At 39.9% G+C, this 112,578-nt stretch overlaps 1 protein-coding gene across 1 annotated transcript; it reads left to right on the top strand.

The window, feature by feature from the left end:
* The first annotated feature begins 15,868 nt into the window (after positions 1-15,868).
* FAM193A (family with sequence similarity 193 member A) lies at positions 15,869-93,768 on the top strand. Its single transcript, XM_066185275.1, has 22 exons — positions 15,869-15,949; positions 48,011-48,076; positions 50,709-50,954; positions 53,229-53,395; positions 53,659-53,826; positions 55,838-56,072; positions 59,264-59,388; positions 63,668-63,812; positions 68,527-68,604; positions 70,172-70,284; positions 70,438-70,680; positions 72,621-72,774; positions 72,881-73,060; positions 75,971-76,222; positions 78,251-78,449; positions 79,678-79,950; positions 80,289-80,571; positions 82,437-82,623; positions 84,155-84,385; positions 86,271-87,114; positions 90,021-90,102; positions 92,891-93,768. The coding sequence occupies exons 3-22, from the start codon at positions 50,865-50,867 to the stop codon at positions 92,982-92,984; spliced, it is 4,143 nt and encodes a 1,380-aa protein (XP_066041372.1). The 5' UTR covers positions 15,869-15,949; positions 48,011-48,076; positions 50,709-50,864; the 3' UTR covers positions 92,985-93,768.
* The last annotated feature ends 18,810 nt before the right edge of the window (positions 93,769-112,578 follow it).

The raw sequence follows: 112,578 nt of genomic DNA, 5'->3' as shown, positions 1-112,578 counted from the left end.
TGTAGAATCATAGAATGTCCTGAGTTGGAAGGGACCCACAAGGATGACCAAGTCCAGTTCCTGGCCCTGCACAAGACAGCCCCACGAGTCACCCCACGGGCCTGAGAGCATTGCCTGTGTTCCAGGCCTGGGACTGGCTGTGGCAGCAGTGGCCTGTGGCAGCCATCCTGGCCTTAAGGAGAGTCCTGTGTAGAAGAGCATCTTGTCACACTTAACTTTGATAAAGACTCTCTGTTCTCTTGGGAAAGGTTCATACCAGAGGAATGACTGCAGCCATAAACACCATGTGTGAATGTTTTTCCTTTGCCTCTCAGAACACTGGGAGGCAGAATGTTTGAGTGAATGGGCAATGAGGGCAGAAATGTCTGCACCAATGAGTGCTTGGTGCTGCGGCTGTTTTGTCTTTCCTTCTGCTAAACTTTCCCATAATAGAAACATGTAAATACTGGATTGTGTGCAATAAAGATGGATCCTGCTGGAAGAAGCGGTGGTCTCCATTTGTTTTTTCCCCAGCTGCTGCACTGACTTTATCAACTATCCTTTCAAATGTCTGGCATTGATTTCTCAGTGGCAGACAGCAGCCTGGATGAGACATTGGTCTGGCCTTGCTGGACATCAACACTATCCTGCAAACAGACTTTAACACTTTGAAGAAATGCCCATTGTACCCAATGTGTATGGTATAACCTTATGGTTTCCACACGGAGCTACTAGAAGCAAAACTAGAAAGGAAACAAGCATCTTCTGGAGCCAGCTTCCTGTTTTCTTAGCACACTGACTGAAATGTATCTATTAAACTACTGCTTGCAAAACCACAGGGTATTGTGAAATTTTGGATTGAAGGAGATCAGTAGAAAGACTCCAAGGAATGTAAATCAGGGCTAAAATAAGGTAAATTTTGGATTGTGGCAAAACTCTGATAAGAAATTCCACTTTTAAAGTCTAAAAAGTGTTCCCCAAGATTTCAAGAGGTCCCAGGGCAGTGAGGGATGAAGTGCTGTACCCACAGCCAACCCTTCCTCTAAGCAGACCTCAGGAAGGAACGTCTACATTTTGATTTATGAAGTCAGTCTTCCCCAGGCAACTCAAGACTTAATACTAGGCATAAAGAACATTTGTAACCATTATCTTACAGGACAAAACTAAACCAGGATCAAATGATTGATTTTGTTGTTTACAACGTAGATACAATGCTCATTCCTAGGTGCAAGAACTTGAGCTGCATTAGAAAACACACATCTCCTAAAATAAATGTCCTTATTTTTCTTTTTCCTTTTTTTTCTTACCAGTCTTTAAAAATTGGTTACTAATAGATCTTTTCTTTCTGTCGTTTTCCTACCTCCTTTCAAACAATGGCCCATCCAAGGGCATCTCTCAGCTACAGCTGCTGTTACCTGCAAGAGAATACATAACAGGCTTCACCTCCAGGCATCACCTTGGAAACGGCAGAGCAGCTTTGTGCAGTGTCCAGAGGAGAGTGGGATGCTTTGCAGGGAAATGAAAAAGGCATTGCCCTTCTCCAAAGAGCTCTCAATCTGTCGTCTATGGCAGGAACAGTACCCAGGTGGAGGCAGATTGATGTGGGCTGGTGCTGGCCATTGTCAGCCTTGACTCCACAGCCCTGGGCACAGCGGGGTCAGTGCAGTTGTGTGCACAGCTCGTGGGACCCAGGCCTGGGACACTGTTTCCAAGACCTGTGTTAATGTCAGTGGTGGAGGTCTGGCCAGCACATCTCTCAGTGTCTCTTTTGTTATCGCAAGGAGGAGTCTTTGCACTGCGTCAAAATGTTCTGCATTGTGGAGGGAGCCTCTGGCCACTGCAGCAACATTACTCTGATTACAAGGAGTTGCATCGTGCTCAAATAAATCACATCCTCCCCTGGCTGATGTCACTGTGGAAAGGGATGGCCTCACTGCCTGCAAATCTGTGGCTGTTACTAGACAAAATGCATGCATACATGGAAAGGGTGGATTCATAAAAGGCAAAGCAGAAAACCAGTTGCATTCCTCATAGAAAAATAAAATGGGTGAGTGACACAGACACTTAAAGAGCTGTAGAATTAAGTCAGGCTGTTGTTCCTATATTCTTTTAATCACATTTTATCCTGACGGCCCACTATTGTCACACACCCTCATCCTGTGCACGTGGAATAACTCTGCTGTTAGGTCAGCTGCAAAGTCTCTTGTGAGGTTTTGGCCACCCCAGAGATCCCTTCCAACACGTTGCCACAAATCAAGCAAAGTAAAGGCCTGGGAGGGCACCTGTGGCATAGGTCAGCATTTGTCCTGCTACAAACCAAGGGGATCCTGCTTGTTTTATCTCATTACTAAGGAATTTGGCAAGTGCTACCCTGGGCAAAATCATAGAGTGCTGGGGGAGATGTTGCAGCCTGCAGTGACATGAAAGATACATATGCTCCTGACTGCACTGTGTTTATCATGAACTGAGCTGCTCTTTGGAATTTTTACACTGCAAAACACAGTACTTGGGGATTCTTGTGAGACTGAAGCTGTAAAGAAGGCAGAAGGTCAGCAAAGAGTGTGTGACTGAGGGTCAGAAGGAGCAAGCACTAATTGTCTTCAGCTTGTCAGCTACCTGTGGTATTTGTACACACCTTTATTTCTCAAGGTGATACAGGGATGCTGTTAAGAATAATGAGCTCTTCAGCTTGCAGGCAGAAGGATGCTTTTTACTAAAGGTGAGACATACTGAGAATGCTCCTGGCACTGAAAAGGTATTTACCTTTATGCTTGGTCTTGATGAGACAGAAAAGTCACCTGGGTCAAAGGTGGAGAGGATGCACCTGGAGTGGAAATCAAGCTCTTCCCTGTTCGTTGCTTTCACTGTCCACCTTGGGATCTCACATCATGCAGTCTTCAACACTCAGCACTGCCAGCTGCCCAGAAAGGGAAGCAATGCTTCCTCGTGCCAGTGGTTGCACAAAACCCAGTGCACAATTTTCACCATGGATGGAGGCAAACATCTGGGCACAATTTCGTGGAGATGAAACCAGGAGAATCTGTCACTAGCTGATGTACCACGGCTGTGTGTGGGGGGGTGGTCCCTCTGGATCTCTGTCAGGAGGAAATGTGTGGCCACATCAGAGCATTTGGCTGCCAGGCAGGACGGCTACAAACCATAAAGCAGATGGGTTAATTTACTACCTTAACTCTTGAAGGCTGCCTCAGGCTGAGAAAATCAAATCTTCACGGAGAGTGAAGCAAATGAAAAAAAATCAACATCTGTCTTTGGTGCTGACTGAGAGTCTGGGAAAAGCTCACCTGCATCTCAAGACGATGGAGGTGTCAACGGCCTCAGGCTTTGGGAAGTGATTGCTTGTCACAGTGGCAATGAAGTGAAAACCATTAATTAGCACTGTAATTGGGGAAAATACAACTCTACTACACAAACAAGGGGGGAACAACCTTTTTATTTACAAATGTTTAGGTTTTTCAGCTGAAGGCCTGAGCTTGAAGATGTGCAGCCATGCAAAGCCTCCCCAGTGCTGGGGAAAGCAAAGCCAGGACTTCCTTCCCTTACAATGACCATAACTGGGGGGAAAAAGAAAAAATGGGTGTTTAGTATTGCCTAGACTTGCTAGGAGAACAGGAGAACAGGAGGTGACAGTAATTTGTATGTACCCTAAGCAATAATTTTTAATAAAATACCTTTTTTTCTTTTTTCTTTTTTTTTTTAAGAAAGAGATTCCATTACTTGTGCTGAATAAACATGGATGAGCTCAAGTTCTGCAGTATGGCATTTTTAGATTGCCACTACACTTAACTGTAATGTACAGACCTGCAAAGGTGCTTTGCTCATGAGCTGATCTTGCACATGGGCATGATACAGTGAAAGAAAGGGTGACTCAAAACCTCGACATTTTTCCTAGTCCCTTCTAACTTTCATTCTTCTGTTTAAACTGTATTTTCTGTGCCATCTTCTGCTGGTTTCTGCTAGCACACCCTCATCCCTTCCCCTCTTGGCTGCCAAGGAAGCTTGCTGGAGGCTTTTCAGGAGATCCTCACCACAGCTGAAGTCCCAGCAACATCTCCATAAATCCATGTCCTCCTGTCTTGCCTGCAGTCATTACCTCTCCTCCTGTGACACTTGTGGGATACTCACCGGCTCTCCCTGCCCAAGTCCTAGCCCTTCTTGACTTGCAGCTCTGTGAGGTCAAGTTTCCTGGCCTTTTTTTGAGGTGTGCCTTCCACAGCTGCTATGTTTCCTTCATTTACTCCTCATCACCTCCAAGTCCTGGCCCAGTGACAGCTGGGGCCCTGGCAGCTGCTTGCTCCCACTGCTGCCGGGCAGAAACAGCTTCTTTCCATATTTCTTCTGACATAGGATAGCTTTGATCTCACCACCTTGTCCCTCTCCTTCTCTTAGATCAGGTTTTTCATATGAGACAGAAAGCAAATCCAAACCTGGTCTACAACCAGCAGCTATTTGACACCACATCCTATGTGTCACAGGTGGACTCTGTCCTAAGGGATGCCCTTCTCTCTTTCACTTTCCCTCGTGTCTGTTCTTAGCAGTAATTACAGCTGGGGTTAGAAAATATCTTCATTGTACCAGACTTTCAAGGGTAACAGGAGGAAAACTCTGTAAAAACTCACCCATGCTAACTAGGACAAGTAGATGAGACTTCTTGCAGTTTAACAGTACCAGGGGAAGAATTTTCCGATTTTATGCAGAACTTAAAAAATAGTCAGTGATTTTTTCCTATGCCATTGTAATTCCAGTGACTTTTTATATGATGTCAGTGTTGTGTTTTTTAAGAGAAAATGAGGGTTTAGTTCAACTATGGCAGATTTTTTACAGATCAATCTACTTTATAGATTGGATTTATATGGTCCTTGCAGTAAGGTATCATGCCAGATAGGCTCAGAAAGAAGATTTGTACCATGAGATTTACTTCCATTTAATACTTGGGAAACTGAACCCAAGGAGGTTAAATAGAGAGTCAGAATCATGGAGGGCATTGGCCAGAAAGGAAATTTTACCCATCCCTGTACGTCCTAAACCAGAGCAAGAGCAGCATCTGTGGGTAACCCAGGGTAGACCAATCTCTAATGGGTATCCTCAGTAGAAAGTCTCCATCCAAGAAACACATTTCTGGCAGCCCTTCCCCTACCAGTTTTCTAAGCTTTCAAGCTGCCAAAAATGAATTGCTCTCTTTGACAAAGCTTTAGAATTAATTCAGGCTGAATCTGCTGCCCCTTCTGGATTTGAGTTATTATCCATTATTTTCATCTACAATGCATTTGGCTACCACATAATCTTAAATTAAAACATTTTCCCACTTTTTTCTTCATTTGCACTTTGAAGAAAATAAAATTGCTTGAAATGTAGGGAGGTAACCCTTCTTGGAGAAGTGCAGGATCTTCAAGTAAATCTTTAGCAGAGAGTGTTTCTCACAGCAGCAAGTTATTTTACTGAAGCATATGATGTAGTGGTTTTATATATCATTTATTTGCAGACATGTAATGAAATATCTCTTTTTGTTCAGTTTGTTTCCAATTTAGTTAACCAAGAAATAAAAGAATTAGGAAGATACACCCATGTCTTATCTGGCACAACAGCAATGCCATATTTTTAATTTGGAATGAGATGACTAGAAGTGCTTCATTAGCCAAAGACAGGGAGCTGTTATATGGCCTGTGGAAGATGAAATGTGACAGGAAAAAATGTAAATAAAGTTATCATAACCAAACCCAACTATAGCCTGCATCCCTTGTCTTCAGTGGGCAGGAATTATAACAGTAACATAGACATTTTAAAAGGGGGAAGAGAAAATGTATAATTTCTCAGTCAGTATTGACTCAATTAGCCAGGATGGGATGAATTTATGCTTGAAAAATGATTTCTGACTATTTAAAGTTCCAGGGCTGTTCTCGCTGTTGTTCTGTATAATTTGGGCAACATCCTGGAGGGATTTAGAGAAAGTGGGAAAAGGACTTGTGGGGAAGGGGAGGGGAGGGGAGGGGAGGGGAGGGGAGGGGGAGGGGGAGGGGGAGGGGGAGGGGGAGGGGGAGGGGGAGGGGGAGGGGGAGGGGGAGGGGGAGGGGGAGGGGAGGGGAGGGGAGGGAAGGGAAGGGAAGGGAAGGGAAGGGAAGGGAAGGGAAGGGAAGGGAAGGGAAGGGAAGGGAAGGGAAGGGAAGGGAAGGGAAGGGAAGGGAAGGGAAGGGAAGGGAAGGGAAGGGAAGGGAAGGGAAGGTGCTGCTTTTGTGCCTCCGCTGTCTGTTGATGAGGGCTGTAACTGGCAGGACTGTGTGAGGTGCAATGTTTGCAATGCCCAATCTTTCCTTGTTTCACCCTTTTCACAAATATGGCACATGGTTGGTGGTACGAGGCACTATCTGAAAGTGGATGTTTTAAAAGTCCTGGTTTCTCTCTGAGATTAAAAATACTGGTATGCTCAAATATGTGTGCTAAATGTTCCTTTTTCTTTCATGTACAAGTCAGTTCACATGCAATTTCTACTACTTCAAAATAAATAAATAAATAGATCAATAGATAATCTAGCAAAAGCCCTGAAACCCAGCAACTGTAGCCTTCTGCTAATGGTTTGTGCCCTGAAACAGTGTACATTAAAAATCCCATTTTTGCTGAAGCTTTTGATAGTGCACTTGACAACTCTGATACTGAAGTGGCACAGAAAATGCCTCTGCCAGCCTTGCTAATGCACAAACTGCTTCCTTGCACTTACAGAAATGCCTCTTGCAAGCACATACTGTGCAAACATGTCAGTGTTTATTAAATCTGGGGCTGAGATGTGGAACGGCCTCAGTCTCCTCTGATACCAAGGCAGATGATGTTCCACTCCCTGCAGGAACAGCTCTTAGCTGGTAAATAATGCTATATTCTCATTCTTCCTCAAGTAAATTCCCTTTCTCTAGTAATCTCACACTCTTGGAGTGACGCCAGCCTTATCCAAATGTGACTTGCCCTTTGGGGAATTTCCTTGAATAATTTCTCTTGTAGGGATGATAGAAGCTGAGAATTACGGCACCCTGTATTCATATAAATACCATGAAATGGTTGTTTACAGAGAACTGCTTATCAATCCAGCAAAAAGCCCCACTGCGCAAATGATGTGAATTGGTTAAAATAACAGGTAACTCTTAAAGGACCTGCAACTGAAACCCAGACATATTTATACTTGCTGCTATGAGATTTCTGGTGCTTGGCATCTTTTTGGAACACATCATTATATTAGCTGTTCATTTTCTGAGAATTAAAAGACCGGGTTTGGACTTTAGGAGACAAGATGAAAATAATTCAACAATGTAGGGGCAAGCCCAGCCAGTTGCAATAATCTCATCAAATATTTAAGTAAAGTACAGATGCTTATCATGGTAAGGAATTTGGTCTGGACTGGAATTTCACAGCTGGTTTTGGTATCTTTGATCTTGGACCAAAATCAGCCCCTCCAGGCCTGGAGACATCTCCACGAGGCCACCTCTAAATCTCAGTCTCCATGGAAATAGGCTGCTCTATGAAGGGTGGAAATGAAGTTTCCCATGGGGTTGGAGTCTGCATCTTCATAGTCCTCTACCCTCCCCAGCTCTCTCTCTGCCTGGCCAGGCAAGAGGCAGCATCTTTTATGCTGTGCTGACATGGGCTGATTGGCCAGTGAGTTTTCACCTCCCTTTACAGAGACAGGAAGTGTTTTTCCCTTGGTGGGACTACCCTGGGATGTGAAAGCTAATATCTGCCTAAGAGTCATAGAATAGCATTCCTGTGGGATTGCTGCCTCTGTCGAACAGGAATGAAAGTGATTGGTGGATTTAAAAATTCTTAATCAGGTCACTGAGACAAGGTGGTAGCATTGGTTTGGTTTCCTTGGCACTTTACAGCTACAAATAGCTTGTAGAAATTACTTTCCTAGCTTATTTTGGTTTTTAGTGCTTAAACTTGTATGTTCTTTTGCAGCCAAAAACCCCACTCCAAACACGGGATCTGCCCACTGCACGGCATTGTGAGAACCAGGTTAACCTTGTGTCAGAGGTAAAAGCAGCAAAGCTTAGTTTTGGTGCTGTGTCCTCCACTGTGTCATGCAGCTGAAGCGTCATGGTTTGGTGGTCAGAGCATCACAGCTTAGGGTACAAATTTGACAGGCTCATGGGGGTTTGACTCATTCCTGTAAAGGAGATAGAGGCTTTAGATGGATTTCTTTTGTCTCACACTCTGCTCAGAAAGAGGGACTGCAAAATTGCAGAAGACCTGGGGAAGAGAGGCAAAGGTCAAGAACAGGAAACACAGGATTATTGGCTTCATCTGAGTTCCTGCTACTCTGTTTGAGGAGGGCACCATAAAAACCAGTGCCATAATAAACAGTGCCATGTGACCACATGTCTTCTGTTACTTGGTATTTTTAAGGCTGGGGCCAGGCATCTTCTGGAAAACACTGTCATCCAGAAACTGATTGGGGGCATCCCAATAATAAGTGAAATTTTAAGGATTATGTTGAAGGTGGTCTGCTAAACTTGGTTTGTCCAGGCTTAAAAACTACACCTACATCATCCTAAGGCCCAGTTCTCCACCTTGTTTTGTCAGGATGGACAAAAGATGCTGACTGAGGCTGTTAATTCCCCAGGGTCTTGCTGGTGTGGAGATATTCCCACCTAGAACTTTCTGTCTCCTGACACCCAAGAAAGATGATGCGAACCCATAAACCCCCTCACTGTTACTCTGGGTTCAACTACTTTACAAATGTCAACCAAAATTCATGAACTTGATTGCTCAGAGATGAACAGAGGCAAACAGGAAATTTTTCTCCTTCTTCTCTGTTGTGTTTCTTTGACATAGGGTGGAAACCTGGTAATCCATGAGCTCTGTCTCTTCGTGTTGTGAAGAGATCTGCTACTAAAATGACAATTCAGTGACAGAGAAAAACAAAATATTGAAGAAACAGCTGACAGAAGAGCAATGGGATACTCTTCCTTCCCACCCCCCTCCCCCCCATGATCATAAATTTAAAAGTCAAAGCAGAAATATCAACAGTAAGAAAGATTCATAAATTGCATTGTTAATTTTGATAACGTTAAAAACCTCCAGATGAAAAGAGTGTAAAAGCAGAAAATGTTTCTGTTGGTACAATTTACAAAGAAATTGGACATGTGCTTGTAGGTGCTAATGTCTGTCAGGAGGCAGGTTCTGATCTTTCAGCTCTCATACTCTGGATTAAAACTGATGCATGCATGGATTTAGCATCTTTTAAAAGGTGAAAGGGTCAAAAGAGCCCAAAACTTTGTTATAAAGCAGTAGCTGGAAACAGGAGGGAGACTCCTAGAATAATTTGAACCTGACATGTAGAACCAACCAAAAATGCTGGGAGACCTCTCAGTGAATGGCTGCCGGTGCTTCATTTTAAGAGTTAATGGCAACAACGATGAGAGGAAAAGGCAGGGAAACTGAACATCCCTGGTGATTGTGGCCTTCAGAGGGAGCGTGGAGAGCCTGGGCTCCTGAAAGCAGAGGGCTGGCTGGGCAGGCAGGACTGGAAACTGTTAGCAGGGAAACTGCTGCTGTATTTTCTTCCTTCACAGGGACTCTGTGAATGGAGAAAATCACACTATGAAAATATCCTCTTCACTCCCCCAGCACACCATCAAAGCTCTGAATGTGTAGGTTAACACCTATTCTGAAAGGTGGAAATTGGATTTTCTTCCCAAGTGCTAGCTGAGAGACAAAACATCCTTCCCTGTACGCTTTATTTGAAGGGTTTGAAAGCATCTGAGGGCAGACTTGTCCGAGCTGCTCTGCCTCATTTTGAACTGCTGCTGGAATTGTTGTTAGGAGGACATTCTCCAGCTGTGTAACAGTAACCTGCAGACACAGACTTTCCCTCATACAGGGTTAACCTAGTGCTCTAGTTAGGAAAAACTGGAACCAGGACAGTCTTACCTGCTGTCTTAGTACTGACGTGCAACGGGACAGCAATGTTGCTTTTTTGATGCAGGAAAGGCAAGGTATTCCATTACATGAAACGCCAGCTGGCAGAGAAGCAATATTACATGACATAACCTGCATTTCAGTGGCCAGAATTAGGTAATTCTTTCATAACACAGGTTATGTTTCAGAAGGCATTCTTCAGAATAGGCTGAAAGAGTCTGCTGTAAATGGGGAAAAATTGAGAATCAAAGGAATGTTTGGAAAAAGGTTGCTGAATTAAGATCAGTTCAGTAGAACCCTATGTTCTAGCATTCCCATTGTAAGAAACTGACCTTTGTTCAGTTTTTTATTGTTATTTGGAAGGAAAAAAATTCTTTTCTTGCTTTTGCGCTTCTGCATTTTTTGCTAATAAGTTCAGCACAGCACAGGAGCCTTTCAGCACAGGCACTGAGGACAAGAAGCCAGGAATCACACATCTTCCCAGTTACAGCAAGCACTAAGTCAAGGTTCTCCTGGGATACTGATCTCATGGTGGATGCCCTGGACTAAGACTGACTTTCTGCAAGACTTGTGTGCTTATGGCTTTAAAAAACACATAGTTTAAGGATCAGTGAAGGTTGTCGAGGAAAAAACCCAAGAACCATAAAGTCAAAGGGATCATAAAGCTCCTGAAATGAAGTTTAATTACCCATCATGTGAGATTCCTTTTATTTTGCTCTAAACCTCTTCAGCATTAGATAAAATCTTTTCATCTGAGACATCTGGCTGTGAAACAAATTCCAAAGGAGACTGGGTGAAACTAATTTTGGCCATCTAAAGGAAAATCTGCAGTCTTTTGCTTTACAGAAAGCCTTGCTAGAAGGATGATACTGCTTTCATTATTCTTCAGTTTAGTCCCACCAAGCAACCAGAAACTCTCTCAACCGAAGCCAATAAATCGACAACCTCACCCTGAGAACATTTCCTTTCATTGAGAAGGAGGGCGTGCCTAGACTCCATGGCCTTCCAGGAACTTGTTGTCAATATCCATTTTACGTGTAAGGAGCTCAGATACTCTGGAATTGGGTGTGAAAACTGGAGGTAAGGTGATTAAAAGGCAGTCAGTGTACATATATGCTGTGAAGTTGCACACTTCTGTGTAAATACATCCTTCCCTATACCTATACACCTGCATGTTCCTGTAGAGGAAAAATGAACTTTTATTAAAACAGCAACTTTTTGGACAGAAAAATTAGTTCGAGTTGCTGAAGTCATCTAGAGTGGACCCAACTGACACAAAATCCTACTGTCTCTCAGGGGCTTGGGCAGGGGACATTACTGGAAAATTCTGGAGCCTAGTAGGGCTCTCTGATTACTATCTGCTAAAGGTTGTTTGAGCTGGCAGTAATGAAATAACAAAGAGAAGTCTGAGGGCAATCAAAAGAGACTTCTGGGCCCTGGGACAATTAGCAGAGGGATCGAGACCACAGGTACTGATTTCCTTGATCCTTCCAGTTACAAGGAATAATACTCTTAGGCAGATCCATCCGGTCAATATGTGGCTCCAAGGTTGGTCTACTTGGAAAAATTCTGAGTTTGTTGACCATGAGATGATCTACTCAACACCTGGACTACTGACCACTGATGCAATGCACCTGTCTCAGAGGAGTAAGAGTTGTAGCACAGGAGCTAGTGGGGCTCCTTGACAGAGCATCAAACTAGCTTGGACGGGCGAAAGGGATAAAACCAGGCTCACCAGTGAGGAGCCAAAAACTTGAGGAAATAAGCACTAATGGGACCCCTTAATCTGCTTTACAAGGTATTGGCTACAATGTACCACACCTGAAATGTTTCTACACTAATGCACAAGGCACAAGGAACAAACCCAAGGAGCTTGAAACTTTGGCCCAGTCCCAGAGATTTGACATCGCTGGCATAAATACAACCTGGTGGGATGAGTCCTGTTACTGGAGTGGCCTTTTGGATGTCTTTAGGTTCTTCAGGAGGGATAGGCAGGGTAGAAGAGGCAGAGGGGTGGCACCGTATGGAATAGAAGGGTTAGAATATATGGAGCTCACAGTTGGTGATGGCACAGTTGAGAGCCTCTGGATTACAATCCAGTGGCAAACAAACAATGTGGATGTCATCGTGGGAGTCAGCTATAGACCTACAGCCAGGATGATAATGCTGACAAGTAAGTCTTTTAGGAACTAAGGGACACTCCCAGGTCAACTGCCCTTGTCCCTGTTGGGGATTTCAACTTACAAGAAATTAACTGGAATCATCACAGCTGGTATAACTCAGGTCAGAAGATTCCTAAAAAACCTGGATGTGCTTTAAACTCCCCATGGTCCTGCCTTGCGTGTGAGTTGCTCCTTTGAGTTCTGTCTATTACCAATGTTATCAAGTAGCACCTGCAAAACTGGGAACTAAATGCATAATTAAGAACCCCTTGAAACTAAAGAAACCATAAATTTTAACCTCCCTGGCACAGAGACTATTATTTCAGAAACAGTAATGACTAATAGGTCTCTTAACTTTTACTTGAGGTTATAACAGCAGTTCAGTGTATAGACTCCTTACATCATTCCGTGTGCAATAGGAGACCAGTACAAATATTCCAGAGAGGTGGTAAAACCATATTGAGTTTTTCCAGCCACCCTGACATCGTGAAGGCAGAACTCGAAGGTAACTGTGACCTGAGCTCTCTATTCAGCCTTTTATTAACTTAATGGCTCACAGGGAAAATTACAATGCTGTTGAAACTGGATTGGTTCAAAGGAAGAGCATGGGAAAGCCCTGCAGTGATCTGCACTGTTTATGCAGTGAGTTTTTATATATGTCATTCCTGGAAAATGTGAAAAATTTTCAGAGTATAAATAATTTTTCCCCCAAAAGGGTTTTGAAATGCCATGCCATGCTTTAGATTAACAATGAGGTAAATTAAAGTTAGTTTGTTCAAATGATTGAGTTTATTTTCTTAGGGATGAGGTGGAATGTTATAAGTAATTTAATTCAAGTAAGGACAAGAAACATAGTCATAGGTCTCCACAGCAGTCAAATTAATTTCCTCTGCCTTTTGTTCCGGTCCATACAAACATTCAAATCCACCATCAAAGTAGCAAGTTCATTTCTAAAACAACCTACTGGCTCAGCAGCTAATTGTAAATTAAAAACAGGGCGTGGTAGCTACGTGTTCAGTGCAAACCCCTAAGAGTACCTAATTTACCCGCAGGTTTAAAAAAAGACCCTGACCTGCACAGTGAATTTATAAAAACTTATTGTCCTGCACTGTGAATTTTAATATTGAAAGCTGGATTTAAAAAAATAAAAAAATCATGAGGATATCAGGGTGTCCCTAATTTTCTGAAGTATAAAATGAAAACATTTGTTTCTGCAATAAGATTATCAGAATTAAATACTGTGATGTCAGACTAAGTAGCATTACTTTAGCTCCCGTATGATTGAGTGATTTTACTATAATAGTTTCTCATAATAATGCTTTTTATCTGTAATACATAGGGGATAGAGAGACTGACAGAGCTGTAATCTTTCTTTCAGAAGCACGGTGTTACATGAAGAGGGTTCAAGTGAAAATATAATTTGGTAAGGAAGATAAAGACGGCCCTATATAAGACTGTGTCACCATTTCAACTGAAAGATGTTAGCTCTGAAAATAATGCCACATATTACAAAGATAAGTCAACTTCAAATTTGTACTTCAGGGTCTGGAGTTTATTTGTTTATGGCAAAAGGATGTCTCCGCTTACGTGTACACGGCTACTCTTGCCACTGCTATTTGCTGTTTATGCCGGGCTGTGTGTGCTGAGCATTGAATGCATTTATGAAGATCAGGGCCCTGCCACAACAAACCCTTTCCATTTACTAGACCACAGAATGAACAAATGTGTTCGCCTGGTTTCACAGCTGTGTGTAAAAGCAAAGCACCTCTATGTGTACCAAAGCAAACTAAGCCTGGAACAGCTTCAGTGTGGATGGCAGCTTCTGCTGGCACTGCCAACCACCCATCAGGACATGCTGAAATCACTGCCTTCCTCCACTGCTCTCCCAAAACTCCTAAGGCTGTCTTTCCCAAGATCTTTTAAGAGTGTGTGGTCATTGGTGAATGAAAAGCAATGCCGGTGCTTCTGAACTATCTTCTGACCCACCATCACAACTACTCAATGCCTTCACGATTTTAATGCTGCAAAAGAGATTTTAGACTGCCCTAAGCAATGACCAAGCATGCTCACACCTACGATTTTTGCGTAACGCCAGCCAGAGTTGAAGCATTTAGTTGTATCCAGAGAGGGGCGATGGAGCTGGTGGAGGGTCAGGAGCACAGATTTGATGAGGAGCAGATGAGGAAGCTAGGGATGTTCAGCCTGGAGAAAAGGAGGCTCAGGGGTGACCTTATTGATCCCTGCTGCAGGGAAGGAGGTTGTAGCCAGGTGGGGGTTGACCTCTTCTCCTAGGAAAATGACAGGATAAGAGGATACGGTCCTAAACTGTGCCAGGGGAGGTTTAGGTTGGACATTAGGACAAGTTTCTTCACAGAAAGGGTGAATAGACATTGGAATGGACTGCCCAGGGAGGTGGTGGAGTCACATCGCTGGAGGTGTTTAAGGAAAGATTGGATGTGGCACTCAGTGCCGTGGTCTAATTCACATCGTGGTGTTTGGTCATAGGTTGGACTCAGTCGCAGAGGTCTCTTCCAACCTAATGGATTCCATGATCCCATGAAGTTATCACCAGTTTTAATGCGCTCACATCTATGATTTTTGCATCATGCCATCCAGACACATCAAAGCACAGAAATGCTACAGCATTTCTCCTTTCCTGGGCCTGTGGGTGACTGTGCACTGCAAGGAACAACATGGAATCATGGAACCTTTCAGGTTGTTAAAGACCTCTGAGACCAGTGAGTCCAACCATCAACCCAGCACTGCCAACCCCGCCACTAGACCGTGTGGCAAGACACTAAACCATCATGAAGCACCACATCTACACGTTTACTGAACACTCCCAGGGATGGTGACTGAAGCAGTGGCCTCGTGGCGCTTCAGGGTACAGCAGTGGCCTCAGCCCCAGTGTGCGCGGTGTAACCTCCATTTTCACGCTGCCTTGCGTGGGATTTGGGGACGGTGGTGCCTGTGTGGTTCTGAGGGATGGTTGCACAGGGACGGTATAACAAAACAGCCCGACACTCAAGGGCTGTTTTATGTAGGAACGGCGGGCGGGCTGCCGCCCCTTCCGCGGGGCTTTGCCTAAAACATCCCCTCACGCCTTATCCCCGAGCGCTGCGGCCCCTTTAAGGCGTCACGTGGCTCTTGGGCGGGGCTGTAGTCTCTTGACCGGGGTGGCAACGCTGGCCGGCGCGGCTAACGGCAGACGGGAGGACTACAACTCCCAGCAGCCACCGCGGGAACGGATGAGCTCATCCGCCGCGCCCAGGCGGGCGTCGCGATGCACGCTGGGAACTGTAGTCTAATATCAATAGCAGTGGTAAGTTACGGCGAGGCGCGGAACTACGCCTCCCAGCGTGCCGCGCGCGGCGGGTTCCCGTCAGCGCCGAGGGGGAGCCCCCCAACGTAAAGGGGGATCACTTTCCCCTTGTGTCCGCCATATTGGACGGTAACTCTGCCCAGCGGCGCCGGGGCCGAGCGAGTCCCCGTGGTCGTGACAGCCCCGCTTCGCCCGCGCTGCCCGGGGAGCCCCGGCCCCGCCTGGCCCGGCCCGGCCTCGCCACCCCCGGGCGCTTGGCGCGACCCCGCGCCCTTTCCCCCCACCTCCTCCTCCTCCCCGGCGCTCCCTCCTCCCGTGCCCGGGTGTCAGCACCATGAGTCCGGCCGACGCCAAGCGCGGAGCGAAGCGCCGGAAGAACAAGCGGGGCGGCGGCCTCGGCAGCACCGGCGGGCCGGGACCCAGCGGCGGCACCGGCGGGCTGGGCAAGGCCGGGGGTGCGGCGGCAGCGGCCCCCGCCCCGCCGGGCGCGGTGGGCGCCCTGCTGACAGCTCCGGGCGGCGGCAGCGGAGCCCCGGGCGGCGCCGGGGCCGCGGCGGGACACGGCGAGGTGAGCGGGGCCGGGGCGGGCGCGGTGACATCGCACGCCCGCGCTGGCAGCCGGGGGGCTGTGCCGCCGCATCCCCCCGGGCCGCTCGGGCCCCGGCGGGGGTCTCTGGGCCGGGCCCGGGGGCTGCGGGCAGGGGGCGGCGGCGCCGGGCAGCGTCCTCGGCTCCCCACCCTTTGTGGGGGAAGGGCCGCGCCGCCTGCGCGGGGCCGCGGCCGTCCCGCGGTTTGTCCTGAAATCAGCGTCCCCGGCCGCGGGGTCTCACCTTAATGGAGGAGCCGCAAGAAATAGGGGCGGGCAGGCCTTGAGAAAGCAAAAAGACACCTCCATTACGCCCTTTTTTGCAGTAGCCAACTTGGTTATTAAGCATAGGAGGTTCATTGTAGCTTGGACTGTGGTTAGCACTCTGGTGCCTTGGAATAATTCAGATCTGTTACATTGTTTCATATTATGGTGAAATTTATCGGGACCAAGCAGATCGTGTAGTTTAATTGATTTTTTTTTTTTCCCAAGAAAAAAATGCCCGAGGATTAAGCTCTTAAAAAGGTGTCCTATTGGTTCAACTAGCAAAAGAGCAAATAAGTTCATATTCCTTTCTCTTATGGAGGTTACCTCAACTTTTTTGTTATCAATACATAGCTTGTGTTTAGGTGTCGTATTTACGCAGCATTTCCTGCTGACAGCCTATTCAGACTTCCATGTGCATGTCGTACCACCTGCTCTCTTTCCTCTTGCTCTCATAAACTTGTTGAGCACGTGAAGGGAAAATTGAAGAATTGACTTTTGTGATATAGCATGTCTGAAATGCCATGATATAACAAATAGTTTATTTTGTTCTCCATGTAGTTTTGTGCCCATCTATTCTGCTGGGTCAACAATCAGTCTGGTGATTGTAGGTTGACTTTTTTCTCCTCTCTTTAGAACTTGGGTTCATACACTTTGATACTTGGCTACCATGCTTTAGATTAACTGTTTCTGTATGTCTGTCCTCTTCTGATACTTAACTTCACGCATAATTTCCTTTAGGGACAGTAGCTTATATGCAACTTAGATATCCAGAAGCGTGATGTGCCTAATGACAAAGAGGTGTGCAGGTTTTTATTTACAACTTTGCAAGTCATCATTCAATGCTGCTCTAACTAAACCTGTAGCAAGAAGATGCATCTTTTTATTTTTTGCTTTGTTTTACATCTTAGTTCACAAGCCTTTACAGGCACAGGTTCCTAGACATTGTTAAACATCATCATGCCAAGGGAAATAAAACCAGCAGCAAAGTGATGCTCAGAATGGGACATTGATGTGGCTCCACTCCCCCCAATATTTTGACGTTTGTGGTTATTCGTAGTATAGAACTTTGATTCTCATCAGACTGTATGGGATCTTTCTGAAATTTATCTCAAAAGCCAAAAAATCATTGCTAGTCTACCTACTTCGTGTTCCATATTTCTTTCAGACTAGGTAGTTCCTAATAAAATTTCTCAGTCTCTCTGAAAGTAAGTTATGTCTTAAAAATTAAATACTGTGTTTCAGCACTAGATTTTTGGGAGAATACATCTTTGTATTACACTTGCTTACATGTTATTCATACTTTTGTAATTGAGCACAACATGTGACTTAATGCATTTGTAACTTTGCCTTAATTGATCTGGTTTTGCCTCTACTCTTAGATGTATATGTGATTTGTCAAATGTTTCCATTTCCATTCCTAGTGTGATACGAGTGGTTCTGAAGACTGAGATGGACAAGTGGGGAGTTAAGTCAGTTAAACAAACAGATCAGTTAGTTGAACTAGAATAAACCTGCAGCAGAGACCTTGATCAATCAAGCAGTAAGCATATTGGAATGAGGTTTTGGGGATAGATAAATCCCTGTCCTTAGTTTTTTGGAAGGTAAATGCTTATACTGCATAATGCTGCTGTAAAGTTGATGTTGCTTCCTCCACAGTGGTTTTAGTGACCTCTTTCTTGACACTTTCAATGGCTTTCCAATGGTTGTGACATAAAAATTGCCAGTACTTAAAAATTCACTGATTATCTTGTTGCAAAGGTGAAATCTTAAAGCGTCCTTGCATGACTCTTGCTGATGTGAAAATCGGATCGCCTCAATGGTATGTAAAAATTTGATAGTTTAGGGTACATGGTCAAAACAGGACTTGGTTTTTTTGAGTGAAAGACCAGCAGATGCTTTTTCTGGATGAAATTGAGAAAGAAAACTGTATTTTACGTTACAGATCACTTCTAATTTAGGTTTGTTTTGGCTGGATGGGGAGCAAGCAACACACTAGTAGCTGTAAAGTAGTAACCAGACTTGCTTTACTTTCATCTTACCCAGAATAATGTGAAGTTCCCTTTGGTGGGTAAGTGAAATCGTCAGCCAGTTCTCTGCTGAACAAACTTAAATGTTTAATCTTTGAAAAGATGTAAAATATAACCACCAGCTCCCCACGAATTTAGTGTTTGCTGCACAGCGTAGTGTGTTGTTCTTGTTCTCATGCTCTCATTGCTTTCCTGTAGTTTCCAGCTTTTGTCACTTACCTGGTTTTAGGGCAGCCATTCTGAATGGGATGGGCACATCCTTCTCCTAGTGTTCTGCTAGGTATTCCTTCCAAAACTTGTTTAAAAGACAGAATGAAACAGGATGTTAAAGGAATGATCCTGTGTGTGGTCCACATAGGACCTTGTGGGCCAATAATGGTTCAGAATAACGGATACTTTGAACCTGCTTTATAAAACAGGTTGACTGTAGGTGAAAAATGAATGTATTTATGCTTCAGACTAAAAGCTCATGTGCCAGTATTGAAATTCTAGCTAACCCGGTTAGAATTAACAAATAAATTTGAATTGAGGTTTTTATACATCTTATCTGGAGGGTTTTTTAAGACTGTAGGCTAAATTCTGCATTAGAGCACATGCTAATTCTTCTTCTGGGATGCAAGTGGGCAACTGTTAACAGAATCTTCCTGGAAGGTATGTTATTCCATGCACATGCTCTCTGGCATCTGAATTGGTCCTCTGAAGCACTGTCAGATGTTTTGGAGCGTTAGTGAAATTAAGGGTGCTTTGGTTGTGTATCAGTGCACAGGAGTCTCAGTTTTGAAAACCTGTGTCAGCTTTAACTGGAAACCAAGTCACTTAGTTGTCCAGCACTGCTGCAGGACTTCTCTAGGATTTTTTCTTTCTAATATGCATATTTATAGAAATAGATCTTGCTTTCTGTTTTGTTTTGGTTTTGTTTTAATTCAGTAATGCATTGCATCAGGCGTTCTTAATTTTATCCTGTAGATTTTTGACGGACAGTTGGGTTATTGATGTTGTGAGAGGCATTTGATTAACTCTAGCAACCACTGCATAATTCATACATATGCTATAGCAAAATTGGCTATTTGTTAGTATGTTCAGGTATTTTGGAGTGGAGAGTGGTGTGTCAGTAGCTGGTCAACTACAGAAATACTTTTTGTTACAGGCCTGACCAATCTTGTGTTAATAAAGAGAATAATTTAGTAGCCATTTTACAGTTCTCTCACTTGCATCTTTCAAAGTATTGTATGTCAAGTGTAGTAATGTATTGAATCTTCTTAGATTTGAGAGCTGTTTTAGAATTTCATAAAATACTTCAGCAGACTGTTTTTTTATTATGGGGTACTGCTTTTAAAATAGATATTCTATACATAGCAGAATGTACATTGCCAATTTCTTCAGCAGCTTTGTAGCTCGTTGTATTTTAGTGATATCTGTATTTAATTTGTAATTTCAGATCTTCCCTGTTCACTCTTCTCCTTCCATGCTTCAGACATTCAAAAGGAAGGAAACATTCAAAAGAGGAGCTTTTGTCAGGAGCTCAGAAGTTCAGCAAATAGCTAGCTTTTGTGCTTTTATGTAGGGCCTCCTCTTCTCCAAAAGCCAACTTATTTTGGCCAGTTTTTGTCAAGGCTCAGGTAAACTAGATAAACTCCAGTTATTAAAACAGTATTATAACCTCTGCTCCTCAGGCTGAGGCAGCAGGTAGTTATAAACACCCTTAACAGTGACTTGAAGAAAAGCAAGCCTTTGTGACAGCCAGGTAGTAAATTTGTTCCTCTGATTAAAGGTAGTTTAAGCATTTTTTTTTATTAATAGACATGCAGTGCCTGCCCTGAAGAGCTTATGCTCTGCTTTTTATAATGAAAGGAGACAGAATGGGATAAAACTATTAGGATTTGCTTTAGATGGTATGGTTGAGTTAACTTGCTAATTTAGAAGCAGAATCTAAACAGAACATTTCAAACTTTAAAACAAGCTTAGTCGTTGCATAACGTTCACATTATTAGCTCTCTCATAGCTTCTTCCCATGCTCAGTTCAGGCATTTTTCAGCTAATAGCCCTGAGACTAGAGGCACAGTACCAGTGCTTGGGTCAGATCTCATAATGCTGCTCCTGGGAAGTGTGTGCCTGTGTGTACTCGTGACCTTGAGGTACATCCAATCCCTGAGCATTCAGTTTCTCCCCCACCTCCTGCACCTGCAAAATCATGGTCAACTGATAATAAGAATAATCAGTTGTGAATTGTTAAATGAAACATACGAAAAGTGTGTCAGAAAAAATGGCTTCTGGTTCAGCGATGTCTGATCCGTATAAACTCAGGATCCTCCTTTGACTTTGTTCAGAGACATTCAATTCCGGGTGTGATGGCACAGGATTTTTTTCCCCTTGCTGTATTGGTTGCAAAATGTGAGATTGAGAGAGAGAAATTTTTTACCCTAATAAACAGAGTGACTCCCTTCCCCTCTTCCCTTTTGTTTCCTGACTGTGGAAGCAAAACCTTGTTGCTTTAATTTGGAACTAGTTTAGTTTGAAAAGTTAGTTCTGAAATAGGTGTATATTGATGAGAATATTCAGGGTTCTTGTCCAGTTCTTCTCCTGCAAGTTTTTTGACCGCAAACAGTACCTGAAGCTTTAGTTAAGTATTTAATATTACATTATTTTCTTGGTTATGGCATTTATCCTGATATAGTGGTATCCCATCTTGGATCCTTTCTCCTTTACAGTGAGAGATCCAGTCAGCCTCTCTACTGGCCTGGTATGGAAAGCTGAGTGGCTGTGGAAATTCAGTTTGCTGGTGCTTGGTGCCTACAAGACTGATGCTCAGACCCTGATCTGTGTGTTTAGCAAGGATGGTCCTCAAAAAGTACTGATTTACTGAGGACATATTGTGGAGAAGTGATTGGGAGAAATAACTGGAAATAAACTTGGTTTGCTTAGGAGGTACAGGACTTCATGGATGTGCTAGGCAGTGTTCTGGGTTTGTATGGATCTAAGTAATCAAAGAAGGTTTAATATTTATTGGGGCTCCTTCACTGATGGGAAGGGAGGTCATATATCCCCTTTTATTAAGGTAGTGGAAACAGTCCCTGCATTTAGCTTTCTTGTGGTATTTTTTATTTTAATTTTAATGGTGACCAAGATAGCTGTGGACTGGTCTGTTTTGAGAAAGAATATCCCATATGTGGATTTTTCCTAGGATAATTGAACGTAATTAAACATTTGTGTTAAATGTCCTAGAAGAATCCTGCAGTTCAGTTCCTTCTTTTCTGTAAATGCAGAGTTCAACAGGGAAATGACATTTATGATGTTACTCTTAATGGTATTACAGGAACTGCCCAAATTGAGGCTTTTCTGAAAATGCACTAGAATAAATATGCTTTTTCTTTTTTTTTCTGGACACAACAATTACTTAATCTTGTGTTGTAAGAATTCAAGGCAGCGTATGACATTACTGACCTTCACCTCCTTGCCTGTGAGGAAGCACACCAGAAATACTATTAAAGATATGTCTGAGCAACGTAGGATTTACCTGAGGTAAATGTTTTTTTCCTAAACAAACATTTTTCTTGTTGTTTACTTTTTAAACTAGAGAATGTACAGCTGCTTTAGTGATGCAGAAGTTAGTCCAGGCACTGTTTTGCAAAGTGGATTTTAGGGGGAAAATTAATGGGACTGCTTGTGAGCCCCTTCCAGGCTGTTGACCTGAAGTTGTTCATGTTGGGCTGCTGATAGCGCTGATGAAAAACTTCCTTGGGCTGGGAATTTTAACCATGTTCTTAAATAATCAATTCTTCTTCTTTTGCAAAAGCCACAAAGGTAGTTCTCTCCATGTCAAAGTTCCTCGTAATGATAGAACCCACTCAGGCATCTGAAAGGAAGGCATTCCTGTCCTGCATCACGCTGTAGAGCAGCTGTTCTCTCTCCACTCCTTATTAAAGGAAGCCTGGAGAGATTTTGGTGCAAGCTGAGTGCCTGAAGTCAGATAAGGTGAAAAACCTATGTAGAAGGCCATGCTTAGCCTCTACCTGCCTACTCGGTTACGGTTTCTTCCTCTTAAAAAAACAAAAAAAGTTGGAGCTCAAATAGGTTATGATACGTGCCCCTTTGGGTCATATCTTAAAGAGTAACTTCGCTCATTTATAAGGAGGAAACAAAACATTGACTTCATTGTACATTTTACAGAAGAAAATCTGTGTGCTTCCATGAGATATTCCTGTGCATAGTCTCTTCTCAGGCCTAGAGGAACAAATCACAGTAGGCTGTAGATGCCTCTGTATTGTTACTTACTGTGGGATGTCACAACGTCTTTATGCACAATAGATTTTTACATTAGTCCTCCTTTCCCACACTAATCTGTTGAACTGGCTTGTAGTACCTTTGACAGGTGGTTACTTGTGAAGGATGTTCAAAAACATGAGACCACAATCATCCAGGTAATTAATTAAGTTTTTACAAGGTCACAGAAGTAAACATTTTGAAGTCCAGAGCTGTGGACTGCCTAGATCTTGAGCAAACTTGTCACTTATGGCATCTGGGCTTCAGGGCTTCTCTTAGGGTCTCATCTCCTACTCCTCTTGGAAAGGGGCTGTGGGAGGTAAATTGCTTGTGGTCCAGAAGGGGCCACTATAGGCACTGAGGACTGATTTCTGAGTGGGTTTGTGGATGGCAGTTGCTCTTAGGAAAAAGCTGCTGGCTTTTTTTTTTTTTTTTCCTTTAACTGCTTTGGCAGCAGTTCAGTGGTCTCTGTTGAGCTCCAGACAGATGGAGGATGTGATCAGCTGTTGGGGCAGTGTTTGCTGCGCTAAATAGCTGTTTCTTGTCTTCTCCAGGGAAAGGTAGCAGGCTGGATAGAAGTGTCTGTCTGGAAGCAGAGGGGACTTGACTCTTCTAGATGTAAATTTTCAGATACCCATCTTTATTCTTCTGTGTATTAATTATGCCTGCAGTATCAAAAGTGATTGTTTGGTCATGGCTTGCATTGCAATGTCAGCTTTGCTCACTTTCATTCCCAAGTCAGTTGTTGCTCTTTTTGGAAATAGTAGCTTCTCTACTTAAAGCAAGACCAAACTGGGTAGAGAACTGGGCAGCATTTGATTTATGTCACAAATCTGTACATGTGCTGTAGACATGAGCTTTCTAAAGAAGGGGCATTAACATATGCATGCATCACTAGAATATAAAAGTCTAATGATTGATATTTATTTATTAAATAATAGATGATTGATAAGTTAGCTGTAGTAATTAAATCCAGTAGTTGTCATTTAAAAATGTGAAGGGCTCCATGGACTCATAATTATTCGTAATTTTCTGAATTAGGAATAGAAACACTGGCAACTGAAGTCCTCTCAAAGGGTTTTACTACCTAGACTTCTGTCGGCAGCTGTGATTAGTTGTGTTTTTGTGTAGTTATCTTTTTACTTCCCCCTCAAGGTTTCATCTCTAGGAGATCTGCAGGCATAGCAGAAGCAACCTCTGAAATTACTCCTCAGAAAGGGTACTGGAAAGTAAGGAGTAGAGTAGTAGGCATGTTTCTGTACAGCATCAGAAGCTGAAGCATATTTTACAGTGCTGGGCATCTCAGTTGTAACAGTCATAAACCTATTGAGAAGGGGGCAAATGCATATGGCCTGTTGTGTTTGGACCATCTCTCTCCTGAGCCAGCTTTTATCAAAAATTGAGCTAATATATGGTCTGGGTTTAGGGTAGTAATCTGCCTCTCAGGTGGGCTTGGCACAGCTGTGTACTGGCATGGCTGGCTGCTGCTGGAGCTAGTGCAGGATAATTCAGTGTTAGTGTTGAGCTCTGCCCACCAGCAGTCATTTAGGAGCTCTAAACATGGATATTTGCCAGCTAGACTGACATTTGAACAAGACCCTGAAGCAACACCTTTTTATGTAGAAAAGCACTGCTTTCTTGGGGATTGGTCTTTTTTGGTCTGATTTTATTCTCCTCATATGTCAGAAGGAGCAGGTGGCAGCTACAGGTTTGGTCAGTTAACAGAAGTCCGTGGGTAGTGAATGAGGATGGGGTCTTTGGAAGGATAGAATAAGACTAAAATGGTTTTTTTTCCTCTTGGATGAAGTAGGTGATGAGTTAATGTGAATGAGGGGAGAAAGCTGTAAAAGAGCAAGCATTATTGATGGTGCATGAAATATGCTTGGCCTTTTGAAATGGGCAGCTGAGTTCAAGAAAGAGACTGTTGAATGCGCTAGCTAAGCATGGCATGATGTAGATTTGTGTTTTGAATTTGGCTGAGAAGTTTTGGTCATGTGCCTCAGGTTTTGAATGTCTGTCATGATACCAGGATTGTAAAGCGAGGGAAGGAAAAGAAGGTTGCCAACTGAATAATTTTCCTGAAAGAAATCTGTTAATTAATGCAAGCCATGACTCTAAAGTCTGTGTATTAGGGGGTATCTCATTATAAGTAGTGTTGAAATATGTTGGAAACCACATTAAGTGTAGTGTACATGCAGCATTGTAAAGTGCTGTAAGGCTCTACCTTGACTCCTGTTCTGCTTTCAGCTTTGTGCTGTCAAACTGCATCAGTGATGGCTCCTTAGAAGCAAAAGATGTGTCTTTAGGCAGGGGTGCCAGACTTGAATACACTCCGCCACCCACTTTTCTCTTTGAGGCTCTTTTCAAAGGGAGAGAACTAGTACAAACAGCTGTATGTTGATGTGGTTGAAGTCAGTGCAGTAACTGTGGGCACTGCAAACTTTATGATTTCTTCTGTATTTTGGGGCTGAAATAATTAAGGTTTTAAATGAGGTTGTGGGCTGTTGTTGCTGTTTTTTTAGTTTTTTTTTTTTTAAGCCGGAGCTTGTTTTCTGGTTTTTGATGGTGGGATGTTTTTGGGTTTGTTTCTTTCTTTCCCTGTGCGCAGAAATAGAAACTTTAGTTCTCAGAGCAGAAGTCTTCCAAGGCTAGGAAGGTGATGATGCCATTGAATTGTACACAGAATTGCTGAAGTTGGCTGGGACTGCTGGTGGGGTCATCTGGTCCAACCTGCCTGCTCGAGGAGGGTCTTCCTAGAGCACATTGCACCAGATGGTTTCCAGGCAGTTCTCGAATATCTCCAGTGAGGAAGAATCCACAGCATCTCTGGGCAGCCTGTTCCAGGGCTCAGTCACCTGCATAGTGAGGAAGTTCTTTCCCATGTTCAGGTGGACCTTCCTGTGCATCAGTTTCCACCTCCTGCCTCTAGTCCTATTGCCTGGCAGCACTGAATAGAGGCTGGCTCCACGTTCTTGATGCCCTCCTTTCAGATGCTTATAGGCATTGATAAGATGTACTCTCTGTCTTCTCTTCTTGAGGCTGAACAAGTAGTTTCAGGTAGTTTTAGTATTAGGTGGTTTTTTTCCCCACTGAGATTGGTAGTTTAATTTAAAATTGCCTTGAGTAAAATATGTTGTCATAGGCAGACTTTTGTTAGTTTATAAATATTAAAGGAAGTTAAGGAACCTCTTTCGAGTTCTATAACCTTATTAAAGTCAAGGGTTGACTATATCAAATGTGTTGTAGAGGATATTTCACTGAGGTAGATATGATGCTCTGAATTTGGATAACACTAATGGTGATGCAAGCCCAGAGACACTTCCGTGGACAGATGCATGAGTGAGAATGTGTGTGTGCATGTACTGAGGCTTTTTGAAACATGGTGCTTTTGAATGTGGGTTAAAGAGGTTGCTGTGTTAGTGTAGGAATGAAGTAAATACTTTGTATGTGTGCATGGATATTATTTTTGAGTAGAAGAACACACACATATGTGGGCTACCAATGGACCAAGAAGTGCCTGAGTAAGTATTTAAAGGTTCTTTGCCACACTGTGTCTCATTGTGAAACCAGTCACTGGGAGCAGAAGAGTTCGCCTTAAAAAGCAGTTCGGAGCCACAGTAGGGTTCTGCCAGCCTTTAGTGTTTAATTGGTGTGGAGTTAATGACCAAAAGATTTCTTAATTGCCATAATGCTTCCAGGCTGCTTATCTTCAATAAGCTGCTGCCACAACAGATGGCAAGCTAGTGGTTTAGCTGAGGTTCACTAGAAGTTTTTCACAATTTTGTTTTAATGGCCTTAACTTATCTATGTGGCTGTAGCTAATGTGTAGTTGAAACCCAAATCTTCACTGGAATAGGCTTCAGATCAATTAAGGTTTTAGTTTGTCACCCAGCAAGAGATAGAACTCTCCTTTACTGTCAAAGAAACTTTGCAGTTTTATCTGTGTGATCATCTTTATTTTATCTTCACATTTTTTCCTGGCTACTCCCAAGATTTGTCTCCACTATACTGTCATTCTCCACTTCTTTTCAGGGAGTCTGCAGGGAATTTTACTGGTGTCTGCTGTGATTTGAGACAGGTTTCAGCAGCAGCCTGAAGCTGACTAGGTTGGGTTTTTTTAAAGCATCATAAAGAGTCTGAATCACAAGAATAAAAGTGGACAAAGTTAAAGTTCCATAATTTTTAGATTTTATAAAAAGCTTTCAAAAAAGATTTTTATGTTTTCAAAGAAAAAAAATACTTACTTTTAAAATAATTTTAAAATAATTACTTTTCTATCTGGAAAACAGACTGCCATGCTTATAATGCTTATACAGTACCCAGTAGTTACAGATTTGAAACCTTATGTAGGAGGATATGGAACTTTGTACTGAGAAACATTGCACAGTAACTAAGTTAAATATTAATAATTATTTAATGTTTTCGGAAGTGCTGTCATAGGTGACCTAGCTGACTGCGTTTCAGAATTATGTGGAAATTATCAGTCACACATTGAATATTACTTAGAGTGCTTGTTGTATGTGTTTTGTAAACTTGATGGCTACATCTCAGAAAATGAAGAGGAACATTCTTCTGTCAATACTTAAAGTAATTCTGAGCCTATGTTTTCATTTTTATTCAGGTGAAAAATCTATTGGTGGGGTAAGGTTTAGGGGATTGTTCTGATCCCTAGAAATTTGTTAAAACATTGCTAGAAATAGCCTGTGGTAATTTATTCTTTAAGTAGAATGTTCAAACAGGAGTCTGAATGTGTGCTTGCCTTTTTGGTTTTAAACCAAGGTCACAGAAATGAGGATTTGTCTGAATGTGAAGCCAGTTTTGAAACAAACTCTGAAGTCAGCGGGTTGCACTTGATAGTGTTATCTTTTGGGTGAGATTGGCTCATCCTCTCAGTCAGTAAGATGTTACTGATGATTTGACAGCTAAGCTGCAAAAGTCCATGGTAGTCTGTCTCCTTTGCTAAAGCCTAGGGGTTCCTGACTGGTTAGACCTCCCTTGCACCAAAAGCACTAAAAAAAAAAAAAATCAAAGGAATTTACTCCCAACCCTGTTTTTATTTGTGATAATCCTGAGAAAGTCAACATCCTTGTCATGAGCTTTTTCCATGAAGTCTTGACTTGGTTAAATAGCATATAAATAGTGTACAATGTTACAAAATGGAGGATACAGAAGCACATTATTAATTAAGTTGAAAAGACCTGTGAGATCATGGAGTCCAGCCTTGACTGATCATTACTGTGTCAACGAAACCACAGCACTGAGTGCCCTGTCCAGTCATTTCTTGAACACCTTCAGGGATGGTGACTCTGTCACTTCCATGGGCAGTCCATTCCACTATTTAACAACTGTTTTCACAAAGAAATTCCTTCTAATGTCCAACCAAAACCTCCCCTGGCACAGCTTGAGGGCATTTCCTCTTGTCTTGTTGCTGGTTCCCTGTGGGAAGAGACTGAGCCCCAGCTGGCTACTGCCTCCTGTCAGGGAGTTGTTGAAAGCAGTAACATCACCCTGAGCCTCCTTTTCTTCGGGCTAAACACCCCCAGCACCCTCAGCCACTCTTCATGGGACTTATCCTCTCCAGCTCCATGTCCCTCCGCTGGACCTCAGTGACTTCCTTGTAGTGAGCAGCTGAGAGCTGAACGCCAGGACTCAAGGTGAGGCTTCCTCAGGAGTGCCAGGGGTGACAGTCACTGCCCTGCTCCTGCTGGCCACACTACTGCTGACACAGGCCAGGTGCCATTGGCCTTCTTGGCCCCCTGGACACGCCTGGCTCATGTTCAGCCATTCTCAACCAGCACCCCCAGGTCCTTTTCCACCGGGCCCTTTCCAGCCGCTCTGTCCCAGCCTGCAGCACTGCAGGGGCTGTGACCCAGGGGCAGGACCCCGGCACTTGGCCTTGTTGAACCTCAGACCCCTGGACCCCTGATCCAGCCTGTCCAGATCCCTCTGCAGAGTCTCCAACCTTCCAGCAGATCAACACTCCCACTCCAACCATCAGTATGTGTAGTATTGCCCTAATATTAAAAAATAATTTTGAAACAATTGTATTTTTACATTTTGATTTTTTTCCCAAGTTAGGGATGAATTTGTCTGATGGAGAAAAAAAAGTCTATGGTTTCTTTGTTACTCATGTATTTCCTTCTTTTTTATAACAGGAAGTTAGTCTTCACTGTTTTGTTTTGCTTGCACTGTCCTGTCTCTGACACTTCTGCCACAAATATATTCTTTGTATAGTGTGCTTGAGTAGTTTAACTTTCCAAAGTTACAGGCAAAGATTTTTTTAGTGTTAGTATTAACTCATGATCAGCAAAAAATAGTTGATGCAATGGACTGCCTTTATTGATGCTTTTCAGACTTTATTTATGACTAGAAAGTGTCCTTGTCTTAATTTTTTCACCAGAATGGATATTGTGTAGAGTGGTGTTTGTGACATGAGAGAGTTTGCATGCTATAGCAGTCATCTATTTATGAGTGTTACTGCATGATCAGGAAGGTGTTAGGTCTGATGATTATTTCTTTTGTAGGTGTCTCTGCTTAGTGGGCTTTACTGGAGTTTAGTGAAGCACAAATCCTTGTCATTAAAGCATGAGAGGATCACTGGAAGTTGTCTTTCTGGCACCTGTTGTGTCTACCCTTCCAATATGCTGTTGGGATTCTTTTCCTCTTAAGCAGAACTTGACTGACACTATTGAACAGGAAGGATGTCAGTAGCTGCTCCTTATGGAAAACCAGTCCTTGTAATCAGACCTCCTGAGCTAGTTGGCCTGGCTAGTTGGAAATTATACTGGATAGGCTTACAACTCCACTATATTGTCATAAATAGGGGTGGGAGAGGCAGAAAGGATGTCTGTGATCCGCTGCTACTGTGTAGATTTATCCTTCTAAATAGTCTCTCTTTTTTCCATTTTCCTAATCACACTTTTTCTTGTGCATTTGTACCGTGTGCGTGGAGCTGGTGAGCAGGCACTGAGCAGTCTGATCACCACGGTGTATCAGGAGCTGGGTAGCTTCCAGGGGAGTTGGGCTTTTTGGCTCTGGTTTTCTTTTCCTTCTGTGAATAATATCAGGTAGACTCCACTAATTCTTGAGCTTTTAATCTTCTTTTAAAATATTAAAGCACATTAGTATTTGTAATTGTATACCTTGATACATATTAAAAGGTGGAAGATTTGTCTGAAGAATACAACTGATTTTCTTTAAGATCATTTTATGTTGTGGTTTTTTGTTGATTTGGTTTTTTGTCATTGTTGCTTTGGGGTTTTTAATTGCACTCTAGGAAGTAGACAAAAATCCAAGCAGCTGTCTTTGTAAACCTGCTCCTTAAATCAAAGTTGATTGTAATATTCCAGCATCTCTTATTAGTGCTCTAAAGTCTTAACTTCAAGGTTTTTTCCATGCTTATTCTTACCTCATTTGTCTGTCTTCTGGCCAGTGTTTGTTTAACCTGCTCTTAAAATGATCTATTTGATGGCGACTCCACAACCTCACCAAGCAGCCTGTTTTCACTCTTAACTGCTTTGCTGATAATTTTCTGTTGCATATAACTCTCCCTTGCTGCAATTCAGACATTTTGTTGCTTATTCTGTTTGCTGTGGATAGAGAGAACTGACTCTTCCTCTCTCCTCAGTATTCTGATCTGTAAGGTTGTTGTCCCCAGTTCTCTCAGCCTTTCCTGGCAGGTGATATTGTCTGTGTCTGGTGGTAGTTCTGTTGTGGTTTTTCTGCAGCTGTTCCTGTCTGGCTTGAAGGCCTGAGTTCAGAATGAATTGCAGTTGTCCCTCTGAGACCTACTGGAGCAGTATTAGGTGAAAGGATTATGTCCTGTACATAAGCTATGCATCCCAAGGTAGCATTAGTTCTTTCCATCAGTCTGACCTTGTTGACTCCTCTTTTGCATATAGTCACTTAAATCTGTTTAGAAGTTCATGGTAATTGTCAAGATCTTGCTATTTAATTTGGTCATGAGAAAGTTTCAGTTCTTAAGGCTGTCAAGGACATTAATCAAGTAAATCATGACACTTATTCTTCCTCCCCTGAGTAAATCTTTCATTGAAGAGAATTTTAGTGGTTTGACATAACCAAGGTGTCTCTTCCTCCTCTCCATATCATCTAAGATTAAAAAGACTGTTTGGGTATATTTGACTTTTTTATTGAAGACAACCCATTCCTCAGTTATTTTTACCTTCACTGCCCTTTTTTTCTCCCTTTGTTTTTGAGATTTTAAAAAAAATTTTTTTAGGTGGAGGGCTGGGTTTTCTTTGAGGAGTGAGGTTTGTTTTAAAGAAATGGTTTAAATAGTTCACCTTTTTCTAAGCTTCTGATTATCTAAGACATCCTCCATGAGTTTTCAAAGATAGGATTATTGATTTTGAGATGGCTCAGAGGATTTCCTGGGGAAGTTTCTTGAATGTTATCAGATCTAGACTAATTGGAAAAATTGTAAGTGTGGCTCTTTCCAATAGTCAGCTGATTCTGGGTGGATATTTTTACTCATTTACTTGTGCTTATTGTGCTGGTCACCTACTCGTGGTTGATCTTTTTGGTGAGGACTTGTTCTTCATCAGTCTGTTTTCTCTTTTCATTCAGTACTGGAGAAGTTCTAGTAGTAGTAGTATACTGATAGAATAATTTCTTAGTAGCCTCAAGCTATTTTGTGAGAATTCTTTCATTTTGTGCCTTTTGCCTTTCATATTAGTCCCTCTTATTTTCTTGCCATTGTTACTTGTTACATGCTTGTTACTCCCTTCATGTGTGCTTTTTCTGAGTCATTATTCTCTTGCCATGTTTTCTATTCTCCTGCTGTGCTTGTTTTTCTTGAATTTATTTGTTTCTATTGTGTCATTTGAGAATTAACTCTTCCTTGCCATAGACTTGTCATCTGTGTGCTCTTATTTAGTGATGTGAAATCTGGCTCTTGCTGTTCTTCCTTCCTTTCCCTCCTCAGTAACCATTGAATTGATGGTTCACTTCCAGTGAAACTGTCTTACTGTTTACTGTCAACTGCTTTTTTCTTGCTACATCTAAAGGAAGTGTCTCCAGTTGCTTTCTGTGTTTTACAATGTATGTTCCTTGAGCCATTCCCAGTAGGTACCTAGGTTTTTATTATCTTCTTATAACAAAAGGTCTTACAGGTTTTTTTTCCCTTTCAGAAAGGATAGCATCTGTCTGTTGGCTTTTTTGGATGGTCTGTGGTAAGCTTGCAGCTTGATAGCACTCGTGCTTTCCTCTTTTCATTATTTGCAAACTTGCAGGATACCTCTCTCTGCATTTGTGATGCTTGTATCCTTTGGGTATAGGGCATAATGCTCCTGGGCACTTGGATTTGTTTGGTTTGGGGTTTTGTTCGCATGTTTAGTTTTTGGTTGTGTTTTTTGGTGAACTGACTGGATCCTTTTGCTGTTAGTGTTCCAGTGGGAAAGGGACTCTTACGGAGTAAATCATAGAGTGTTAATCCCATTCAGAGAATTCTAACTCCTTTTCTTATGCTTTATACATTAGTATGCATTTGTCTAAGACAGATGGATTGGTTACTTGGATTTTATGAATTTTTGTGAATAATTACTTGTACTTATTTCTAGGCTCTTGCCCTGGTATTTGTCTTTGAACTCTTGAGGTTTTGCTCACAATCCTAGTGGAAAATAGTCTTCCCTCAAGCTGACAATGAGGAAAGGCTTTTTTTGTATGTTAATTCTCTGTAATCTTCTATGTTCTCACTTACAGGTGTGCAGAACCTAATCACATGGTCAGAGAAGCCAAAGCTGTCCTTTGATAGCATTTTCAAATTCATGGGGTTGTCTACAAGGAGAGGTTGTTCCTGACAGTGTTGGGGTGTGGGGAGCTGATTAGGAGCTTCATCTTTGTTCTCAATTGTTGTTAGTAGTATCCATGAAGAGTAGTTGGTGTGGTGAATGACCACTGAACAGCTTTTATTTTCCTGGGTCTGAAAGAGGCAAAGAACATCTGGAGCAGGATGTACCCAAGTAGGGCCAGTCCACATCTTGTTCTTTATGGTGTTTTTTCTGATACAGCTGTTTACTTGGCTTTGTCTTTTGCAGTCTCCTCTTGTGTTGCCTTAAAGACTTTGAAGTCACAGATGTCTTTGCTCAGCTGCCTCCTGCTTCTCCTTAATGCCTCAACCCCCCAAAACAAACCCCACAATCCAAATCTCAAAACCTCTTTCTAAGAATCTGTAATTTGAAACTGTGGCCGCTGTATGTTTTCCTTATAATCTTCCTCGGTATAGGAAATACAGGCAAATGTTCCTACAAATCCAGTCCAAGACATAAATTTGTCTCCCTGTCTCATTACAACCGTTTCATCCTTGGGTCAGGGAACATTCCAGATGAGAGTTTTGGAGATGCCACTTTGGTTTTTTGTTCCTTGTATGTGTGTTGGAATCATTGTTACCTTCCTGCCATTTACACCCCTGAATTTTGGTGAGGAGGAGCAGAACAGACTCCTTGGATGCTCTGATCTCTGATTCTTGAGTTGCAGCAGTAAATTTGGGTCAAAGTACTTCAAGCTTTACACAGTTCCTCATTTGAGTCGGTAAATGTCTGCTCCCTCCCATGGTGGTGCTTGAAGCAACCATGTGTTGTGTTTCAGTGGTGTTTTTCACGTGGCCATAAGAAACTAGGAAGTGATGTGATATGTGTGTGTATGGTGAGCATTGGGAGCTCGCCAGTTTGAGGATAATGAAGTGCAAGGACTGAGGTAATCTTCTGTGGATATTAGCTTAACTTGGGGTTTTATTAACTTTCTAATGATTTGTTAGAAACCCAGCCTTTGAATGCAGTTCTGATGTTAAAGCTTTCTTGCTGCATCTTCTGTAATTTTGCTGATTGCTCTTAACTATTAAAACCAGGACTCTGCTTCTAACTGGTGCTAATTTTTGCAGAATTGAAATGGCTTAGAAATAGAGAATTATTTCTCTGGATTGTACTGTCAGTGTCATATCCTAGTACAGCATATGTAATTTGCCTGACATTTCTTTTTTTCTGTTGAGGGAAAAACATAGCTAGTTTTAGAAATTGCATTTGGTGGATCATTCTGAAAATGGCCTCTCCTATGTCCAGAATGTGTCTTTACTTAATGCTTTATGAGATTTTTCTGTCAGGAGGATGTATGTTTAACCCTTTAACAGTTAACAAGTGAGGTCATTTTCTTGTAACATAACTCCTGGAGTAGGGCATCTGCAGTTGTAGCATCAAAGTTACATAGTCAGGTAGTTAATTCCTAGATGTTGTCTTGCACATCTTAAGCTTGCCTTTGGATGAGTGCTTTCTACTGTTCATAAGGAAACTGCTGGCACATCTTGGGGTTGGGTTGGTTTTGTGTAATCCTATTAATTTTATGTATTTCTGTTCAGGATTGAAGTGAAACAATAGATTAAAGCTCTAACAACTCTGACTAGGAAAAAAAATTATATGCATGGTTGCTACCTGTCAGGGCTAGTTGAGAGAATTTTGGGGTGTTTTAACTATCTGCTTGGAACACTTTGCTCGTTGTTCTTGGGAAAATGAATGCTTGAATCGTGTTCATTATTAGCTTTTGATACCTTTTTTTAGCACATGGCTGCAAAATCACTGGGAAAATGTTGAATATATTCCTCGAACAGAAAAGGCAGAATCCTGGTAGGAGGTGAATTGGCTGTGTTCTGCTGTGTCATATTTAGCTACAAAGAAGGGAAGTATTGCATGTGGGAAGGGGTATGTTCTTCTAAAGAATTTGTAATGTGTGTAATTAAAACAAAATTTCCTTCCCTCCCTCTTTCCACTGGAAAGCCTGGGTTCTTGGTAGCTGCACATGGGAGTATTTGGAGTATTACAGATGCCGGTATGTTTTCACTCAGGTCAAAGCTTGGGTGCACTTAAGTTAGTTGTTATTTTGTATGCTTACTGCCATTTCACTCCTTAGCTAGGGGGTAGCATTTAATGCTGTGCTGAAATTCATTAAAGACAATTAATTCCTGCACCAGTGAAAGACCTGATTTCCTTCTCCTGTGCTTTCATTTTGGTTTCATGTTTTCAAGTTTGCTTCACCTTGCAAATTGTCCATAGCTTTACACAAAATACAAGGGTTTTTTGCTTATTATTTTAAATACAGTTTTAAAAGATACGTTAGAGCTTTATATAAACTCTTGTAGACAAATTTTTCCTTCCTTTCCCCTGCTGCTGAAAAAACCACCCAGAAGACAAAGACAGCGCTTATATTACAGTTAAGTTGCAGATGTATTTGGGTGGCTGCAAAGCTTCTTCATGTGAATGGTGATAAAAATGTGAAGAGATTGGGGCAACTGTTTTGATTCTATGTGTAGAAAAATGTAAAATGCCTTTCTCTAGTTGATTCAGCTTCATTTGAAATAGATCTTCACTGTCCAGATCTTCTGTTCTGCTTCACATCCTTCGTGCTGTGAGTGATGGTCTTGTCCTTCAGTTTGAGTGTATTCCAGGACTCTTGACTCTGCTTCCCTGTCCTTGGTTTAATTGTTGTTTTCTGCCCATCCCCAGTTCTCTTGCAGAGAACTGAATTGCTTCACTAAGCTAAAGGAGACAGGCTCTTGCTGATGACCCAGTTTGGCTGTCACCGTGTCTGTTCCAGTTTGGCGTTTCTTGAGGATGGTTGACCAAATGAGGTCTCCTCCAGAGGGCTGTGAAGCAGCACTAATACTTCCTTCCTCTTGAAAACAGTGTGATGCATCTTGGAATCGAGTTTCCTTTTCACAGTTGTAGTGATGAGCATCAGCCCTTGGTATTACAAAATCCTTGTTCACTTCCCAGTCCTGATAGAGAATTCATCTGAGAAAGGGTCTTTGGTTGCAAATACAGAACGAGATGCTTTTCAGTGTCAATGCACCTTTAAAATGTGCAGTTTTTTGATTTGGAGATGGGAATTGAAAAATTCTGACAGTTGGAAATGTGAACTATGAATAATGGGCTGAATATAAAGAGAAGAAATTGTGGCATCATCAATACAAATATTCAAATATGCACGTGCACAATTGTACTTCTTAAAAAATAATCAATTTCTGGTAATGTATTCTTAATTTACATGCAGTACCTTGGATCAGTGCAGCACAAAATGCAAAGAAGATAAGGGTATTTATTCTACTGGCTTTAATCTGAATAAATGGTCTTATTTAGCCAAGTCAGTTGCACAAGTATAGGCATACTGTATTGTCTTGGTTTCACACAATTTAAAAGCTGATAACCTCATGCTTATTGTAGTTGGTTGAGTTTTGTTCCATTTAGGAACATTTTTCTTTGAGAAGAAAGAAGACTAAAGAAGATGAACACAAGCTTACATTATGGTTTGTAGCTTTCTGACTGGTATTCAAATCTTACTTCAAAATGTGATGCTTTGATTCTTACTATCATCACCATTTCTTTGCTGAAGTGTAATTTTTTATTACATTAGGCAGGCTGTAGTATTTCTATGCTAAGTTCTGTTTTAATTTACTCCCTTAAGCTTAAATGTAGATTTTTAAAAATCACTTTTAATGACCAAAATAATTTTATTTTACTGTGAAAGTGGTTTTTTATCCATGGTGCTATTAGGAAATGGCTCATCAGCTGCAGCTGCCATTTGTACAAATAGTGATTCCGTTTGCAAAGTAGAGCTTGACAGTTGGATGAAAGTGTGAGTTTAGGTTTCTCTTCCCCCTCCTGCTCCCCAGGGACAAAGTCTTTCACTTCTTGCAATACAATATGTATTTCTGTATGGTACATGTTATATATTTTTCTAATATGTGTGTATAAATGTAAGCGTGGTAGAAATTGTGATTCTAATACTGGATTTTTCTAAGATGAGACAGATGGTTTTAGGTTCAAAGGAAGATAAAATGACAAGTTGGGATTTGCAAGCATAGGCACTTTTCATGGCATCAGGGATCTGTTGCTTTCTCCTGTAGTGATCCTTCTCTGCTGGAAGGCAATTAACCATTAACCACCGGAGACTGCAGTAGGATTCACTCTGGCATTGTTAACCCTTGCCTGGACATGTACAACTTCCTTGAAAAGGGACCTGGGCAGGGCCATGGAGACAGCTGGGCAGTTTTATCTTCAGGGTGAGGCAGCACTGCACCTACTGTTCACTGCTTTTGAAAAAGTAAGGGAGACTTCAGCTTGTTAGATTTCAAATGCAATAGAGTATTTTTATTCCAGATGACATGGAGCTTTTTGTCATGGAAAACCTTCAGTAGTGGGTTTTCTGGTGGGTTGTAGGGAATTGTGGTAATGCTGTTGTTCTTTTTCTGTTGTGTTGGAAGAAAATGTGAAATTATACTGATAAAGCTTCTAGGGGATATAGCGATTTAGAGAGACATAATCAGAACTCTGAGCCTAACAAAACCCAGTATTTGTTCCTATGCTGCAAACAATATTCATGGAAGCGTTGCTGAATTTCATGTGACTCAGGCAGGCTGACCTTTAGGATGGCTGTGCTTATGGCCTCTGTCTGGGAGCACAATATTCTGTGAATTAAAAAAAAAGAAAAAAAAAAATCTATCCTGGTCCTTTAATCTCTTCACAATGGTGTCAAGTAGGAGATTATTTGGTATCCAGCAGGGATTTCTTCCAGAATTACCAGTTCTTGTGAGTACTTTGTAGGAAGGATGATAAAATTGTCCCTGACTTCCAAGGCCCTGTTGTCTAACCCTTTCCAATTTCTTGGAACAGAAGGAGAAAATGGCTCATCAGATGGAAGCATCTGAATACATAACAGGAGAAAAGTGATGATGAGGGGCACTACTTGATGTTTGATTCTGAGCCTGGATGAATTCTCTTAGAAATGATTTGCTACTTGCAGTTTTTAAACAGGGGTTATGCCAGATCATAAACACCCAACAGTAATTAGTTCAGGAAGGTCTTTGGCCTTTGTCAAGACAAATTTCATGAGATCATGTGCCAGGCAGTGCTTAGATATATTTCTTAATTCCAGCTTACCTAGGTTTGGTTTTGGAATTCAACTCAAGAGTATCTGTGGAACACAGCAGGGACTTCTGGTAGGATCTGTACACCAGTCTACAAAGCAACTGTTTATTTCTTAATGTTTTCTTCCTTAGAGTAATATTTGGTAATGATCAGTTGTAACATGAGACTTTTTAAAATTAAAAAAAACAGGGGAGGTGAATTCTATGGCAGTGGTTGGGGCAGGGATGAATGTACCCGTCTGTAAGTTTCAGGGAATAAATAGTTAAAGTTGGCATCTTTCAAAGTAAGGGCCAAGGAAGTAATTTGATTTTGGTCAATAAAGCGGAATAGATAAGAAAAACTTACTTGAGTACAACCTTGTTTTAACTTCCATTTAAAAAGTTATGTGAATGGAGATTGTTCTGTCTTATAACAGGATACAGATCAGATCAGAGTTTCATCTTTTTAATTTTGGATTGTGAATTCTTGCCAATTCCTGTAGAAATCATGGCCTTTTTTTTTGTGTGTGCTAACATCTTCATGTTGTGGCACTATAACCTGGTGAACTCCTTGTTTCCTAAGAGGTGCTCATTTCCTGAAGGATGTAGTTTAGGTTGATTCAGCTAAAAGAAAACTGAGTGTGCTATTGAAGAATGTGTGGGAGGAATGGCACAGAATATAGATGTTGCTTCCATAAAACTCATTGCAGAGTAACAGTATCTGTGTTCTTTTCAAAGTACTACTTCAAAGTTGTCTTTTTGAGGTACTACTGAGGAAAAAAAATTTTCCATGGGGAGTTGCATGCACCTTTCTTTGCAGTGTAGATGATGTCATTTAACATGGCTGAGTTCTGAGTATAGATTTTTGTCAGTCCAGGTTTGATAGGTATGTGGATTTTAAATAGCTGTTTAGACTTCAGTCTGTTCTGGTTACTGTGCTAGAGTAGAATTGTTTTATTTTGCCACTGAGGATCCAAGGGAAAAATGAATGCAGCCGGTAAATAATCAGTTCTGTGTAAATCTACTAGAGGTGGTAATTTTGCTTAATTTTCAGAGGACTTAAGTCTTACAGAACTGAAGTAGAGAGAAAACTGATTTTCTTTCAATTCTCCATTGTCCAGTGCTGTCTGATTTCCTTCCTGCCTGCTCTATTTTTAAAGGTTTTGTGTATGTTGGGACAAATGAAACAGACTTAATTACGTGTACTTTTTGCACAGACTTTTAGAAGTCATCCATGTATTTGATCTGCTAGAAGCTGACAGTGCATGATGAACACTTTTACAAACTGTGGAGAAAAAGATGCCTTTAACTTTCTCAGACTACTAATATGCCTCATTTGGAAAAACAGCTCTGTGTACAGGTGATTTATTATCCTTCCTTCCCCACGCCTGTGATAAGCCTGTAAATGCTTACATCTTACCAAAATTCTTTGCAAAAAGTCTTGTTGGCCAAGTATCTTAGAGTTGAGTTTTAGCAGGAGGTAGTAGGCACTTGTCATCTTGGATGTCTTGTCATTTAGGGTATCTCCCCAAATGGGTGAGATGGGGACAGCCTCCCCACCCACCCTGACCTCACTCTTAACTCATAACTGTTGCTAAACCAGAAAGTATTGTTCCTTTCAAACAAGTCCTGTACATGCCTGCTACTTATACTTCTGTAATTTCTCTTATAATTTGAAATAATTTCTGTTTCTGTTGAAAACTCCATTGACATTTTGACTTAGTATCAAAGGTCTTAAAGGATTTCACTGTTGGAGAAGAAGCAGTTCAGATTTGAGATCTTGGGGGTGTGAGGAGAGGAATAATTTTGGGGATTTGAGCCTTTCATGGTACACTTCTTCATAACCTACATGCAAGGTAATGGAGCTTTCTAGATTGAGCCTCCCCACCCTCAGCTTGTCAGCTTGCTTGACATCAGCAATTTACTTTAGGACTAATTTTTACTAAACTATGAAAATAGTGTTATGTTTACTTAAAGCCAAGTGATAAGTTTTAATAATATGACGTGTTGAAGAAGGGAAGCCTTCAAAGAATCTTGCAGGTTAGTCAGATTCTATAATGGTGTGGTTTTACTTAATAAGGAAAACACTGGAAGTCAGTGTTATTAAATAAAAAAAGATTAAAATTGCAGTAGAAGGGTCTGTAAAATTATTGAAATTTCATAATGTTGATTTTATTTGTGTTTTTCCTCATTATTCATATAAAACCGTTGGTTATGTTGGCTAAAGAGGATTTAACCTGGGATCTTACAAAGTTTATTTTGGCAGTAGCACGATTCAAAAGAGAGAGAAACAGTTTTGCTCATAAGCGCTTTCTCTGAAGATGCTTGGATAGGGAGTACCTAATTTTAGTTCAATATGGTGACCATCTCTGGCCAAATATATCTTTATCTTAATGTATTGTCCCTAATATGAAGTAATATCATACTTCACCTGTTGGGGGGCTAAACTGAGTGACTTCTACAATAGCCTTGTTAGCTCCTTGCAGGTATTTGGGTTTGCAGTTGAGTGTGTAGCACTGGCTCTCTGCTTTGCATGTTTCTGTCTCTTGCTTGTCTTTACAAACAAAGTGAGTGTGGATTCTCAAGTTATATGAACAATCTTTTCTTAGACCCAGCATTGTCTCTCTTCCTCCTTCCATCCTCATAGGTCATTTCCTGTGTTTAGCCCTTGACTGTGTAATTCCCTCTGGCTAGGCATGATGGAGGGAGCCTGGTACAGAGGGCTGGTGTGCTCTACAGTCACAGGATTTCCAACCTGCCCCATCCAAATGCATGCACACAGTATGGTAGATGGATCACTAACATGCTGGTTTTCAGAGCTAGTTGATGTACCTCCTGTGTTCTGCAGCAATTCTGCTTCTTAATGATTTGTTAAGTACTATAGCTATTGAACATAGATGTGCTGTGCACTGGATACCAGTGTAAGTAAGGGTTGAGTCAGCATGCTGGCTGTATTCATGTGCAGAGCTTTTGCCCTCTGGAGCTCTGACAAGCTTCTCATGAATGCTTTACTCTTGACTGTTGTTCAGCTTCTGGCAACTTCTGTTTCTCCTGCTTCTAAATTATTTCATATCTAAAAGCCGGTTTATCTATATTTGAGAGTAATATCAAAATGTTTAAAAATCTAAGTATCAGGAGAGTCACGAAAACCTTGTAACTCTCCTTGGAATGCTTGTTCTTTCTCAGCTTTCACTTTTTTGTATCCTTGATAACTGACATAAAGATTTAAATGTTCTCTGAAATTGTGTGTAGTCCAGTAGTTTTTCAAAGGAATACCAAGGGCTGACTTGTGATATCACTGACTTGTTCGTGTGTATTTTTTTCTTCTTTGAAACATTTCCAATCTCAAGAATATGGACTACACTAGAATAACGCAGGTTTGGCTGGGAAAGGATAATATAGGTGTTTCTGTATATTAATGCCAGGGAGAGTATGCCTGGTAAAGTGAATTGATAGTCTGCAGAGTTACTCAATTGACCGGATCAGGCATTGGCTGCCTTAATAGGGGTATTTGAACCTAAATTATTACTACCTTGTCTTTGCTTGTGCTGGTTTTTATTTGGTACTTTGGCACCCTTAGTTAAATTAGGGATGTTTTTGCATAGGAAGCCTTCACAGCTTCCTCTGTTGATGACTTGCAGATAATCAGTAACCACTTTATCTGTCAGTGTCTCTCCTATAATCCTGAGACTCCCTGGCAAGCAAGTCTGTGTTAGGATGTACAACTACATTCTGTTCAGTGTCACTAGAGATGCATGATTATGGCATGAAAAATTTAGATATTTGTCCCTTTCTTAAGCAAAACACTCCTTCTAGATCAGGGAGGAATACTATTTAGTTTCATCCTGTAACTTCATAGTTAATAAAACTAACTGTAGTCTTTATTCATTCCTCCCCTACTAAGACATGTTTCACTACTGCTTCGTGCTAAACTATAGCTACGTTTGGAATAGGAACCTCCAAACTTTTCCCTTTTGCCCATCAAACATTTACCTATTTTCAAGCTACTGAGTCAAAAGTCTTTGAAATTAAATTTTGTGTAACTGATGGCAGAAGACTTTTTTTCTCCTCAAAACCAATAATAATAGACTCTGATATCTGCTTGAATGTTGCTATGCTAATGAACCTGGAAATATGTTGCACATTACTGATTATTTTCCTGCATGCTGTTGGGCATGCTAATTTTGCATTCTCCTTGCTCCAGTGCTAGGAAGAAAACTCTTACCTTGAATCTTTTAAAAAATACCATTTTAGTATGCTTTTCCTAGAGGTCATGCTCTCCTACTACGAAAGCTCTTGTACTTTTGGGGGTTAATTAAAAATGAAAAGTAAGAACTCTGCAGACTTCTGTCTTCCCTGCTATTAGAAAAGTTTCCTGTTCACCTCCCCTTGGGTGTCAGGCTTTCATGACCATGGACAGGGACCGTCAGTGACCTTGGGCCAGCCCAGCTGGAGCGCAGTGGGCCCAGGCATGCTGCGATAGAGGGCACTTCTGCATTTCTTGGCCGTGTTCTTATTGACCATAAGTATTTGGATGTGGTCACCCAAGAGCATTCCTGAGTGTAGTAATCATTCATCTGATTCCAAGGCCTCCCTGGACTGTTTCTTTCAGTATTAGACCACTCTGAACAGCAAGTACTTTGATGAAAAAATTACAGAATACACTGGGTTTTTTCTAGAGTATGTTTTGCTTTATTTGGCATATGCTTTGGTTTGCTTCAGTTTTGCAGTAGTTGATATCTTGCAGGGCTTATGGCATTTTGGTACAGGAGTTTGTTCTTGCTTTCAGGTGGTGTGTCTAGAATGTGGCCAAAACAACCCTTTCTGTGAGAAACCAGGCAGTACTTTGCTTAGTCTCTTGGTAGTGTACTTTCTGTGCCTTCAGAAATGCTCATGGGTTTCTTAAAGCAGATGAAAAATAATCAGTGTGTTGAAATAAATCTCATAGCCAAGAGTGATGACAGTGCCAAGGAGAACTGTTTCAGTTTGCTGTTCCTCTAAAACACTGGATTGTACCAGATGTTAACTGGGTATAACGTGGACTGAAATGAGGTTTAAGGAAGGGATAAGTGTTGATAGTTCACTTGCTGTGTTTTACATCATAATATCTCTTCAGTGCTGCAATGTATGTTTTGGCTGCAGTCTCTGCAGAGGCTGCAGTCACTCCTGCCTGTGTTCAGGAGCAGTGTTTAAAGCAAACCCCAAAGCCTTGCTGTGCTGGAGGTCTGGCCAGCGTGTTGTCCTGTCTGACAGTGCTTGCTGCTAGAGAATGAAGAGAACTACAGTGCACGTGTAGAATAATCCTCCTCCTGTGTGCCTTCACAGGTCTTGCCAGTCCCAGGGTGCCCTGCATCAGATTTTGTTTGTTATCTACTGTTGAATATCTCTCTTATACATTTATTATCGCTCTTCCCCTCATCCACCAGGCATTTGACTTTTACAATGGCTTATCGTTAGATCAGTTTCGGTTAGTGGGGAAGGATCCTAAATTTTCACTCACTGAAATCGGATCATTTGCTGTCTATTGAACTAAAGGCATAAAGAAATCATTCTTCATATCTGTGAGTCACTTAGGGTTTTGTAAGCGTCACTCAGCTGCCAGCAGCAGTTCTGTCACCGATTTAGCTGTGTCTGGGAGAGGAGAGAAGCAGCTCAGGCTGCGACTGGAGTGTGCCCAAGTCAGAGCATCACCGGGGCTGCAGGGAGGGAGGTCTTGAGCAGAGAGTGGGACTGGAGAGTGTGGCTGCCGGAGGGTGATGGGTGATGGCAGTGGGAGGTGAGGCAGAGCTGCTCAGGGCAGGGCTGTGGTGGGAGTGCTGCTCCAAGTGCCTGAGGCAAGGCTCAGCGCAGGAAAACCGTGGCAAATGGGTTTTGGCTTTAAAATGCAGGCAGGAGAACAAGTGGCAATGGACAAGACATCTGGATGGGTTTTGGGAGGGCTGAAGTTTCTTTAGCCTTGCTCAGATACTGACAGATGTTTCAACAACTTAATTTTTCACCTCCCTATATAAAAATAAGGGAATTGATTCAAGTGGTATGGAATACAGTTATTATATTAGGACCTTGTAGAATTAAGTGTAGCTGTAATTGTCTTTTGGTAACATTGTTTTTTTTTCTGATCTGTCTTTCCTAATGCACCTGAGAAAACCAGTGCAATTTATCCTTGCTGTTTTTCTCTGGGGGAAATTTGATTCAATCTTGCTTGCTTTTTTTTTTTTTTTTCCCCTAAGCATCACATTTCTTTTGAATGGTTTAGGGTTCAGTGATGGTGAATTGAATCTAAATTTTCTTCCTGTGCTTTTCTTTTCCTGAGCTCTCCTGAGATCTTGCATCACTCTCACTTTCATGATGTTTGTGTGGCTTCACAAGGCTTCAGTTGTGAGACAGATGGGGGTGTGTTGTCTAGTAATGTGTCGCTCAGCTTCCTGAAGGTCTGCTTTCAATAGTGACAGGCTATTAGAGCAAATTATGGCAGTCTCTGAGTGCTTATTTTCTAATTGCTCAACTGGTTCTTCAAGGTCATTCCAGTGTATTCAGGCAGTATTGTTTAAACTGTGATTCCCTCTTTCTTCATGCTTTCTGGTATGAATTATGCTGTGCCAAGATGTTGCATGCTTTATTCTCCAGGAAAATCAATGTTTCGGAGAAGGTGGGTTAGTGTGACACTAAGTTCCAAGAAACACAAGATTTATTTTCCTATAAATTTTCCATTGCAAATAAAATTCATAGTAAGAGCAGAAATACTTCACACGCACACAGTTTTCATTATGGTGAAGAGTGCTTGTGGAGATTCAGATGTTCCTCATCATCCATGTCAGCCTTCCTTATGGCATTTGCCTTCACAAAATAGCTTTTTAAAAGACTAAACATTAAGATCATTAAAAAGGATAGTCAGGAATGAAAAAACAAAGGCTTTTTTAATTAAATAAAAAATGTTACGGTAATCCAGAAGTGACAGCTGTCTAGCTTGTCACTTCCACTTGAATTCTCTGCACAGAGTTTTATCTGTCAACATATGGCAGAGTAACTAGATCTTGGAAGGTCCTTCTGCCATTCTCCGTTCTCTTTTGGTTACATGAAGAATTTAGTGCTATTAGCTAACTTTGTCATCTCAGGCACTTTCTTGTTGCAGACTTTGGGTAACTGCAATTTTTCTTTCGAAAGCTTAATAAATAAATAGTAAAAAAAAATTGCTCCTCTAGTACTGGTGAAGCAAAGCAAGCATTAGCATACTGAAATTATTAGTGCAACTCTGAAGTCCTTGAGCTTCCTTGGGACTCTTGGCTGAATGCCATCCACTCTTGGTGGTTTTCTAATTTTTCACTTGTCAGTTTTCTCTGTACTGTTTTGGGGTTTTTTTTCTACCAGTGCTTTGCTTTGAAACAGATCCTTTAATGCATATTCCAAAAAGGCCTTTCACTGGGAGAATAATTTCAAGATCCTGCCTAATGAACATAAACATGCAAAAAATAATTCTGGTTGTTTTGTCCTGACTTTGTTATTTACGCCTTTTTTTTTTCATGCTTCTGTTTGTTTCTTTACTGTACCCTTACTGATCCTGGCAGGCTCCTTTCATTTCATGTGCCTCAAGAAAGGTTTTAGTTGTAGTTTTTATACTTTTTTTTTTCTTCCCTGAATTATTTGTGAGACTGACTCGTTTCTTTTTCTAACTTGCTATTGTTTGAACCTCATTTGGACAACTTTTACAAGATTCTTCTAATATTTTCTCTAATATGTTATTTAGCCATCTCCTTCCTTGCCTATCAATTATTCATCCCCTCTTAAGTCATTCTTTTCTTGTGATTTTTATGTTTCCTCTAGGCCTCACATACAATACCTTATATCTCATTGCCTACAGACAGTTTTTGATGATTCTCTTTGCTTCCTCCTATTTGTCTAATTCTTCTCTTTAAATTCCTTGGTGTTTGTTCCTCCTGCAGAGATTTAGGTCATTATTAAATTCTGGGGGAGGGTTACGCTGATATTTTTAAGCAAATTCTGCACAGTGCTTAGGGTCAAGATATGTCTTTTCTGAGTACTCATTCCATGAAGCAGTCATTCCTGATATTCAGTATTTTGTCTTGGCTTCTTGTGTCATTTAGTGGATTAAAAAACCTCCCATTGTTTTTGTCTTTACTTTTGTAACATTTCTGAGTACCTTTAGCTTGGTCACTCAATGCCTGCATGTTTCAATGTGATGGCTCATGTATTACTCATTATCACTGTCTTGATAGTAAAGAAGGTAAATTTACTCCCTTAATGAATAAGTAATGTCTTTGGATAAATTTCTCTTCTTCTCCAAAAAAGTGTTTTTAGCTGCAGATAACTATTTCATTCTAAACTTTCATACTGGTTTCTTTATTTTTGAATGTATATGCATGCCAGTTACCAGTGGACCTCCAGACTAGAAGATATCTTTTATGAAGAAGACTTCTTTTAATCAAACAACCCATATTTTTTCAACTTTTTGGCAAGTGCCTAAATAAAAACAGGGAACTTGTTCCACGTCAGCATTTTTTCCCCGTAATTTTAGACCTGAGATGCTTGACTTGCATCTGAGGGTTTTTTTCTTAAATATCTACTCTGGGAAGATAGCAGAGGATATGGAAGTGAAGTTGGGTGATTTCTTATTTGTATTTTCTCTAGCAGTGATTTGACGATGCCCCACTTTGCCTTTGGAAAAAATCAGCTGAAGGCAGTGGCTTTGCAGTAATCTCCCTGTCTCTAAACTGATGTCTTGGTTGAGGAAGACAGGTGTCTGCCCGGGAAAGCCGGAGCCTCCCCTGGAATGGAGAATGTAAACCCCCTCCCTCCGAATTATTATAATTTTGAAATTAAGGGGCTTTCAGGCAAAGATATGGGAATAGGAATAACAGTTCTTTACTAGGAATATTAAAAATAAAAATGTAGTAGTACAAAAACAAAAGTAAACAAAAAGAAACAGTGACAGAGTCAGAATACAGCGTGACGCCCTGTTGGCCAGGGTGTTGGTGGTAGTCCAATTAAGTCCTCCTGGAGGGGCAGATGTGGCTCTGTTGAAGCAGAGGTGATCCTGTGGAAGGATGAGTTTCCTTCTGAAGGTCCAGTGGTGGTGAGATGGGTCTGGTCTTCCTCTGGGAATCCAGTGCAAATAGGCTATCCTGGTGTTCTGACACTCAGGTTTTATCCAGGTAGGAATGCTGGGCTCCTCCCACTGGGTGGAGCATCTCTCAATGGGATGATGTAATTGTATCAGTCATCAGTGAGCCTTGATGGCCTGTTAACAGCAGATATCCCCTGGAGGGAGGATGGGTCATGGAAGAGATAAAGAACACTGCCCCGCCTGGCTTTAACAGCTGGCCCAATAGAGAAGACACCCACCCCCTCTCCCCCAGGAGTCATGAGGAATTGGTCATAGAAGAGAAAAAACACTTCCCCAACCGGTTTCAACAGATAGTTACAGAATATATGCTTTTGGTTACGTCTTCCATTGCAACCCAAGACAACTGAGCAGTTGGGAATGCTGTGAGATGTATACAACTGAAGGATGCTCCTTGCACTGAGGACAGCTCCAGTTAGGGTTTATGGTTTGGGTACAGGGCAGAAATGTTTTCTGAATCCTGTCAGTACAGTGCCAAAGATCTGGGGGTTCTTGGTCAGACAGACTGCTTTTATTGTGGTCTTTAGAGTAGTCTTAGAAACACTAATATCCAACAGCAGTAGTTGGGAAACTGGAGGGCAAAGAAGAGTTTAGCAGAAACATGTGAAAGGTGGAGCAGAGGCATGAGATAATTGATATTTGAAATTCAAAAGCTCAACCAGTGCTCAAGATGAAGGAGAGACTAGTTGACTGGCTTTATTTCTCTTTTCCCATTTTTTAAAAATGAAATGCCTTTTCTTCAAGTTGGTATGATCTAGAGCTCTTCATTGTCACTGACTTGAATTCATACATTGTCTTGACTTTACTCTTGATTTAGTGTCCTCAAATAATGCTGTGGGAGAACACTTGGGCCTTGTAAAAGGCACTTCATTGCTGTCTGGTGTAGTCCCTAGCATTTGTGTAGAAGAGCTCTCAGAGGCTTCTGTGTGAGTTATAACCTAGGGCAGGAGGGAAGCTGCTGCAGTGGAGTAGCTGAATGCCACTGGGAGGCTTGCTGTGGAATACTCCTCTGGTTAACACTGCATATTTTTCTAAGCAGTATGGTATTCAACTTTCAAAAGGCAAGAATCTTCATTAATTGTTTTGATAACATTTTTTTGATTTTGATTGTTTTAAATACAGGTTTAAAAGCTTAATGCAAACAATCAAATATTGAAGGAAAAATGTATTTCTGTGTATGACTTTTTTTTCCCGTATCAGTTCTTTCAGCTTAGAGTTGAAACAGCAATAGTGCAAAAGTTTAAAATCCAAACTTTTGCATCTGTTGAACTTTTTTACAAAATAAAAAGGAGATTTCCATCTCTGCAGTTGAACAATGATTCAAATTTCAAAAGCTGTTGTATCAATCTTCAGATTTTGAGGAAGATTTAGTTTAATTTTTATAAAGCTCTTTTAGCAATAAACTTAACTATTGTAACCAATCTGTTGTTACTTTTTTCCAGGTTTCGCTAAATGGTACACAGTTTACAGACAGTTCTGTTGGATCAGAATTCACAGGTGTTTCTCAGGTATGTGCAAGTCAAATTTTATGAGTATAAATAAAAGGATTTTTTACTAATGGGAGAAGATACTAAACATTTAAAGGTAAATCAAACTCTTCAAAAAGAATGCTGTGTAAGATTGGGACATTGCTAATTGAAGTCAGTTTCTGACGATTTCCTATTCAAGCTGTAAAAAGCAGTGAGAGCTTTTTTTTCAAGTAAAATTTTATTGTTATAGTACGCTTGAAATTGGACATGGATGTTAAAAAAATCTATGCAGCTTTATGGTAATAAAGTTATTATTGGAAGTAAATCTAAATACATAGCAGAGATGCAGTTATTTCTGTTGCAACTTGTCCTACTTCCAGCTTTCATTTATGAATGTTATATCTGAACATGTTTCAGAGAGAAAGTGAGACAGGGTGTTTTCTTGCAGAGATGCATCCCACATTTTTTGAAGCTTGACTAGTGGAAAAATATGCTTTTCACAAAATATGCACTTTGCTCTGGTGGCACTGAAGAGACATACAAATGTGACCTAATTGCAAGCACTCCTAATCCAGCAAGAGTTTACTGCTCCTGTTGATATGGTCACATGAATAGTCACTGCGTTCATTATGCTTTAAATAAATAAGAAACTTCGATTTATAGCTTCATTTTACTAGGATGGAGTCGTAACAGGTATTTGTGATGCTTATAGTCTAGATTTTGTCAAAGTTCCAACTTTCATTCTTGATTTGCATTGTGCTGTAGGAACCAAGACCTTTAATTTGAGTTTCACATCTGTTGTAAATATGGGCCCAGTGGGGAGGTTGTTGGGGTTTCAGTGAGTCTGGCTAGAACAAGGATTTTTGTTCCTCCTGTGTTTGCTCTGGCTTTTTAAAGATTATGGTGCAGCTTTGAGCAAGTTACACACACTCAACTTCTACAGTCCCTGCAGAGTGGCTGAGGTGTGTTTGCCTTTACCTTTGCAAAAGAGTGTCAGGTTGTCTTAGCTTCTGAACTTAAACATTTTTGTCCTCGTCTTTTCCTACTTGTTGGAAGATGTCTTGCAAATGGTGTTCATAAGGATTTGCCTGCAAAATGGCTATGAAGATGTCATCATTCTAGCAGGGACTTAATCTGGCTTCAAAAAAAATTATGAAGGAGACTTTTAGGGCTGAGGGATAAGCAGCCATGGCCTCCTGCTTGCAGGGGTTTTTAGGCATGAATGAGATCTTCAGTTGAGTGCAGGTCAGCCAAGAGGAATGTCTAACTTGGGAAATCTGTTGGTGCTTGTAGAGACTATGAAGGAGTTGGTCAGTCCTGGCCTTTCAGCTATGGGAGTCTTCCTGCATGAGAAGGTTTTCTAAAAGCCTGCACTAGACTCCTGGAGAGATTGTGTTCTTTTTCCTACTTCAGTGCTTAGGTGCAAACTGTAGAAGTGTCAGCAGTGAGTAAAGGTTAGCTGTTCTTACTAAAACTGTTAAATTTCTCATGAACTTTTGGAAGATAGGAGGATATTTGTGGACATGAAATCAGTGTGTCTTGTGAGTTTTTATGTCTAGAATTCTTGGTTTTCCTTTCCGTATTGCTGAGTCTATCAATTTTACAAATGTGAGGAGCACAAAAATCAGTTTGTAATGCTTTGCTGTTCTTCAGATGTCAGCAATAGAGAATTGATTTGTTGTTGCTGTGAAGACAAGAGTGAATTATGGTTTAGCTTGAACTGGTCCTTTGCCCGAAAGAACTGTTCACCTGTGCTTGTGCAGTTCAGATTACAAGATCTTTAAAGCTATATTTTTTGTTAGTATTGAGATTGAAGTAGCATCGAGAGCAATGCTTGAATTACTTAAAGTTTGCTTTTTCTTTGAGAAAGAATTAAACTATTTTGATGCTTACACAGAAGATGTTGCTAATTAAGGCACAGTTTGTAATAAAATTGGGCAAATCTGTGATTCTGCCATTACATGATGTTTTGTTCCAGTCATCTTCTCTTATGTCTCATAAAGTTGAGCTCTCTTTGTCTTGTGCTGCCTGAATTGTTTTGGTTATCAGCCTCGGTGAAGAATCAGCATTGCACGGCTGAACCGTAGTTTCATGCACAGTAGCGTCTTGGAAAAAAATTTAGGTTTTGAAGTACCTCTGTCCTCGTTAGTTGCTAAGTCTACTTGATTCAATAGCTCATAGTGGATTTTGGGACCCTACTGATTTGTTTTGTTGAAACTGATTTAAACTTTTATTTTATAATAAACTTAGCTGAAAGTGACTTTGTTTCAGGTAGTATTATAGAAGGAAGTGTCACAGAGCTTCAAAGAGGAGGTATTTTTCTTTTTTATCTGTAAATGGTGACAGCAAAAGTAAATATCCCTTTTTAATTTTACTTACTAGATTATTACATCTAGGCCAAAATAATTTAGAGGGAAAGACTGTAGACCATGCTCCTTGAAAACATTTCTTTTTAACTGGGAGTGTATTAATGGTCAGAACTGTTTGCCTCATGGATATTGAGACTGCTGTGTTTGATTTTGGGACCCTCCAAGTATTCACATTTTCTAATGACTAGTAAAATATGTGTGTTGTTTTTGGGGGGTTTCATTGTTTGTTTCAAATATCAGAATATCTTTTCTGATATGTGTTCTGTAAATAACCAGTTATCTATCAAAACATTTGTTTGTAGACACCATTTACCTTTGGCTTGGGCCAAAGGGCACCATATACAACTGGCGAGCATTGTCTTCTTTGTAGAAGTGAACGAAAAGATACTTCGCTTTCAGAGAGCGGGATAAAAAATTCTAGCAAAACAGCACTTTCCACATCTCCAAAAGCAAACAGTATGCTGCATCTTCCACTGTGGGTGTGTCCAGACTGTCGAAGAACAGTCGAAAAGGAGGAGAGGCACGCTACAATAGAGCAGTCTCTCGTGGTAAGTTCAAGTAGCTCAGTAGACTCAGAAGATGCTTAATCATGGGCTGCATGTCACTGTGCTTTGGAACCACTGGAACTGTAAATACTTAAAAAGCATTTTAAGCAATTTTCAGTTGTTTTTATTTAAACTGAACAGGGAAGTTGTTCCAAAAATGAGGAGTTTTGGTTTTGAGTTGTGGAATTTTAAGTAGAGCTAGGTTTGGATCTGGTTTTTACTGAAATTTTTGCTTTTAATTCATTGGATCTCAAGCTTTCTCCTTATCCCCTGTACTTAAATTCAATTTCTTCTACTTTTGCCAACCACCTTACTCATTACACGTTTTTCTATTCTGTCTGCTTATATTGCATTTTCCTCTCTTTGAGAAGTAAACAGTCTTAATTTTCCTTGTTCTTTCCGTGGACTTCTTGAGTCACTGCGCTTGCACTGACATCTCCCTGCAGATTTCTGAGTTTTGCTGTCTTTTCTTTCCTGTATTTTTTAATAAAGAAGCACTACTTTGCATAGCATGAATGTAACAGTAACTGTTTCCTAGTCTTGGTAGCACTGCAAGTACCAATTTAATATGTTGTGCTAATATTTCAAGTTGTGCATTCAACCTCATGTAAGAGCTGTGCTTAGTGTTGCAGGAAGATACTAGAAGTTCCTTGACAGGTCCAGCGAAACCTCATTAGAAGTAAACTATGTTACACTGCAGAACCAAATCTTCATGCCTGACCTGGGAAGTCACACACTTGGAATAATTGGAAGCACTGTAGATTCCAGCTGAGATCTCCTTGCAGAGGGCTAACAGGCTGTGCGCACACCCATAGGCACATACAGGTTTTTACTTCAGTAAATCACTGTGAAGAAAGATTGTGTAGAAGGCGTTGTTACACTCATGTTAAAAGTACAGTTACGGACGTTTTTTGTGAGGAAAATTTAAGAGTATATCGCTTGTAAACAACCTGTGTCTACAGATAATGTTGCTATTAACAACGGTAATGAACTAATCAAAAGAGGTTACATCTAAGGAAGTTATAGTGGTGGTATGGTGGTAAACACATCCTAGCGAGTTCAAAGCACAGCAAGACTGAGGCACATTATCGTTCTGTTGAGTCAAATGTTTTGACACATTTAAGCTCTGTTTAAGGAACTAGTATAGAAAATGAGTGTCCTACATGTGCAAGGAAGGCAGGATTTGCTTGCTAAATGTCTTGTTAAGTTACAGATACTACAGGTGTAAAAAACAAATTACATTGCTTTTTTTTAATTTGGCACCATTTTCTTTTTTAAAGAGGAATTTTTAAAAGCAGACAGCAAATACATTTTTCCAAGATTGGAAGGTTGACTTAAAAAGGCAACTATGCGAATTAGGTGGCTAGTCAAATTAGAGAAGCCAGCTGGGAAAAAAAAGCCAAAATTAGCTAAAAAATTAAAAATAGTTCCCAGTGACTGCAAGTCAGGGCACAGGTGGTTTGCTGTAGATGTTCCTGTGTTCAGGTTGCTGTTGCTCTCATTAGCTTGCTTGGTAGCAGCTGCATGCAGGTTTGTTCTTAGCTGTGTCTGCATCCTGCTCCAGGATGTGGGGCACAAAAAAACCCACCCGCAGTCACGGTACTGATGTGAGAGAGGTCTCTGCCTGGTGCCAGGGAAATCTGGTGGCAGACTTGGGAGGGCATAGGTGAGAAGCGTGGCATGTGCTGGGTGGGGCTGGAGCACAGAGAAGGGAGAGAACCTGGAGACAAAAAAGCCAGCAGTCTTGGGCGAGTGGTCTGTGTTGTGCTAGAATTGAACAGCACTGTGCACAGGAGATCACATCCATTTCCATGCTGTATCCAATGGCAGCAGCTGTCTAACATCCATTGCTATGATAAAATTATGTCTGGCTGTTATAAACAAGGAGATTTTATGATTTTTGCTGGAAGGGATTGTTAAACTCTGGAAGCCAAGCATTCTGTTACATGGAGACTGAAGAGATAGTGCTGGTTTATGATTAGGTGTGGATGATGCCAGCCTTCCCTGAGCTTAGTTCATTGTTTGTGCTGAAGTACATAAAGGTGATAATTATAACAAGCGTACTTTGGTCATTAGAAATGAAGCTCTGTTTGTATTGTTGGTCATCTCTGTCCATCTCTTGGATTTATTAGCCTTTTGAAAGACTAATTCTTTGTGCCTGATTGAGTGTCCTCCCAAAGTACATGCAGTACTAAGAAATGCCCCTTTAATATTTGTCTACCTAGTAGCATTTCAGATCTTACCAACTGTTTGGGTTGTTTGGGTTTTTTTTTTCAGAGCCAAGATTTCCTTTTGCACATGCCTCTTGGAAACAGTGGATCACAGCAGGAATCTGTAGGAGGAGGAAGAATAACTGTTGGTGCACAGACAGTGCCTGCTGCAGATCTTAGCAATTCCTCTCCTTCAGACATAGCGTGCAACTGTGAGGCCTGTAATGAACGCAGGTAAGAACTGAACTCAACCTCCGCCGCACAGTAGATGTAGTCAGACTTTGGCAGTGTTGTAGCTTGTTTGTAGGTGTGTGCTTAAACTCTTGAAACAGGTTGTCTGATAGTAACAGTAATTTCTGAATGGCAGTATTTACCCAGTTTCATACATTATTCAAGGCATTTTCAGATTTGCTCTTTTTTGTCCTGGAATAGTAGGGATCAGTACCCTTATGTGATGCATACTAATCAAGGGTAATTACTTTTGTCTTCACCTGCAGAGAGAATTCAGCAGAGCCTGAACGTGAACCTCAGCAGCTTCAGAATTACTGGTCTGAAGTCAGATACATGGTTCGGTGTATTTATCGTCAAGCTGGGACCCCTTTGGCAGATGACCAAGACCAATCGTTGGTACCAGATAAAGAAGGAATGAAAGAGCTGGTGGATAGGTATATTTACTTCCAACAATATTAATTCTATTTTATTCTGGATTTTTCAATACTAGTTTGAATACATGGGAAGCTGTTAGATTCATATGCTGTTTGCAAGATGAATATAGATGTATAATTATGAAAGAATCCTGGAATATTATTCTTCAAAAGGCCTTATTCATAAGACAGTTTTAAGTTTGAATTGCCCCACATGAATATCTTACCTTGTGGAACTGGCCTTGTTTGCACCTTACCATGATTGTAACACCTGGAAGAAATTTTATAAAAATAAAGTTAAATTGGACATTGGACATTGATCACTAGGTGAGGCGAATTCTAATTTCATTCTCATTTGCAGTTGTAGCTTTTGTAGATGTTGAAGTGAAAATGGGTTAATGTGATCCTCAGGGTTTTTTGCTTTTAAGAATGGTGTGGCAAACCTTAAAGGGCTCGAGTAGGATCATCTCAGTTTCTCTATAACTCAATGTGTGGTCAAGGCATTTTTTTTCTCCTGGGTTCCATATATGCTTAATATACTGAGATCTGAGCAGTCTGACCAGCTGTAGTTCTCATGTGCAATTTCTAGTTGAACCTAAATTCTGGTGAGGTAAAGACACATTTGAAAGAGAAATTCATCTAGTACTGCACCTAATATGACTGTACACCTGAACTGGCTTTAATAGATAATTAAATAAGCATATTGCACTTTGCTTATATAAAATCTGTTTGGGTTTGAACGTGAGTTGTGTACAAGCAGAGTAATATAGTGTCCCTCCCTATTAGTCACACTTCGTTTATTTAAGTGATCAAAACATGCAATATAGGCTTGGAAATCACAGATGTTTAAATGTTGCATAGTGTGTTGGTAATTAAAGCTGAATCACAGCTAAAATGGTTATTGATGTTATGCGTCTCTTAATGGAAAAATTTTGGAAATCAGAATATATACTGTATAACTTTCTTATGTACTCAGGAGTTTTCATCAGTCAGAACTGGTTTTCACTTTTGAGAGAGATTATTAAAATATGAAGACAAAAACAGGATGTCAAAGTAGGAAACCTTATGTGTGTGCTAGTTGGATTATTTTTCACTTGAGTTGCTTATGGTATATAAAATGTAAAATAAAAAAGGATATGGTTTGGGCAGGCACCAGTGTGTCCAGTCTGTAGTGCCAGTACCACGCAGAATTCTTTTACAAAGGTAATCAATGTAGGTATTGAATGCATTAAAAAGAAATCCTCCATTTAGGTAGCATCCTGAAGACCCTGCTGTGTCTGAGTAACTGTTTAAAAGACAGAAATTCCCACTTCCTTGCTTGGCTCTTGTTAGACACAGCCGGCAAAAAATGGAGTGTCTGGTTGTCTTTGTTGGAATAAGTAGTGGTGCCAAGTAATGTCCCTGTTGTATGTTGGAATACTTGATGGCAGTGTGATAGGATTGTTTTGTGAGTGGTGAGGGAAAAGCATGGATTAGATAGCTGCAGACTGCAGACTTCTATTCACCTAACTCTTGAGTACTTGCCCCATTCATTTCTTTTTCCCACCTCCCTGTGCTGTAAAAAACCCCAAGCATTCTGTGCATGCTTAAATTCATGCACAGAAATTTAGAGGGGAATTGAATTATTTAAAGTGGTTCAAAACAGCCAGTTTTCTTCTGTAGACACAAATTTGTCACATGTTAAGGACAACATGGAGAAGTTGTGAAGAAGCTTATCTGAAGAGTCTGGGTGCCTGCAGGGTTGGATGCAAATGGAGTTAAGATTTTGAGCTCACAAGTGAAATTGTACTCGTCAGGTGTGCAGACATCCTAGTCCTAAAGGTGCACTGGAGCTCAGTCCCGTAAGTGTAGAAGTAGGGGACTGGACTGTGTTCTCTGAGATTTAAACTAGTTCTCTAAACCTGAGCCACTGAGGTTATTTTTGATGATGATAATGGTAACTGGTAAATACTTCTAGGAAGATGAAAACTGTTGATTACATGCTCTCTTTTTTTTTTTTTTCTTTTTTGTCACAAATATTCTAAAAATAAAGGCTTTGTGAAAGAGATCCATACCAGCTTTACCAACGGTTGGAGCAGCAAGCTAGGGAATATGTGCTTGAAATGAAGGTTCGTCTGCTCAGACACTTGTCCCTGGGATCTAAGGTTGCGTCAACGTTAGCGACAGAAGGGCCACCCCAGGCACAGCAGTTCATCTCACTCCTACTTGAAGAGTACAGTGCACTCTGTCAGGCAGCGTGTACAATCAGCGCCTTCCTAGTTACTCTGGTAAGACTGAAAAAACAGCCTTTGTGCTCCTGCTTGCCAGGGCTAATGCTGACAGAGTTGTTTCTGGGCTCTTTCAGGTGTCTTCTGTGGTTCTAAATTGTAAGGTTCTTCTTGTGTTCGTTCTTAGAGACAGGGAGATTCTGAAAATGCAGTTAAATGTTCAGAAGTGTGGAGTAGGCATCTCTTACAGTGGCTTGATGAAATTATCTTTTGTTCACAAAGAAAAAGGTGGGATGTCCTTTGTGGCACTTACTCTGAAACAGATCTTTAAGCAGATTTACAAAATATTAGATATCCTAATGTGCCAAACACTTCCCTGTTAATCTTTAGTGGTCTCTTGACAACCAGGATTAAGTGACACCAACATCTATGTGTAGCATTAACTTAAATTGTTTCCATGTTCAACTTTTCACTCACAATTTTGGATGTCTACCTGAAGAGATTTTGTTACCTCAGACTTAATCTCCTATGTAATTTATTATTTCTGAAGTTCTTCCTTAAATACTTTTTTTGTCAGCTGATTGTGATGTTGGACTTGGGATTACATTTTTTGGGTATAAAATAGGCAGTAGCCTTAAAAATTTCTCCTTGAGTAACTGTCAATCGGGTGAGTAATGCCATAAACAAATTCTGTATTTCTATTTGTTTAAGGTCTTAGGAGGTTATTAATCCTGTTTTGTTATTAATCCTTTCTTGTGCATCCTTTGTTAATGTTCTCATCCTGTCCATCCCTTTTCTTGTCTTAGCTTTGTGCAAGTAGAGGTGGCTAAATAAAGGTGGCTAAAATGGCGAATTTGGATTTTATTGCCAGTTAGGTGAAAGTGGCTGTCTGGATGGGTAAAAAGAGGCAAAAATAGATGGCACACACACTATGATGGCCATAGGTGAGGATATAAAGTGGAGAGGAAGCAGTTTCATTACTGAGGGCTGTCAATAAAATTAAATTGGCAAAGCAGGAAGATATTTCTTCTAAGAAACTTAAGCATATCTGGTGGGGGTTTTTTTTGTTGTCAATGCTCTGTGTTTCCTGTTGTCTGTATTATCTTTCCTAGCTTTATCACTTAGATACAGCTGTGAGGTCAGTGCTATCTCCTGTTTATTGGCTGCTTTTAACAGTCATTGAGTTTCTAACAAGGTGCTTAAGAGAAGGTTGCTCTTGAGGTTGATTGGTGTTGCAGCTTGTTCAGCTGTAAAAGCGAATGGTTTGCAGTGCATCTTAGCTTTCTCAAAGTGGATCTGCCAATAATGAGCCCATTAGTGCCAGAATTACACAGCTGATCAGAAAATTACTATTTTATATCTTTTTTCCTGGCAATTGCTGTGAACTAGTAGTCATGAAAACTAGTAGGTCTGGGAGATTGTGAAAGCAGAAGATGGTTGAACTCCCTAGTCAACTGCTTTCCTGACAAGATTAAAAGTAAAATAAAATTCTACTCTTCTTTAAAAAAAAACAAAATATGCCAGGTTTTTCTTTTTCCTTCCACAGCCCAGTCAGTAGTGAAAATTTCTTCCTTACTAAGCTGTGACCTTGGGAAACTGATAAGTGAGAACGTAGGGTACTGTCTCTTGTCATGCATTTCTTAGATTTATTAAATAACCCTTTTATTGAGTAGTGTATCACAGCTTTCAGTACAGGTAATAGGGTAACTAGCTTTTTCAGCGTGCATGGATGTTTCCTCTCAAGATACCAGTACACTATGGAAGAAGGAATCTTTTCAGCAAAATACATTACAGGCAGCCAAGATCTCTCAACTTATTGCTCCCTTCCTTTTAAGGATGAAAGCTTTGCATGTAATGTACTGTAGAAAGGCATATAATGAACCTTCACCTGTGAGAAACTGATTTCCCCATGAAATCATGAACGGTTGTCCTTCCTTTTAAAGGAATCCATCTGACTTCAAGAGCAGGAACTAAAGCTTTGTGCCCCACCAGTGCAGGGAATGACAGATTATACTGACAGCAATTTGGAAAGATTCTGGTCAGTACAGAAGGGCCCTTAAGTACACAGCATACAGAACACTTGCCTGATACTTCTTTGTGAGAAAGACCATAATCCGCACAAACAGATACACGAGAGTTTGTAGATAAGTGTTGATTGTTTTGTTCACAGCATAATATGGAAATTCCTTAATAAATCTGATTGTTTCAGAGAACCTTGAGTAATTACCAGCATTTTATAGAAATTTAAAATGCTTTGAAGACATAATACTCAAAATGAAAAAGTACATGTGTCTTGTGCAACTCAAAAAACCTCACCACCCACCCTTCTTAATAATAATGCTTTGAACTTAATTGTTTTTTTAAATGCTGATAGTCCTGTCTTCAGGTCTGATAAAATACATTTGGTTGGATTATTTTTTAACCCTCTGTTGTTAACAAAATTTTAAAATTCCAGAGTATAATGGTGTTTCTGCGTGCTTGTGGTTGTAGTGCTTAAGGCCCACTTGCTGATCTGAGAGCCAGAATGCTTGTATTTAATTCTGCTGGGTGGGTGAGTCCTGGTATAGAAAACCTGCATACTGCTGGCTATATGTAGGAAAACTTGCTGCCTTGAAAAGTGTATTATACGTGTTTTGAATTCTTGTGTTTTAATGATAATAGTTTTAAGGTTTAGCTCTTGAAATAACATACAATTATGTGTTAAATAACCTCAAATACAAAAATGTTCTGCTTACTAGAGAAGTAAACTGTTGGTCCCATCTGTTTAGAGAACTTCATTCTTTAAGCTGTAGTTGAGAACTGTTTATGCGATTCTGTGTCAGTTTTGAATAAAGATTATAGGTTGACATTGCATAGGTGTCTTACACTAGATAAGTTAAAAACCCTGAAAAATAATCATAAGTAGACAGTTGTTTGACAAGAGAAGCTGAGAATTACAGGTTCAGATCATAAAATGTGTCTTTTGGTGCAGAAATGAATGGGAACTTCAAATAATGTAGACTGATATTTTTTTAACTAATTTTTTTTCTCAAATTCATGACAGTTTAGAAGGAATGATGTTATGGTTATTTAAGTCATTAAAAATTGCTTCAATTCTGAGGGTTTGGGTATTAAAATTTAATCAGATCCAAGCTGGCTCCTACAGCCTGTACGTTGGAAATCAGATGTAAAAAAAAAAAATTCATGCTTGAATTTTGGTGGTTTTTTTTTTTTCTTAACCCTGGTTTATTTCTGGTTTTTTATCATTACAGGAAAATGAACATTTGAAGAAATTCCAGGTGACATGGGAATTGCACAACAAGCATCTGTTTGAAAATCTTGTATTTTCTGAGCCCCTCCTGCAGAATAGCTTGCCAACACTGGTGTCACAGCTAAGGTAGAGTTTAACTTTTGTTTTGTGGTTTCAAGAAGAAATGAAACCCCATATTTGCAACCACAGCATTAAAAAAATATGCTGCTGCAGTTGAATTGGTAAAAATCTTTGTGGGTTTCTCTTGAAATGAGTGCTGTTCATTGAGCAGGCTGCTGTCATAACTTCCTTGACAGAAGAATTACAACCCTAATTTGCTTAGTTGTAAGTTACCCAGTAAAATGACAGCATCCTGTGTAAATACTGATGGTATGACTGAATAGTACTGTTTTCAATTATCAGGCATTGCTGCTGTTTTTACATCTCCACAAGTAAATTAAAGCCTCATTACCCTCTGCTTCCCATAGTGCACAGAACTGAATTTGGAGTTTTAAGCCATCTTTTCATTGGAGAACCCCCCTTGCTGTATGCTTGTAGGTCTCACGGTTTTAAAGCTTCCAAGGCATTAAACTGTATATTTTCTTAGTGGGGTTGCTCTGCTTGTAATTTGTGTACTGCCAAATGGTTTGGGTTTTCTAGGGAAGAGGTATTGATAGAAGTTTTCTTTACCCAAAGTCCAAACATTTTTAAAATACAATTGTGGGTGGTTCATGTTGACCTCTCAGTCTTGTTTGTGATGAAAACACATTTATGATCTGTGTACACGTGTTTTAAAGGTATTGTCTTGGGTAATTTTCCATGGTACAAGAGCAGTTTGACTAATTCTGTTACAAGAGATGTTGCGCACAGTGAATAAAAAATTTCTTTACAGTCCTCCTTTTGCTAATAGATACTAGAAAAGAAAAAAGAAGAGACTAAAAAGTTGAACTGTTGCCAGGCTCAGCAAGAAGTCTAAAGTCCCTCATAAGTTCCCCGATTTGTTTAGATGAAACTGAGTTGGTATTGAAAGCCTTTCTCCCCCTGCCCCAACAGCTGCTTTTATTGCTGTGTTCAACAGCATGTTGTTTAATTGTGTATTTTTCTGGTGATCTGTGGCTTCTTTTTCTGTGACTATCCTTCATCGTGTCCATGCTTTTTGACAAGACCTCTGCATCTCTTTAGTCCAGCAATCCTGACTATATAAAAATGCTAATATTGCCTTTATCTGCAGAGCTGAGAATGGTCTTAGTGAACTTCATGGTTATTTCTTAACAAAAGCATTTTTTATTTTGTTTACTGGTTCTGTGCTACTGCAGTTAAAGTCAGAGCAACAGAGGTTGTTTTTTGTGCTGTCACTAGGGTGACAGCCACCTTCAAAGCTTACAAATGTGATGAAATCAGAATCTCTCCTGCCAGAGTTTCTTTTCCAGTGTATTTGTGTTTGCTAGGTAGTTTATGTGAACTTACGGTTTTGCCTAGTTTGATTGACATCAATCATTTTTTGGTAGGAAAGGTTCAGCACAAGCTTCCCATTTTTCGATTATATAGTGTATGTCTTGTTTTTCTTGGATAAACATAGGTTTTGTTTGTATTTATGGACTCTCAGGATTTTATTGTTGAGTTCTCTGTGTCCTGAAGTGACAGTATTAGATTTCTCTGTGAAGGATATGTTTCTGCCTTCCATTGGAAATCAGTGGAGAAATGTTCCACAGAAGCCTCACGTAGAAAAGCAGGGATCAGCCTAGTCCTCTGGACATTTGGTCAACAGAGAATCACTTACGTGTAGTAGAGAAGGTGTTGCCAGAGTTTCTTTACAAAAGACCATTGGCCTCATTATTTTCTCTTCCTGAAGTGAACTGTGAAATGGCATTTTGACATCTCAGCTTCACTTAGGTTTTGGTTGTTTGTCCTTTCTTTAATCCTTTGCTAAAATCATTAATTTTTTTCCCATATCTCTGGCTTTTTCAAAATATGTAGTTGGTGTTCTGTGATTACTTCCAAGGATGCTTATCAGATGTCAGACTAGAAAAGGTGTTCACATGGGGAGGTTTAAACAGCAACCTTGTGAGGATGGAGGTTGCTTAGCTGATACAAGATCAGCTGTGCCAGTATTCCAAAGCCGACAGGGGACATCTGCTGGGGTAAACTACCAGAGTCTTAATGCATTGTATCTTGTTTGGCTACACAGTCAGCATCTGTGCCTTGTTTAGGAGGCAGCCCAGCTGCACAGTCTGCAGACCAGCTGTAAGGGCTGTCCATGGCTTAGCAGGAGTTAATTAGTCAACAGGGCCTCTAGGTCAAGACACAGCATTTCGTAAGGATGTATTTTCATAATGAGTACTTGGGGGAATCCAATCCTTTCAAAGGTGAGTGGGTAGGACTTCCTGATGAAAGTATCAGTATAAAGAGTTTCTTAGAAGTTCAATAGTATTGATTGGGTTAAGATGCTTCTGATTACATGTAGCCTCTGAGATGCCTCCTGCATTCACCACACTGCGTTATTGGGATGTGGTGACCAATGAAGTGACCAATATCTGGGGCTTCTTTGTCCCCTTTGCTTTCCCAGCATGGGATGGGACAGTGGTGAGGATATTTGCAGCTTCAGTTAATTGCCATTGTCCAAAAAAGTTTTGTGTTCCTGATCAAAATATGTAGGTGTACAGTTTGTCAATAGGTATGGCTTAGAAGTCTGTTACTTGAAAGTGAACAATTCTTGTTGAATTTTATATATGTGTTATCCTTTTTATTGCTTTTTCTTTACTGCAGTTGAGGAACATAATCTACCTCTGTTTAGAGGACTGAAATGCTAACTAATTGTTGCATTACACTTGCCTTGGGGGGCTGAAAGTGTATTTACTAGTATCACCTTAGCTTTATTCAGAGTCCCAATAAAAAGTCAAAGTGTGAATGCTGTTGTATTGCTAATACAGATTTTTTTAAAGTTGAGGTTTCTTGCTTCTAACTTGAGCATATTTTTAAAAATATTTTGTGCACAACTGTATGAAAGAATAGTAATAGTCAGAAGCAGTTATGAGAACAAATTACTGATTTTTATATGGTAGGGATCTGGTTCTCACATAATTACGTCATACCAGAAACATGGGTTCCAAAAAAAGTAGTAAATTGTGGTCTAGTAACAGGAATTGATGTGTTTGCACTAACAGTGAGGAAGTGTTGTACCCTAAAGGCGCTGTATCCCTTGAAACTTCTTTGTACTCCTCAATTCATGGACATCCTGAGTTTTAATGTGCAGAGTTGCTTGTGCACGCTTCTTAAGGGGTTGTGTTGCAGGTTCTGGGCAAAAACAAGAAAACAAATTTGAATTTCTTGGCAAATCCACACTATCAGCCTGTAACTTTGTGCTTACTGAGTTATCTGTTTGCTCAACTCTTCATTATGCTTAATTGCCAAATTAAAATTAGGGGCTTAGTTCTTTGCCAGGTGACAGGTAGGACTGTGTGGTTCTGAGGTTGGGTTGACATCCTACTGCAGTGAAAATCACTAACAAATCTCCCTGAAATGCTGGAACTGGACTTAAATATCACGTTTTGAGATGCTTCAATTTTGTTTTTTTGGTACGGGCTTTGATTTGCTATACAACCTCTGTGACTAATTATCACACAGTTTCTCCTTAATTACTGAGCAGAAAAATGTTGTAAAGCTTCACTTTATTTGTGTCAATTGACAGGTCATTACTGTTCAGTGCGATTTAAACATGTTACTGAGTAGAATTTTGTCTTTTATTATTTGTAAAGTCAGTGTATTGGGAGTTGGCATATTTACTTAAGAAGCATTATGCTGTGCAAAGATGCAGCAGTAGGAAGGGAGGTAAGTCTGTCTCCTATTTCTGGGGCTCCTCACGGAGACAGTCAGCAGTGACTGGCATGCCCATGTTTTGAATTCCATGCTGCTCAAGTGATAGTAGATAACTGCTTGTATCTCACTTTCCTCATTCTACAGCACATTTCCCACCTGGAACTCCAACTCATCTAGTAATCTTTTTTGCACTGGTTATGAGAGTGCTGCTTAACAGGCTTCTGGCTTTTTTTTTTTTTTTATTATGTAGCTCTGCAGTGGATAGTCAACATGTATATTTAGCCCACAGAATTTGGAAGGATAAATATACCAAGCAACAGAATTTGAACAAATAGGTTCGTCATCTGGTTGCTCATGAGGAAGAGGCTCTAGCAATGTGGCACTTCCTACATTCTTGCTATTGTTGGTTACAGAAGATCGGAATAAGCAGGGTTTGGATATTTTTTGAAAACTACTAAGAATGCTCAATTTTTTGAGATACAAGCAGCTGTGTGGGCTGAGGTGTGTCAATAATCACATTTTCACAACATTCATTTTGGCTGGCAGAACTTAAAAGCGTGATTCTTCAGTGAAATGTCTCTTCTGTAACAAGTGCTGTTTGAACTTTTAGGCTTGGAACAACACACGATTCCTGTAGTGAAGATATGTATAGTACCTTGCTACAAAGGTATCATCAGCTGGAACAGGAAATGGGCCAAGTTGCTGAAGCATGGCTTGAATGCCAGAAAAGAATAGATGATTATGTTGATGAACAGGTAAGAGTCATGCACACAGTCTCTAGACTGATTACACAGGGAGCAGCCCATGCAAGACTGTGCCTTCAGTGAAGGATAAATTCTTGGGTATTTTTATGCAGGGCTTTGAAGCAGCAAAATGTAACTTTTTTCATTCATATTAGTCATTCACAATAGAAGAGCATTGACTTAGCAATACTTAGTGATGATTGTACAATGACGTCTTCAAATTGTTGAAACGGATTGTTGTGTTATTGTTTAGAGTTGGTCTTTGGACATGTTGTAATGATGTTAGCCAGTAAATGAGCCATAGGAAATAAAAACAACCTGTTCCACAGAACTCCCTAAGCTTTCAAAATAAGTAAGTGCACTAAATGAAATCCAGAGGAAGAGGTAGCTTTTAAAGATTATGGCAAGTTTCACAGTGTGATGATGATCATTGTACAGTTGTCAAAATGGGAACTGCAGTTTGTCTTGATGCATAAATATTTGAGACCTCTAAAGCAGTTCTTTAATCAGGTGTATGTTCTGATAGCTTATTTGTCTGAATTTGTGCTATGTTTCAGAAAATAATCATGTTATTGTGCTGACTCCTGCATTGCTGAGAGCTTAATTTTCAGAAAAATAGCTCTTTATTTTCCAAGTGGTTGTTTATACTCTTAAAAATTTCTTCTGTAGCTTTTGTCTCATGCTCAAAAGACTCAATTTTTTAAAAACACCTGAGGAAAAGAGTGGAAATCTGCTTAGTTTAATCTCAAGTGTTCTAGAAGACAAAATGTCTTAGAAATAACTGAATATTGAGAATTTTATAGAACTTTGCTTCCATTTTGAAGTTTTATGAGCAGTAGGAATATGGAGAAGTAATTTGGGATTCAGTAATGCTATGTTGCTTCCATAGATGACAAGCATACTTTAGTCTTATGATACACTGTAAATGTCCTTTAGAAGTTGTTCCCTGTGTTGAAGATTTACATGAACTTTTACCATTAATTCCAGTGTCTTAACGGTGGAGACAGGATATAACTAATTTTATTTTTAAAATTTGCTCTATATTTGGGGACTGCATCTGTGAGCTTTGAGTTAAAAAGTTTTCTCTTGGTCTGGCTGCATTTGTGTGCCTGAATATTTGATTGCAGCTCAGTAAAATGTCATCACATTTTATGCTGTTAGAAGTCATCTTTCACATGGTCATGTCCCATGTCATGTCTGTTGGATATTGCCTCTCCAGTGAGAAAGCAGCCCACTTCACTGCCATCATTCAGCTATTTTTTTTAAAATGGTATTTCTGTAGAGTCACATTCATATTTGATTTCTGACTGGTTGTTCTGCACCACTTGATACTCAACTGTTAACAGACTTTTCTGTAGTTCTTTTTATCAAGTGACTATGCAGCTGCTGTCTTGTAGCATTTTTAAAATTTGCTCAGTGAATCCTGTGTTCTATGTATACAGGCACTCTTCTCCCAGTTGGGGGAATTCCATGTGATGACTTATTTCCTAATGACCAAAAGTCCCTGCAAAGATGGGGGCCCATGTCGGGGAAACAATTGTAAAACTTAAACCATCAAATTTTAAAGAAGATACTGATATTTATATTGGTATTTATTTGTAGGTAAAAGCATTCTCACAGTCATGCCTTAAACCCTGTGTTGGTGATAACCTGTGGTTTTACTCTCTTGATCAAAAATACATTATTCAGTATAACCACCATACCTGAATTTGCAGTGGTATTTTTGTCAACAAGGTAGAAGTCAAAGCCCTGCTGCTATAGAAACTGTGGTTCTTAACAGTGAGTGCATGTTCATTAGTTGCTTGCTTCTTGGCTCAACAAAAGTGTGAGGTTTTGTTGGTAGTGTTTGAAAGGTTAAAAAGGAAAGGAGATCTAAGAATGGTTCTCATTTATGTGTTGCGGAACTATATCCAAAACAGGGCATCAGCAAAGATAATTGGTGGACCCTCCACTACAGTATGTTAAGTTATGTGTTAGTAAAAAAAGAAAAGAATAGCTCTTGCAAGCGATACAAATATTAATTAAGACTGTGTAAGATAGCTGTGTCATGCACAGACATAACTTTATACACTGGTGGGCCATGTGTGTATGCTGTGGTAAAGTTTATGACAAAGAATCACCTGTATCAGTGCCTGTATTAATCATTTTAAATCTGAGGAAAATCTTTGTAATATCTTGAGTATAGGAGAGTTTTAAGTATATGCAGCCTGTACATCCAAATCCTGATTTCCTTACCAAATTTACACTACATTTACCTGAGGAGGTCCTGGATTATTTCAACAAGTAATGGCTGGACAGTCATATGTGCTTTGTGCCAAAGGGTGTTCTTTAAAAAAAAAAAATATAAAAAAAACTTTTTAAACTGAAATGCTTTTGCCCAGGCAGACCTTCTTGCTTGTCTCTCTATATAAATGTGTAATTTTTGTTTTTTTACTGTTCTGGTCAACTTAATAGACAAAATAGTATGGACATAAATAGGTTTTTGTCTATATGGCGGCTGCGTAGATAATTGAAGCGGTCGGGATTTTTGTGTGCTGAGACTTTGTGATAGGAGGATTTATTTTTATTATTTCTCGTGAAATGGTCTAAGAAAATAGATTCACACATGGAATTTGGGAAGCTCAAATGTGCAATTTACATTTGGTGCAGACTTTAAAATTGGAAAGAACAAGCATCCTGTGATACATGTATGGACATCAGAGTTTTTGCACATAATTTAATGTTATGTTTCTGTTCTGACCAGACTGCTGGCTTCATTTTGTGATTAAATCCATTTCAGAATGGAAGAATACTTGTTCACCTGTCCATCTTGCTTATCTGATGGAGTTCAAATACTTTTTAGCCTCAGATAAATAGGAAGGAAGGAAGAGGGTGGTAGTGGCCCTCCCTTCTCCGTTGGGTAGCGGTAGTAGCTTATTCAGTCCGGATGTACAAGACTGAATTCTTTTCTTCTGATGGCATTTGAATTTATCTCCCACTCCCTAGCAGGGTACTTGGGCATGATTCATGTGGTTTGTATTGCAGCTGCTTTGCTCTGGTGAAGTAAATATTCGCTGGGGAAAAGAAAGGAGGGAGAGAAGTGGGTTTCTATTATTTACAGAATCAATAACTTAAGATCCTTGTCGACATGGAGTATTGGAAAGGCTGCAGAGGTGGAAGTAGAAAAACTTGAGTGTCAGCTCCTGTTCCCATTAATGCTCACGTATCAGGACTTTATCCCATGCTGCTGTTTGCTGTGACAGTTTCTTGGCAAGCTTGAGTAGACAGCTCCCAGTTAGTGCACTGGCTGTTTTAAATGTCGCTCTCTGGCATTAAAAGTTTTCTCTTACAAAGTGTAGTGAATGGAGATGGCTGACTTTGATGGTGAGGGTTCAGGTGTCAGGGCACCCAAACCAGTGAGTGTTGCTGGCTTTAAATATAGCTCAGAGGTTCTCAGGAGCTGATAGTTCATCCAGGAGGAAATTTCTGATGTTGCATGCCACAGGCTCTGCAGTGCCTTTTAGTGTGTCTAAGAAATGGTATGAGTGATCTTAGAATATTTCATGGGTGCCTTTTTTTTTTTCTTTTTTTTTTTTTAAACACAGATGGACATGGTAAACTCATTTTTTGGTGTTAGCATTATCTCACTGGAGCAAAGTAAATCCAAATCCACAGTAGTAATTAAAATATGATGCTGATAGTTTCAGTAATTAATTAGGCAAATTTTTTTCCACTTAATACTGCTTCAGAGCCCCAGCTTAAATTTTATCTTCCTAAGTTAAATAATGATAATAGCAATAATATGCTTAGCTTAGTAGTGGGACTTTAAACTTTTTATCAAGTATGAATTTCTGGAGGCATGCATTTGAAGATAAAAAGAATGTTGCTAATGGTGTAACCTACTGGTCTTCGGCTCACTAACCTACTTTATGAAGCAATTCCTTATATTCTATAAGGTGATAGATTATGATGATGATACCTATTATTTAGGTAAATTAAAAACGAACCGTAAAAGATAACCTGGGTAGTTGTTTTTCCTCACTGATGAAGTAACGCTGTTAAAATTTTGTAAGGTACAACAGGAGAAGTTTTGTTCTTGCATTTGGTTGTGTCATAGGTCATGAAAGCTTTTGTGTTCCTTCAGAGTCAATTTATTTACTAAACGAGAAAAATATCATTTGTGTACAAAAAGTTACGGACTCTCATTTTATGGTGGTATGATTTAAGGGACAAGTAATTATAAAGTTTTTTTCCAGCCTTGGATAAATTAAGGGACATGAAAAACTTTGAGGAATGAATAGTGTTAGTCTAGGTTACTACTTTTGGTTCTTTTGACTCTTTGACCGATTACTTCCACATGTGGAACTTCAGGGTTTATACCTGAGCCTGCATTGAGGCCTTACCATATGTCCAATATCTCTAGATTTTAATGCATTGTTGTGAATCTGAGATGTTGAGTATTTAATACTAATCACTGTTTATTAAAAGATATTATGAAACTATTTAATGAAAAGGAGTAACAGTGGAAAAATCTGGGAAATACAAGTGAAAAATCATGTAAATGAATATAAAATCTTTTGTTTAAGTGACTCAAATTATAAGCAAATAAAACACATTTCGTATTGACTAAGTATGTAAGTACTTGCAGAATAGTATAGCTAAGATCGGTTTAATGAGACAGGCCAATTGACAGCAAAGTAGGTTTTCTACTGTTAAATCAATGAGTTTTCCTCAAATTCTGTTTTAGATGGCAATGAAAACAAAACAACGCATGCTAAAGGAAGACTGGGAATTTTTTAAGCAGAGGCGTTTTATTGAAGAGCAGGTAGGATTTTCTTTTCATACCATTCTACGTTATACTAATGCCACACATATATTTGTATAATGCAAACATGAGTGTAGTATGTTGTACTAGTTCTGTGCAATCTAATTCTGCAACTACGCCAGGCATGAAATTTGATCTAAGATACAGAAAAGCGAGAGCCAAGAAGAGCAGGTAAAAGTCTGCAATCTCAGTTACTACAAGGCAAAACATCAACACTGTAGTCTTAGGACTGAATGGCAGGTGTTTAAAATCTTTGTACAAAAAAGTGGGGAATTTTTGTTCCCTTAGAGTGGGATCCGAAACATCGAGTGTGGAGCTGTCTTGACGTACATGGTAGGGAATATTGTGCTCAAAAGTTTAATAAATGCCTCTGTGTGTGTGCAGGACAGTGAGCCTCAGTATCAGGGCCGGTGATTCCACCTGTTGAAGCTCCAGTGATAGCTCCTGCATCTGTTTTTTGGGGAAAAGGGCTGAGCAGAACTGTGTTCCTTTTTTTAAGGTGTAACAAGAGAGAGGCCAGTAGAAATTACTACCTTATTATAAAACTGCTGTTTAAGACTCAGTACTCTCTTCTGCAGCCTAGAGGTATTCAAGTGTGCATCATGCTTTCCATAAGAGTACAGTGGACTTCAGATAGAGTCAACTCTGGATGGAGAACCTGTCCGTTCCTGTACCAGTATGCAGAAAGAAATGCTAGTCACGAGCCAGAGAGAGTATGATAGTACATTTTAATAAACTTAAACTTAAGCTTAAATTGGCAATATCTCAAAGCAGTCATCAGTAAGTACTTTTTCCTATAAGGAAAGTAAGCCTGTGTTAACCGTGTCTTTAGAACATCTGGTATACAGGTCTCCTCAGAGGACTCGAGGAAGAATCCTCTTTTTCCTTGATCCTAATTGGCCTTAAGTGAGCTGTAAGACCATGGCTGCTTAGGTAAGGATCAGGTCTGGTCATCTATAGAAGTGGGAGCTTAGGCACATCCTTGTTTAACCTAAGGCTTGTAGGTACATAATGAAATGAGATGCTTTCAGGATTAGGCCTCTGTCAGGTGGAGATTATTTGGATTGTATATTTTCATTAATGCAGTCAAGTCCTGTTTTGGGCAGCTACTCTTTATACCATTGTAGCTACCAAATTAGTCCTATTTTTTTTTTTTTTTGATTTGCAAGTTAAGGGTCAGTTTGCTTTCTCCATTTGTCAGCAGTGTCCTTTCGTGTATATCATGAAACAAGACAAAAACTGCTCAAGTTTAGAATACATCAGCAGAAATACCATGCAAGATGTATGTATAAATGAGTCAAGGAGATGGACTTGTCCAATTTTCTATTTCATAGTGGAGTCATACTTTATTTGAAGAGTTCTGATGCCAAATGTTTGTTGTTTGTAACTTTGAACTTCCTTTTTTGTGATCGAAACACCACCTTCATGAAATTATTCTGAATTATTCTGCTTTTAAATTATTTTGGCCAAAGAACCGTTTTGATTATGTAACTTGTCATTATGTGCCATTGAATTTTTAATGGGAAGACTTGCACTACTAAAACACTACCTTTACCATTTACTTCAGCTTAATAACAAGAAGGCACTATCTGGGGAGAACAACTTCACAGACACAATGAAACACATGCTGTCATCACGTTTGAGCATGCCTGACTGTCCCAACTGTAATTATAGAAGAAGGTGAGCTGATGTTTTTAGTATGAAATCATAAAAAATCATTACTTTCCTTTTCAAGGAAAAAAAGAAATACATTATTGGAACAAAGAGTGTGGTTGCTTTAAATAAATGCAAGTTAAACAAGGTCATAAAAATCTGTAATTTATTCTTGAACAGATGTACTTGTGATGACTGCAGCCTTTCACACATTTTAACATGTGGCATCATGGATTCTCCCATAACGGATGATATCCACATTAACCAGTTACCACTACAAATTGATTCTGCTCCGGATTATTTATCTGAGATCCGCCCACCCAGTATGTCTTCAGCGAGTTCAGGATCGGGTTCCAGCTCACCTATCACAATTCAGCAACATCCCAGACTCATCCTCGCAGATAATGGTTCTGCACCAACTTTGTAAGTTCCTTTTTCTGTTTTAAATTTTTATAGTGAATTGAACTTAAGCAGGCAAATGACACTGGCAGGGTATCATTATGTAATGCTAGTTTTGTCTCAAAAAATTATTTAATAATGGTCCTCTATTCAGCTAGCCACAACTCCAGCTGTATGTTGTGCAAACATACATATATTAAAAAGATGCTGTCAAATTTCTGAAAATCTCTGAAGATTAGCAGTATTGCTTTAAGTTTTTGTAGTGTGTGCTCTCCTGCTTTGCAATTACGAGGACATCAGATACTGATCTACTTTAGGGCATCGTGTTAAAATGTCAGATTTTCCTAAACTGAGCAAGGGAACCGGCATTCTTTTCTTTGAAGAATTGTCATTTCATATGAATCACTTTGGTTCCAAAAACCCCCTTTATTTTATGGCTTTTACGATTGTTAAACCTCTGCTAATATGTCTTGCATCAAAAATTATTGTCCCTATCAGAAGTATCTGCCACTCAATTTCTTACACTCCAATCAAAGTCTTTATCAGATTTGAGCCATTAGTCTAATGGCTTCCACCCCTTCATAATTCCAGAGTTGAAGGTGCTTGGTGGACTGTCTTTTGTACTCAGTTATGGGTACAGCTAGCCAGGAGTCTCTTCTGCTACATGATAGTCTGGAGAACTACTTGGAAAACCCCAACCTGAGTTACTTGCATGGTGGGAACGCTGAAATAATGCAATACCTGCTGTAGGTACAGTCCAGGGAATTGGCCATAGTGTTCCATGCTCATACGCTGTGATCAAAGAGGACAGTGCAGATGTGTGGGATGTTTCTGATGACTGTCAGTCACTGAGTTCCATTTCCTGTAAACATTTATCTACTACCACCAATGGTTTAATATTTCGTTACATAGCTGTAGTTTCTGAACCCAGTCGGGGAGCACCTGAAAACAGCTACGTGTTCTTAGATGTGTGCTTTGCCATTTCTATAAGCTCTCACTAATTTTGGTGCTGAAATGTCAAAAATTCTTCAGTTTGTCTCTTCAGAAGCTAGTTCAGTTGAATCCAAGTATTATTTACTGTAAGAAGCCTATTTTTAGGGAAATGCCACTGCTCCTTGGGGAAGTGCCACTTTGTCTCATACTATCTGCTGTTTTTGGTTTTTTTCATTGCACATTTGAAATATACCTAATGGGGCCATCATGTAATTAAATTTTGGCTCAGTATTTCATGGAATGCAACAAGATAAAAAGTGCAGTTTAAGAGCTCTTTTAAGAGCTCTGGATTATTGTAGCAACGTGAACTAACCGATCTTTGCAACACTTCACTGGAGTGAGTAATAAAACGTGCAGGTCCTTTTGCTATCTATCTGTAAGGCAAAAAATTTCCACTAAGTATTTTAGAGCAGATTGTGAAAAGCAGGCAGATGTGGGGTTGTCTACAAACTAATTGCTGTTGAGAAATTTAAGGGCTACTGTGATGTGTTCAGTGTTCCCTTTTTACTGGTGTGACATTTAACGTGTGGAAAACCTCAAATTTTATATTGTGGGATTTTCCACTTGGCAATTTCTGTGAAGGAGGGCATTGGTATAAGGCTGTTTTCATCAAATTAAAGGTTATCAACATTCTGCAATTATTAATTCTTGGATAGAATTATCTGAATAGATCCTTGGTCATAAAACCATGTTTGAAAAATATTTTACTCAAAACCAGCAGGGAATCTCATTTTCAATCAAGTCTGTCATTCAGACATGTGACTGCTACTTTCAGTGGGATTATGTGGCAGGTTGTTTGATTTTACTTGCTCGAAAAAGTGAATTCAGTTGGACAACTTGGAACACCATCTGTTGACTCCTAATTGGAACATTTATACAAGGGATGCCCTCAACTTTATTTCATCTTGGTATTCTTGCTGCTTTCACTCTAACTGAGCACTGTGATTTATCTAACACTCTTTTCCCCTCAGTGGTAGTGATGATGATGATGTTGCACCATTATCAGCAAAATTTGCTGATATCTACCCACTGAATAATTACGATGATGCAGAGGTTGTAGCCAACATGAATGGAATCCACAGCGAGCTAAATGGCGGCGGCGAGAACATGGCATTGAAAGATGAGGTACAGCATTTACAGTGCCCTGTTTTTTTCTGGGTTTTGGATGTGCTCACTGGAGAGATGTTTGTCCTTGTTGATGTCTCCATGTTAATGAGTTAATGTTGTCCAGTCTCCTCAGGTAAGCAGTACTAGCAGCAGTTCCTCAGAAGCAGATGATGAAGAAGCAGATGGGGAGAGCAGTGGTGAACCACCAGGGACTCAAAAGGAGGAAACATCTTTAGGAAAAAGAACATTAAGGAAAGATGAAACAAAAATGGATAGTCCACCACCTTCTTACCCCAGTCAGCAGGTACAGTCATCTAAAAACATCTTATAGTAGATCAATTTCTGAAATGTGGCTGTTGAATGAGAAGACATTTACATCATCAATTATTTTTTTATCTTAAAGTATTAAGTTGTCAGTAGGTAAGTATGACACCTAAAAGAACTAATTGTTACATTGTCATGTCAAATAATCTTTCAGTCAAAACCTGAAATATGTTAGTTATATTGAAAGTTGTTTCAGGAAAAGGGGAAAATCTTATTCTCCTACCTGTATGAATGAGAAACATAAACTAGCAAGCATTTCTGTTTGCCAGATCGACCTGGTCTTTGCGAAATCTCAATGTTATGTTATTTGAAATTAATTAGGGTGGGGGTATAGATGTTATAAATACTTAGTTAACACATATTTCTTTCATATTCCATTTGAGGATTACCTTTCCCCGTGTAAACGGTGTGTATTTAAATCAGTTGCATGATTTAGCATCATGGGTCTTGGGATGCTTGACTTGTTTGTTTTTAATGGTTTAAGATTGTGAACCTCTTAACTGTGAGATCATCAGACCACCTAAAGAACCATGCCTAGACTATCTGCTCTGCAAGTAGCTGTGTTTGGTTTAACAACTGAGCACCAAAGCAAAGTATCTGATAGATTTGTCTTTGTAACCATGTGGATTTCAATCTGAGTTACCCTGCAGCTGCAACACAGGCTTACTGCTTTGAGAGAGACCATCACTTTTATTTCTTATTGCATGAGAGAGTCTGTGTTAGTGCACCTTTGAGAGCTTAGACAACAGTCATCTCCCAGCAGATGTTATCCTCTGGTTGGGATGTTTTAAGACCTTCCACTGGAAGTTTTTTCTCATGTGTTAAAGGATATTAAACTAATTTTCTTTCAGCAAGTATGTTGAGTGTTGTGTATGGCTGACCAAGGTGATTAAAAATTACGTGTGGTGAGACCTCTATCAGACTAGTTTGAAACTGGTGAAAAGATTCAGTATTTGCTGTGGAAAATTAAATGAGATTATGTAAGTCTGCTTGCCTTAGGGAAGCAAACTAAAATGCAAGATAAAAAGATGGATTTAGGCTTTCTCTTTTTCCTTTTCTTTGAGGAATAAGAATATTCTCAGAATGAGTCTGAGGAACTCTTAATGATTTTCTTTTTTTAGTCTGATCTTCTAATCAGAGCTAAGTAGTGTAGTGTTGTATTTAAGTGATCGATTTCACCAGTACATGTCATGTGAATTTGAAATTTTTTTGGCATTACCTCTTGGGTTTGCTAGTTTACTCAGTGTCTCTATTTCTCTTGGATTCCTTTTCAGTACCCAGTTTGTCAGAATTGGATTTTCAGTCTTTGTTTGAAATCTTTTTTCTGTTTTCATTTGTTAGTAGATTAGTGTTGATTTCTAGATTGTACTGGTTTTTTATTATAAAGTTGGGGTTTTTTGTTTTCTTTATACACAAAATTAATTCAGTCATTTTATTTGGTTTATGAAATCTCTGTTATTTGTTAAAATATACCTTGTGTTAAAGGCTGTAATGCTTTTAAGTGATCATGATGAGTTACTTGTTTCTGAGAGGAAGGGATATTTAAGAAGAGCATCACCTACCAATTCTTCTCTAGAAAGCTAATACTTAATGTTACATTTTTGGAAAAGTGTCAATTGCCACTTTGGTGGGGAAAAGGAGAAATTAGAAAGTATTCTTGATATTGCTACTGGTAAAATTATCTGCCAGTGAAATGTCAGGTGGCGGTGGCAGAAAAAAGTAATGAGCTGAATGAAATGGAGTTGCTCTTTCTGGGGCTGCTTTTCTACTAAATCATGAGTTCTTTTTAGATAGCAGGGGCTGCAGATACCTTGAGAGCAGTACAAGTTTCTGAAGTGTGGATTTTTCATGGTTGGTGTGATTGTGAAGTTTTCATGAGAATTGTCAGCCTCACGCATTTACAGAGTTGTTGAATTTGGGTAATCCAGACCAGCCTTCCTGGTCAAAGCAAGATTATCTAGAAAGAGTTTTCTAGGGGTCAGCACAGTGTCCAGTTGGCTTTTGAGTACCACCACAAGTGGAGGCTCTAGCACTGCTGTGGGTGATCCGTTCCAGTGTTCAGCCACTCTCACAAATGAGTGTTATGAGTGGAATTTCCTGTATTTCAGTCTATATCCATTTCCTCTCATTCTTTTATGGGATACCACTGAGAGGAACCTGGCCCCGTCTTCTCTGTTCTTCCCTTCCCCACCCAGTCAGGGAGCACACACTGGTAAGATCCCTCTGAGTCTCCTCAGTTGAGGCTGAACAGTCCTAGTGCTCTCATTCGCTCCTTGACAGATGCTCCCGTCTTTGTGGTCCTTCACTGGTCTGGCAGCAGTGTGTCCATGTCTCTCATACTGGGGAGCTTAGAACTGAGTCTGGCACTGGTCTCACCAGTGCTGAGCAGAGTGGTAAGACTGCCTCCCTTGACATGCTGTTTGTGCTCTGCCTAATGCAGCTGAGGACTGCTTCCAGTTTTATCAGCTGATCAGCTCTTACCACTACTTCCTACACCTGTTTTTTTTCCATGTGCTTGGAAAATTGTGGAAAATATTAATCCAGTTCAATTTTTTTTCTTTTTATACTGGGGTGATTGCCTAGTAATGATCAAATGCTGTCAAGGTTTGTATCAGTATTTTGCTTGTTGTCACTGACAGTGGATGTTAAATCTTTGTATGGTACGAAATCTCTCAGTTTTTAGGGTATCCTTTTAAGTAAGATAAAGATTCTTCACTAGTGCTTTTGCTTCACTATGAGGCTTTTCTATTGGTACTAGAAAAAATTCTGTGAATGCTCTGAAAATATTAATTGATGTATGCAAAATGAAATAATACTACTGATTACTAAGATTTTATGTCTGTTGAGTAGACTGAATTTTTTAATGGGTTTTGTTGGGTTTTTTTAATAGGCTGACCAAGGTCCAAATGCTTGTGAATGTCATGTTTGCAAACAAGAAGCCTCAGGACTAACAGTCTCTGCACTTGCAACTGGACGCCTGCCTGCTGGGCACCAGTTTATGAATCCTGAAAAACCTGCACATCCTGCACTTCATCTCTATCCTCACATCCATGGACATATACCATTGCATACGATTCCTCATCTGCCTCGCCCACTTATCCATCCCACCTTGTACACTGCTTCTCCCTTCACACACAATAAGGTAAGCCTGACCAAGGAGATGGATGCATCCCCATCCCAGAAAAAGTTCTGTACAACTGTATAAACCAGCATGACTGAGTATCAGTGAAACAATGAGAAGTTGCTTTAAATTGTGCTTTGGTTATAATATTCCTTTTGCAAGGAATGGTGAGGGACAAGGGAGTAAGAGAGATTCAGAACTGCTGGAGGGTTTGTACAGAATGGCTGAGGGTATTTTTTGTCAGGAAGACTGATAATGTCTTCACTGCAATAGAAAGCATGTTGAGTCAAATGAGTCTTGCATGATGGAAGCAGTGATGGGACTTCAGTCAGTGTGAGAGAACTAATGAAATCTTAATTTCATATATACCAGAAAAAATTAGCATTCCATTTTGGCAATAATATTCTGAGATTCATAGTAAAATTTTTGTGAATTCTTTTTTTTTTTTGGTTGGGGTTTGTTGGGTTTTTTTGAGAAAACAGACACATAGGAGTCTTACTTCATATTTGTAAGGGGTTTTTTGTCATTCAAGAGAACTTGCATTCCTGCAGGTTCTGCAAAATTCTTCTGACCTTAAACTCATAAGTAATAAACAAGAGAAAGGTGTGGAACAAGAATTGGGACCAAGTGACAGCCTCTCAGAAATATGAGCCAAAACCAAGCATCCCTATCAATGGGGATGTTGTTTCACATATGTTTAAAGCAGCTGAACTGTGGGTGCTGCTGAGAGGAGCAAAGCCTTTGTCGTTAGGTACATCTTTGTCATCTCCTGATCTGATCCGGTGCTCAAGGTTGCAAGGAGAGTAGAATAGTCCACCAAGGTGACTCTTAATTGCTCTTTTTGTCCTGAACATCCACTTCGGGTTTTCCTGTATTGGGTGTCCCTTCCTTACCTCTGTTCAGTAGCTGCAATGTGCCAGCAACAACCCATTACTGTTCTTTTGAAACCATGTTAAGTGTTTCTTTGCACCCATGTATACAAATTTTCTTTAATGCTGGTTTTTCCAGCTCCTCCCACATTCACCATTAGGCAGATAATGAAAATCCCTCTTTATAAAAAAGGGACACTAGATATCTAAGTGGTTTGTTTGGCCTCGATTTTCATGTCTGAAATGTCATTGGACTCAAATGGTATTTTTAATATCTATGTCTACTTCTGCATAGCTTTTAAATTGCATCCAATCTAGTACAAAAACAGAACAAACCTGCTTTTCCTTGGCCTTTTTAAAGGTGGCAGTAATTGAACGTAATGTTTATGTTGCATGAGGCCTCTGGGAGAAAAGTAATTTTAGAATGTGTATGAACAATTTCTTGGTTGTTGTGATTTCTGAAGGTTTTCATGAAGAAATGGGGTGACCCCAAACAACTTGTCTCTATAAAATGAGAAAAAGTGTGCTTCATTTTTTCCCCCCAGTTGGTTCTTAAAAGGAAAGGATGTATTCCTTGCCTGTTCATTTTAAGTTAGGAATCACTTAATACTTGAAAATGAAAAAAAAAAAAAAAAAAAGGAAGAAAATAGTGAAGTTTTGTTTTATGTGTTTTATTTCTTTTTCTCTTGCCCTTATTTTCAATGCTGAGGTGTTTGTAATCCCTTTTTCACAATTGCCTTCTGTGGTAATGATTGTCATGTCAGAGAAGATTAGTTTGTTTAGGCAGCTTGTGCTTCGAAAGGTAGTAATTCCTAGAAAGTTCTAAATTCATACAAATTTATACAAAATATATATAAATGTATATAATATATATATATTGTTTTAATTATATATTAACACAACTGTTTTTCAAGATTTGGACATTTTGTGTTACAGTTAGTTATTCAGTTAGTTGATTCTAAAAGCAATGTTTTTTGAGTGTAAAATATGTACACACAGTCTGAGTAATATATGCATTAATTATCAGCAAATCAGTCTTTTTATTGTTCTGGGAAATACTGTCTATTATGCTTTGATAATGCTTTTCCCAATTAAAACACCGTGATTTGAATATTGCTGTTGGAGTGACTGTGTAAGCAAACAGAATATTAATGGGGAAAATACTTTGTTTTTGTTGTAGGCATTACCACCAGCTCCAGTTCAGAATCATACAAACAAGCATCAAGTATTCAATGCATCTCTCCAAGATCATATTTATCCAAGCTGTTTTGGGAGCACTCCAGATTGGAATAGTTCTAAATTTATAAGTCTTTGGGGTTCAGAGGTGATGAATGACAAGAACTGGAATCCTGCTACATTTTTGCCTGACACAATTCCTGGTGAGGGTTTGTTACTATTTCACACTGACTAGTTAAAAGCCTTATGTTTTATGTTTCTTTTCAGGAATGGTGGGGTTTATCACCATGGTTTTATAAGATGGAATTCTGGCAGATTTGCTGCCACTTCTACTCCAGTTGGTCTGAAAATTGAAAAATAAATTCTTACTTACTGGGGAAAAGATGCTAAAGGCAAACAAATAGTGTGCTGGTTTTCACCTTTGGTCGTTGTAGAGTTATGTTTGTCTTCAGGAGTTTAGTATTTTAAAGAAATGGTAAGTAAAGGGAAACTTAAATAACTTCTAGATTACTCCACAAAAGCCTGCCTTATTTCTACAGCGTAGTAAGAGCACTGGTAAAGAGGCACTCTATCCTACTTCTTATAATGCCCACAGATAACTGCATTGTCATTCAGAAAGACAGAGGCATAAATCAAGAAAAAAGATTAATTTAAACCAGGAAGCGTTTGGAAATTCTAATGGTTAAAGTGAAAGAGAATAAAAGGAAAATTAGAGAGGGAGAAACCTTTCCATTCACATCCTAGCAAATACTAAAAAGCCTTTTTTATTTTATTTGACTTGTATAAAAAAGGAGGCTTGGGGGTTTTGTGTGTTGGCTTTCTTTTTCAGACTCATCTGCTGCTAAGTTGTTCAAGCTACTACAGTGATACTTAAAAAGAAAGGCATTAAAAACATCCAGAAAACTTCCCCAGTAGCACAGCTCATCCATTTACAAATGTAGTTGTGGGTAGCTGTTCCAGGAGATGGTTGGTGGCAGACTCATCTGGAAGGTCTATCACAAAGGTGTTTCTGTTAGCTGGAATTTCAAAAAAATAAATAAATGGTTTATCATTTTGTATTGATAAAAGGATGTGTTGTTCTATCTTATATTTTTTGTGGCCTATCTGGATTTCAGATTGTGGAGATTATATAAGTGGATGAAGGTATCTGTAGCACATTTTCTACTTGTAATACATTTAGTAACGTTCTTAGAATTCTGTCTTTAGGGCTTGTGATTCTGCACTGAGACTTCCCAGCACATTTTTTGTTACAGCTACATTATTTGGGAGGATAGAGGGGGAAACAAGGATTCCCTTCACTAATCCTACTAAGCCAACGTCAACAATATATCCTATGTCTGCATCTGAATTATTGAATGTGTAATTCTAAATCCTATAAAGACACTGCAGTAATTATGTGATTCTTAATTACTCTGTGTGTTTCAATTGAAGGGAGTGATATATTAGCACCGGCACTCTCAGAAATAAGACCCGAAGCACTTCCTACTACATCTAGCAATGAAACAACAGCGGTTACTGACAGCAAAGAGAAAAAAAATGCTGCAAAGAAGAAATGTCTGTACAATTTCCAGGATGCCTTTATGGAAGCTAATAAAGTTGTCATGGCAACCTCTTCTGCCACTTCTTCTGTCTCCTGCACAGCAACTACAGTGCAGTCAAGCAGCAACCAGTTCAAAGTATCATCCAAGAGACCTTCATCGATAGGTAAGGATTTGTAACTCACATACAGCTTTAGTAACTGGCACAAGTACATTTAGCTAACCGTAAGGACTTACATAAGTGTTTAATTTAGTAACATTATGCATCTTGATGATTTTTGTTAATTGCTGTTATTACTCTTGAGTTAGTCTCTCTACTTCTGGATGGAAGAACTTTGTGAAAAACCTTGATGTTAGGGTTTGAAATTGGTAATAGAAATGAGTTGAAGTACTGCTGATGTTTATAGAAGCTGAGAATATACAGTACTTTATGATTTTATGGATAGTTTATCGGGACTTACTAATTATTTTTAACTGTACCTGGGTTTTTTTCCCCCAATTTAGGTGAAGTGTTCCACAATATTAATAAAGAGGACCATAGACATTCTGCGCCAGTTGCGCCACGAAATAGTCCTACCAGTTTAGCATCCCTTCCTTCACTGTCTCCTGCTGCACTGTCTCCAGCCTCTACACCACATCTTCCAAATCTTTCTGCTCCTTCTTTCCCCAAAACTGCTGCAACAGCCCCTGGATTTGTGGATCCTCATTCAGGTCTTTGTCCTACTACAGTTGCACCTCCTACTTCAACCACAGACAGCTCTGTAAGTGCCCCACCAAGTGTCTGCAGGTAAGTTTGTTGTTATTCTTGCCATTCTTTTTTACAATAGGTAGGAAATGAAACTACAGATAGCTCTTCTTCTTTGCCACTGGTTGTAGTGAGAAAGCGGTGTTTGTGTTCAGCAAATGAAACAAAGTGCAAATACTTCTTATATAACTTGGTGTGAGGCTTCACAAATACAATTTCCATCGTGGAGTCCAGTTACTGAATTTAGAGGCTTGAAAACAAATGTTTGCTCACTTGGGATATACAAGTCAAACTGTTCTTTCTCACACTGATTACTGGTTAATGATTGCTGCTGCTGAGACACAAACCTCTTGTATAACTTACCTGTTTTCTGTCATTTTGGCATTACATGGCAAGCAGGAATGGAAAGCTGTGAAAACTTACTCTGTAATTTAGCTCAAAATATAAAGAGCTCATAGATGGTCTTGAAACCTGCCACATAGTGACACATTTTCCTGACTACACTTTGGGCTTCTTAGTATCAGTCCTACTGTTTATACAGTGATTTTAGTGTGGAAGGATGATGTGATTTCTGAAGGTTTTCAAGGGTGTTGGAGGTGGGAAGGACTTTGGTGCTGTCTTCTGGTAGTGTTATGTACTGTGGCAGGCTGACAATGGTGCCAGCCCTTTGATGTGTCTGAAGGGTGGAGGCATAACAGAAAAGCAGTTGAGTCATTGCTCTAAGCTCTCTGTGACCTGAAGGACTGTGATCATGGATGCTATGAATGTAGTCTCCTGGCTGCTGTAAGTTTTCAGAAGATGATGTGAGATTTAAGTAGAGTTTGGTAAATGCTTCTAAAAATGCCATTATTTCTGTTATCAGCTGGTTTTATTGATGATACCTCAAGATAAGTAACTGTTCTGTCATATTTGGGAAATTACGGCAATTTTGTAAAGAATTTTTCTTACCCTAGTGCAGGGAGATAATTGAATATGGACACAGTAGAAATCCAACCTTTTATCATTGTTTCCAGGTGCTAATGTGATATTTTTCGTTTGTAAAAAAAAAAACCAAAACCTGAGAGAGACCCAAAAGCAGTGATTGTATTCTGGGGAGGGGGAGTGAGGTTAGAAAGAAGATTTATACATATTCCGTAGATGAGGCAGACTATGGCCTGTTTTCACTTTTCTAACATAAGAACAAGGAAATACTAATGATAGACAAGAGAGGGGATTATTTTCATACTTCTTTCTTTTGAAGCACAATCACTTCAGTTTTAGGGGACCTGGGCAGTAGAAATGTTGTCTGCACAGTTACACAGTGCTCTGGCGGAATAAACTACCATGTGCCTGCTTATTGAAGGGATGTGCTAATATTTCCCCTTCAAAATCAAGTTGCAGACAGGGTAATGGGAACTTTAGGTTTTAGCTCATCTTGGATTTTTTATGTCAAGAGCTTGAAAATCTATCTGAAACCAGGAGATTTGCAACTGCGTTTGTTACCTTCTTGATGCCATAAGTGGGGAGATGGGCAGCAGTTTCAAAACAATTCAATTTAAAAAAGCTAGAGTCACTACTTCTAAAATACTTTACCTGTTTAAAGCCAGGAAGAGCAGTTCCAAAACTCTCTAGGCTGCTTGTTCAGAGAGTCACTAAATTCGGGTTTTTATAGATCACTTTCCTATATATCATTTTTTCCTTCTGCTTGGCTTTGAATTACTCCATTTCCAAGCTAATAGATGAAGGCTTTAGGATTTGATACATCACTGGTGTCTGATAGCCCAGTTTGAGAACCATTGTTCCTGGTGGAGGCAGGAACATGTATATATTTTTTAAAAAAAATTATTACTTTATCTATAATAACATTATTTTCCTTATTTATTATCATTAGGGTTTTATAAGCTTTTTTTTTTTTTAATTTAACATAGTGATCCTGATTGTGAGGGCCATCGCTGTGAGAACAGTAACACGTACGATCATCAGCAGTACGATGGAGAGGAGAGCCAGGATGAAGATAGCTGTTCAGAGCATAGCTCCAGTACCTCAACTTCCACAAATCAGAAGGAAGGAAAATACTGTGACTGCTGTTACTGTGAGTTCTTCGGCCATGGAGGAGTAAGTTTTTGTATTTTGAATTGCTTTTGTTTCCTTTTTTGTCACTTACTTGTCATCGGTTCCATGTGATTTATCAGACTGCATCTTAGGGGTTGGCATTGGAACTCACTCAAGAAGTTGTAAAAGGAGTTAAAAAGTAATTTTCCTCTTTGAAATGAAGGATTGAAATAAACCTTTCCAGTTCAAAGCATTTAAGAGCAATAAAAATGACTAGAAGATTTAGGAAGCAACTGACTTGGATAATAGATGCCGTGTTTGACTGAAACTGCAAACAGGAGGCATTGAGCCATTTAAATAACTTTACAAAATTCATTTGCTCCTCTGTAGTGCTGTAGTTACAATTAATGTGATGAGGTTGGGTAAAAGTATGCTTTATATAGGGTATTAGTTTAAATCTTTATGGCGATTTATGGCTAGTCTGCCATCTAGTAAAGTAGCAATCCTCAAAGTATTCACTTTAATATGATTTTTTACAAAGGAGAACAAAAAAGAGAAAGTACTCTAGATTCTTAGCTGAAATATAACACATTAATTTTTTATTAACTTGTAAATCTATGTATGGCCTGTTTTCATAATCAGTTCACTGGTACAGTTTGAGTTACTGACATTTTTCCTATTTGAAATAAAAACTCAGTTTATTTGCCATGTATTTGATCGGGTCAGTTTCATCTTAGTTCTTCAAGTGTTTTAAAACCCCCTGCCCTGGGGGGATTTAAAGGGGTCAGGGAGGAGATCCCACTTCTCTTTGCATGTTCCCACCATGTCCATGCTTGATTTGTGTTTGATAGTTACCTGACTGCACAGTAAGTTATTCATTTTGCTGAAGTGGCAGAATGAAACAGGATTTTTAAGTTAATAGGCTTTACTTTGCTGATTTAGTGAGCTGAACTGGTGTAGCTGCAAACAGATGGGCACCAGGTTTGGTACAGGAGCAGAGAGGGTAAGGAGGGGAGAAGCAGTGAGGAGTTGAGAGGCAGGAGCAGCGGTTGGGAATCCAGATATGGAGCATGATGCAAGGATTCCATTTGCAGCAGTGTTAAGTTATTGATGGGACTCTGCTGAGGAGTGTGGTGGCAAGCTTCAGTGCAGGATAATCAGCCCTTCATAGGTAGAGCCCAGAGGCCTGTGTAGCCCAACCTCTGAAACAGATTTCATAGCAAGTGAAAACAGAGCAAACGTCTGCTCCTTTGAAATTTTGAAATACAGCATACCAATCACAAGAGAATATGGGAATAAAAGTCACAGTATTTTTTTCTTGCTTTTAGAGGTTATTTCTTTGTCTTCTCACTCTTGCCATCCTCCTCAAGATAAGCTGTTCTTTCACTTGGAAAATGTAGTTCAGAAGCCAGCACCAAGTCTGACTGGTCTGTTGCCTGTTAAATACACTTGAGGTTCACATACAAACAATGAGTCGATAGTCAGGTTTGGACCTGGTGTGTAATTTGAAGGGAGAGTATTTTGAAATTTCAAAAGCACTAAGTCAGTGAAATTTTTCCATTTAGTCACTAAATTTTTGTCCTGTGTCCTTCAGCCTCCAGCTGCACCAACCAGTAGAAATTATGCAGAGATGCGAGAAAAGCTTCGTTTACGTTTAACAAAAAGGAAAGAGGAACAGCCGAAGAAACCGGATCAGATCTCTGAAAGGGAAAGTGTTGTTGACCATCGAAAGGTGGAAGACTTGCTGCAATTTATAAACAGCTCTGAAACCAAACCAGTAAGCAGTTCTCGTGCAGCCAAGCGAGCCAGGCATAAGCAAAGAAAGGTAAGACATAAAAGTATGTTTATCCTAGACCTCACATTTTTGAATCTCTGCACTCCCCTTAAGTATGCCACTGTATACTGATTTATCCTAATGCTGTCACTGTTTTCTGTGTAGTTTGTGGTGCACTGCCAGTTTGTTTTTACACAACTGGCTTACTTGTTCTGGTGCTACCTGAGGAGTTATGTACTAGACTAGGAGGATTTCTCAAAATGCCACTGTCATGTGTTTCGGTGCAAGTCGTCTTTCTGTTGGAATTTCCCACACTTCAGAAGGTTATTTCTGAGTATCAGAAGTGTTACAAATTTTATTGTTTCATAGCATTGACATTTAAAAGCTGGGGAAGTTAGAAGGTCAGTGTTTCTGTACTGGGATAATGGTTTTGATAAGGTATCTCTGTAGGAAGCCAGGAAACATAAGCCAGTGCTTTTATGAGAGAGGAAGAGTTGCAATTTGGTATTTTTAGAATAATTGCACTGAGCACCTTGCTGTCCTGATTGACAGAGGTTAAGTGCAGTGCCAGGTGATGACACTAAAGGTTATCCCAAGCTGGAGTGGCAAGCTGCAGAGAGGGGGCAGGGAAGAAAAAAAATTACAGGTTGCTTTCCAAATGAAAATTGGTAAAAAAGATTTCTAAAAAACCCCAGTGTGTAACAGTGAAATTATTTTTTGGAAGCAATATTTGCTGAGGATAATATAGAGGAAATACGAAAGTGGAATAGCAGAGGAAGTACCCTTTTCTTTTAAGTTGGAACAGGCAGGAAACCTTTTCTTAGAGCAATTCAATTATCAGCCATAAGTATAAAGTTCAAGGCACAATGTGATTGGTTGCTGAATGTTTTTGATTTCTGATAAGCATATTATGTGATCACACTGTAAATATTTTCTTGTTTGTGGATTTTCTTCTGGCACTACTTCTGCATTTTTTAAATGCTTCCATGAATTTGGAACACCTGATGTTCACAAGTTAAATTCTTTATGTCCACGTTGTAGCACTATTCAGTATCTTGAGGGTTTAGTGGATTATTTATAAATAATATTAACTTTTTAAAATTTGCAATGCAAAATTCACTTTGCTCTTACAGTGTAGTTTGAGCATAAGAAGTGGAAAATTCCCATGGGGTCTTTCTCATGAGTCGCTCATTTGTTGAATGACTTCTGTAACTGTGAAAAAGTAATGCCATACAGGTGCCTCTGAATGTGCAAGAAAATAAATGGTCATGGTTGTTCTTGTTGTATGATTTGGTTTCATTTTGCTAATGATGCAAGGTGAATGCTGTACAGCAAAGTTTTAGGCATTGGCAGTAATGGCATAAATGTCTTGTGTCTTTGTTTTGGTTAATGAACTAGTGGCTGACTATGGAAAACTGCCATCCTTAGAATTTTTGACAGCTTCTAATGTAACTATTATTTGCTTAGTGTTTTGGTGCAGAATGTTTTTAATGATTTTTCTTCCTAACATTCCTGATCTCTGAAACAGAGCCACTCTGCTACCATAGCAAGAGAACAGGTAAATGATACAACCTGATGCAAACTTGAGTTAACCTTAGAAATATGTGCAGTCTTTGAGAAGGAAGCTGAGTGCTTTGTGGCTATAGAGAGCTTTGACATGAAGTTAGGCTTAGCAGTAGGGGAGATGAACAGTTGGTATTAACAGTGGTCAAATGAGTTACAGAAACATAGAAAATGTGAATAGAGAAAGGATTGTAATGTATTTAAAAGGGCAGCCTTTATATACTTGCTTGCTCTGCAGACTTACAGATTAGGTATGTCCATATGTTTACATCCTAGGATTTATAATGTCCATAAAGAAAAGTAGTAATAATCCCTCAAACTCGTAATGTCCAAAATATGTGACACTTTCAATAAACCTATTGTTACTTTGCAGCTTGAGGAAAAAGCTCGACTTGAAGCTGAAGCCAGGGAGAGGGAGCATCACCAGTTGCTTGAGGAGCAGAGGCGGCGTGAGGAAGAGGAAGAAGAGAGGCTGAAACAGGAATTACAGCGGCTCCAAGAGCTTCAGCAGTTGCGGGCTGTAAAGAAAAAGAAGAAAGAGAGAACAAGTAAGGACTGTCCGAAGGCAGACCTGCTCACGAGGAACTGCCAGGCAGTGAAGGAACCTGTCCCAAATGCACCTGAAGACATTCAGAATGGTACCCTTGAGCAATCAGAAAAGATAGAAACCTCAGCTGGTTCACTGTCGAGACATGTGAATCACACAGAACAGAGGCCAGTTCTAGAGACGGGCTGTGAACTGTCCAATCCTATAAACACTAGAGACTCGAAGCTGCTTTATCAGAAAGAGGGCAGTGTAAAGCAGCATGAGCCCCTCTCTTTTCTGCTTGATATTATGCATCAACATAAAGAAGGAAACAGTAAACAGAAGCTAAAACAGATGAACAAACAGTGTGTTGAACAAGTGAAAAAGCCTGTTGAATTCCCCAAAGCAGCTGAGATTCAGACTAAAACCAGAAACCAAATAGAATCCAAAGCAAAAGCAGCAGAGCTCCCAACACTTGCAGAACCTAAAAAAGATGAGAAGAAATTAAACAATAACAACAAAAAACAGTTGAACCATGTAAAGGAAGAGAAACCACCTGTAACAAGTGAATCCCCATCACCAAGTGAACAGCAGCAAAATAATAAGCTAATACTTGCAGATTCTCCTCAACCAAAAGGCAAGAACAAGAAAAACAAGAAGAAAAAGGGGGACAAAATCAACAATTCCATTGGTAAGTGTGTAAGAAAGTTGAAGAACTCGGATTATTTTCTGTTCTTACCATTTAATTCCAGAAGTCTGACATATTTATCTTCAGGCATTCCTGCCAATGTAAATCAGAGAAACTGAAAAACTGCTGTCAGGAATACTCAAGTCATCGAAATTACAATTAAGAGATGGATAGTGTTTTAGTTAAGAAGCATAGAATGCTTTCAGGAACAAATGAATAAGCATATGCTCTAGGTTTTGTAGGGAGTTTTGTCAGTTAGGCTTTCCAGGAGACTGGCTTTCTTTTCTTACTTGAAATAAATAGATTGTTTAATTCAACAGTACGTTGAAATCCATCTTGAATTTCTTTAAAAGCAAGATTGTTTCTCATACAGCATTAGGAGTGCAGTATGAAATTGATCTTACTCTTTAGGCAAAGGAAATAAGGGGATTCTGCAGTGAAGGAATGGTCATTCATGCATAAATATGCATTTTTTTCAGTGGAAATAATTCCTTTCTTATATTAATTACATCAACAGGTAAGTAAATTAATTCAGAAACTAATTTACTGTTTTTTATTTGCCAGAGTGAAAAGCTGTAGTGGGACGTTAATAAGTTGATAAAGTCGAGTGTGTTCTCCATATTAGCTCATTCTTGTACACAGATTTTTTTTTTAATTTCTCAGAAATAATAAAACCATAGAAGATTGAGTTAAATCAAGCAAGTTGCACTTGAATAATTTTATTTCCAGCTTACCTTTTTATTTGCCTGAACACATCCGACAGCTAACACCAGAGCTGAGAAGCGCACACAATTCTGGCCCATTGGCTCTGCCAGCGCAATAGTCAAACTGCTGTTCTCAGGCACCTCTTTATTCCTGCACATCCTTGCTCCCTACTGGGACTCCCAGTTGGGATGGCAGTTTTGTGGCATGGATATATCTGCTTGGAGCAGCTGGTCATTCTCCTGGGATCACCTGGTAGCTGAGTGGTGATGTTGCATAAATCCAACGTCCACCAGTTCTCACTGCCGTTCTGACTGGTAAGCGCAGCAAGACAGGGAACCTTCATGCCTTGGCAGTCTCTGCCAGTGTTTAGCAATACTTATGTTTGTTAAGCTTTGTTACAAAAATGCCAAGCTAACTCTTGGTTGCAGGAAGTGCTAGGGTTTTTTTTAGTGATTTCATAGTTGGATTGGGTCAGCCAAATCTGATGCCCAGTGTTTCCATTCCCTGTCTGTTGAGCAGCGATGGAACCATTTTCTCTGACACCTTAGTTCTTATGCATACTCTGTTGTGGTGTGTTTGGGTTTTGGCTCTTTTAATTTACCAAGAAGAATGTACTCCTGTGATTGGAGCAAGACAGAACTCCAAAACTGGGAGCAGAAAGAGGAGACTGGAGACGTTTGAGGGAGAAAATATGGAAGAGGGTGTTTACTGTAGGAGAATGCAGGTACCTTCCTGCATCTTGTCCTCCTCCCTGCCCTCACCATTTTTTTTCTTCCTGCCTAAGTCAAGTGTACTTAAAATTTCCAGAAGTTCATGTTTAAATGGGAAAAAATACAGGGACATGTTTCTCAATTTGTCAAGAAAAAATTGTGTTGTTTTCTGTAGACTTGGGACTGGATTTTTATTTTAAGTTATTCTGACTTGAGAGCTATAAGAAAGATACTCTAATACACAATTTTTTATGTAGTTATGATTTTTTAAAGATATAGGGTTGATGTGCCAAACTAGCAAAGACACAAAAATTGTACTGAGAAAAAAACCAAGTAGAACTGGAGTAATTGAGACAACGTGAAAAGAGGGAAACAAAGCTAGGGGGTTTTAACTGAGTTTTCAAATGAAGTGTTAAAGCAGAAAATGTTACTGCTTTTGGTGAGATCTGTTTCTTAAATTTTTTTTTTTTTTCTGGCAGAGTATTTTTTACTCCTTGTTATAAAAAGACTGAAGAAATCTAGGAGTGCTAGGGAAGGCCCATGTTTGTAGGGCTTTCTGCTTCCTCAGAAGTAAGCTGAATAGCAAATACATGCAACTTTTAAAACTACCAGAAGTTTCTTTACCATGAGTTGTCTATTCTCATAATCTCAAGGATTCTGTAGTCCAAGTATGCACTTGACGGTTTTGGTTACATTCTTTGTCTCGCCTGTTTTTTGGAATGTATTGTTAAACTGCTTCAGAAATGAGTCTGGATTGCATATGCAGTGAGAAAGAAACTTCAAGAGGAAAATGGTCACATTGGTTTCTACTAAAATGTGTGGTTTCTGGTGCATTTCTTTTTAAAGTCCAGAAGAGAACCATTTGCTGAGATAGTACAATATACCAACAGGCACTGTGGTGACTTCTTTGCTGTAGCTGAGGCCATACAATTCAAGTCGTACATTAATGTGTTAAATATTTGGGTTTGGGGTTTTTTTAAATAAATTCTAATGGTTGCTAGTGTGACTTAAACTCTTGCAGACACAGCCTGATCATCATGTCCCAGAGGGAGTACATCAGCTCTACAACTCAGACATTTCAAAGCATTTTTCTTTATAAATACTGTTTTAAAAATGTTTCTAGAGCTACGTTTTTAGTAGTAAGACCAAGAACTTCAGCTGATTAATCAAGTCCTCTGTATGATTTGGTTATTCTTATGTATATTCCTGGTTTATGGTATCTTTTGCAGCCCATGCAATCAGTACATTCACTGTTAAATCATCTCTTCCTTTTTACCAATGTAACTCCTTCAAGTCTGTGCAGAGATACTAGTATAGGGTTTTTAAGAAGTGTCTTTTTAATTATAAGTGTGTATTAATTCAGCATAAATATGAATAATGAATAGGCTACGAGGTTCAGTCAGTTCTCCAAAGACATCTTTAATGCAGCTTCTTCCTCTCTCCTTCCCCCTTCCCCACGGAATCTGACATAGTGTTATCATTTTTCCTTTGTAGATGATGTGTTTCTACCCAAAGACATTGATCTAGACAGCGTGGAAATGGATGAAACAGAACGAGAAGTGGAGTATTTTAAAAGGTGAAGTGCTGTAATCTCTGTGCACAAAGCAGTTGTTGCTTCTTTCCATATGTCATGATTGTAAAACAAGCAAAAACAACACCACACCAAGTCACAAGTTAATAACTAACTCCTGGCAGAAAATCCTGTGTTGTAACACATTAAATCCTGTTACAGCTGGCATTCTGAACACTGTAACAATCACCAAAGCTGTGATCTGTGGGCACAGCTCCTAGCTGAATAGAGCAAATTCAGAAGTGAGTACCCGAATTATCTATGTGACCCCCAGGTTCTCATCAAGAATATTCTCATTCAGAATATTCTCAATTACCATTATTTATAAGCAAAGTTTGTGTGAATATTTCCTTTATTAGCCACACAGGCCAAATACTGATTACTGTTTTTTTTTTAAAAAGTGATGAGGTTTCTTTCCAAACAGATGGTTCAGAAAGGTTTGTTCATTTTGTTTTCTTCCTTGTTTACAGAAGCTGTTAGTTGGGAATTTTATACTGTACATGAAGTAGAGATGTATAACTGTGGGATAGTGTCTTATGCCTAGAAGAGGAGATGTTTTTCCTAGAATCATAGGATGTTTTGCATTGGAAGGAACATTAAAGACCATCTCGTTCCAACCCTCCTGCCACAGGCAGGGACGCCTTCCACTAGAACAAGTTGCTCAAAGCCTCATTCATCTGACCTAGTACAGTGACAGTAAAAGAATAATATAAACCTGTGCTTGTGAAAGTTTTTTCTTCTGTACTTTTTCGTTGATTTGGGGATTTGTGCATCATACTGAGAGTTGGACTTGATGATCCTTATGGGTCCCTTCCAACTCAGAATATTCTGTGCTATTAGTTACCTCTAAATTGCTCAAATACGAGGAGACCGCTCATATTTAAATAGTGTAGCACATGTTCTTCCATAATACTGAAATCTGTTCAATTTTGTTCTTCAGTGGTATCTGGTTGTGCTGGTTCTCCATGAATACGTCTAGTGTGCCTTTCATTATGATAGCCAAATCTGTAATGTCACACATAACTCCATTTCCTGCAATTAAATAATTTAGGACTCAACAGTAGTATTTCACAAGCCATTTGTTACAAGAAAGGACTTTCAGTATGTATTTGTTTCCTAAATGCATTTAGTTTTCATAGCCTACATGCCTGGGATGTAGTGTGTGTCTGGGTCTTACAAAAACTGAGTACAACTGCGGCTTATTATTGCTACAAAATGCATATATCTGATTATTTATGGAGTTACAATGTGCAAGACAATGAAGTTGTCACATATACATGGTCTCTAGTATTAAAAATTATTTTTTGAGTGGTGCCAAGTAAAGGATTTTTTTTAAATCAAAATGTAGGTTTTACAGGTGAAATATGGTGTGTGTTGTATACCGCTAGTGTTTATACAGCATAAGCCTTTGTTATGGAATATTCTTAGCTTCCTTCAAGTTTGCAGTATCTGCAGTAAATAGAGAGTTCTGTTCATCAGTTATTGACTCTCAATAGGATGGATGATATATTTCTACACGTGTGTCTTATATTTCTGCAAGTGCAGTTGAATTTTGAGGATAAATTTGTCAAATGTGATTCCAACTGAAGAGTTAGCACTTTAAAGCATGCTGTTTTGTAATCTGTTCACTAATTGGGGGACTCTACTCCTTTAATGTCATCTATTAGGAAGTGTGTGTAACTGTCTAGTTTTTTATGCATACCTGTTTAGAAAAGGTGCCTGAAAAGCCCTGATAGATGTTGTCTTAGGGGAGAAAAACAGCTACTTGATGCTATTAAGGCACCTTTAATACCTAGGTTCTCTACCATTTGATAATACCCAGCATAATACTTGGAAGGCTAGAAGCATGGCTTGTTTTAATAACCCTGCATGGCAATGAGCTGCACAGGCCAACTGAATTCATATTTTTCACTCATAATTCATTCATCATCTTTTCTTGCTGCTTTGTAGTGGTATAATAGATGGATACTTTAATTACCCCCTGACATCATGATTAATATTGCACCCTGTTTCTAACTTTAGCACCGAAAGAACAAAATAAGTCTGACTGTAATTTTCCACTGCACCTGTTTTATTGTGCTCCTTCTGTCTGCCCCCCTGTTTTTTGGCTTTCAGTTGTCACAGAAGCAGTGTAACCTTCCAGAGGGAGGTTTGCACTGCTTTGATGCAGTCATGCAGCCTTTAGCTTCAACAAGCTACACCTTACCTCAATGAAGTTCGTCAGCTCAGATAAACAGTCCCTGAAAGGCCTATATGTGGCAACTTTTTCCAGAGTTATTCCATAAACTGTGGCCAGTGAAAGCAAATAAGAGGATTTTTGTTCTAGGGGTGTTTTTTCCAGGCGCGTGAGCTATTTATCTGCAGTATTATAAAGAGACTTCCTTTCCCTGGGTCTTTGTCTCCAGTGTAGCTTTGCTGTATTAAGAGAAGCAGCAGTGTTGCATGCCATTGATGATGCTACTTTACACACCATCTATCACTCGTTCTTACTCTTTCAAAATTTTTGATGAATACAGCAATGCCATTTCTGTTCCTAGTTGACGTTTAACTTGCTTTTGTGCTGCTGAATGTACAGCATTCTTTGCTACCTCTTTCACTTAATCCTGATAATCCAGTGGTGTTATAAAAGTAACTGGTTTATGATGTATTTGAGTGATGGATAAGTGATTTTTTTTAATGTATGGTTTTGTTAAGAGGTTTAGCCCTTCTGAATGAGAGCTTCTCTCCAAAAGAGGGATAATGTGGTTTGATTTTAAGTATATTGGTTTCACTTTATTGCTTTCTTTCTTTTCAGATTCTGCTTGGATTCTGCCAGACAGACAAGGCAGAGACTTTCCATCAACTGGTCCAATTTTAGCTTAAAAAAAACCACCTTTGCTGCACATTGAAATGACACAATACAGTGAGGGAACCCTGCAGGAATCAATGAACGACAACTCCACTTACCTGTCCTGCTGTGCTGAGAGCTTATCTGGTCTTGAGCCAGTGCTGCCTTGCCTTGTCCCCAGTGCTGTGTGGATCTGCACTGAACCCTTTGGCCTGATAATTCTTGCGGACTGAAAAATTGCCACTTTCTACCTGAATTTGTTAGCTTGTGTGCTTGTAGTCTGTGAGTGAGACTTACTTGATTGTAGCTGTATGCCGTTGGAGTTGGAACAATAGCTCTTTTCCAACTCCTTCTGAATGCCTTGGCCTCAGAGACTTTAAATTGCTTAGGCTTGGGTGGAGGCCAAAATACTAGGTTGCATCATCTGCAGTGGCTCCTGTCACTTCTGCATCTAGCTATGTTTTGTCATTCTGACTCCTGACAAAGGAATGGACCTAGTCAGTTGTGCTTTCATCTGCTCCAGAATTCTCCTGACATGACTTCATGAAAAAGAGGCTCTTATGGGACAAGTATTCCCTCAGTTCTTTCACAATCTACTGTTTAAGAGTGTACAAGTTACGCTATTTGTGTTTTGATTTTTTTCTTCCTGACTTGTAGCCGGCTTGTGTAAGAATACTTGCAGAATGAGAAAATTTAAAAAAGAACAGTACTCACACTATCAAATCTGTTATAGAGTGTATAATTGTATTAACACTGAAGCCTAACTGGCTACTTTTTTAACATATTGTTAAGTAATATTAAAATCATGTCTTTCTTTTTGAAAGATGGAATACATTAGTATGGCAGATGACTTGTGTCTTGCTTTTTTCTGCATGGGTGGGGAAGGGGAAAAAAGAAACATACAAAACAATTTTGTAAACTGAATTTCAGCTTGTGTCAAAATTGGTCAGTGAAGCCTTATCAACTTTAACATATTCTCTGTTTGCCAACTCACATGATAGGAAAAACCATCACCAGAGCGAGAAGAATGCCTCCTGATTGCTGGAACTAAGTTTCTGTGAATTCCTGTAATGTTTCTATTTCAGTGGATAATTTGTGCGAAACAAAGTAATACAAAAATTTCTAGTTTAATATCAGTTGCAGTAGTGAAGTAGGCAGGTTCAGTGCTGCTGGCAGCTAAATGGTTAACAATATAGTAATGGTTTGCAGTTCCACAGTATGCCCAGTGAGAAAGAAGATGGGTGATTTAGGAGTTTGAGCTGTGTAAAGATAGCACACTTGTAAAGGTTCTCTGATACTCTGTTCAGAATAAAGACAGCAGAAGCTTTTTTACTTCGAGATGACCATACCCAAACTGTAAGGCAAGCAGTCTTCCTTTTTTTTTTTTTTTTTTTTTTTTTTTTTTTTTTGTTTAAGAAAACGGATCTTCCATTCAGCACATATTTAAAAGTACAATACAACTTCAAAGCCCATTAATGTCCTTTCCCAAAACCATTGCACAGTTTTCTTTCTTCTGCTTGTTAGCGTATTTTTCTGTGATCCAACCCCCCCAGCTTGGGACTGAATTGCAAGACACAATGTAATTACACTCAGCCTTGGACTTGGGAAGGTTTGACAGACAATTGTTTCATGTCCCTTGTGAGACACAGATGTAGCAGGATTGAGTTGGCTGCAGACCACTGAAATATCTACAACTTCACATCCCTCTTTTCTGTTCTGGAGCTCCTATCCCAGTGTGTGCTCCTGGTACAGAATATAGTTGCTCAGCTTATACGTAGCCATTGTAGGTAAATGAACCCTTATTCTCCTCTTGCAGAGGAGATTTTGAGAACAATACTTGTTTGTCAAATATAATTCAGGGACATCTATTATTCTTCTGTTGATTAAAGTTGAGGAAGGGATTAATATCTTAGACTCGCATTTTTTGTCAATGCAGTGTTTGTCAATGGATTTGTTTGCTTGTGCTGGAGGAATAGCAGCTCAAACCTAAAAGGTAATATCCATGCCACTCAGCACCAGCTGTCCCAGCAAAACTAAAATACTGTGTCCTCTTGAAAACACCTGCATCAGTTAGTGGAGAAGAATGGACTTCATTCCTTGGTATCATGGGGGCTTGCACCTGTTGCAGCCTGAGTTAGATCTTAGTTTTACATATATATGTAACATTACTGGAGAGACTCCTCATGTGGAACAGTGCTGGGGAAGAAATTGCTGTAAAAAGAGCAGAAGCTGGTAGCACGTGTGAAACCCAGCTTCTCAGACTTTTTCAGTTCTCAACCACAACACAAGATGGCAGTGCATGTCATCAGTATGGCAGGGATCTCAACAAATTGAGACCTGGGTTGGGAAATGTGATCGATGTCACATGGGTGAATATGGTTGCAGATCATACTCTCTCTAGAGTTGAAATGCTTGGAAAGTACTGAGATATTTAATGGTGCTAGAAAACTCGTAGCATTTGTTTTCACTAGGAACTGGGGAAGAAAGTTCGCTTTAATCTCTACTAACAAAGTAGTTTAGAGTGACACATGAATGACTACTTTTCTTTTTTTGAGATCCTGGGTGAAGACAACAGACATCGTACTTTGGGCATTTGAGGAATGTATGTATGTATTTGTAATATCCTTCAAAGATATTTCCCTTGTGCTCCATCATTGTCTATCGGTACACGTAATGTGCTCCCACACTCTAAACAGAAAGCACCAAGAATGAGTCTCCATGGGTCTGATGTTGTGCACCTTGATGAGAGGTTAAAGGCAAATCATACCTTTTTATAATAATTTCATAATTAAGTGAAGATAAGCATGGTTTAGTCTGGGAGATTTGAGGGAATGTTGTAGTGAGGTGAGGGTTGGTCTCTTCTCCCAGGTAACCAGTGACGTGGTAAGAGGTAATGGCCTCAAGTTGCACCAGGGGAGGTTTAGGTTCCGTGCTAGAAAAATATTTGTTCACTGAAAGGGTGGTCAGGCATTGGAACTGTGAAGGAGATGATGGAATTACCATCCCTGGAAGTATTCAAAAAATGTGTGGATGTGGCACTTGGGAACGTGGTGTAGTGGTAACATGACAGTGATTGGATCAGGGTTGGACTTCATGGTGTCTGAGGTCTTTTCCAACCAAAATGATTCCATGAGTCTATGGAAAGTCATCGCTTCAATACCACCACTTTGTGGCATTGGGCAAATGAGTTAATTAATGTTACTCCATTCATTAAATGGTTTTATTAGGGATTTGCTGAATTACCAGCTTGTTTTAGTGCCTACGTTAAGCGGGTAGCTTTGTGAAGTCTTTTGAGGTACAACTTATTGGAAGCATAAATCATCCTCATTGGTCTTTGTGCAGTTCTGATAAAATACATTTCAAGCTATCTTTGAGTAGAGGAGACCTCTTTAAATAATACATCATGACTAAGTTCAGAGTTCTCATGAGAGTTGAAAGGGGAAATAATTCCGAGTTTGAGAGTGGCCCGCTTTGATAGCAGTAGTGTGGCCCCTATTCTTTATTCACTTTAACCTGTATGAAAGATGGAATCTAAGTTCTGGAGGTGGCTGGTGGCATATCTATTTTATTCCTGTCTGCTGATACCAGTGCTGCTGCTGAATCTGATGTGCAGTGCTGTCAGGCATTTCCTTAATGGAAGAGGGTATCACTGCACAAAAGATGGGTATCTTGAACAGTGTTGATTTTGGATGCTCTAAGACAACTCTCAAAGAGGGATGTCTTATTTCTGCTTGGCATTCCCTACTGCTGCTACCTGAGGTAATGTAACTGAGAGTCCAAAAATCTTCAGCATGTCTTGTTGGTGTGGCATTGGTACCTAAACTGTGTGGCTGAGGTTTAGCGTGCTGGCAGTACAGATCTCACCATAGGCTGAAAAGAAGATTCATGTGTTAAAAATTAATTCATATAGTAACTGTTGAGTGTGTAGGCGTTTGTTGTGCTCACTGCTGTTCAAAAAGGCTTTGCAAGTTGCCTTCGGTTTCAGCGAAAGATTAGCTTGCCTTCACTTTAGTATGTTGTATCATAATGGAGAAATTTAATGGTTACTGGAGTAAATGTTTACATCAATACTCACAATTTCACACAGTACAAATGAAGGTGTGCGACCTGCAATTGCAGAACCCATTCTAAAGAATATAAAATCCCTGCTTGCCCTGTTGAAACATACCACTGAGCAAGATTAGGTGTGTAGTATCTTTGTTGTCTTTGGCTCTTTCTATTTAAACCTCCAGGAAATCTGAAGACTCAAACCTTTGATAGGGGAATTCTCTGAAGTGGAGTCACGGAAGTGTTGATTTGAGATTCTCCTTTCTTCTTCCTGCCCACCAGAAAAGACTTCTAAGAACTCCAGTTTTCCAGATTTTAAATGCCTTCCTAATGGCCAACCAAATGTTTGTCAGCTGTTATCCTGTTTGTCATTTTGTTAATCATACAAGTATTGTGTTTTGTACTGCTGCTACAAGCACCTGATGTAAGTGAACTGTCATTGAAAGGAAGATTTTTCTTCTGGTTTCCCCACTGAACAAAGAAGTAGCAATGCCAATTTTTTTTTTTTTTTTTGGAGGGTAGAGGGAGGAGAGCAGCTCATTGCTGTTTTTCACAGGTCTGTGTATTTTGTTTCAACTTTGCTGCTGCTTTTAGGAGAGTTGGACCTCTCCTAGCTCAGTGCTTAGAGAAGTGAAAGAAACTCGTTGTACTCTGGATCTACATATACCCATGTTGAAAAACATGCCAGGCAAACCTATGTTTTCCTGTAAATATTTTTGACTTTTTTACTGGTTTGCTTATGGAGGTAAGTATAAATGGGATTTTTTTAAAATAGATGGTGTCAGTTTCTATTTCTCTGAAAAACAAAAAGAGTTATATTGATTGTGTCCTCTCTGATAGGTTCTTCTCAAGGATGTTTTAAATCCACCTACTAGTTTGAGTGTCCCATTTTAGAATGGGTTGAAGTCAGTTTTCACACTTGAATCACAGGTCCATAGCCTTTAACACTGCTCTTTCATGGGAAATGTGCAGTCTTTTTATGTATTCTTAATGGATCCTTGGGCAGAGTTGCCAGAAGAGCAGAGGGTGTGTAGTCTGGATGTTTCTTCAACCTACTTTTTCATTCCTGTATGTCTGTGTTGCAGAAGTACAGCCATCTACAAATCTGCATAGAGGGATCTAGTGGACATTTCTTTTCTAGAAATTGCCCAAAGTCAACCCCCTCTGCCACTGAGGAGTGTTCAAGAATCTCGTATCGACTCTCAATCTCCATTTTCTTGACCATTTTTTTCTGGAAGCTGAGCAGGAAAGTAAAATGAAGATCTCAGACAGTGCTGTAGTACCCATAGGCTAAAAATTTCAGATTCATTAACTGGCAAGGAACATGTGACAATGTAATGTAAATAATACTTACATCCAGCCTGTCGTCAATAAAGAGAGGAGGCAGTGGGCAAGTGCAATATCTGTGAAGAAAGAGACATGTAGTATTAAATGGAAGAATAAATAAAAATCTATAGTGATGTACTCACAAATTATTATTACTGATACTGCATAAACTAGCATGCATTCCACACCAAGTATGTCACTCAACCAGCTTACACAAGTTTGGTTTTTCTGAGGGAAAGATGTCTGAACTTGTTTTCCCATTCTGGTTTCCCTTAAACAGCCTGTTCACTCCAATCAAGTTGCTACAATGGCTTGTGCTGGTTTAGGGGGAGCAGAGGAGTTGCATGCAAGCAACATGACATTGTCCAAGGTTGTTTTGCTTGTGTCTGAAATACAGGAGTCTAGGGGTTTGGAGTAGAAAAGCTGCCATACCAAACTCATCAGACCAGATAAGTGTACTGCTGCCAACAGACCTCATGCTTCAATCCACTCATCTGTGTCCGCTCTTGAGAGAGTGGTTCAGCTGGAAACCTATTAACAGCAAAGCCCTCTTCTCCAAAAAGGGAAAAAACATAGGAATCAAGTCACTTGAAGTCAGGTATTTGACCAAACTTACCTTGTCTCATACAGTCTGTCTTCAAGACCTGATTCAAGTTTTTGTCCAACTTTCGCTTGACCACTAAATAAATTCCACAGTATTGCTAAAGGCAGTTAAATTGAGGTTGTCATGTTTTTATGGATGGTTTGTTTTGTATTAAGTTGAGGCCAAATTAAATATAACCAGCTTGCAGGAGAGGCCCTCTTGGGACAGTCTTAACAGAATAACAGGGGAAGCCAAGTTTTAAGTAACATTACATCAGCCTCTTCACTTAAAAATGTTGTTTGTATCAGGCTGAGCTCTTTGCTCTTGTGAGTGAAATTTCAGGGCTGGAAGCAGAACCAGAGTTGTGTAGACTTGCTGACTGAAAGATGTGATGGCTAGAAGCATTGCAAATGGGAAGGGAAATGTGTACCCTGGTAGCCTAGTACCTAACATAGCAACAAGACTGTCTCCTTTATCCTTGGGTAATGCAAGATCACTTCTGAGATTGCTCAATTGGATGTACTCTTAACTTTCTGTAACAGTCTGCAGATAAAGGCCTTGTCTCCTAGTTAGCAAGTAAAAAAAAAAAACTTTTCCGTTTGAAGAGAGCAATAAAAATGCAGTTTGCTGGCATTTATCTTATATGGGCTTTCTACCTTTTCCTTTTGCTGCCATCAATCTGTCTTAAAAGCTTTAAAAGGCAATGTCTCTTTCCTTCTTAGACTCTGAGTTCATGTTTGAAAAGTCCATTTGAAGAATTAATGAGCCTTTTCAGTAATGTAATTGTGGTGCATGTCACTTGCTCAAGCCATTTTGTGGTCTAGAGTGAGATTCTTTCTTTTATTCATTCTCCCCAGCTGCCTGTGAGCCTTTTTGTCATTTACATTGGTCGTGCTTGCATACTTCCCCAGGTGGGGAGGCTTTCTGAAGGCAGTCTTGCAGAAAATCATACCCTTTCTGTATCATGAGTTATGCTCCTTGAGTCAAAAGGCATGAAATCGTGCATTGACTGGGGGAGGGTAATAATAATAATAATGAAAATAACAATAATAATAATAATAGTAATAAAAAATTGGGACTGCCTGCATTACTGAAGTGTAATCCTGGGAGGAGCTGATTTAATAAACTGAACTGGTAAGAATAGCTTTGCAAGGTGAAGGGCTGAAGTCTGTTACGTGATGCTCCTTATTCTAAGTGAGAGCTTTTGTTTAGCATGAAGAAAAGTAATTCACTGAACAACCTGTCAGAGAAAGCTCTGAGTACATCACTTAGCTTTCTCCATACTGTCTTTTGCTGCTTTTTAAAGTGGTACAAAAGCATAACAGGTAGTTGAGAACTGGTGGAAGAGTTATGTTAATGCAAGTATAAGAGGTTTCAGATGTTTATTAAATTTTCTGCAGAGCTACAGCTGGGGATGTAATGCTAGATGAGGAGGTAAGTGGAAATGCAAGGGTTAAGTAGGTCATTGTACTGATTGTGCAGTGTGAGAGTCAGTCATCTTGCCACATCAGGACTGTTAATCTCTTCCAAGATATTTCTTCATTTCAGTTCACATAGAGACCACCAATTGTGATCATTACTGTAATCACTCTTCTGAAATCCATTTTTAGCCCATCTTACCAATTGGTCAATCCAGACTGGTCACAGCTGAGCTACTGGAGAGAGTTGGCATGTTCTCATGTGGTCTGAATTTTGTGTCTTCTTTTTTTTTTTTTTTTTTTTTTTTTTTTTTTTTTTTTTTTTTTTTTTTTTTTTGTCACTGTTCACTTGTGTAGCCTGATGTTTTTTTCTCTTTTCTCATGCAGATGCCTTTTTGGACACTAATCTACACTTGTGCAACAGGAGTGTCATCACTGCGTGCCTTGGAACATTTTAGGCGTAGGAGTCAGGGGCTTGAAAGGATTAGGCACTGGCAATAAATTTTGGCAATGCATGGGACTAGGACATACTAATCTCTATGATGCATGCAGATAGAGTAAACATGGAAGAGAAGCCTTAAAATGTTGAAGTGATTTCCATACAAAGGTATGTTTGTCCTTGGTCTGGAATCCTTTAAACGATGTGTAGGGAAAGAGAAGGTCTGGCATGACCTGCTGCCAGTTCCCTTTTCTCATACCAGCAATGCATGAGCATGACATGGTCTGGTGTGGGTGAAGCATTTACTAAAAGCAGTTGGAACCCAAATACAGTTGCAGATTGCAGTCTCCAGGGTGGCTGGCTGACTTTGTTTATTGCACAGTTTCTTGAGAAAAGAAAGAAACCCAGGACCTCATATGTATTTAGATGGGAAGATGATCATCTCTACTTTGGATTTGGTTTTGATGTCAATTGACACTTCATAGTGTTTGGCTGTTGGTGACTTAAGCAGTCTTGAATGTTGCTGTAATACAGTCACCCAATAAGGAAACTGTGCAGCTGGTTGAGAAATTGTGGAAGTGATAGTGTTTTGAAATGACTGTGAGGAAAAAAAACACCACCACAAAACCTAATTCTTTTCGGGTATAGCCTGGAATGCATTCTGTGTGTTAGATTGCAAGAGATAATGCAGCATAAGTATGAAAAGCAAGCATGTTAATTCAATTACATGTGTAAATATTGATGCCCTGTTTTAATGTAATGATCTAAAATAGTTTCGCTCTTAAAGGTACTATTGTTCTAACTGTGTAAGGCATAAACATTGCATAGAGATTACCATAACAGAAAAAAAAAAGATTAAAGAGGAAGTAGGTTGTGTTTCATAGGCCTAAACTTCATAAGATGTGCCATTTCATGGCTATGCTGAGCAAGTATTGTGCTCTGCACAACTTCAAATGCTGTACCTTGTGCAATAACTCAAATTAGGTAGCTGAGCATAAATGAAGAAGGAAAAAACCTGCTATTTTGAAGTAGCTTTAAAAGAAGATTTTGATTTCTTCATTATAAGATTTTTAGCAAATCCTTTTTGCATTTTAACTTGATTTGTAAAGCATGTAGAAAAGATCATTGTAAAATTTATACAAGGTTTTGTGTCTTTGACTCTTTGGAAATGTGTTACTTACTTTTGGTGAAGGACTCTATAATCACTCTCTTAAATGGTTTTTGCCCTAACCAGCTGACAGTGTTTCTGGTTTATTGTGGTCCATGCAATCCAGTAGCTCCGTCACTGACAATTGGTCTTTCCTAGGAAGATTATTGATGAGGATCTGAACTGTGGTGAAGATGTCTCCAGGCTGACACTGGTGTCCCACAGTGATGTACAACTTGAACAGGTGAGGCAGGAAAGATGTGCAACTACAGCTTAACTCCATTTTACAGAAGAAACATCAGCACAGAGATGAAACAGCTTTGCCTCAGAGCTACCTCTGAGATAGCTACCTCAGCTCAGTGCACCTCTGAAGTGGGATTGGAAACTGAACATGGACATTCAGAGACCTCAGTCTTTGGCTGACTTACAAGCCTGTCTTCTGTCATGAGGATTTAGACAAGAACTGTCACTGGATAAAAGGGAGGAGAAGCACTGTGAAACACGCTACTCTTGCTTTATGGTGATTTTTGCACTTTGTGTTCTCTTCTCATCCATTTACTCCTACCACCTCCCAGATCATCACATTGATCCTTCTTAATTCTACAGACCTTGTGGCTGAGAGTCCCTGGAAGTATCTGAAGAGCAATTGGGTTGTGTAAGCAGTAATGTTCTCCTCAACTTTTTGACAGCAGAACTTGAGTGAATCCAGTGGGGCCTAATTTGTTCAGTTAAAATGTTATATCATGCATTCTTCAAGGGCCAGCATCATGCTGTAGTGTTTCTTCCCATGTGGGAGTAGTGACATCACTGAAAAGCGATGGAGTGCCCTGTGCTGTAGTCAGACCACGTTGTCAGTAACCTCAGTGGAGTGAGAACAAAGTAAAACTCCTCATTGTTATCTAAACAGCATTTGGTGAGAGAAAAGAGGAGCGGTCTGGTGTTTCTCTCTTATTCATTCCTGCTGCAATAACAGTATGTCCTCTTGCAGAGGAGGCAGTCACTGGGATGGATAAGAGCTGTGGATTTCCTGGTCCCTACTAATCTTTTGGTAGATTGGCATAAATCAAGAAGCATGTGTCTCACAGCTGTGGCCAGATTGCAATCCAAGACCTTAGTGCTCAGTTTTCTGTGGATTGGTCTCACCTCTTGCTCATGGCTGAAGTAAGTCAGTCTTTTGTTTTACTGTATCAGGGTGTTGGATTAATCTGTTTGCTGTTTTCCATCATACATGATCACATTTCTTCCTGGGAATAGGAACTGTGAATAGGAAGTGACCCTGAAACTGAGTATCACTTTTGTGCTTCTAAAATAATGACAGTTGTAATTAAATACTTCTTTTGTACCTCTGAAAGGTGTTTGGTCTTCAGATCATGGAACAGGCCAATGGGGGGAATTTTTGTCTGAAAGGTGTCATGTAGAAGTTTAGCAGAAACAATAAGTGAAGTGATGGGAACATTAAATGCTAATTAATGATGTAGGTTGCATTTTGAGATCACTATTGCATGGACTGGCTACCTGGTGCAGTATCACTATGCGATGCATGAGGAAGTGAATCATCTGGCTTACATGTTTTATGCATAAAAAGACTTTAAATGTGAAATACCTCAGGCAGTTCAGGTATGGTATAAATGATCTGCAGCAGTGATTGTGGACTGTGTAGAATTGCAATGGTTTCTACCCGCTAGAAATGAATTTCCAGGAAAGCACATGACTGACTTGGTTCACTTTACTTTTGCTAATAGAAAGAAACTGAGAGCTTTCATCAGCAACAGGAAATTTTGCATTGAATGAGGATCCTTGTCTCATAGCAGATGTACATATTTGCATGGGAGTGAGCTAATTTCCAATGATCAGCTCAGAATGGGTTCAGCTAATTCAGCTAGTACATGCCATTTCCTGCTGAGAAGTGTAGAGGGACCTGAAATAATCTGTGCAAACACAGAGAAAGGATAACAGGTATATGTGAAGAGCTTGGCTGAGTATGTTTAAGCATCTTGGTCTGGTGGGATAACTTCTGATAGAATGAAAAGTTACCTCTTAAAGCTGTTTAATGAGAATTCACTATGAAATTTGACATTGTCTGGGAAAAAAAAAAATTGCCAGTTTTCTCAGGTCTTGGTCTTCAGGTGAGAAAATAATCCTCCTTAGAAGCAACAAGAAAGGATACTGGATACTAGATTTTTGTAAGGAGTGTGTGGTACTTTTGGATCACTGAAGAGTCGCCATTATCTATGCGGAAGATTCAGTCGTATCACTTGCTGTGTTTCAGCTAAAAGTGGACTTTGCCAGGATTGTAAATGATGTAACGGTTTTTAGTGGTGATGAGATCCAAAGTTTAACTTGAAAGGTTAAATTGCCTTTTCAGGGTAATGTTCACCTAGGTGCAATTTGGTTTGCCCTTTTCTGTTTAACCAAAGCAGAAGCTTGGTTACATTGGATATCAAGCTTTCAAAACATACCACATCTGAATTTCACTGCTTGGAAACAAAAATAATTTGTGTGGTTCTTGTTCTTTTGGAGTGTGGAAGTTATGGCCTGCTTTTCCTCTAGGATGAGTCACTGAAACACCCCTGCTCCCTTTTATGGTAGCATTCTGGCAGTCCCTTGCTGGAAAAGCCACCCAGGAAAGGAAATACTCTGCCAATAAGTGAGAGTGGTGTGGCCAGTACAGAAGTTTGTGCTTTGTGGCCAAGTGGATTTCCTGTTTTATGTTCACGGTAGTCTTCCACTGCTGTTTTCCATTGCCAACACTAGATTTTTAGGGATCAGCATCAAGAATATCTTAAATATTGTCTAAATTTTAAATAATTTCCAGTTCTTTGTCCCTGGCATTTCATGGGTGGTGTTTCAGTGGACATACCTTAAAGGACAGATGAGGTTTTTCAGCAGAATTTAGCTGTACTCTCCAGAGAGGAAAAAAAAAAAAAAAAAAGTGGTGAATTTTCATGTACCAATAAAAGTGTAAGTGTGTTTTGATACTATTCTTGTCAAAATAAATGTGGCAACCAATGGATCCTCAAAGAAACTTCTGACTCATTAAGGTAATTAGTCTGGGGTGCTGCTAGCCAGGAACTGATAGAAAAAGAAAAACAGATGACACAGATTCGTGTTACAAGTCTGGCTTAGATTTTAATTGCACTGCTCCCTGTTTTGGTTAAGAAAATGAATGTTTAGCAGAGTAAAGATGGATTGCTCTAGAGAGAAGTCCTGGTGCAGCATCCTGCTCCTGCTGGCAGTGCTTTCAGAAGACACAAGGTGGCAGTCGGGGAAGGTCTGCACCCACTGGAGGGCTGGCCGTCAGTAATCAGGAAACAGGCATTTTGCAGAGGTTTTTTGGCTTCTCTTTCAAATTTGGATTCTATATGACTCAGTCTAGTTTGACACTTCCAGGAGACAGACTGAGGCCACACCAGTTGCAAGATGCCACCCGCTGCCACTCTGCTTGCTGTGCTGGTACATCAGCCCGACAGATATGAAGTGTGGGCTGCAAATTTCATGGGGATTGTGGTTTCTAGTGAGCCCTGAAATCTGGCAGGGTAGTTAAGTCTATCACATTTGTGTTACAGCCTGGCCTTCCTTCTAGATACTCTCTAGCACCTTTGCAACGCTGTTTCAAGTGCCTGGCTTTCTGGTGCACTCTCAAAGCTGCTGCACCACCTGGCAATAGGTGATCATGGAGTTGATGGGTCAGTTTTACTGGTCTGGAGGGTTAATGACTTTCCCACTTGAATACTTAAAGGCTGGAGAGCCTTCGAGGGGAGTTTTGGTTCTGAAGGCTGCATGTGAGATTGTCTGTGTTGCCAGACTTGAAGAGATTCAGTCTTTTTAGTCAGGGGCTGAACCCAGGAAAGCTGAGTAGCAGGAATACAAAACAATAATTTCAGGGCAAAAAGTGCTTGGGAAATTCACCAGTCCAGCCTCCTGCTCTAAGCAGGATCAGCTTTGAGATGGGATCAGGTTATTCTGCTCTTTATCTGATTCCACCTTGAAAACCTTTTAGAACAGAGCGTGAAACATCTCTGGGCAATCTGTTCATTGATTTATTGGTTTTTAGTAAATTGGAATGCTATTTGTTATTATTGATCATTTATTTTCTAGCCTTTAGACTCATCTTTCATGTCTTCTGTTTTTACCAATGGAGACTGAAAGCTTATTTATGGCTTCTAAGCAAGTTCTGGGGAGGGAGTTTCGATTAACCCATGCATTTCAAGGGTGTCAAAGTGAAACAAAACAGCATTGCCATTGTGAAGCACCTGGTTTACATCAGCCTAGAGATCATGTTCCTGTGGCAGATTTTTCCACTATCTGATGGTAATGGTGTAGGCATTGCAACTGTAGTGTCTGTGGTGGAATATTGTATTAAGCTGGCACGTGATGTGATATGTTTGTTAATTCTGTTTCAGGCTGGTTTGTTGATGGGGAGCCTTGTTTCGCTTTGGCTGCATCATAGTTGTCAGGTCTTTCCCTTTATAACCTACTCATTCTGCGTAAGTTACATTAAGGAAATAATAAATAAATGGCAGTGGGCTTTCCTTAGCTGAAATTAGCTGTTGACCTTAGAGTACCATAAACTGCATCTGCAAAAAGCCCCTGCCGGTTTTCCAGGTGGTCTCGAGGAAGCCGCTGAGTGGCTTTTTGTGAGTTCATGGCTGGAGGAGGAGTGGTGGAGATGGTGTGAATGTTACGTGTTTTGCTGCAGGAGCTGGTGATTGCTTGAATGAGTGGACTTCCTGATTCAGAGGTAAAGAATGAATGGTCTCTCTTCACAGTTTCAAATTTATTATAGAAGGTACTTTAGCAGCTCGGTGGTGTCTGCAGCCCCACGCAAGGGCTGCCTAGACAATTGTTTCCACTGCTTGAGAAAAAGTCCATCTGATGCACCAATGGGAAGTTGACACTTTCAGTTCATTAATGTGAGCGCCTGTGAGTGCATGTACTCAGCTGAGACTGTTTCAGCTTCTAAGAAGGGTCTGAAAAAGGCTTGAACTTCAAAAGCTTTATTGTCCAAAGGCACAGACTGTTACTGCTCAGCTCCCTCCTGCTGTAGCCCTGGGACTAATTGTGTAGTGGGTATTTGATTGGTGCAGCAGGTTTGCCTTAGTCCTTGACCTTGCTTTATTTAAAAATCATAATTAAAACGGTGGCTTTCTGTGTTTGCAAGGTAACAATGAATTTGAAACATGTGAAAGAACTTGCCTGGCTGATAGTTCAGTGCAGGGACCTTTATAGAGCCCTGATAATATACTGATGTTTTACTTAAATTCATAATATTTTTATGGTTTGTTCTCTTCGCAGAGCTAATATACCTGTCTGTATTTTTCCTTCAAATTGGTTATTATTGTGCTCCAGTGGAAGATACTCCTGTAGGGGCCTCTCCCCCTCTATTTTGTTCTAATGGTTGCTCTGATGAACTCTAAGCACTTGGGGACCTTTTAATACGAGAATATAATAGGATTAAATTTCAGCCACCATATCTCTGATGTCAACCCCTCAGTAATGAGGGAAGCAATGATGTTATCAGCTTTTCTGACATGGTTTAGGGGGCAGCACTATGTTTGGCCCCATGTTGTTCTCACCCAAGATATTGCTGTCTGAAAACCTAACTCTAGAGATGGCAGCCTCTGACAGAGTAGTGTATATGGATAAGAACTGTTAGTGAAAGTAAAATCATCAATTTGGGTATGTATTCTTATGTCCTCTGTCTTGATATACAGCAGCTTTTTAGCTTTGGCATAGTTGTGGTTAAGATGATACATGATGATACTTCTACCTTGTTTCTTCCTTAGATAGCAGAGGAGTTAATAGTTATCCCTGGGAATTTTAATTACAACTAATTCAGGTTAGAAGGGACATTTGCAGGTCATCTAGTCCAGCCTCCTACTACCTTTTGTGATGCTTCATTTGCTGAAGTGGTCCCTAATTCACTTTCTCTCTACTTCTGGTCATGCTGCACCTGTATAGACACTGCCCCTACCTTCAGGGAGATCTGAGAGCAGACTTTTCCAGCCAGGGAGATGTTTTATACCTTGGTGGGGTTTTCTGTGTTCTTTTCCCTTGGATCAGTGTTTTCCTTACTGCTGAAATACCTCTTGTTGCATTCTGCACACCTTCCATGTTTCAACTCCAGACAGGCTTTTATTTTCCTGCCTTCCTATGTGCTCAGGCATTGTCTCAATACTCCAAGTAGCCTGTCCCAACTTCCACCTCCTGAACACTTCCTATTAGAGTTTGAGCTCAGTCAGGAATTCCCCCTTGGGCGGAGCTGGCTGCCTGCCACGTTTGCTTGACTTCCTGCACATCAGAACAGTCTGTTCTGCTTTAAGTGGTTGTCCTTGGAGATCAGCTGCCCTTCTGGGTCCCTTTACCTTAGCTCCAGTGGGATCCTGCCTGCCAGTTCCCTGCACAAGCATAGATCTGCTCTTCTGAAGTACAAGGTCTCTGTTCTGCTATCCCCCTACCTCACTTCTTTCAGGATCTTTAAATCACTCTCAGGACTGCTGCAGCCAAGGCTGTAATCAGCTTTCACAGCTTGAACTAGTTTATCTACATTAATGAGTAGCAGATTGAGCAGGGGGTGCCTCTCCTAATTGACTTGTCTCTAACTTTTATGAAGAAGGTGGCCTTCAGGATAGCTCTCTGGGATTACTTACACCCTTCCTTGTTGCCCTCCCAGGCAGATAGTGGGTGAAAACCAGAGAGAATCATAAAATCATTAAGGTAAGAAAAGACCTCCAAGATCACGGAGTCCAACCTCTGACTAAACACCACCATCAACTAAGCCACAGCACTAAGTGCCACATCCAGTAATTTCTTGAATGCTTTCACAAATGATGACTCCACCACCTACCTGGGCAGCCTGTCCCAATGTTTAACCACCCTTCCAGTGAAGAAATTCTTTGTGTGCCTCCCTGGCACACCTTGAGGTTCTGTCCACTTATCCTGTCTTTGCGAGAAACAGGGCCTACAATCAAAAGGCTTCTCCTCCCAGCTGATGACAGCTGATTTCATCAACTTTCTCCTGGTTTTGGTGGCCTGTAGCAGACTGGCTGTGCTATTATGTTTGTTGGTCTCTTCTCTCATCCTGACCCCTAAGCTTTTGATCAGACTGTTACCTATTGCTTTGCTGAGTTCTGCATGTTAAGGTCACTTCTTTGCAAAGAACGTGGCCCCAAGGTCTCTCTTTTCTCTTTTTACCTTCCTGGAGATCCATCCATCCCAGCAACGCAACCATGTGAACTATCCCACCATATCTCAGCTCCTAAAAAATCACAGCTTTGTGCCTGCACACAGACTTCCAGTTTCTTCTGTTTTGCAGTATTTTTTGTGTACAGGCCCTTCAGAGAGAGCCCACACCTGGAGGGTGGGAAAGGGAGAGTCTTGGGAAGAGAGCAGGGACACTGGCTACTATTTGTTCCTTAATTTTCCTTTTCTGTGGAGCAGGTTCTGGTGTCACGGTGTTCATCTCTTTGTGAAGCAAAGAAGCTGCTCCACTTGTGTAGAAAGTGTCAGAAATGTAATTTCTGGGTACTGTGAATCCTGACAAAAAAACCTTTCATAACCCCTTTCTGGGATGAGTAAATAAGGCACACAGTAGGAGATACAGGCATTTCTAATCCAGCTCTTTTGTACTCAACTTCTGTGACATAGGTTTGTGTACCTGTAGAATGATGCTGGTCTACCTCTTAGAGATTAGTCCTTTATGAATGTTTTCAAATATTCTGAATTCTAGATGATTTACTTTAATATGTTCTTTCACCTACTTAATGCGCTTGCATAAACACGTGTTCTGTCTCTGTGATAACTTCTGTTCAGCCTTCTTCAGTCAAGAGTTTGCTTTTCTTCAGCATTTTTCCATACCGTGGACTATGAATGTCCCACAGTGGATTTGAGATTTAGTCCCCAATGAGGAAGACTGGAAGGAAGCTCTTTCTTCCTCTCTCCAATGGAAGGGAGCAGAATCAGCTGGCATTGGCCCTGTACTTCCTCCTCCTCTTCTCAGAAGCTGGAAGATTGCAGTTCCCTCCTCCCACATCCTCATCTCTACTCAGATGCATGCAGCTATTGATGATTAGAAATAGGTTTTTTTTCATTCTCAGGGTTCTTCAGGTGAATTCCACCCAGGCTGTAATAGCTCCAAAACTGACTATCTGAAGAGGAACTATCCTAGAACTATTGCTAGGAGCTCAGTGTGCACTTCCCCAGAGCACTTCTCCATATCTGTGGAAGTTACGATGTGCTCATTGGCTGAGGTGTCTTAGTAACTTCTCTTTGAGGGGATTTTTACTGTACGTAGTTTGAGAGACCCTTTCTTGGAGCTGTGCTGTGCAGTTGCTACACAACTGTTGTGAGCAGATTGCTCAGCTTTATTCTCTCCTTTACTGTACCTGCCTATATCCAGCAGAGTGTGTCTTGCAAGGCTTGATGGTGAAAACATTGCATTAAAATGGATCAGAGTCTGGTGGCAGCTATAGAAGCTTGGGAAGGAGTGCCTTGCTGTGTCATGTTATTGCATGCAGCCTGTCACTGGGCACACACGAAGATGGAAACAGCCTGTTATTGATGGAATCCTTTTCAACAAGTAGAGCTTTTCACACGCTTTGACAGGAGAAGAATACCTTACTGTAATTTCCTCAGTTTACCACTTCTCTAAGGGCATATATGTTTTGATGAAACCATAATTATGGGTTGGTTTTTTTTCTTGCTTCTGTTGTTAAAGATTTCCAGAGTAGTGTTTTGGGGTCATTTTCTGATCTGTGGTGTAAAGAATGCTGTCCTTATCTGTTTGTCCTATGTTCTGTATGGGCACTGAGGCTTTACATGCAAACAATTGTTTCCTCTCCTCGTCTTTGAGTAATGTTTTTCATCTATTTTATTAACCTTCTGACTCCTTAAAACATGACCTGAGAAGTCACAGTGTACATTAATGGTGACAGTATTGTGGTAACAAGGTATTTGGTCCAAAGTAACTTTAAATACACAGGTCTATCGAGGCAGGCTCTGGCTCCATCCCTTCTTGTGCACACTCACCCTTCCACACCCACTGCAAAGTTAAGCTTTATCCGCTCCACTGCCAAGCCAGCTTCACCCTCTGAGCTACACTGCATAGCTTGTACCTCCACTCCTGCCTGGCACATGGGGTGCATTTGTTGTGTATCTCTGATCCCACCTGGAACATCGGTCTCTGCAGAGGAACACAGAGCTAGAGCCTTGCTCTTCAGTATGCTGCGGCTTTGTCCCATCTCTTATGACCCCTCCTCAGGGGCCAAGGATGCACAGCTGCCAGGGAGCATATCAGTGCCATGGGAAGTAGACCTGAGCCACAGTGAGATGCCAAAGGAATATAGAGGCAGCCCAAACCCAGATGACTTCTCTGCTGCAGGCGCAATATACCTGTGCTTCAATCTTGGTTCGGCGCTTCCTCAGCTGAGGCAAATACAGAGCTGCGGTATTTCAGGAGATGAAAGAGAGGATGTAGCAGCAAAGAGGAAGGATTTTTCCTAGGATTTCTTATTTCTCTGCAACCTGCCTCCATGTGGAGAATGTCTGGTGTACCAATGTCCCCTTCACTGCAGCAGTCTTGCCCCCAGCTAAGTCCACTTCCGCTTCCAGTGAAGCAAGAATCTCCTGGTTTGGAAATGGTTATAAAAATGCAGCCATAGCATGGGTGTGAAAGAGCTGAACTGATGCTTTGCTGAAGAGTCATTTCTTAACTTGGAAAGTGTTTGTACTTGGAATCCTAATAACCTTTCAGTGTAGTTCATGCTAGTAGACAAGGGCCAAAAAAGAAGTGGTCCGATAAGATTGTTTTGTTCTTAGATTGCACATTTCATATACACATTGGTGCTGAGGGCATGCATGACATTTGTAAGGTCAATAGGAGAGTAAATAGAGTTAAATGACTAGCTGCAAGCAGTATTCAGTCAGTGTTAGAGCACGGAACATCTCTGTCTTATCAATGGATTCCTCTGTGTGTTCAGACCAGAGACCCATTTGAACACAGACTAAATAATTTTGTAGCAGTAGTGAAACACAGAGGTTGCTCATGTATCAAGTTAGTGGTGTTTGTGTTAATATGGGCTAATCGTTATTCCTGAGGAGGGTTTTACTGTTACAAGAAGAAAAGGTACTTTTCATTCTCTCCCCACTATAGCTTTATTGTTTTACTTGGAACAAAAGATTTTTTAAAAAGCAGATGTTACCTTACTGCCGTTAATACAGTTGTGAATATAAGTTTAAAACAAAACTTCATGCGATTCAAATGCAAAACATGAATCTATTTGGATCTGCAGTTATTTCACTGAAAACTATAATGTTCAAAACAGATGTGTAAGAAATGTGTTAGTTATGCTGAAAAATGCTCTATGCTTCATTTCTTGCAGCACAGATCTGTCATCTGCCACAGAGGACTTTCTGACTTACTATTTTGACTTCATTATTTAGGTGAACTTTTCTCGTTTAATAATTTGAAAATTATGGGGGAAAGCTTTCTCATAATTTCCAGCAAGGCACTGTTTTGCCTTGGTCAGATAGTCCTTAAACAGATATCTCTTAATTTTTAAGGTTGGATTCTGCTCCAATGCTTAGTAGAACAAACATAATTTGAAGATTGTTAGGTGTCTGCGGTTTCCGGAAGCACAGGTGTCATTTAAAGCTGGAGTTCAGCCTAATGAATGCAATATTCTCTGTTTTTTCTCT

The sequence above is a fragment of the Chamaea fasciata genome, unplaced genomic scaffold (assembly GCF_029207755.1).
Source record: "Chamaea fasciata isolate MVZ Bird 193981 ecotype frontalis unplaced genomic scaffold, bChaFas1.0.hap1 SCAF_6, whole genome shotgun sequence".
Taxonomy (NCBI): Eukaryota; Metazoa; Chordata; class Aves; order Passeriformes; family Sylviidae; genus Chamaea; species Chamaea fasciata.
This window is presented reverse-complemented; position numbering and strand designations above follow the sequence as displayed.

Coding starts and splice junctions, on each gene's coding strand:
- FAM193A (XM_066185275.1), top strand. CDS start 50,865: ATGCTGCATCTTCCACTGTGGGTGTGTCCAGACTGTCGAAGAACAGTC. Junction 53,396..53,658: donor GAGGCCTGTAATGAACGCAG/GTAAGAACTGAA, acceptor CTTCACCTGCAG/AGAGAATTCAGCAGAGCCTG. Junction 73,061..75,970: donor CTTCTTACCCCAGTCAGCAG/GTACAGTCATCT, acceptor TTTTTTTAATAG/GCTGACCAAGGTCCAAATGC.